Source organism: Camarhynchus parvulus, chromosome 2 (genome assembly GCF_901933205.1).
Source record: "Camarhynchus parvulus chromosome 2, STF_HiC, whole genome shotgun sequence".
In the NCBI taxonomy this organism is placed as follows: domain Eukaryota; kingdom Metazoa; phylum Chordata; class Aves; order Passeriformes; family Thraupidae; genus Camarhynchus; species Camarhynchus parvulus.
In genome coordinates this window covers 151,353,144-151,492,377 of record NC_044572.1, presented here as the reverse complement: position 1 = coordinate 151,492,377, position 139,234 = coordinate 151,353,144, and the positions used below count along the sequence as shown (strand labels likewise).

Sequence of the window (139,234 nt, the reverse complement as noted above, 5' to 3'; positions counted from 1 at the left end):
GGCAGTGACACGCGGGGGACCGCAGTGACTGCCACCCTCCGGGCAGTGACACAGGGGCCAGTGCCACCCTCAGGGCAGCGACACGGGGGCTGCAGTGCCACCCTTTGGGCAGGGACACGGGGGCTGCAGAGCCAACCTCAGAGCAGTGCCACAGGGACTGCAGTGTCACCCTACATTGTGACACAGTGCCACCCTCGGGGCAGTGACATGGGGACCGCAGTGCCACCCTCGGGGCAGTGACACAGGGGCCGCAGTGCCACCCTCGGGGCAGTGACATGGGGGCTGCAGTGCCACCCTTGGAGCAGTGACACGGGGGCTGCAGTGCCACCCTCGGGGCAGTGACATGGGGACCGCAGTGCCACCCTCGGGGCAGTGACACAGGGGCTGCAGTGCCACCCTCGGGGCAGTGACACGGGGACGGTGCTGCAGTGACACGGGGCTGCCGCGCCACCCTCGGGGCACTGACACTGGGAAAGCTGCACCTCCGGGCAGTGAACAGGGGCTGCAGTCACATCCATGGGTGAGACAGCGGGGTTTAGTCCCAAGGCCCCGGACACCAGCACATCTCGGACAGCTCGGGCAAAAGAAATCTCATCACATCCAGGGGTGAGACAGCAGGAGTTTATCCGAGCCCCACATCAGCACATCCCACATGAGCACAGCCAGGTGAGACAGCAGGTGTTTATCCGAGCCCCAGCAAGCCCCACACAGGGTTTGTCACCGCGGGGACACACGGAGGGACCCGAGGAGCAAAGTCCCACGGGTGCCAGGACCCCGCTGTGCCGGGATCACAGTCAGTGGTGGGACACACGGAGGGACCCGAGCTGTGCCGGGGCCGGGTCAGTGGTGGGACACACGGAGGGACCCGAGCTGTGCCGGGGCCGGGTCAGTGGTGCCGGGGGCGGCTCTGCTGCAGCCGGGGCCCCGTGGTGATGGTGGTGGTGACGGTGATCCTGTTCACCGTGAGCCCTCCCGAGGGGTAGGTGTCGAGACACGCCTCCCGCCTGTACTCGGAGACCTGCTTGGAGGAGAGCAGCTCCCACACGGACACGCGGCGCTCCTGGGATGGGTCACAGGTGATGTAGGAGCCCTCGGAGCGCAGCAGGTCCATGGTGTGCGCAGGGAGGGACCTGAGGTGCTGCTCCAGGCCCTCGCTGGCCAGGCTGCTGGTGGTGCTGAGCAGCTCCTGGATGGGGAGGGTCCCCCCACGGTACAGCTCCAGCAGCTCCTGACGCTTCTCCTCGGGGATGTGCTGGGAGAAGAGCAGGTCCCACAGGGACACCTGCCTGCCCTGGAACTCCCCCACTGCCACCTCAGCTCTGGTGGCCTTCAGGGTCTCCTCCCAAGCCCCATCCCCATCCAGGGGGGTGGGTTCAGCCTCTGTGGCCACCGGCTCTGCCCTGGGACCACCCACAGGTGCTGCTCTCTCTGCTGCTGCCATCCTGGTGACAATGGTGGTGACAACAGTCCTCACCTGCTCCAGGCTCAGCTCTCCTGCCTCGTAGAGCTCCAGCAGCTCCTTCCTGTTCTCCTCGGGGATGTAGCGGGAGTGCAGCAGGTCCCACAGCGAGACCTCGTGGCCCCGGAACTCTGCAGCCTCCACGTGGACCATTGTGGTTTTTAGGGTTGTTTTCCAGGGCTCCTCTTTGGGATGGTGGTCACTTTCCCCTTCTGCTGCTGTCACAGGGTCCTTGTTAGAACTCTTCACTGAAATTTGGAATTTCCTGCCTGCGGATTCTTTTTTCTTGATGAGAGTGGTGACAACAAGGATTAACTGCTCCAAGGGCAGGGTTCCCCCACGGTACAGCTCCAGAAGCTCCTGACGCTTCTCCTCGGGGATGTAATCGGAGAAGAGCAGGTCCCACAGGGAGGTCTGTCCACCCTGGAACTCCCCCACTGCCACCTCAGCTCTGGTGGCCTTCAGGGTCTCCTCCCAAGCCCTGTCTCCATGTAGGGGGGTGGGTTCAGCCTCTGTGGCCACTGGCTCTGCCCTGGGACCACCCACAGGTGCTGCTCTCTCTGCTGCTGCCATCCTGGTGACAATGGTGGTGACAACGGTCCTCACCTGCTCCAGGCTCAGCTCTCCTGCCTCGTAGAGCTCCAGCAGCTCCTTCCTGTTCTCCTCGGGGATGTAGCGGGAGTGCAGCAGGTCCCACAGCGAGACCTCGTGGCCCCGGAACTCCTCAGCCTCCACGTGGACCATTGTGGTTTTTAGGGTTGTTTTCCAGGGCTCCTCTTTGGGGGGTTTGTCATCACCCTCCTCTCCTGCTGCTGTCACGGGATCCCTGTTGGAACTCTTCACTGTAATGTGCAATTTCCTGCCTGCAGATTCTTTTTTCCTAATCAGAGTGCTGACAACAGTTGTCATCTGCTCCAGAGTTAATAACCTTTCATGGTACAGCTCCAGCAGCTCCTCCCTCTTCTCCTCGGGGATGTAATCGGAGAAGATCAGGTCCCACAGGGACACCTGCTGTCCCTGCAGCTCTCCAGCGGGCACACTGATGGTGGTGGACCTCAGGGCCTCATCCAGGCGTGCTGAACAATCCTCCCCATCCTCTCCATCCTCCCCAGCCGCTGGCACTGCCCTGTGTGTGCCCCTGGCCTTCGCCACCCGCGCGGTGTTCGCGGCCTCGGTCCGGTTCACCATGGTGGTGACCACGGCGCCCACCTGCTCCGTGCTCAGTATCCCTGCCCTGTACAGCTCCAGCAGCTCCTGCCGCTTGTCCTGAGGGACGTATCTGGAGAAGAGCAGGTCCAGCACAGACACGTTTTGCCCCCGGAACTCCCCAGCAGTGACACGGACCGTCATGGACTTGAGGGACTTCCTCAGCTGCTGCTCCTGGGCCTGTGTGTCCTGAGCTGGGGGTGACGCCCTCACCTCGTTGTTGGGCTTGGCTGTGGATGAGCCCAGAGCCCCGTTGTCCCTTTCTGCCCCCATGATGGTGGCGGTGAGGACGTCGATCATCTCTGCAATGCTCACTGTCCCCGCCTTGTATCTCCTCAGCAGCTCCTCTCTCTGGTGCTCGGGGACGTAGCGGGAGAAGAGGAGCTCCCAGACGGTGACACTCTGGCCCTGGAAGAGCCCCACGGCCAGCGTGGTGCGGGCGGCCTGCAGGGCTCTGCGGGCATCCTCGCTCAGCTGGTAGAGCACGGAGCCCTTGTCCATCAGCTGCAGCATCAGCAGCCCCGTGTCCGGGTCGGGCACGCAGCGGCGCAGCAGCTGCAGGTAGGTCAGGTTCTCGTGCGTGTTGGGGTCGAAGCAAGTCCTCGTTTGATTCTCGGGGTCGGACAGGACCTGGCTCATCTCCTGGTCGAAGTAGCCACGCTTGTAGGCCACCTCCACGGGCAGGCGGTGGCTGTGCACGGGGTCGATGATGCCGCCGGTGGCGATCTGGGCCTGCAGCAGGCGGATGCCGTGCTCCCTGAGGATCAGCCCCTTCTGCATGGCCTGGAACAGGGAGATCCTGCGGCCCGTGTAGGGCTCCGTGTAGCCGGTCACAGCTCCCTCGGCCGACAGCAGCTTCTCGTAGAAGTCATGGCCCACGAGCCCCCGAGCCAGCGCGTCCCGGACCGAGAGCCGCGCGGCGCTGCCGGGCTCCGTGAGCAGCCCCGAGGCCGCCTGCGCCTCCAGCAGCACCAGCGCCGTGCCCGGGCTCAGCACCCCCCTCACCATGGCCTCGTGGATGCTCAGCTTCTTCCCCTTGCCCTGCATCAGGACTCCGGCGATGAAGCTGCCGCCGTCCCCGCCCAGCTCTTTGTGCTCACCTGGGCACAGGTGAGCGCTGCCCGGGCTGCTCTGCTCGCTGTTCTGGGAGCATCCACTCATCTTCCTCATCTTCCTCATCTTCCTCATCGTCTCTGGGGAGGAATCCTGCTCCTGTGGGGCGCTGGGGGTGTCTGAGGAGGGAGGAACAGACAGAGCTCCTGGTAAGACACGAATCCCTCTGTAGTTTCCATAGTGGGGTCCCCGCAGCAGAGAGGGGGGCTTGGGGAACTTGAGGGTCCCTCTGACTTTGCTGGGGATCCCTCTGTCCCCCTCCCCAAATTTAATTTCCTGTGTCCCCCTCTCCAAATTTGAACCCCTGACCATGTTGGGGACCAGCAGTGTTAATTGGGGAGGGGGGTCCCTGCAGGTGGGGAAGGGCTTGGGGGGGATTTTGGGATCCCCAGGAGGACCAGGGGGACCCTTGGGGGATGCAGGGGACCTTCTGGCTTTGCTGAGACCCCCAAATTCACATCACCCTGTCCCCAAATTGGAACATGGGAGCACAGCAGCGTTCATTGAGGCAGCTCTGGGCGCAGCCCCTCAGGGACCACCCTGCTCCCCCAGACCCCCAAACCTGTGCCCTCAGCCCCTCTCCTCTCCTGTTCCTGGGGGACACAGCCACCACTGGCTTTTGGGCCGGTGCCAGCACGAGGCAGGACCTTGCCTTGAGTTTTAATTTTCCTATTTTCCTTGAGTTTTAACTTTCCTATTTTCCTTGAGCTGAGTTTTAACTTTCCTATTTTCCTTGAGCTGAGTTTTACCTTTCCTATTTTCAGACTCTGTACTGCATTAGGATATAACTCTGAGCTCCACATAAAGCGTCAGCAAGTTCTCCTCGCAGCTCAGCCACACGGAACAATCCTTTTCCAGCCCCACAACCAAGGACACCACCGCAGCCTCAGGCCCGAAAAGTGCAAACAAAAGCGAACTGAGGAGAGCAGCCTGGGAGGATGTGGCTGCATAACCTGTAATTGGAGCTGTAATTGGACAATTAGCCCCGATATGCAAATTAACCCAAACTTATAAAAGTGTGGAAAGTCATGACCCATCGTCCATCTGGGGTGTAGCCATGGCTGGGCTCTTGTACTGCCCAAGGTGTGTCCTCTGGAGGCCCTTTAATAAACACCTGCTTTATTTAACTCAGTCTGGCTCTGTCCCAGGCGTTGCTCCCTCCCTGCTCCCCAGGGCTGCCAGGGACAGCCAGATTTCACTGGGGGCCTCTTCCCAAGCTCAGGCCATGCCAAGGGGCAGCCGTGGCCTCCTGAGCTGACGCCACAGCCCCAGAGAGGTGCTGGCTGGTGCTCCCAGTGATTTTGTGGCCTGGCTGGCCCCGTGCTGGTCGCAGGCTGGCCATGACCCTGGTGGGACGCAGGGGACAGCCCGGCTGTGTGTGTGGGTGTTCCTGGGGGCTCTGTGATCCCACACCGCCCTGGCACTCCACAGGGCATGGGAATAACTTTAGGGATGGATGAGTGGCTGTTCAGACCCAGGGGCAGCAGCAGGAGCTGAGGGAGAGATTTTTCCTGGCTCTGGGTTCTCTCTCTGGGTCCTCTGGGTTCTCTGGGTTCTCTGGGTCCTCTGGGTCCTCTGGGTCTCTGCTTTTTCCAAGGCCACTGGGCGGGCAGAGCCCCCAAACCCCGTCCTGTCACCCTCCTGTCCTGCAGAACCGGGCTCTGTGTTATTCAATGTAATTTAATTTAAGCAATTGCAGACGCATCACGGCATCCCGGGATAATCTGGGTGGGAAGAGGCCTTAAACCCCACCTGGTCCCAGCCCCTGCCACAGGCAGGGATGCCACCCACTCCCAGGGTGTCTCACGTTGTCACCTGGTGCCAGGTAAACAAGCTCCCAGCATCTCCAGCACGGTGCAGCAGCGAGGAGGCCACAGCCTTGTAAAAGCAGCAGGATCGAAACCCAGAGGATCTCCTGGGGAACACCCATGTCCCGTAAACTCCTGTGACTGACACTAATGGCACGTCTGACTCGTTATCAGGGTCACAGCTCGAGTCCCTGGCTGTTTACGGAGCACTGGGAAAGTCTCTGAGTCACAGCTTTGATCCATTTAATCCTGGATTGATGCTGGGGCGGAGGCACCGCGATGGGGCTGAGATTCACCCCAGAGCCCCAGCCCAGCCCTGCTCCCCGGGGACCCTGCCCAGCCTCTGTCCTGCTCCTGTCCCACTCCCCGAAGGTGATCCAGTGATTCCCACTGCTCCAGACATGGATCCAGCGATTCCCACTGCTCCAGCCCTGGATCCAGCGATTCCCACTGCTCCAAACCCTGGATCCAGCGATTCCCACTGCTCCAGACATGGATCCAGTGATTCCCACTGCTCCAAACCCTGGATCCAGCGATTCCCACTGCTCCAGCCCTGGATCCAGCGATTCCCACTGTTCCAGCCCTGGATCCAGCGATCCCCACGGCTCCAGCCCTGGATCCAGCGATTCCACTGCTCCAGCCCTGGATCCAGCGATTCCCACTGCTCCAAACCCTGGATCCAGCGATTCCCACTGCTCCAGACATGGATCCAGTGATTCCCACTGCTCCAGCCCTGGATCCAGCGATCCCCACGGCTCCAGCCCTGGATCCCATTGATTCCCACTGCTCCATCCCTGGATCCAGTGATTCCCACTGCTCCAGACATGGATCCCAGTGATCCCCACTGCTCCAAACCCTGGATCCAGTGATTCCCACTGCTCCAGCCCTGGATCCAGTGATTCCCGTCTCTCCAGCCCTGGATCCCATTGATCTCCACTGCTCCAGCCGTGGATCCCAGCGATTCCCACCTCTCCAGCCCTGGATCCCATTGATTCCCCCTGGAACCGGGATCCCTTTGTAGGACACGGCTGTCATGCGAACAGCCTGCACCTCCAGCCCGTTTCCCAACCGCAGCCTGTCATTAGCGAGCTCTCGTTAGCAGCTCTCTAATCAGGCTCCGCGGCCGGGGCTGGGCTGCACACGCAGCTCCCGGGGCTGGCCCGGCCGGGAGGCTCCGATGGGAGCGGTTTTATAGCCGGAGCCAGCGGGGGTGGCCCCACAGCAAAGGGGACTCCAGCCCTGCCCGGGGTCCGGGAGGGAAATCACACCAGTGCCCACAGTACAGCACTGCCCGGGGACAGAAATCACACCAGTGCCCCCAGTACAGCCCCGGGGACAGAAATCACACCAGTGCCCCCAGTACAGCACTGACACTGGGAGGGAAATCACACCAGTGCCCCCGGTACAGCACCGGGGACAGAAATCACACCAGTGCCCCCAGTACAGCACTGACACTGGGAGGGAAATCACACCAGCACCCCCAGTACAGCACCCAGGAGGGAAATCACACCGGGGCCCCCAGTACAGCCCAGCACCTGCCCGCTGCCTCCTCTCCAGGCTCCTGGCCAAGCCCCACTGCTCCAGCCCTGAATCCCATTGATTCCCACTGCTCCAGCCCTGGATCCAGTGATTCCCACCTCTCCTGCCCTGGATCTCAGCAATTCCTGCCTCTCCAGCCCTGGATCCCATTGATTCCCACCTCTCCAGGCCTGGATCCAGCGATTCCCACCCCTCCAGCCGCAGCCCCGGGTCGGTCCCGCAGCTCCCTCTGTTTCCCTCCCGCATCCCAGCTCGGCTGGAGCGCCGGGACACAAAACGCGTCACGCAGAGCAGCGGCTCCAGCCAGCCCTGGTGCCACTCGGTCACTTTGTCCCTTCCCAGAAGGGACCAAGTTCTGCCCGGAGATCTCCCGCTCACCGATCCCGGCAGTTTCAGCAGCTCCTGCCCGCGCTGGAGTTTGGGATGGGGGCGAGGTCCCCGCTCCCCTTGCAGGTGGCCTCGGTGACGCCCAGGTGGGCTCTGTCCTCTGTCCTACCTCCTGGCCGTGTCTCCGGAGCGGCTGGATGGCCGGCCAGGCTCCGATGATGATGATGATGATGATGATCCTCCTCCTCCTCCTCCTCCCGCCGGCTCCCAGCCAGGTGAGCAGAGGCGGCAGGTGCCCGATTTAAATCCTGCCCTTCCCTGCCCCTGGGGACGGCAGGGAGGCCCTGCCCCGTGCTGGGTGGCCCTGCCCTGGGCTGGCACACGGCAGCAGAGCTGCAACACCGGCCTGGACTGGCCACGGAGCCCCCCAGCTCTTCTCAATGCCTGCTTTAGCAGTAGGAGCTGTCACAGTGAGCGTTCCAACGCCACAGGGCATGGTGGGACGCCCTGCCAGGCCCTGTCTCCACAAATGAACCAATATCCTTTGAGCAATTGTCGTGGTCAGCCTCGGAAAGCGCATCCCGAAGTGTTTGAGTAGTTACACCAAAAACTTGAATTTCCGCATGCAAAATAATGGGGAGAAACATCGTGCTTTGGAGGATCACCTTCTCTCCAATCATGAGCTGTAAATGTAAGGCAAAAATCCACTGTTAAAGAATTAAGGATTTCTAATTTTTGAGGTTCAGATGCTGCTCTGGGAAAGATATCAAATTCTTGGGGTTCAGACACTGCTTTGGGAAGGATATCGAATTCTTGGGGTTCAGATGCTGCTCTGGGAAGTTCTTTGGCCCAGATGTTCCAATTCAATGCAGGATTGCTCCCATTGCCAATTTCATCTGCTGACCAACCTCATGGCGACTGCTCAGCTCTGATCACAGTTCTGCTGTCCCTGACCAAAAAGCCTTCTGCAGCTTTACCAAAACCCTCTGATTTTAGAGATTCACACAGACAGTGCCTGGACTGACAGAGGGGACAGTGCTGGCCATGGCTGGGTGACAGAGCAGGGACAGTGCTGGCCATGGCTGGGTGACAGAGTGGACAGTGCTGGCCGTGGCTGGGTGACAGAGCAGGGACAGTGCTGGACATGGCTGGGTGTGGGGACATTTGTGACAGTGTCTGTGCTCCTGTCAGCCTGCACAGGTGTCTGTGCCTCCCTGTGTGTGACCGTGTGACCCTGTGTGTGAACATGTGACCCTGTGTGTGAACATGTGACCCCACGTGTGACCGTGTGACCCTGTGTGTGACCGTGTGACCCTGTGTGTGTCACTGTGTGACCCTGTGTATGACTGTGGCTCTGCTGTGACTCTCTGTGCAGGTGACCACTGTGAGCCCATGGGACAATGCATGTGTGAGTAATGGGCGGCTCCCCGCGCGTGGGGACACAGGTGACACACGGAAAGCCGCCCTCACCCAGGTGTGCCTGTGTCCCGCGTGGCTCAGTGCCTGCCCCGGGGCAGGAGGGGCTGCGTGCCCCGGCCCTGTCTGTCCGTCTGTCCTGCTCCCGGAGCGCATTCGTGCCGGCGTGGGCGCTTCCCGGACCGGCTGAGCGGCTCCGGAGAGCTTCTCCCTGTGACTCACTGGGGGCTCGGCTGCGGGGAGCACACCTGGCCCAGGTACCCTGTCCCCGTGGGGAGGTGGCTCTGGGACCCTGCAGGGAGCGCACCTGCCCCAGGTGCCCTGTCCTGGGGGACAGGTGGCTCCAGGACCCTGCAGGGAGCACACCTGCCCCAGGTGCCCTGTCCTGGGGGACAGGTGGCTCCAGGACCCTGCAGGGAGCGCACCTGCCCCAGGTGCCCTGTCCTGGGGGACAGGTGGCTCCAGGACCCGCTCCTGAGGCTTCACTCCCCACTCTGGAGCCCTTCCCTGCTCTCAGCTCAGGAAATTCTCTCAGGAAAATGTTTCTGAGCAAAATTTTAAATGTTTCACTCAGAAGGAGCTGAAGCATTTTCCTTATTTGGGTTTTTCTGCTAAATAAATTTAAATTGTTAGATCTTCATGTATAAAACTTGACACAACTCAGTTCTAGGTGAAATATTGGCCAACTGAGCAAATTTTTACTCTGAGCTAGGAAAACCTATTTCCACTACATATTTTAATAATCAAAAGAAGAAATGTAAATGGAAGTGCTATAGCTTTTTGTATTCATTTTCATAAAAGAATTTACTTGAATTTTCCTGCTAAACGAAATTTAAATTGTTAGATCATCATATATAAAACTTGACACAAAGGAGTTCTAGGTGAAATATTTGCCAACCGTTTTTACTCTGAGCTCGGAAAAACTATTTCCGCTACATATTTTAATAATCAAAAGAAGAAATGTAAATGGAAGTGCTATAGCTTTTTTTATTCATTTTCATAAAAGAATTTACTTGGGTTTTTCTGCTAAATAAAATTTAAATTGTTAGATCTTCAGGAAAATGTTAAGAATGAGCGTGTTTCTGAGCAAAATTTTGAATGTTTCACTCAGAAGGAGCTGAAGCATTTTCCTTATTTGGGTTTTTCTGCTAAATAAATTTAAATTGTTAGATCTTCATGTATAACACATGACACAACTCAGTTCTAGGTGAAATATTTGCCAACTGATTTTTTACTCTGAGCTAGGAAAAACTATTTCCACTACATATTTTAATAATCAAAAGAAGAAATGTAAATGGAAGTGCTATAGCTTTTTTTATTCATTTTCATAAAAGAATTTACTTGGGTTTTTCTGCTAAATAAAATTTAAATTGTTAGATCTTCAGGAAAGTGTTAAGAATGAGCGTGTTTCTGAGCAAAATTTTGAATGTTTCACTCAGGAGCTGAAGCATTTTCCTTATTTGGGTTTTTCTGCTAAATAAATTTAAACTGTTAGATCTTCATGTATAAAGCTTGACACAACTGAGTTCTAGGTGAAATATTTGCCAACTGTTTTTATTCTGAGCTAGGAAAAACTATTTCCACATATTCTACAATCAAAAGAAGAAATGCAAATGGAAGGGATATAGCTTTTTGTGTTAATTAAAAAAAACAGCACTTCTTGGTCAGAAAACAACAAGGCTTCTTGAATCTTTTTCAGCAGTAATTTCAGCATAACTGGAAACCTCACTAATTGCATTTCTCTCATCATGGGCAGAGAGCGACAGGACAAGGGGCAGGGCAGTTTTTAACCGAAAAAGGGGATTTATTTACAGGAGATATTGGGAAAAAATCCTTCCCTGCGAGGGTGGGGAGGCCCTGGCAGAGGCTGCCCAAAGCAGCTGTGGCTGCCCCATCCCTGGAAATGACCGAGGCCTGGCTGGACAGGGCTTGGACTCTGGAGGTTCCTCACACGGGGCACCAATGGTGGTGGTACCAGCTGTGGGGGTCCCAGGTGTAGGGGTCCCAGGTGTGGGGGTCCCAGCTGTGAGTTTCTCTGGGTCTGAATTGAAGGCACCTGAGACAATAATTTATGGTCACACTCAGGTGTTTATTATTTCTAATCAGTAAAGCAGTCTCACTGCTGTGGGTTGGGCAGCTTTTCATTAGAAGGCACAAAATGACCAACAATCTCTTGGTACAAGGTCTATAAGACTAAACCATCCAATTAAGATCTGACACCTGGATTATTTTCCCTTTTAACCCAGTAACTGATCTCAAAGAGCCCCCAGTGTGGACTTTTCTGCCCAATTACAAAATGCCACCCAAACCCATGGAGAAGAAGGAGGAAGCAGCATGGAGAAGAAACCCAGGATGGCACCTTGTGCCCTCCATCTTGCTTCCATCCACAACACACTAAAAACCCCAAAACCTCAATTTCTCACCCAGTGACACACCTACAATACTCTCTATAATCTATTTCACACTTTTGTGGATTCCAGTCTATCTTGAAGTCTGGGAAACTTTCTCCATGAACGAGTGTCAGAGTCAGTGCTCTCTGAGCTTGGGATTGATCCCCCCGACCAGGTGAGCTCAGGTCGGGGGACCCCCTGACACCTTTGTGCAGCTGCCCCTCTGATCTCACGGGGTAATAATTAGCATTTTCCCCATCATTCACAGAAGGCTGATCAATCCCTTTATTCTATCCCTATCAAGAAACCAATTGCTTTTATAGTTACAATACAGTCATACTTGACTGGTCCTTTAATTAAAACGCCATCACCAGTGGGTAATTGAGCCACCGTTTGGTAAATGAATCTCCACAACACATTCCAGATGTTCGCAGCAACAGGCGCAGAAAGTTAAGATTTGTTGGAACCCAGGGCATGGGGAATATTCCCCTGCCTGTCCTGGCAAGTCCTGACCCCCAGGAAAACACTGCTTTTAACTTTCCATGGAGAAAGCTTCCAAGGCTTTGGATGAATTGGAATCTACAAGGGTGTGAAACAGATAATAATGCAGTGTGATGTATCACAGGGTGAAAAATTTAGGATTTTGGGTTTTTAGTATGGAGGTAGATAGAGAAACAAGATGGAGGATTTTGGGGGTTTTTGGCTTGTCTTCTTCTTTTTCTTCATCCACTCCATTTTCTGCTGTGGCACAGGATGGTTGGTTGGGGAAAGCCACAGTGCAGGTGTTGCATGGTGGATGGATAGGTATTGGTAGATAAATAGAAATAAAGTAAATTTTGGGAATTAATTGGATTAAACAGCTTTAAAAGACCTTGAAACTGTACATCTTGTGACCCTTTTTGCCATCTTCTCTGCGCTAAGTCTGGTGTGGATGGGGCAGAGAACTTCAGATAGGATAAAAACAAACAGCAACGTGAAAAACCAGTAAAAGTTCAATTTGCCTCTCATTCCTGGCACAGAGCTTTCTCCAGGGGTCTCCCACACTGGGGGCCTCAGGGGGGTCACGCACAAAGATAAGAATTGTTTCTCATTCTGTTCTCTGATCTTCTCACAGACCTTTCCCAGAAAAGCCTGGGGAAGTTGTGCCTGCTGTTCTCTGAGGCCAGAGCTGCTGCCACAGCCCTCCTTCTTTTGGGATTTTGGGATAATATTGGGAATTTCATTATTATATTGGGATATTGGGAATATATTTGGGGATTTGGGGGTATTGGGATATTTCTGGTAAAGGGCACAGAGAGGGGCACAGAGCCCTGGTGGGAAAAACGCCAATCATTTGTTTTTAGAATTTCAAAAGTTTAATAGTAATAAGATGGTTATAAAAATAGTAATATAATTAGAGTAATAAAAATTTGGACAAGTAGAATTTAGGACAATACAAGACAGTAAAACAAAGAGTTACAGACATCTGGGTACCTCTTTCTGGGCAAAATAAGCCCGAAAAAGGACCCACATTAACAGAGGATTAACCCTTAAAAGCAACAGCCTGTTGCATATTCATACATTTTATACATGATGCATAAATTCCATTCAAGCACAGGATTCTGTCTGGGCAGTGTCAGCTTCTTCCTCTGAATCCTCGTGGCATCTTCAGAGCTGAGCGAGGCAGGAAGTTCATTTCTTCTGATAATGGAGCAATAAATTCTCTTTCTCTGAAAGGTTCAGGTGTCCTGTGGCTGCTATCTCACCGCGAGTCCTTTCTTTAAAAAAATATCTTATACAGCATAGTTTCTATTTTAACATTATGTTATAACCTAAAACTATATTTAACACACTACTTAAGGAAATTGATACAGCACAACTTTCTAACATAACACATATAACATTCATTTGAATATCTGCGAAAAGCCAATCATAAAATGCTCATTTTTCACTCCCGGAATGCCCCCGGGCTCCGTGACTCACCTGCAGCTTCCCGGGAGCCTGGCACGGACACACCTGGGCCTGGGCACGGCCAGCCCTGCGGCCTCACCTGCCGGCAGGTGTGGGAGTCGTGGCTGGAGCACATCAGAGCCACATCAGAGGCTGGGGAGATGCCTTTTCCAGGGATGGTTCAGCACTGGGGCGTCCGGGGAGGGTTTTCCTGCAGTGATTGATTTGGGAAACCTCCAGGGGCAGAGCTCAGGTGCTGACACTGCTCCCAGCTCCTTCCGGCTGGTGCTGGGGATGCCTCAGGTTTTAGCATTTATAATTTTCAGATTCTGTGCTGCTTTAGTGTGGCTTTATATTATGGGATGGTGAGCTCTTTTCACAGAGCAGGGAGACAAAACAATTCCTGCTCCAGCTGGGGACCAAGGACAAAAGATCCAAATCTCAGCCCAAGAGCACAAACACCATGGGCTGGAGAGAGGAAAAACAAGAAGGATGAGACTGCATGGGCTAAAGCTGGAATTGGACAATTAGCTCCAATATGCTAATGGACCAAAACTTATAAAAGTGTGACACCCCGTGAGCTGCTGTCCATTTTTGTGGCCATTTTGGGTTGTGCTGCCCAAGGTGGATCTGTTGAGGCCTCTTAATAAATCCCTGCTTTATTCTCTAGCTCTGTGTGGTCTCTGTTCTAGGCCAGCCTTCACAAGGCATCACTGGAGCGCAGGTCCCCGAGCCCTGTGGCTGCTGAGGGGTTTTCCTGAGGAGGGGGATGCACAGAGCCCTGCCTGCCTGGGGATGGCAGCCCCTGCCCCTGGAAATACCTGAGCACAGGTAGAGCACGGCAGAATTCTGGTTAATTCACCCTCGGGCTGTGCCAGAGTGAAACGATGCTGTATGACTCCCGTATAGGTGAGCAGGGTGATTATAAAACAATGTGATTGTTTTAAGTCCTTAAAATAAAATAAAATTTAATTTCAGTTAAATTCCACAAAGGCAGGATGTGACCGTCTCCGTTATTGTCTATAAAAATATAGAAGTCTATATTGCTTAAGAAAATATATAAGGCGAAGAAAGAAAGAAAGAAAGAAAGAAAGAAAGAAAGAAAGAAAGAAAGAAAGAAAGAAAGAAAGAAAGAAAGAAAGAAAGAAAGAAAGAAAGAAAGAAAGAAAGAAAGGAGAAAGAAAGCAAGAAAGCAAGAAAGCGAGAAAGTATGACAGAAAGAAAGAAAATGAAAAAGAAAGAAAACAAGGAAAAAAGAAAGAATGAAAGAAGGAAAGCAAGAAAGTGAGAAAGAAAGAAAGAAAGAAAGAATACTAGAAAGAAAGAAAGTGAGAAAGTGAAAAAGAAAGAAAGAAAGAAAGCGAGAAAGGAAAAGGAGAAAGAAAGCCGAAAAGAAAGAATACGAGGGAGAAGGAAAGTGAGAAAGTGAAAAAGAAAAGAAAAGAAAAGAAAAGAAAAGAAAAGAAAAGAAAAGAAAAGAAAAGAAAAGAAAAGAAAAGAAAAGAAAAGAAAAGAAAAGAAAAGAAAAGAAAAGAAAAGAAAAGAAAAGAAAAGAAAAGAAAAGAAAAGAAAAGAAAAGAAAAGAAAAGAAAAGAAAAGAAAAGAAAAGAAAAGAAAGTAGATAATGGAGGCCTGGACCCGAGGGGAACGGCGCCTCAGCAGGGTGAGATCCTCGGCAGAGCCGGACCCCGGGTGGCGCTGCTGTCACCTGCAGGGCAGGTACCCGCGGTGTTTCTGTCACCTGCTGGGCAGGTACCGGCGGTGTTTCTGTCACCTGTTCTGCAGGTACCAGCGGTGTTTCTGTCACCTGCCCGGCAGGTACCCACGGTGTTTCTGTCACCTGCCCGGCAGGTACCGGCGGTGTTTCTGTCACCTGCCTGGCAGGTAACCGCGGTGTTTCTGTCACCTGCTGGGCAGGTACCGGCGGTGTTTCTGTCACCTACTCAGCAGGCACCGGCAGTGTTTCTGTCACCTGCCCGGCAGGTACCGGCGGTGTTTCTGTCACCTGCCCGGCAGGTACCAGTGGTGTTTCTGTCATGTACTCAGCAGGTACCGGCGGTGTTTCTGTCACCTGTCCGGCAGGTACCAGCAGTGTTTCTGTCACCTGCCCGGCAAGTACCGGCGGTGTTTCTGTCACCTGCCCGGCAAGTACCGGCGGTGTTTCTGTCCCCTGCTGGGCAGGTACCAGCGGTGTTTCTGTCACCTGCCCAGCAGGTACCAGTGGTGTTTCCGTCACCTGCCCGGCAGGTACCAGTGGTGTTTCTGTCACCTGCCCGGCAGGTACCAGTGGTGTTTCTGTCCCCTGCTAGGCAGGTACCAGCGGTGTTTCTGTCACCTGCCCGGCAGGTACCCGCAGTGTTTCTGTCACCTACTCAGCAGGTACAGGCTGTGTTTCTGTCACCTGCCCGGCAGGTACCCGCGGCCGCCGCCCCTGCTCCGCCTCTCCCCGCCCGGCCGCACCGCACCATGCCGGCGCCTCCAGAGGAAAGAATAACAAAAATAACAAAGTTCCCTTTGAAAAGCCACTTGGAGCCAGCCCATCCCCGCGCCCAGGGGACGGGCACGGGCAGACACGAGCACGGACAAAAATGCTCTTTATTCCGCCTGGGAGAGATTGCACAACTCTGGTCTCTGTGGAAAAGGCGCTATCAGGTATCCTGTGCCCTGACTCGCGGTTCCTGGGAAAAAGGGATGGGCCAGGCTTTTCCTGGTGCTCAGGGCACCTGGCCTGTGGCAGGGCCCGGGAGGGAGAGAATCTGGGGGTGCTGGGGGGGTGTCAGAGCTGCAGGGATGGTGTCAGAGTGGCAGGGATGTTATCAGAGCTGCAGGGATGGTGCCAGGGTCACTGGGGTGGTGTCAGAGCTGCAGGGATGGTATCAGAGCTGCAGGGATGGTGCCAGGGTCACTGGGGTGGTGTCAGAGTGGCAGGGATGGTATCAGAGCTGCAGGGATGGTGTCAGGGCTGCAGGGATGGTGCCAGGGCTGCAGGGATGGTGTCAGGGCTGCAGGGATGGTGCCAGGGCTGCAGGGATGGTGTCAGGGCAGCAGGGATGGTGTCAGGGCTGCAGGAATAGTGTCAGAGATGCAGGGATGGTGCCAGGGCTGCAGGGATGGTGTCAGGGCTGCAGGGATGGTGTCAGAGTGGCAGAGATGGTGCCAGGGCTGCAGGGATGGTGCCAGAGTCACTGGGGTGGCCAGAGAGCTGCAGGGATGGTGCCAGAGCTGCAGGGATGGTGTCAGAGGTGCAGGGATGGTGCAGCAGCCACGGGGACACTGTGCTGGCCCTGCCCTTGAGAGTGTCCCACACCGTGTCCCAGTGCAGCAGCCACAGGGACACCGCGCTGGCCCTGCCCTTGTCCCACACCGTGTCCCAGTGCAGCAGCCACAGGGACACTGCGCTGGCCCTGTCCTTGAGAGTGTCCTACACCATGTCCCAGTGCAGCAGCCACAGGGACACCGCGCTGGCCCTGCCCTTGTCCCACACCGTGTCCCAGTGCAGCAGCCACAGGGACACCGCGCTGGCACCAGCACAATAGGATGTTACAGACACAGCCCAGGGACACAACACCCCCTGTTCCTGTTTGCCTCTGTGGAAGGGAGAATTGGATTTCCAGGATGAGAAACTCCTGGCAGATGCTATTGTGGATTTCCAGGAGATAAAGGGGCTGTAAGGCAGATGGAGAGGGATAAAGGCCTGGAGTGCCAGGACAAGGGGGAATTGTGGATATTCTCAGTTCAGTCAAAGAAAGAATAGAAACAATTTCTCCCAGGCTGGGCCTGGGAATCTTAGACGAAAGAATTCAAGCAATTGTTATCTCTCATTCTGCAACCATTGTTTATAGTTATGGTTCCTCACAGTGTGCTATTCATATTCACTAATATGGTGAGAATTTTTCTACTTTGAGACCAATGGTCCCACCTAGTGAGTGAGACTGTAAAACTCACTGCTTCTTGCTAATAAAGATTCTTCTTGAGCCTTCTGATCTACCTGAAAACTGCGGTCTTTCTTTCCATCCCTAACTCAACAGTGTCAGGGAATGGCTTCAAATTGGAAGAGCGTAGGTGTGGGTTAGGTGTTGGAAGGAATTGTTCCCTGTGAGGGTGTGAGGCCCTGGCACAGGGTGTCCACAGGAGCTGTGGCTGCCCCTGGATCCCTGGAAGTGTTCCAGGCCAGGCTGGACGGGGCTTGGAGCAGCCTGGGACAGAGGAAGGTGTCCCTGCCATGGCAGGGGGTGGCATGAGGAAGCCCCTTCCCACCCAAACCATTCCATGGTTCTGTGACTTCTCTCCCATTAATTTGTCCCCTACTTTTCTGAGCCCCTGCAATTCTCTGGGCCCTACAGCTCCTCTGCGTTTGTTCCCAGGTATCAGCTGCACAAGCTTGTGGCCGAAAGTCCATTTTCCAGGGCATTACCAGGTTAATTAAGGCAAACGCCCCAAGGCAGCACATTTAAGGAGGGTAAGTTTCCTCCCATTAAAGAGCAGTAGAATTATTCATCCCTGCACTGCACGGGAGAATGGCTCCAGGGCTGTTCCTCTGCTCTGGCATGTGGCTGAGTCAGCTGGGGACACAGGAGGGCAAAAGGAGCAGGAAGGAATGGAGGCTCCACCGTGGATGGACAGACAGAAAGCACAGCACAGCCACGTCCACTCCCGGCTCCTGTGAGAATCCATCCCCATGGAGGCTTCGCAGAGGGAGGGAAAGCACAGCGAGAGACCAGAGCACGCTGGGCTGAGGCTGTTTGTGCTCCAGACAGCCCCGGAAAGGCAGGACAGGCTGGGGCACGGAGAGCAAACACAGATGATGTGTCCCACGCCAGTGACACCCAACGCAAGCCTGGCATCCTGCCCACGCAGAAATCTGCTCGGCACGCTGTCCTGGCTTGAAAACCTGCAACCTGAATGTAATCCTGCAAAGCTTCGGGGGAAAATAGCTGGCATATGCAGGGAAGGAGAGGCAGAGAATAAAAATACCACTTGCGGCAGCACCCATACGGAACAAAGACCTGCAGTCACACCTGGGTGAGGAAAATGAGGATGACATACTTCACCAGAATGTCCTGAGATAACCCAGGCTGCCTCCTCTGTTCCTGAAAGGCAACCAAGAAAAGAGGAACAATGCAGTGCAACAACACTGCCCAGGGGGAGGCACTTCAAAGCTGCACCTGATGTGGGTTCTGGTGGTAAAGAAAAGAGATCACGAAGGAAATTCCCTCACTGGGGTCATAAATGGTAAAAAAATATTTAGAAAAAGAAAGACAAGAACCAGAAGCAAAAGAATTATTCACAATAGCAACATATTCACCAAGGAAAAGAAGGAAAAAATAAAAAAGGTTTTGCAATTATTTTCTGACAATATTGAGGAAATAAAGCCCCGTGTCCGGGTCAGGCACGCAGCGGCGCAGCAGCTGCAGGTAGGTCAGGTTCTCGTGCGTGTTGGGGTCGAAGAAGCCCTTGGTGTCATCGCCGGGGTCGGACAGGATCTGGCTCATCTCCTGGTCGAAGTAGCCGCGCTTGTAGGCCACCTCCACGGGCAGGCGGTGGCTGTGCACGGGGTCGATGATGCCGCCGGTGGCGATCTGGGCCTCCAGCAGGCGGATGCCGTGCTCTTTGACAATCAGCTCCTTCTTCATGGCCTGGAACAGGGAGATCTTGTCCCCCGTGTAGGGGTCAGAGTAGCCCGTCACGGCCCGCTCCGCCGACAGCAGCTTCTCGTGCAGCTCCTTGCCCACCAGCCCAGAGGACACGGCCTCGTCCACTGAGAGCTTCTGGTTCTTGACCGGGTCCACCAGGAAGCCGGTGGCCGCCTGTGCCTCCAGCAGCACCAGCGCCGTGCCCTGCCTCAGCACGCCCTTCCACATGGCCTGGTAGATGCTCATCTTCTCCATCCTGCTTGGCTCGGCCTTGGAGGGCACCAGCACGCCAGCGATGACGCCCGTGCCGTCCAGGTAGCGCTTGACCGAGGCCATCTGCGTCACCTCCTGCACCGTCCTGGCGCCCTGCACCAGCTCGGCCAGCGTGCCCGTGTCGATGATGCCCGAGTCCAGCAGGTCCGAGGCGCTCACCTGCCTCCTGAGGCCCGTGAATTTCACGCTGCTGCCGCGCTGCGCCGCCTCCTCCACCAGGAGGGTGAGCAGCGTGGCCAGCTCGGCCAGCGCCAGGCTCCCGGCCCGCAGCCGCCCCAGCAGCTCCTGGCGCTTGGCCTCTGCCACGAACTTGGAGAAGAGCAGCTCCCACAGGGACACCTTCCTGCCGTGGAAGCCACCTGCCGAGACCTCCACCGTGTGCGACTTGAGGGACCGCTCCAGCTCCTGCTCCTGCTCCTGCTCCTTCTGCTTCTGTTCCTGCTCCTTCTGGGAGTTTGAGGCACTGCCGTTCTGGATGGGTTCAGGCAGGATCTCCTTCTCTGTGGCCTTGGGGTCCCCATTGGCACTGTGGCCCTGGGCCTCAGCCCTGGTGACGATGGCCGTGAGGACGTCGATCATCTGTGCAATGGTGACCGTCCCCGCCTTGTACTGCCGCAGGAGGTCCTGGCGCCGGTGCTCGGGGACGTAGCCGGAGAAGAGGAGCTCCCAGACGGTGACGCTCTGGCCCTGGAAGAGCCCCACAGCCAGCGTGGTGCGGGCGGCCTGCAGGGCTCTGCGGGCATCCTCGCTCAGCTGGTAGAGCACGGAGCCCTTGTCCATCAGCTGCAGCATCAGCAGCCCCGTGTCCGGGTCAGGCACGCAGCGGCGCAGCAGCTGCAGGTAGGTCAGGTTCTCATGGGTGTTGGGGTCGAAGAAGCCCTTGGTGTCGTCGCCAGGGTCGGACAGGATCTGGCTCATCTCCTGGTCGAAGTAGCCACGCTTGTAGGCCACCTCCACGGGCAGGCGGTGGCTGTGCACGGGGTCGATGATGCCGCCGGTGGCGATCTGGGCCTCCAGCAGGCGGATGCCGTGCTCCCTGACGATCAGCTCCTTCTTCATGGCCTGGAACAGGGAGATCTTGTCCCCCGTGTAGGGGTCAGAGTAGCCCGTCACGGCCCGCTCCGCCGACAGCAGCTTCTCGTGCAGCTCCTTGCCCACCAGCCCAGAGGACACGGCCTCGTCCACTGAGAGCTTCTGGTTCTTGACCGGGTCCACCAGGAAGCCGGTGGCCGCCTGTGCCTCCAGCAGCACCAGCGCCGTGCCCTGCCTCAGCACGCCCTTCCACATGGCCTGGTAGATGCTCATCTTCTCCATCCTGCTTGGCTCGGCCTTGGAGGGCACCAGCACGCCGGCGATGACGCCCGTGCCGTCCAGGTAGCGCTTGACCGAGGCCATCTGCGTCACCTCCTGCACCGTCCTGGCGCCCTGCACCAGCTCGGCCAGCGTGCCCGTGTCGATGATGCCCGAGTCCAGCAGGTCCGAGGCGCTCACCTGCCTCCTGAGGCCCGTGAATTTCACGCTGCTGCCGCGCTGCGCCGCCTCCTCCACCAGGAGGGTGAGCAGCGTGGCCAGCTCGGCCAGCGCCAGGCTCCCGGCCCGCAGCCGCCCCAGCAGCTCCTGGCGCTTGGCCTCTGCCACGAACTTGGAGAAGAGCAGCTCCCACAGGGACACCTTCCTGCCGTGGAAGCCGCCGGCCGAGACCTCCACCGTGTGCGACTTGAGGGACCGCTCCAGCTCCTGCTCCTGCTCCTTCTTCTGCTTCTGTTCCTGCTCCTTCTGGGAGTTTGAGGCGCTGCCGTTCTGGATGGGTTCAGGCAGGATCTCCTTCTCTGTGGCCTTGGGGTCCCCATTGGCACCGTGGCCCTGGGCCTCAGCCCTGGTGACGATGGCCGTGAGGACGTCGATCATCTGTGCAATGGTGACCGTCCCCGCCTTGTACTGCCGCAGGAGGTCCTGGCGCCGGTGCTCGGGGACGTAGCCAGAGAAGAGGAGCTCCCAGACGGTGACGCTCTGGCCCTGGAAGAGCCCCACGGCCAGCGTGGTGCGGGCGGCCTGCAGGGCTCTGCGGGCATCCTCGCTCAGCTGGTAGAGCACGGAGCCCTTGTCCATCAGCTGCAGCATCAGCAGCCCCGTGTCCGGGTCGGGCACGCAGCGGCGCAGCAGCTGCAGGTAGGTCAGGTTCTCGTGCGTGTTGGGGTCGAAGAAGCCCTTGGTGTCGTCGCCAGGGTCGGACAGGATCTGGCTCATCTCCTGGTCGAAGTAGCCACGCTTGTAGGCCACCTCCACGGGCAGGCGGTGGCTGTGCACGGGGTCGATGATGCCGCCGGTGGCGATCTGGGCCTCCAGCAGGCGGATGCCGTGCTCTTTGACAATCAGCTCCTTCTTCATGGCCTGGAACAGGGAGATCTTGTCCCCCGTGTAGGGGTCAGAGTAGCCCGTCACGGCCCGCTCCGCCGACAGCAGCTTCTCGTGCAGCTCCTTGCCCACCAGCCCAGAGGACACGGCCTCGTCCACTGAGAGCTTCTGGTTCTTGACCGGGTCCACCAGGAAGCCGGTGGCCGCCTGTGCCTCCAGCAGCACCAGCGCCGTGCCCTGCCTCAGCACGCCCTTCCACATGGCCTGGTAGATGCTCATCTTCTCCATCCTGCTTGGCTCGGCCTTGGAGGGCACCAGCACGCCGGCGATGACACCCGTGCCGTCCAGGTAGCGCTTGACCGAGGCCATCTGCGTCACCTCCTGCACCGTCCTGGCGCCCTGCACCAGCTCGGCCAGCGTGCCCGTGTCGATGATGCCCGAGTCCAGCAGGTCCGAGGCGCTCACCTGCCTCCTGAGGCCCGTGAATTTCACGCTGCTGCCGCTGCGCCCGCCTCCTCCACCAGGAGGGTGAGCAGCGTGGCCAGCTCGGCCAGCGCCAGGCTCCGGCCCGCAGCCGCCCCAGCAGCTCCTGGCGCTTGGCCTCTGCCACGAACTTGGAGAAGAGCAGCTCCCACAGGGACACCTTCCTGCCGTGGAAGCCGCCGGCCGAGACCTCCACTGTGTGCGACTTGAGGGAGCGCTCCAGCTCCTGCTCCTGCTCCTGCTCCTGCTCCTTCTGCTTCTGTTCCTGCTCCTTCTGGGAGTTTGAGGCGCTGCCGTTCTGGATGGGTTCAGGCAGGATCTCCTTCTCTGTGGCCTTGGGGTCCCCATTGGCACTGTGGCCCTGGGCCTCAGCCCTGGTGACGATGGCCGTGAGGACGTCGATCATCTGTGCAATGGTGACCGTCCCGCCTTGTACTGCCGCGCAGGAGGTCCTGGCGCCGGTGCTCGGGGACGTAGCCGGAGAAGAGGAGCTCCCAGACGGTGACGCTCTGGCCCTGGAAGAGCCCCACAGCCAGCGTGGTGCGGGCGGCCTGCAGGGCTCTGCGGGCATCCTCGCTCAGCTGGTAGAGCACGGAGCCCTTGTCCATCAGCTGCAGCATCAGCAGCCCCGTGTCCGGTCGGACGCAGGCGGCGCAGCAGCTGCAGGTAGGTCAGGTTCTCATGGGTGTTGGGGTCGAAGAAGCCCTTGGTGTCGTCGCCAGGGTCGGACAGGATCTGGCTCATCTCCTGGTCGAAGTAGCCACGCTTGTAGGCCACCTCCACGGGCAGGCGGTGGCTGTGCACGGGGTCGATGATGCCGCCGGTGGCGATCTGGGCCTCCAGCAGGCGGATGCCGTGCTCCCTGACGATCAGCTCCTTCTTCATGGCCTGGAACAGGGAGATCTTGTCCCCCGTGTAGGGGTCAGAGTAGCCCGTCACGGCCCGCTCCGCCGACAGCAGCTTCTCGTGCAGCTCCTTGCCCACCAGCCCAGAGGACACGGCCTCGTCCACTGAGAGCTTCTGGTTCTTGACCGGGTCCACCAGGAAGCCGGTGGCCGCCTGTGCCTCCAGCAGCACCAGCGCCGTGCCCTGCCTCAGCACGCCCTTCCACATGGCCTGGTAGATGCTCATCTTCTCCATCCTGCTTGGCTCGGCCTTGGAGGGCACCAGCACGCCGGCGATGACGCCCGTGCCGTCCAGGTAGCGCTTGACCGAGGCCATCTGCGTCACCTCCTGCACCGTCCTGGCGCCCTGCACCAGCTCGGCCAGCGTGCCCGTGTCGATGATGCCCGAGTCCAGCAGGTCGAGGCGCTCACCTGCCTCCTGAGGCCCGTGAATTTCACGCTGCTGCCGCGCGCGCCGCCTCCTCCACCAGGAGGGTGAGCAGCGTGGCCAGCGCTTTCCAGCGCCAGGCTCCCGGCCCGCAGCCGCCCCAGCAGCTCCTGGCGCTTGGCCTCTGCCACGAACTTGGAGAAGAGCAGCTCCCACAGGGACACCTTCCTGCCGTGGAAGCCGCCGGCCGAGACCTCCACCGTGTGCGACTTGAGGGACCGCTCCAGCTCCTGCTCCTGCTCCTTCTTCTGCTTCTGTTCCTGCTCCTTCTGGGAGTTTGAGGCACTGCCGTTCTGGATGGGTTCAGGCAGGATCTCCTTCTCTGTGGCCTTGGGGTCCCCATTGGCACCGTGGCCCTGGGCCTCAGCCCTGGTGACGATGGCCGTGAGGACGTCGATCATCTGTGCAATGGTGACCGTCCCCGCCTTGTACTGCCGCAGGAGGTCCTGGCGCCGGTGCTCGGGGACGTAGCCAGAGAAGAGGAGCTCCCAGACGGTGACGCTCTGGCCCTGGAAGAGCCCCACAGCCAGCGTGGTGCGGGCAGCCTGCAGGGCTCTGCGGGCATCCTCGCTCAGCTGGTAGAGCACGGAGCCCTTGTCCATCAGCTGCAGCATCAGCAGCCCCGTGTCGGGTCGGCACGCGCGGCGCGCAGCAGCTGCAGGTAGGTCAGGTTCTCATGGGTGTTGGGGTCGAAGAAGCCCTTGGTGTCGTCGCCAGGGTCGGACAGGATCTGGCTCATCTCCTGGTCGAAGTAGCCACGCTTGTAGGCCACCTCCACGGGCAGGCGGTGGCTGTGCACGGGGTCGATGATGCCGCCGGTGGCGATCTGGGCCTCCAGCAGGCGGATGCCATGCTCCCTGACGATGAGATCCTTTTTCATGGCCTGGAACAGGGACATCTTTTGTCCTGTGTAGGGGTGAGTGTAGCCCGTCACAGCTCTCTCGGCACTCAGAAGTTTGTTTTTCAGTTCACTGCCCACCAGCCCAGAGGACACGGCCTCATCTACAGAGACCTTCTTGTTCTTTACTGGATCAACGATGAAGCCGGTGGCCGCCTGGGCCTCCAGCAGCACCAGTGCCGTGCCCTGCCTCAGCACACCCTTCCACATGGCCTGGTAGATGCTCATCTTCTCCATCTTGCCTGGCTCAACCTTGGAGGGCACCAGCACGCCGGCGATGCTCCCGGTTCCCTCAAGGTACCTCCTCACACTGTCCATTTTTGCTATCTCTTGTGCCGTCTCTTTTCCTTTTTGGAGTTTTTCTATTGTTTCCTCTGTAATTATTTGTGCACTGAGCAGCTCTGATGCTGTGATTTGCTGTCGAATTCCCTGGAACCAGACATCGCTCCTGTCCTCTTCTTTTTCCCTGATGATCTTCAGTATTGTCTCAATGATTCCTTGCACAATGTGTTGGGATTCCGCTTTGTACTTTTTCACCAGTTCTTTCCTCTTCTCTTCTGTGATGTACTCGGAGCAGAGGAGCTCCCACAGCGATAGCACCTGTCCCTTGTATTTTCCCACAGGCACCTGGACCTTGGTGCACAGCAGGGCGTTTTTGGTTTGCTCATCAATGTAGAAATAGTCGCCTTCCTTTTCCAGCACCTGCAGCAGGTACAGGCCGCTCTCCCTGTCTTTGGCACACCTCTGCAGGAGCTGGCTGTAACTGATCTTCTCCTGAGTGTTGGGATCTATGAAGCCTTTGCTGCCGTGATCTGGATCCGAAAGCAGGAGGAACATGTCCTCGTCCAGGTGCCCGCGCTTGTAGGCCACCTCCAGGGGCAGGCGGTGGCCGTGCCACGGGTCAACGATGCCACCAGTGGCGAGCTGGGCCTCGAGCAGGCGGATGCCCTGATCCCTGACTATTGTCTTCTGCCTCACAGCCTGGAAGAGAGATATTTTACTGCCTGTTTGAGGGTCTGTGTATCCCGTCACGGCTTTCTCTGCTGACAGCAGCTGCTCGTACAGCTCACTGCCCACCAGCCCAGAGGACACGGCCTCGTCCACAGAGAGCTTCTGGTGGCTCCGGGGGTCCACCAGGAAGCCGGTGGCCGCCTGTGCCTCCAGCAGCCCCAGGGCACACTGCTCTGTGAGGAGGCCTTTCTTCAGCGCCTGGTAGATGCTCATCACCTCCTTCCTCAGAGGGAGGAGAACCCCGGCGATGCACCCAGTGCCGTCCAGGTACCTTTGGATGGTGTCCCTCTTTGTGAGGCTCGCAAGGGTGAGACTCCCGTCCTGCAGCTGATCCAGAGTTTTCTTGTCAATTATCTCAGAGTTGAACAATTCTGACACCGACACCTCGCCCCGCAGTCCTTTGACCTTGAGGGCTTCTCCTCTTCGCTCTGTGTCCTCGATGATTTTTAAGATGAGGGATATCAGCTCTTCCAGCGCTAGGTTTTTGCTTTTGTACTGCATCACCAGCTCTTTCCTTTTCTGCTCTGAGATGTAGTGAGAGCAGAGGACTTCCCAGACAGAAACGGTTTGGTCCTTAAACTTTCCAACTTTCACCTGAAGGGGCTTTGAGCGCAAAGCCTGCTTTGTGGACTCATCAATGTAGAAGTACTTTCCTCCTTCCTTTACAACCTGCAGCATGTACAGCCCCGTGTCTGTGTCTTGGACACATCTCTCCAGGAGCTGCATATACGTGAGGTTCTCGTGGGTGTTGGGGTCGAAGAAGCCCTTGGTGTCATCGCTGGGGTCGGACAGGATCTGGTTCATCTCCTGGTTGAAGTAGCCACGCTTGTAGGCCACCTCCACGGGGACACGGTGGCTGTGCACGGGGTCGATGATGCCGCCGGTGGCAATCTGGGCCTCCAGCAGGCGGATGCCGTGGCTCTTCACAATCAGCCCTTGGTTCATGGCTTCGAACAGGGACATGGGGGCTTTGGTGTAGGGGTCCGTGTAGCCCGTCACGGCTCTCTCAGCACAGAGCAGCTTTTCAAAAATCTCCCCTCCAATCAGACCCGCCTCTAACGCTTCCTCCACCGAAAACTTCTTGTTTTTCTCAGGGTCGATGATGTAGCCGGTGGCTGCCTGCGCCTCCAGCAGCACCAGGGCGGTCCCTGGCCTCAGGATGCCCTTCCACATGGCCTGGTAGATGCTCATCTTCTCATTGCTTGGCTGGATAAGGACCCCTGCTATGAAATTAGTGCCCTCCAGGTACCTGCGGACAGACTCCATTTCAGTCACTTCTTTGACTGTTTTCTTCCCCTGGTTGAGCTCGTCGAGGGTTTTTTTGTCGATCAGCTGGGACTGGAAGAGGTCACTGGCAGAAACTCTTTTCCTCAGGCCCTTGAATGCGAACTTCTTGCCCTGTGCCTCAGTCTCTTGGATGATTGTGGTGATAATTGTGGTGATTTCCTGCAGCACTTCAGCCTTCTCATCCTTGTACTTTTGCACCAGCTCTCTTCTCTGGCTGTCTGAGAAGTATTCGGAGTTGAGGAGGTCCCAGACGGACATGGTCTGTCCTTTGAAACGCCCCACGTTGACACAAACAGTCACAGATTTCAGCACCTTCATGGTCTGCTCGTCCACGCAGAACATCGCATTTTCTGACAGAGGGAGGAGCCACAGACCCGACTCGGCATCACGAATGCACCGATCCTTCAGCTGCTGGTAGGTCACGTTCTCCTTGGTGTTTGGGTCAAAAAAGCTCTTGGTGCTGTCATCCAGCTGAGAGAGGGTTTGGTTCAGGCCCTCGTCGTAGAAGCCGTACCTGCAGGCAGCCTGGAGCGGCAGGTGGAGGTGGTGGATGGGATCAACCACCCCTCCCGTGGCCAGCTGGGCCTCCAGCAAGGGCACGGCCTCTGCCAGGGGGATGAGCTCCTTCCTGAGCGCTTGGCACATGGAGATGGAGCCCCCGGTGTAGGGGTCTGTGTAGCCCGTCACAGCCCTCTCAGCCTGAAGGAGTTTCTCAGAGAGCTCCTCTCCAACAACGGCCGCTCTCACGGCGTCCCTCACGCTGAGCCTCCGGTTTGTGGCAGGGTCAGTCAGGTACCCTGTGGCTGCCTGAGCCTCGAGCAGCCTCAGAGCAGCCCCAGGGAGGAGGAGGTTGTTTTTCATGGCGTCATAGAAGCTCATCTTCTGTTTGGATGCCTCTATGAAGACCCCAGCAATGCTGCCTGTGCCCTGCAAGTACCTCTTTACGCTCTCCATTTCAGCCACTTCCTCGGGAGTTCTTACACCCTGAGCCAGTTCTTCAAACGTCTTCTGGGAAATGATGCCCGTGTCCAGCAGCCAGACCACAGGGACACTGCCCCTCAGGCCTTCCAGGGAGATCTGGGTCCTGGCTTTCATCTCCATCTCCCCCACCAACCTGAGCACCAGAGCCACCAGCTGCTCCAGCGACAGCTCCTCCGACCGGAACTTCTCCACAAAGTCGTTCCTCTGCTCCTCGGTGAAATACCCCGAGTGCACGAGCTCCCAGAGGGAGACTCCTTTCTCCTTCACCATGGTTTCCTTGAAGATCCGTTGGATTTGCTCATCGGTGTAGGCAGGAGCAGCTGTCTGTGCCAGAGGCAGCAGGTGGAAGCCGGAGACGTCGTCCTTCTGGCAGTGCTGGATGAGCTCAGCGTAGGTCACGCTCTCTTTGCTGTCTGGGAGGCAGAACACCCTGTGGTCATCGCTGGGCTGGGAGAGGGCCTTGCTGGTGTCCTCATCCAGGCAGCCTCGCTGCTGGGCCGACTCCTGGGGGATGTGGTGGCCGCATGTTGGGTCAATGATGCCTCCTGTGGCCATCTGCACCTCCATCAGCTGCATGGCCTGCTTGTCCGCGATCAGGCCCTTCTTCATGGCCTGGAAAAGGGGGATCTTCTTGCCTGTGAAAGGGTCTTTATAGCCCGTCACGGCCCCTTCTGCCTGCTGCAGCTTCTCGTGGACATCTGGCCCAATGACTCCCTCCTTGACGGCCTCATCCACACAGAGCTTCTGCTTGTTCACGGGGTCAATGATGAAGCCCGTGGCAGCCTGGGCCTCCAGCAGGGGCAGGGCCACTCCCGGCACCACGATGTTCTGCTTCATGGCCTCATAAATGCTCATTCTCTGGTTGGATGGCTGGAGCACGATCCCCCCGATGCTGCCCGAGCCATAGAGGTACTTCTTGACAGAGTCCATGTGCAGGACTTGTTCTGGGGTGATGGACCCCTCCAGCACCTGCTCAAACAGGGCCCTGTCAATGACACCGGTTTCCATCAGGTGGTAAGCACTGACGTTGCCTCTCATGGCCGGGAACTTGATGGGGGCCCATTTCTTCATCTCCTCCTCCAGCATGAGCCGGATTTGCTCCAGGCTGAGCTTCCTCAGTTGGAAGTGGTTGAAAATCTCCCGGCGCCTCCCCTCGCTGAAGTACTCGGAGTTCAGCAGGTCCCACACCGAGACCTTCTCCCCCCGCAAGCGCCCAAACCTGACGGGCAGCCAGGAGCTCCTGAACACCTGCCTGGTGGCCTCGTCCACAAACTGCCTCTTCCTGCTGTTCAGAGGGAGGAGGCAGAGCCCCGTGGAGGGCTCGGTGATGCATTTCTCCTTCAGCTGCAGGTACGTCAGGTTCTCGTGGGTGTTGGGGTCGAAGAAGCCCTTGGTGTCGTCGCCAGGGTCGGAGAGGATTAAATTCATCTTCTTGTCGAAGTAGCCACGCTTGTAGGCCACCTCCACGGGGATGCGGTGGCTGTTGACGGGGTCGATGATGCCGCCGGTGGCGATCTGGGCCTCCAGCAGGCGGATGCCGTGGTCCCTGACGATGAGATCCTTCTGCATGGCCTGGAACAGGGAGATCTTAGCCCCTGAGTAAGGATCTCGGTAGCCAGTGACAGATTTCTCCGCCGCCAGCAGCTTGTCGTACACATCCGGGCCGATGACGTTTGCTCGTAAGGCCTCGTCCACGGAGTACCTCTTGTTGGCAGCGGGGTCGATGACGAACCCCGTGGCAGCCTGTGCCTCCAGGAGGATCAGAGACGTTCCCGGCCTGAGGAGTCCCTTGCGCTTTGCCTGGTAGATGCTGATCTTCTCCTGGGAGTCGGGGAGCAGCAGCCCCCCGATGCTGCCCGTGCCCTGCAGGTACTTCCTGACGGTGTCCATGCCCACCACCTCTTTGGCCGACGTTTCTCCCTCCTTGAGTTTCTTGAACAAGTCTTTGTTGATGATTTCTGAGCTCAGGAGCTGGTCAGCCGTCACCTGCTCCCTCAGGCCCTTGAAGGTGACGTTAGCAGTGGCAGCATTTTCCTCAACAGCGGCTCTGACGGCCTCTCCCAGCGCTTGCAGGGAGAGCACTCCTGCCAGGAACTGCTGAGCCAGCGCAGCTCTTTGCTCGCCCTGCATGTAGTCAGAGAAGAGCAGTTTCCACAGAGACACCGGCCTGCCTTTGAATTTCCCCACAGCAACGGGCACCTGCGTGTTCTCCAGAGCTGTCTGGGTCCTGTGGTCGAAGAAGCCGAGTGTCCCCTGGGTCCCTTCGCTGCCATCCCCAGGGAGCGGCAGCAGCAGGAGCCCCGTGCTGGGGTCGGTGACGCAGCGCTGGAGCAGCTCTGCGTAGCTCAGCTTCTCCTTGGAGCCGGGGTCAAAGAACCCCTTGGTGTCCTCAGGAGGGCTGGACAGGAGCTGCCTGGTGGCCTCGTCCATGTGCCCCCACTCGCAGGCTGTCTCCATGGGGACACGCAGGTGCCTGCCCGGGGCGATGACCCCCCCGGTGGCCAGCTGAGCCTCCAGGAGGCAGAGGCCGTGATCCCTGGGAACAAAGCCCTTCCTGATGGCTTGGAACAGGGAGAGCATTTCCCCGGTGGCGGGTCCCTGTACCCAGTGATGGCTTTCTCAGCTGAGGACAGCTTCTCGTAAAGCTCTGGGCCACCGAGACCAACCCTGACAGCCTCATCCACGGAGTAGCTTTTGTTCTTCAGGGGGTCTGTCAGGCTGCCGGTGGAGGCCTGGACTTGCAGGAGCATGAGAGCAGCGCCAGGCACCAGGAGATGCTCCCTCAGCGCCTGGTAAAGGCTCTTCTGCTCCCCGGAAGGCAGGACAACCCCCGCCACGCTCCTCATCCCGCGCAGGAAGTGCTGGACAATGTCATTCTCTGCCACCTCCTGGGCAGACACGCTGCCCTCCTCGAGGCCTCGGAACACGTCGGGGCTGATGATGCCAGAGTCCATCAGGTCCCTGCTGCTCACCCTCCCTGCCAGCCCCGGGAATGTGATCTGCAGCGGCAAGAGGAGGAAGCCTGAGGCCGGATCCACGACGCACCTCTTCCTCAGCTCCGAGTAAGTGACCTTCTCCATGGTGCTGGGGTCAAGGAACACCCTGCTCTCCTCAGTGCCGGGGTCGGAGGCGAGCTGGCTCATCTCCTCATCCAGACACCCCCGGTCACAGGCCGCCCCTGCCGCGAGCCGCCCGCCGGTGGCCGGGTCGATGACGCCTCCGGTCGCCACCTGGGCCTGGAGCAGGCGGAGGCCCTGCTCCCTCCCCACCAGCTCCTTCTGCATGGCCTGGTACAGGGAGATTTTCTCCTCAGTGTAGGGGTCCAGGAAGCCAGTAGCAGCTCTGTCAGCCGAGAGCAGCCTCTCCTTCAGCTCCAGCCCCACCAGCCCCATCCTCACGGCCTCTGCCACGGGCACACGGCGGCTCCTCAGCGGGTCGGAGATGGAGCCCGTGGCTGCCTGCGCCTCCAGGAGGCTCAGGGCCGAATCCAGGCTCAGTAGATGCTCTCTGGTGGCCTCATAGAAGCTCATTATCCTCTTTGAAGCCTCTACATACACGCCTGCAATGCTGCCAGCCGTCTCCAAGGGCTCCCCGGGAGCATCCGGCCCCGCGTCCCTGCCAGCTGCCTTTTGCTGCTTGCGCGGCATCACGTCCTGGCACAAGTGGTTTGTCCCTGACACGACTTCCCCGGGGACAGCCTGGCCATTCACTGCTGGCTTGCTCTCCATCCTGCTGCTGCTGCACGCCTCCCACAGCTCCCAGGACTCTGCAGAGAGAGGGAAAGCTCAGTGAGAAATCAACTTCTGTGACCGTGATCACAGGGGTCCGAGGATGAGGGAAGAGACGAGGATCTGACTCCATGGTTCAGAAGGCTGATTTATTATTTTATGATATATATTATATTAAAACTATACTAAAAGAATAGAAGAAAGGATTTCATCACAAGGATAGCTAAGAATAGAAAAAGGAAGAATGATAACAAAGGCTTGTGGCTCGGACAGAGAGTCTGAGTCAGCTGACTGTGATTGGCCATTAATTAGAAACAACCACATGAGACCAGTCACAGATGCACCTGTTGCATTCCACAGCAGCAGATAAACATTGGTTACATTTTGTTCCTGAGGTCTCTCAGCTTCTCAGGGGGAAAAATCCCGAGGAAAGGATTTTTCATAAAAGTTGTCTATGACAAACTTCTTCACGGTTTGCGTGTTAAATACCGGGAAATCAGAAACATAAACACCCCCAGGCAGGAGGAAGTGGCAGCCAAAGTCTGGGTATGTCCAAACCAGGTGTGCCACCCTGAGGGATCCGGCCCAACTCAAGGAGTCTGTGGGTGAGAAGCTCCACACGCCCCGGCCACGTGCACTGGAACCCCCAAACCCCCTGGGCTGATCCCCCAGCAGGAAAGGAGGGGGGGATTCTGCCCTTCTGCCCAGGTGAGACCTCACCTGCAGAGCTGCCCCAGCCCTGGGGACAGAGCAGCAGCACCTGGAGCTGCTGGAGAGAGCCCAGAGGAGCCACGGGGATGCTGCAGGGCTGGAGCCAGGCTGGGAGAGCTGGGGGTGCTCCCCTGGAGAGGAGGAGGCTCCAGGGAGAGCTCAGAGCCCCTTGCAGGGCCTAAAGGGGCTCCAGGAGAGCTGGGGAGGACGCATGACAACGGCTGGAGTGACAGGACACAGGGAATGGCTCCCCGCTGCCAGAGGGCTGGGATGGATGGGATATTGGGAAGAAATCCTTCCCTGTGAGGGCGGTTTGGCCCTGGCACAGGGTGCCCAGAGCAGCTGTGACTGCCCCTGGGTCCCTGGCAGTGCCCAAGGCCGGGCTGGATGGGGCTTGGAGCAGCCTGGGACAGTGGGAGGTGTCCCTGGCATGTCACAGGGTGGGACTGGACAGGCTCTGAGGTCCCTTCCCACCCAAACCCTTCCATGATTCTGTGACTCTGGGGGTGCTGGCGTGCAGGTCCATGTGCTCCCATGGGCTGCTGCACGAACCTCCCGTCCTTCCACTGTCCCCCCTTTCCCACCCTGTCCATAGGCAGAGGCTCCATCTCAGTGAGCAGCAGCCACCAGGCCCCCTCCAGGGCTGCCTCAGGATGAGATTGCACCCAACCCAAACGCCACCGGGCTGCTGCACGAGCCCCCCCTGTCCTTCCACTGTCCCCCCCTTCCCATCCTGCCCAAGCAACGCCTGGATGGCAGAGGCTCCATCTCAGTGAGCAGCAGCCACCAGGGCCCCTCCAGGGCTGCCTCAGGGTGAGATTGCACCCAACCCAAACCCCCCTCCTGCTGGCCAAGCTGTGGGATGCACTTGGGTCAGTTCGTGCTGCTGTGAAATTTTGCTCACTGAAGCCCACGCCTCCCTCGGGAATGCCTGGCTGGAACTTCGGACTGAAAGCCAAACTGCTGAGATTAGATAAAGGGAAACCCATTCCCCAGGGGAGAAGTAAACAAGTAAATAGGGAAAAGAATGCGAGCCGAGCCCAGCAGCCGTGCTGAGAATCATCTCTGGCTGGCTTTGGGAGCAGGTTTGCACAGATCCATCCCCACAGAGCACTGTGCCGGGAGCAGGTTTGCACAGATCCATCCCCACAGAGCCCTGTGCCGGGAGCAGGTTTGCACAGATCCATCCCCACAGAGCCCTGTGCCGGGAGCAGGTTTGCACAGATTCATCCCCATCCCCACAGAGCCCTGTGCTGGGAGCAGGTTTGCACAGATCCATCTCCACAGAGCCCAGGTGGGAGCAGGTTTGCACAGATTGATCCCCAGCACACAGAGCCCTGTGCCGGGAGCAGGTTTGCACAGATTCATCCCCACAGAGCCCCGTGCCGGGAGCAGGTTTGCACAGATCCATCCCCAGCACACAGAGCCCTGTGCCGGGAGCAGGTTTGCACAGATTGATCCCCAGCACACAGAGCCCTGTGCCGGGAGCAGGTTTGCACAGATTCATCCCCACAGAGCCCTGTGCCGGGAGCAGGTTTGCACAGATCGATCCCCATCCCCACAGAGCCCTGTGCCGGGAGCAGGTTTGCACAGATTGATCCCCAGCACACAGAGCCCTGTGCCGGGAGCAGGTTTGCACAGATCGATCCCCATCCCCACAGAGCCCTGTGCCGGGAGCAGGTTTGCACAGATCCATCCCCAGCACACAGAGCCCTGTGCCGGGAGCAGGTTTGCACAGATTGATCTCCACAGAGCCCGTGCGGGAGCAGGTTTGCACAGATCCATCCCCAGCCCAGGTGGGAACAGGGGGTTTCGGTGTGTTGTCACCTCTGCTCGGGGCAGTGAGCCCAGAGGCAGCTGAGGGGCGCCTTCATCCATCACAGACCCCCGAGTGTCCCCAGAGTCACTCCCGGAGCTTTGCAGCACAGGTGACACACCCGGAGTGTGTTATCAGAGACAATGGCTCTGCCCGGGGGGTTCCTACCTGGCCTGAGTGCATTAACCCACCCGTGCTTTCCAGGGGGACCTTCACCACCAAACCAGCTGGAGAGGGGATCAGCACAGCATTGCTGGGGTCCAGTGATGGTGATATTTTCTTTATTAAGAAAATATATTTTTCTTTATTATTCTAAATATAGAATATTTTCTTCTATATTTTCTTTATTCTATATTTTCTTCTATATTTTCTTTATTCTATATTTCATTCTATATTTTATTCCATATTGCATTCTATATTTTCTTTATTCTATATTTCATTCTATATTGCATTCTATATTTCATTCCATATTTTCTTTATTCTATATTTCATTCTATATTTCATTCCATATTTTCTTTATTCTATATTTCATTCTATATTTCATTCCATATTTTCTTTATTCTATATTTCATTCTATATTTCATTCTATATTTTCTTTATTCTATATTTCATTCTATATTTCATTCCATATTTTCTTTATTCTATATTTCATTCTATATTTCATTCTATATTTTCTTTATTCTATATTTCATTCTATATTTCATTCTATATTTTCTTTATTCTATATTTTATTCTATATTTCATTCTATATTTTCTTCTATATTTCATTCTATATTTTCTTTATTCTATATTTTCGTTATTCTATATTTTAATCTATATTTTCTTTATTCTATATTTTCGTTATTCTATATTTTAATCTATATTTTCTTTATTCTATATTTTATTCTATATTTCATTCTATATTTTCTTTATTCTATATTTTATTCTATATTTCATTCTATATTTTCTTTATTCTATATTTTATTCTATATTTCATTCTATATTTTCTTTATTCTATATTTTATTCTATATTTCATTCTATATTTTCTTTATTCTATATTTTATTCTATATTTCATTCTATATTTTCTTTATTCTATATTTTATTCTATATTTCATTCTATATTTTCTTTATTCTATATTTTATTCTATATTTCATTCTATATTTTCTTTATTCTATATTTCATGCTATATTTTCTTTATTCTATATTTTCGTTATTCTATATTTTAATCTATATTTTCTTTCTTTTTCTTTATTCTGCCTCTGTCACTCTCTTTCCTATTTTCCGTTCCTTTCCCCCTCTCTTTCTCGTATGTTTACAGTCAGATAAAACCCATTCTATTGACTTCGGCACAGGGTCTCGTTTGCACCTAAATGCGGTCAGAGGCATCCCTAATAACCTCAATAACTGGATCCTGACCGCTGGATCTGCCCCTGGCGCGGCGCCGTGAGCCCCGGGAGCTGCGGTCAGCGCCGGGAGCTGCGGTCAGCGCCGGGAGCTGCGGTCAGCGCCGGGAGCTGCGGTCAGCGCCGGCCCCGGGCTGCGGCCGCGGCACACGGCGGCTCGGGAGCCTCCCTGCCCGCAGCCTGCAGGAGCGGGAGCGCAGGCGGGGTGGCTGATTCCCTCGGCAGCGCCATCCCCCGGTGCCCAGCGGGGTCTCTCAGGGCCGGGCTGGTCCCACGGGCCGAGCACCGAGCGCTGCGGGCACCAAGGAGCCGCTCCTGCCCCGGCTCCTGCAGCCGAGCAGGGGGGTCACGGCGCTGCCCGCCGGCACGGCTGGACCCGCTGCAAGGGCACAGCCAGGGCAGGGCTGCCCCGAGGTGTGCCTCACACAGAACCCCAGGGTTCTGTGCCTCCCGCAGGGGTCACATCGAGCGGGGACAGCGCGGAGCAGCTCTGCCGCAATGCCTGGAGCTCACAGAGCCATCCCCTCGAGGTGTGCCTCACACAGAACCCCGGTTCTGCACCTCCCGCAGGGGTCACATCGAGCGGGGACAGCGTGGAGCAGCTCTGCCGCATTGCCAGGAGCTCACAGAGCCATCTCCTCCCGGCTCCACCCGCGCAAATAAGAGCTGGGAGAGAAAAGCACCCTGAAAGTGCTGGGGGTGCCGTGCCCACCCCAGGACCAACCCCCAAAGGGGCTCCGTGCACCCGGCTCCGTTCCCTCGTGTCCCTCAGGTCTCTCCGTGCCCCTTAGGGTGCACCAGTGTCACAGAGATCTTTTATGAAAAATCCTTTCCTTAGGATTTTTCCTCCTGAGAAGCTGAGAGGCCTCAGGAACAAAATGTAAACATTGGTTATCTGCTGCAGTGGAATGCAACAGGTGCATCTGGGATTGGTCTCATGTGGTTGTTTCTAATTAATGGCCAATCACAGTCAGCTGGCTTGGACAGACAGTCCTAGCCACAAGCCTTTGTTATCGTTTCTTCTTTTTCTATTCTTAGCTATCCTTCTGATGAAATCCTTTCTTCTATTCTTTTAGTATAGTTTTAATATAATATATATCATAAAATAATAAATCAGCCTTCTGAAACATGGAGTCAGATCCTCGTCTCTTCCCTCATCCTCAGACCCCTGTGAACACCGTCATACACCAGCACCTTCTCCCTACGCGTGCTGCTCTGCCCTGGGCACACCAATCCCTTCTCCCTACGCGTGCTGCTCTGTCCCAACCGCGCTCCGGGCTCCCTGCCCGGCCCGGGGAGAGGTCCCGGCAGGAGCCGGCTCCCTCCACCCGGTGATGTCAGCGCGGCTCGGCTCTGCCCGGGCAGCGCTGTTTTTGTTCGCAGGATCGCGATCGCGCCCGGCCCCGGGGCTGCGCCGGCCCCCGGGAAAGGCAGGAGCCCTCGGGGGTCCCTGCCTGGGGGCCAGGGGGACGGCGAGGGGTCCAGCTGCCGGCTGAGAGCCGGGACAGCGCTGTGTGCTGCCGGCCAGGGGCTTTTCCCCGCTCGCAGGGCTCTCCCCTCTGCCCCACGGGCTCTGCCTACGCCCCCGCGGGGCTCCCGGTGCCAGGCTCATGCAAAACACCTGCGGGGCCGGCAGCACCTCCCACGGGCTCTGCCGCCGCTCCCGGGCTATGCTGGCCCCGGGAAGGCTGCGCTGGCCCCGGGAAGGCTGTGCTGGCCCCGGAACGGCTGGGGCTGACTCCGCAGCCCGCTCTGGCAGGGCCAAGCCGGGCTGGATGGCACCGGCTGTGCTGCCCTCGGAAGGAGCTGAGCTCAGCCCTGCCGTGACGCGGCCACAGCAGCGCCGGGGTGGCTCCGGTGTCTGGAGAGCCCCGGGCAGGTCCCTGCAGGTCCCGGAGCTGGGGCGGCCGCGGAATCCCGCACCAGAGCGGTTCCAGCAGCCACAGAGCCCCAGGCAGGTCCCCACACGTTCCCAGAACCGAGCGGGCCACCGGCACCGCAGGGCAGCGGGAACGTGGGCACTGCCCCCCCACACCTGTGGAAGGCTGAAAGCGGCCGGGCAAACAAAGGTGCTGCCCCCCAGGCAGGGGGAGGCGGTGGGCGCGCAGCAAGGGAAGGGCTCCGCTGCCTTTCGTCATCGGAAACTTTGAGTAACCGACTGTGCCGACGGAGGCAGGGAGATTCCTGGCAGAGGTGTTGGCACCTGCCGCCCTCCCTGGGGCCACGGTCTCTCCCCGACGCGGGCAGCGCTCCCTGGCAACCGCAGCCGCTGCTCGGCGGCTTTGGCTCCCGGCTGCGTCAGGGAAACGCGCTGGCAGCGCTGTGAGCACCCATGGGAGACATCGAGCAGCCACGGGAGCCTCGCGGGACATCCCGCACCTCGGCACCCGCAGGGAGCCCCCGGACAGCGGCACCGGCGGGGGAGGAGGGCCCCTGGGGAGGGACCGGGAGCAGGGACAGGTTTTACTGGCAGAGTGTGGGACGCGGTGTCGGGAGAGGGTGGCGGAGGAGTTGTTTGCTGGGACAGGGACTGCAGGGCGCTGGGAGAGGCTGGGGCTGGGGGCGGGAGCAGGTGGTGTCCCGTGGGGCAGGCTGGGGCCGGGGGTGTTTCGGGGCAGGGAGAGCAGCAGGGAATTTTCTGGGGCAGAGACGGAGGGTGACGGGAACAGGGAGAGCAGCCGGGGGGTCCCTGCTCTGAGCGGGCTGGGGGCAGCTCAGCGCCCCTCCCCAGGCAGTGCTGCCCGCCCGGCCGCCCCAGCGCAGGGTCCGCAGCGCCGGGTCCTGCCCGGTGCCCGAAGGGGCTGCTCAGGATGAGCTCGCGTCCTGTCCTCAGGACAACCCCACCGCACCGGGTTCCGTGGGAGGGGGCTGCCAATCCTCCCCCTGCCCTGTTCCACTACCCGCCCCCTCCTCAACGCCCGTGCCATCGGAGCCTCGAGGCTTTTCCCGGAGCCATCCTGCCCGGGCAGCCATCCTGCCCTGCTCCTGGGACGTGCTGGGACCGCCACCCTCCCGCTGTGCCCCGGGCTGTGCCCCAGGCAGTGCCCAGGGTGCCCCAGCCCCGTGCGCTGTGCCCCGGGCAGTGCCCAGGGTGCCCCAGCCCCGTGCGCTGTGCCCCGGGCTGTGCCCAGGGTGCCCCAGCCCCGAGCGCCGCTGCCCTGTGCCCGCGGTGCCACCCCGGCGCCGGGAGCGCTGCCGCATTCCTGCCATTCCATTCCGGGCATGGCCAGAGCTCCTCTGTGCCCCGGCTCGGCCCGCGGTGCCCAGGCAGGGCTCTCCCTCCCCGCCCGGCTCTCCTACCTGCGCACGGCGCTCACACCTCGGGCTCCCCTGGCAGGTGCCCGGCGTTCGCCGCTCTGCTTCCTGCCCGGGAGCAGAGCGCGTTTAAACCCTGGCCCTTCCCCGCCCCTGGGGATGACACAGCGGCCCAGCCCTTGCAGAAACTCGCGGGCCAGCCCTCCCCACGGCTCTCTTTCGGAGAGGGGGTCCCCCCTCTCAGGGGTTCCCAAAAGGGCTGCGGGGCAGGGGGTGGCCCCGTCCTGGTGGGCTGTGCCCTCCACAGAGGAGCTGAGAGCGAAGGGCAGAGACCTTCCACTGCAGGCTCAGCGCTGCCTTCATCCCCAGCATCTCCTCATCCTTCTCTCCATCAGCCCCAGACCCTCCCCGCTGCCAGCAGTGCCCCTGTGCTGCACTGGCTGTACCTGGGCTCAGGTGCAGGGCTGACAGAACCCAATAGGCCTAGCCCGGGCACCTGGGGTAGAGAGGGGGACCCTGCCCTGCTCCCCCCAGCCTTGCCCACGCCCCTGGATGTGCAGAAAGCCTGAATTGCCCAAAACATGCCCAAACCATCCTGTTGCTGCTTGAGTCACCCGCACGTCCCTGCCCTGCCTCCATCAGCAGCTCCACACCCTCTCTCCAGACCCTGCAGCCGCCCCAGCACCTGCTCCTGCTGCCCCCCGAGCACCCCGAGCCCTCTCCCCGGTGCCACAGCTGCTCGGTGGGCGCTGTAAGAGCGCCGGGTCCCACAAGGAGGGGCAAAGAGGCTTTGGGGCGGGGGGTGGCGCCCCAATCTCCTCGGGGCGAGGATGCAGCGCTTGGGCAAGGTGTTTATGGGGCGTGGGAGTGTGTTGTCTGGAGAGCTGCCGGTATCCAGGCACGGGCTGGCTGCCGAGCCCACGGGCACGGAGCCCTGGAGCCTGCCCTGGGTGCGGGCAGCCCTGGCAGCCGTGGTGCCATCCCTTCCCATCGGGATGGCACTGAACACCTGGGCAGGGTGGCACTGAACACCTGGGCAGGGTGACATTGAACATCTGGGCAGGGTGGCACTGAACACTTGGGCAGGGTGGCACTAAACACTTGGGCAGGGTGGCATTGAACATCTGGGCAGGGTGGCACTGAACACCTGGGGAGGGTGGCATTGAACACCCGGGCAGGGTGGGCATACTGTGCCTGCTGCTGGGGCAGTGCCATGCTGGTGATCCAGAAGGGCAGAGGGACCTGGGCAGGGTCACCTGGAGCTGCAAATCTGAGAGAGGAACCTGGGCAGGGTCCCCTGGAGCACCCAGAGCTCTGAGAGAGGAACCTGGGCAGGGTCACCCAGAGGTGCAGATTCAGGACAGGCTCTGGCTGGCACAATGGCCTGCATTCGTGGGGCGATGCCCGAGCAGGGGCAGCCCCAGTGGGGCAGTGAGAGGGCCAGGGGCTGCATCCTGCCTGCCAGCGGGTGGCTGCAGAGCCCATCCCCATTCTGCAGGATGGAGGACCCATCCATGGCAGCCGTGTCCCACAAACCGGCACAGGTTTCTGATGGTGCCCGAGCGTGGCGGAGGTGTCACTCACGGGAGGTGCTGAGCGACCTAAATCCACAGGCAAACAGGGATGAGAGCTGGGTGACACCGGCCCCACAGAGCTCCCTGCTGCACCTCGGGGCCCTGTGACCCACGCTGGGCGTTCAGCGAGCCCCAGGGCTGCGCTGGCACCGGGCACGGACATGGTGGCAGTGACCAGGCAGATGGGCACGGTTTGGGCACGGACGTGGTGGCAGTGACCGGGCAGATGGGCACGGTGTGGGCACGGCCTCCCATGGGCTGCAGGGACAAGTGAGAGGGGATCCCTGTCACCCTGTTTTTTTAAGATTTTCTAAGCCTTCTGATGTTGACATTCTTGTAGTGAGCTTTCTCACACACTTTCTGTAAATAACTCATTGTTTTGCATCCTTTATGGAGGAGGAGAGAGTTGATGGACTGTTGGTTTGTCCAGCATCATTGGAGAGGTGGCGCTGTCACCCTCCAATCCACTGCCACTCTTGGAAAACTATAAATGTTGGAGTCAGAAAATAAACTTCCCTTTTCCTCACCTTGAGAACAGCAGTGTGCATTTGTGTTCTTTCGTGTCCTATAGTGACAGATCCCAGTATGGCCCAGAACAGTGCTGGGCTGTTCTGGGCCATACTGGGCCATACTGGGCTGTGCTGGGCCATACTGGGCCATACTGGGCTGTTCTGGGCCATACCGGGCCGTGCTGAGCCTGCCCCACTCCCCCGCCAGTGCAGGGCGGCTGCTGCTGCTGCCCGCGGACCGCCAAGGGGCTGTGGCGTTAATTACCCGTAATTAATGAGCGGCTGCCATTTGGGCAAATCCAACCCAAGCACGGGCGGCTTCATCAAAGCTCCTGGGCTGCCGGCAAGGACAGGGAACGACCAAGCTGGGCACCTCTGCCCTGGCTGCGGCTGCTGGAGCTCGGTGACAGCCTCGGTGGCACCCTCGGTGACAGCCTCGGTGGCACCCGTGCCGTGCCGTGCCAAGCTGTGGGGCCTTGGCGGCACCCTCGGTGGCACCCGTGCCGTGCGTGCCGTGCGTGCCAAGCTGTGGGGCCTCGGCGGCACCCGTGCCGAGCCGCGCCATGCTGTGGGGCCTTGGTGGCACCCGTGCCATGCCAGCCAAGCTGTGGGGCCGCAGCTGTGGGGCTGTGGGGACAGGGAGCCCCGAGGGGCTGGGATAGGGTCACGCTGTGCTGGAGGAGCTGTCCTGCAGCAGGAACCCCGCCTGGGTGGGCTGGGTGCCATGCCAGGGTGGGTGCCATGGGCTCACTGGCACAGTTGCCATGCCAGAGTTGGTGCCATGTCAGGGTAGGTGCCATGGTCGCACTGGCCAAGTTGCCGTGCTAGGGTGGGTGCCATGCCAGAGTGGGTGCCATGGGCTCCCTGGCACAGTTGCCATGCCAGGGTGGGTGCCATGGGTGCACTGGCACAGTTGCCATGCCAGGGTGGGTGCCATGCCAGGGTGGGTGCCATGGTCGCACTGGCCGAGTTTCGCCGTGCCAGGGTGGGTGCCATTTCAGGGTGAGTGCCATGGGCTCCATGGCAGAGTTGCCATGCCAGGGTGGGTGCTGTGCCAAGGTGGGTGCCATGCCAGGGTGGGTGCCATGGGCTCCCTGGCACAGTTGCTATGCCAAGTTGGGTGCCGTGCCACGGTGAGTGCCATGGGCTCACTGGCACAGTTGCCATGCCAGGGTGGGTGCCATGGGTGCACTGGCACAGTTGCCATGCCAGGGTGGGTGCCGTGCCATGGTGGGTGCCGTGCCACATGCCAGGGTGGGTGCCCAGCAGGCAGCACAAGCCCCCTGGTGTCACTGACACATTTTATTATTTATAAATCCTTTCGCTAGGATTTTTCTCCCAGAGGAGCTGAGGAGCCTCAGAAAATGAATGTGAACAATGATTATCTGGTGGCTGTGGAATGCGGTCTGGAGGCGGTTTACCAACAGGTGCATCTTTGATTGGTTGCATGAGAATTGTTTTTAATTAATGGCCAATCACAGCCAGCTGTGTCAAACTTTGAGCCTGTCCTGAGATTTTATCATTATTTTCCAGCCTTCTGATGAAATCCTTTCTTCTTTCTTTAGCATAGTTTTAGTATAGCATATGTGATGTAATATGCTATACCAAATATTACATCATATTACATACAATATTATATGCATATAATATTACATTACATTATATTGCAATATAATGTAATATATTACATTTTATTACAATATAATGTAATATAATGTAATATAATTACATTATATTACAATATATTACATTACATTATATTACATTATATAATATAATGCATTATATTATATAATGTAAACATCATATGATAATATAATATAATGTAATATAAGGTAATAATATAATATAATATAATATAATATAATATAATATAATATAATATAATATAATATAATATAATATAATATAATATAATATAATATAATATAATATAATATAATATAATATAATATAATATAATATAATATAATATAATATAATATAATATAATATCAGCCTTCTGAAACACAGAGTCAAATTCTCACCTCTTCCCTCATCCTCAAACACCGCCACCCCCTGTGCTGTGTCCGTCTGTCCCAGCTGCTGTCAGTCCAGGCTCACGGACAGCCCAAGGACAAGCAGCAGGGTGCACAGACCCCACTTCTGGGGGGCTCTGGGGGGCTCTGGGGGGCTCTGGTGGCAGCGCTGGGGGCCAGGCCAGTAGCTCAGGTGTGAGCAGCCACCCTCGCCACCCTCCCCACCCCTCGGGGCTGACGCTGCTGAGTCAGGGATGCAAAGAAAGGCTCCAGGTGGATCAGAAGGCAAAAGCTTTTAATGAGAGTAGCGGGGCTTTTCATGGTGTGACTCGCTGAGGTGAGACTCGGTTGGTCTCAAAGGAGGAGCACCTCACACTGTCTGTGAATAACACACTGTGGAGAGCCATAAATATAAACAATGGGTACAGAAAGAGAGATAATAATGGTTTGAAATCTTCTTCTCTAAGGTTCCCAGGCTCAGCCCAATCCGTCCAATGGGAGAGATTATCTCTGTTCTTTCTTTGACTCGAAATTATTCTCTCCAATGGGAGCAATTATATCTGTTCTTTCTTCGACTGAACTGAGAATGGGGGGCAGGATGGGGTTTCCATGGGGCAGGATGGGGTTTCCGTGGGGCAGGATGGGGTTGCTATGGGGCAGGATGGGGTTTCCATGGGGCAGGATGGGGTTTCCGTGGGGCAGGATGGGGTTGCTATGGGGCAGGATGGGGTTTCCAGGGGGCAGAATGGTCCCATCTGGGGCTGATGGTCCTACCATGGGGCTGATGGTCCCACCTGGGGCTGATGGTCCCACCATGAGGCTGATGGTCCTACCATGGGGCTGATGGTCCTGTCTGAGGCTGATGGTCCCACCTGGGGCTGATGGTCACACCATGAGGCTGATGGTCCCACCATGGGGCTGATGGTCCCACCTGGGGCTGATGGTCCCACCTGAGGTTAATGGTCCCACCATGGGGCTGATGGTCCCACCTGGGGCTGATGGTCCCACCATGGGGCTGATGGTCCCACCTGGGGCTGATGGCCCCACCATGGGGCTGATGGTCCCAACTCGGTCTGATGGTCCCACCCTGGGGCTGATGGCCCCACCATGGGGCTGATGGTCACACCATGAGGCTGATGGTCCCACCTGGGGCTGATGGTCCCACCTGGAGCCCCACTCCCTACCTACTCACCTGCTGCCCTGGCAGGGTGATCCCTCAAACTCAGCACCAACCCCGGAGAGCCCCAGAGGCTCTCCCAGGACATCCCCGCTGCCCACCCTTCTCCCTGAGCACGCTGAATTTCCAGCGGGTGAAGTTCCAGCGGGTGAAGTTCCCGCGCGCCCATTCCCGTGCTCCGTGCGGCTGTGCCTGTCCATGGAACCACTGCCAGCCTCGCTGCCAGCTAACAGCAGCTCGTGTCTCCTGCCCGGGGCTCCACCACAGCGACAGCACCGAGCAGGTTGGTGTGGGCCCCGCCGCGCCGCGCCTGCTGCCCGTGCTTGCCGGGCCAGCGCTGCTGCCTGTGGCTCGGGATGCGCCTGGCACCAGCCGTGGGGCCGGTGGTGCCAGGGACCAGCCCCAGCCGGGAGTGGTGGCTGAGATTTCCATGGGCACAGCAATGTTGGTGAGATTTCCACAAGCACAGCAATGTGGGTGAGATTTCCATGGGCACAGCAATGTGGCTGAGATTTCCACAAGCACAGCAATGTGGGTGAGATTTCCACAAGCATAGAAAGGTGGTTGAGGTTTCTATGGGCACAGGAATGTGGCTGAGATTTCCACGGGCACAGCAATGTGGCTGAGATTTCCAAGGGCACAGGAATGTGGCTGAGATTTCCATGGGCACAGCAATGTGGCTGAGATTTCCAAGGGCACAGGAATGTGGGTGAGATTTCCATGGGCACAGGAGTGTGGGTGAGATTTCCACGGGCACAGGAATGTGGCAAAGATTTCCACGGGCACAGGAACGTGCAACGCAACCCACGCTGGTGGCCCCAGCCCGGGATGTGTTGGCAGATGTGGCACCGGCAGCCCTGGGCTCAGCCCTGCTCCTGGGGGGCTGTGGCAAAGGCTCCTGCCCTGTGCCAGGGGCTTCTCCGTGCCCAGCACAGGCACAATTCCACTAATGGACCCTTTGGCTCCGTGCTTATTCAGAAAAGAAATGGTGGAGAGGGGGTTTTAGGGTGAAACAGCGCAAAAACAGAGCTGGAAGCCGTGAGGTCGTGGCCAGGTGACCAAGGGGACGGGGACTGGGAGGGGACAGGCAGCAGTGCTGGTGGGGATCAAAGAGAGCAGCCACAGCCCTCGTGTGTGGGGTCTGGGACTCTCCTAAGGTGCCAGGAGAGGGTCAGGGTGCTGCAAGGCCTGAGGACAGTCCCCATACTCAAGGTGTCCCACCCCTCTCAGAGTGGGGACAAAACCAGGGCCTCCAGACACCTGATCCCATCCCGACAGGCAGCTGGGCCCATCCCAGCAGGGACAGGACATGCAGGTGACGGATACACAGCTGCCAGGGCCCTGCTGGATGGGGACACACAGGGGATGGATGCACAGCTGCCAGGACCCTGCTGGATGGGGACACACAGGGGATGGATGCACAGCTGCCAGGACCCTGCTGGATGGGGACACACAGGGGATGGATGCACAGCTGCCAGGGCCCTGCTGGATGGGGACACACAGGGGATGGATGCACAGCTGCCAGGACCCTGCTGGATGGGGACACACAGGGGATGGATGCACAGCTGCCAAGACACACAGGGGATGGATGCACAGCTGCCAGGGCCCTGCTGGACATGGACACACAGGGGATGGATGCACAGCTGCCAGGGCCCTGCTGGACATGGACACGCAGGGGATGGATGCACAGCTGCCAGGACTGAGCTGGATGGGGACACGCAGGGGATGGATGCACAGCTGCCAGGACCCTGCTGGATGGGGACACGCAGGGGATGGATGCACAGCTGCCAGGACCCTGCTGGACATGGACACGCAGGGGATGGATGCACAGCTGCCAGGACTGAGCTGGATGGGGACACGCAGGGGATGGATGCACAGCTGCCAGGACTGGGGACATTCCCGGTGCCCTCAGGGCTGTGGGTGCCCAGAGAGCAGCCAGCACCCGGACAGGGTCTGGCCTCGCCCCGCGCTGCCCACGGCGGGCACTGGTGCCAGCTGGAATGCCCTCAGGGATGGCAGCAATGCCTTCCGCGGAAAGGAGGGGACGCGGCGCTGGCAGCGCTGCAGTGCCCGGGGCTCCGGCGGCACCGGCTGGGGCACGCCCGGCCCTGCCCCGCCCTGCCCGGCCACCGGCTGCCACCGCGCAGGTGGCACCTGCTGTGGCGAGGGGACAGCCCCTGCCATGACAGCACAGCGAGGGGTGGACGGACTGACGGACTGCAGCCCTTTGTACTGGGCATACAGACTGACAGACTGACGGACTGCAGTCCTTTGTACTGAGCACACAGACAGACTGACAGACAGACTGCAGCTCTTTGTCCTGGTCAGATGGACAGACTGACAGACTGCAGCCCTTTGTACTGAGCATACAGACTAACAGACTGACGGACTGATGGACGACAGCCCTTTGTCCTGAGTACACAGACAGACTGACAGACTGCGGCCCCTTGTCCAGACAGACAGACTGACGGACTGATGGACTGCAGCCCCTTGTCCTGAACGCACAGACAGACAGACTACAGCCCTTTGTCCTGAGTACACAGACAGACTGACAGACTGCAGCCCCTTGTCCAGGCAGACAGACTGACAGACTGCAGCTCCTTGTCCTGGTCAGACGGACAGACTGACAGACTGCAGCCCCTTGTCCTGAGCACACAGACAGACTACAGCCCTTTGTCCTGAGCACACAGACAGACTGACAGACTGCAGCCCATTGTCCAGGCAGACAGACTGACAGACTACAGCCCTTTGTCCTGAGCACACAGACAGACTGACAGACTGCAGCCCCTTGTCCTGGTCAGATGGACAGACTGACAGACTGCAGCCCCTTGTCCTGAGCACACAGACTGACAGACAGACAGGCAGACAGACTGATGGACTGCAGCCCCTTGTCCTGAGCACACAGACGGACAGAGAGACAGGCAGACAGACTGACAGACTGCAGCCCCCCGCCCCCAGCAGACAGACAGACCGACTGACCCCTCCTTCGGCAGAGAGTCAAGCAGGGCCGAGGGGCCGCGCGGAGCCGCTCCCTTGGCGGACGGACGGACGGACGGACGGACGGACAGACGGGGCGCCGGTAGAAAAAGGAACCTCACTACAGTTTATTGTGGCGGCGGGCGGGCCCGCCCGGGGTTACATTCAGCTCTACTGCTCTCCGGTTAGCGGGGGTGGCGCGGGCATGCGGCGGCGGGGCGGGGGTCCCGCTGCCCCCAGTGCCGCCCGGCGGGACGGGACGGGACCCCCGGGGCAGGGGGCGGCCGGAGCACCCCCAAGGCCGAGGGGTGAGGGTTAGCACCAGAAACGGGGCTCGGCATCCGCCCGGTGCCCGGCTACCGAGCCCGGCCGCCTCGCGCCGGGCCGAGCGAGGCACGATGGGCACCCCCGAGAGCGAGGCCCGGCGCCGGGGGTACCGCAGCCGCCCCGAGCCGGCGGCACGGGAGGGGGGCAGGGGGTGCCCGGCCGGTCCCGCAGCCCCGGGCGCTCGGAGCGGAGCCCGGGGGCTCGCTGGGTGTCGGGAGATGATGCTTGCATATCCTCTGGAACGGGCCCGGCGGCGCGATCGGTGCCGGCCGTGCAGCTCAGCCCCGCTCGGGGGGCCGCAGCGCCGGGCCGGAGACCCGCGGGGGGCGCGGCCCCGTGGAGGAGGGTCCTGAGTGGGGCCGGCCGAGGGTGCTGGGCGCAGGGCGGGCGCGGGGCTCAGCGGCAGGGGCTGCAGCGCTCCGGAGGGGACCCTTCGGGCGGCTCTGCGAGGGCGCGGAGGGGACGGATGGAGCGCGGAGCTCTGCCGGCCCCGGCTCCAGCGCTGCGAGGGACGGGGGGACAGCCCCGCCGCCCTGCGGCACAGAGCGCACCGAGCCAGGCTCCCCGGAGCCCCTCAGCCCCAGAGCGCTCACCTGGCGGTGCCCCAGCCCGGTTCCCCGGTGCCCCCCAGCCCCCCAGCGCTCACCTGGCGGTGCCCCAGCCCGGCTCCCCGGTGCCCCCCAGCCCCGGGACACTCACCTGGGGGTGCCCCAGCCCCGGGGCACTCACCTGGCGGTGCCACAGGCAGGCTCTCCTCAGCCGCGCTGAACTGCAGCTCGGCTCCGTCGGGCAGCCCCGAGCCCCGGGAGCGCGGACAGCGGTCCCCGGAGCGCGTCCTCCGCAGCACCGACTGGGGAGGGGGAGGGTGAGATTGAGGGTCAGAGCCTGTGGCAGGCGGGTTGGGGGGCTCGGGACTGCCGGGGGGGCTCCGCTGCCCGTACCTTCCTGGCCAGGGGGCTGCTGGGGGCCGAGGCGCTGCTGTAGAGGCTGAGGCTGGAGTTGGAGCGGCTCGGGGACAGCACTTTGGAGGAGGCGGCCGACTGGGTCCCCGTGCACCTGGCGGCGGCTCCGAACACGTCCGAGGACAGGTACTTCTCGTTGATCTTCAGGTTGGTCCTTCCCTTCACTGGGGACAACGGAGGGGGCGAGTGATGGGGTGCCAGCAGTGCGAGACCCTGGGGGATGCTGTGCCCCCCATGGCCCCCAGGCACCGCGGGACCCCACGGCACGAGTGCCCGGTGTGGGACCCCCACACCCACCTCGGCAGGGGTCGTTCTTCACCAGGAACTCGTCCAGGGCGATCCAGCCGCCGCCCACCCGCACCATGAGGGTGCTGCGCAGGATCCGCACCATCCGCAGCTGCTGCGACTCCCCGAACTGCGGGGAGAGGGACGCTGGGGCAGGGCTGGGCGTGGGGAAGGGGCGCCAGAGCAGGGGGCAGCACCCAGACCTGCCCCTCCCTGCCGCCCCTCCGGCCCCGCTGGCACTGCCCTCCTGTCACGGACATATCTTATGAAAAATCCTTTCGTTAGGATCTTTTCTCCTGAGAAGCTGAGGAGCTTCAGCTTCTTCACATTTTGCTGGTTTGGAATGTGATTTGGAGAACTGTTTACTCAGCGTGTGAAATTGCTTTTACTTGATGACCAATGACAGCCACCCGTGTCGAGGCTGTGAGTAGTCCCGAGATTTTTTTATTCATTCCATTCTTTTCTAGCCTTCTGATATCTCCTTTCTCTTTCTTTAGTATAGTTTTAGTATATAATTTTCTTTTAATATGATCTATATCATAAAATAATAAATCAGCCTTCTGAAACATGGAGTCAAGATTCTCGTCTCTTCCATTGTTGGAGCTGCCTGCAAATTCTACACCTTCCCACAGGGGCCGGGGCTCCTCAGGGCACGGGGATGTGCCCCCTGCCCAGCCTGGCACAGGGCACTGCAGGACCCCTGCATGGGCATGGGGATGTGACCCGTGCCCACCCTGGCACTGCCAGACCCCTGCATGGGCACGGGGATGTGCCCCCTGCCCACCCTGGCACACGGGCACTGCAGGACCCCTGCATGGGCACGGGGATGTGCCCCCTGCCCACCCTGGCACACGGGCACTGCAGGACCCCTGCATGGGCACGGGGATGTGCCCCCTGCCCACCCTGGCACACGGGCACTGCAGGACCCCTGCATGGGAACGGGGATGTGACCCGTGCCCTCCCTGGCACACGGGCACTGCAGGACCCCTGCATGGGCACGGGGATGTGACCCGTGCCCTCCCTGGCACACGGGCACTGCAGGACCCCTGCATGGGCACGGGGATGTGCCCCCTCCCTGCCCCGGTGAAACAAAGTAGAAATTCTCCAGAGTAGAAATCCATTTTGATTTAGGTGAAATGTACATTTTTGAGTCTGTGGTTAGAAAACATAGCTATGCAGCCTGGCTGCAGAACCTAGGCTCAGAGAAACTGCTTCAGAGAAGGACAGAGGTAAGGGGGGGGGGAACAGAAGGTGATAGAGAGAAACAGAGAGACTGCTGTGAGAGCAGGTCAACCTGACTTAGGAATTCCTTCTGATAAAGAAAAACTAGCAGCAAATGTCACACGAAATTCGTAAAAATGAGTATGTATGAAGCTATTGTGAAATTGTATGCATGTGTATTTGAGAGGGAGATAAAAAAGGACCTGAAGTTCCCAGAAGTACACGTGTCTTTAAAGAAAGTAATCTCCACATGTAATAATAAACATCCCAGCTGTACAACTTTCACAAAGTTGTGGAGTTTTTAGTTATCTCCGCAAAACACCGGCACATGGGCACTGTGGTACCCCTGTATGGGCACAGGGATGTGTCCCCTCCCTGCCCTGGCACACAGGCACTGCAGGACCCCTGTATGGGCACAGGGATGTGTCCCCTCGCTGCCCTGGCACATGGGCACTGCAGGACCCCTGTATGGGGATGTGCCCCCTCGCTGCCCCGGCACACGGGCACGGCAGGACCATTGCAGGGGGATGTGCCCCCTCGCTGCCCTGGCACACGGGCACTGCAGGACCCCTGCACGGGGCACGGGGCTGGGCACGGGGCTGGGCACAGGTGTCAGAGCAGGTCCCGGGCTCGGCACTTACCCGGTACCTGTTGGCGCTGATCTGCTCCACCTGGAAGCGCTTGGCGCAGTTGCACTGGGCCACTTGCCGGTTCACCTGTGGGAGCACGCTCAGCTCAGCCCCAGGCGGGACCCCCACCCTTCCAGCCGCCCCCAGCCCCGCTGCCCGGCCCCACACCTCGTCCTGGATCTGGTCGGCATCGGCGGAGCGGCGCAGTGGGTCCCGGTTGGGGTGCAGGGCGCTGACGAACTCGTAGTAGTCGATGAAGCCGTCGCCATTCATGTCAAAGATGGTGGCCACGGCGTTCATCTCCAGCACGTTGGTGGGGAACTCTGGGGGGGTACAGAGACCATCAGCCCCCCAATTCCAGCCCCTCAGCCCCCTCCAGCCCCCCGGGCACGCACTGGAGGCCAGGACGCTCTCGATGAACTCGCGCTGGCTGATGCGCCCGTCCTGGTCCCGGTCGATGCCGCGGAACACGTCCAGCACGCGGGACTTCATCTGGCTGATCCACTGCATGTAGCGCTTCCTCCAGACCCCAAAGTCAAAGTGCGCGAACTCCTCCAGCTGGGAGGGGCACGGAGGGCATGAGCAGGACCCCCTCACGCCCCCCACGCTGTGCCCCAGCTCCACAGCCTGCCTGCTCCCAGCCCTGGCCCTGGCACCGCTGCAAGGGGGGGGTGTCTGCCCAGGACCCCCCACTCTGTGGGGCACGGGGCTCCAGCAGCCCCTCTGGGATGTCGGGGTGCACCCATGGGAGGGACAGGGACAGGGACAGGGGACAGATCCCGACAGGGACAGGGACAGGAACAGGGGACAGAGCCCTGCAGGGACAGGGGAGGGAGAGACAGGGACAGGGACAGGGGACAGAGCCCTGCAGGAACAGGAACAGGGACAGGGGACAGGGACAGGGGACAGAGCCCTGCAGGGACAGGAACAGGGGACAGAGCCCTGCAGGGACAGGGGACAGACCCCTGCAAGGAAAGGGACAGGGACAGGGGACAGAGCCCTGCAGGGACAGGGGCTGGGGCTGCTGACCCCATCCCCATGACCTGGCCGGGGGAGCCCACGGGCAGAAGATGAGAGGAGCTGCTCAGGACCCCCCCAGGGCAGGGGGACCCCCGGTGCCAGCCGTACCTCCCGCAGGCGCTGCAGCGCCGTCTCCAGCCGGTACTGCCGGTCCAGGGCCAGCAGCCAGAGCTGCTGCCAGCGGTGCAGGAGCTGCGCCATCAGGGGCGTCTGGGGCTCCAGCGCCCCGAGCGGCGCCGCCGCCGCGCCCTGCGCCTTCCCGCCGCTGCGGCGACCTGCGGACAGCGGGGTCAGCGGGCGGCCGGGGGCCCGGGCCGTGGGAGGGGGGCGGTGAAGGGGCTCCTTACGTGTGGCCAGTCGGCGGGTGGCCGGGGGGCCCAGATCCACCGCCAGCTTCCGCTTGCAGCTCTTGGTCACCTTCTCCACGTCAGGCTGCTTGCGGTTCAGCTCCTCCATGAACACCTGGGGAGGAGCGCTGGCGCTGAGCGCGGGCTGGCACAGCGTCCCATGCTCCGGAGCCCCCCAGCTCCCGGTGCTCCACAGGCCCCCAGTTCCCTGTGTTCCACAGCTCCCCGTGCTCCAGAGCCCCCCATTCTCCACAGCTCTCCGTGCTCCACAGGCCCCAAGCTCCCTGTGTTCCACAGCCCCCTGTGCTCCAGAGCCCCCCAGTTCCTTGTGTTCCACAGTCCCCCACTCTCCACAGCCCCCGGTGCTCCAGAGCCCACCAGTTCCCTGTGTTACACAGCCCCACAGCCTCCATGCTCCCCACCCCCCCATATTCCAGAGCCCCCCAGCCCCCCATACTCCACACCCCCCCGTGCCAAAGCAGCACCACCCCCAAACCCCAAACCCGTCGGTCAGGCCCTCTGCTGGCCCAGGGCTGCTCAGAGTGTGCCAGGGGGTCCCACTGTCCCCAAGGCCAGCCGGGGTGTGTCAGGGGGTCCCACTGTCTCCAAGGCCAGCTGGGGTGCATTGGTGGCTCCCACTGTCCCCATGGCCAGTTGGTTTCGGGGTCCTACAGTCCCCAAGGCCAGCTGGGATGTGTCACAGGGGTCCCCCTGTCCCCGTGGCCAGCCGGTTTCGGGGTCCCCCTGTCCCCGTGGCCAGCCGGTTTCGGGGTCCCTCACCGCGTGCTGGGCACTGAGCTCCTCCAGCTGCTCGGCCTCCTCGGGCAGCGGCTCCTGGTCGCGCAGCCCCAGCGCCTCCTCGGCCGCCGTGATCCAGTCCAGCAGCTGCTCCGCGTCCTCCCGCTCGGCCGCCAGCGCCGCCGCCTGCGCCCGCAGCCGCTCGCCCTGCTGCTGCGCCCAGCTCAGCACCTGCGGGGCGGCCGGGGCCCGTGGGGCACGGGGGGCACAGGGAGGGCACCCCAGGGTGCGCCCCAGGGTCCCTGGGCTGGGACATGGGGCTGGGATGTGGGGCAGGGACACGGATATGGGGCAGGGACAGAGGGGCACGGGGAGGGCACCTCACTGTGTGCCCCAAGGTCCCCCGGCTGGGATATAGGGCTGGGATATGGGGCAAGGATATGGGGAAGGGATATGGGGCAGGGACATGGGGGGCATGGGGAGGGCACCCACTGCGCACCCCAAGGTCACTCGGCTGGGATATAGGGCTGGGATATGGGACAGGGACACGGAACACGGGGAGAGCACCCCAGTGTGCACCCCGAGGTCCCTCAGCTGGGATATGGGGTAGGGACACCAGGCAAGGAACATGGGGCTGGGATATGGGGCTGGGACACGGGGGCAGGAACACAGGGCAGCACCAGGCTCCTGCTGGGCAGCTGGGGCAGGGCTGGGGGTGCTGCCCCACATGCCGAGGGTCCCCAGGTCTGTGCTGCTCTCCCATTTTGGGGTGCGTGGGGTGTGGGGGGCAGCCCCAGGGCAGGTCCAGAGTGGATCCTGCAGCTCTCTGCTCAATGAGGGCTTTGTGTGGGATCGGCTGAACTGGCCAGACCAGTCCCAGGAGCCTCTCACCTGCAGATCCAGAGCAGCCCAGGGAGGCTCTGGGCCGCTGTGGGAGCCTGGTCTGGGGTGGGGGTCCCAGGACACTGCTCCCACCTTTCCCTGCCTCAGCTGTGGGGGCCACCTCTGCACAGGAATCAGCCACCACCCTCCAAGGGGGCTGTGGGTGCCCCAGGTGACCCCGTGAGGCCACAGGGTGGGGGACCATGGGGTGACCCTGGCAAGGCCAAGGGTCCCTGGGGCCGAGCACCCCCAGATCCTGCAGTGCTCTGGTTGGGGGGGCTGCACCTGGCAGTCCCTGGTGCTGGGAGAGGCGTGGGGCAGTGGGACACGTGTGGGGCAGTGGGGCAGGTGTGGGGCAGTGGGACAGGTGTGGGGCAGTGGGACAGGTGTGGGGCACTGGGACAGGTGTGGGGCACTGGGACAGGTGTGGGGCTCTGGGACAGGTGTGGGGCACTGGGACAGGTGTGGGGCTGTGGGACAGGTGTGGGGCCGTGCTTTCCCCAGGTGTGGGGCAGGTGTAGGCTGTGCTTTCCCCAGGTGTGGGACAGGTGTGGGGCTGTGGGACAGGTGTGGGGCAGGTGTGGGGCTGTGGGACAGGTGTGGGGCCGTGCTTTCCCCAGGTGTGGGGCAGGTGTGGGCCGTGCTTTCCCCAGGTGTGGGACAGGTGTCGGGCCATGCTTTCCCCAGGTGTGGGGCAGGTGTGGGGCCGTGCTTTCCCCAGGTGTGGGACAGGTGTGGGGCTGTGGGACAGGTGTGGGGCCGTGCTTTCCCCAGGTGTGGGTGCCCCTGTATGCCCTCGGGCAGGGCTGGGGCCCCTGTCTCACCTCCTGGAAGCGGCTCTTGGCGACCGTGACCCAGGATTTGATGGTGATGATGGAGTCGGGGTGGCAGGTGCTGAGGATCTCCTCCCCCAGCGAGGTGATGCACTCCAGCTCCAGCTGCTGGCACTGCAGGGACTGCATCAGCTCCTGGGGGGACAGGGACACGGCACTGTGAGGCCTCAGCCCTCCAGACACCACCACACCCCCCTGCAGCACCGGGACTGGGAGATTGGGGTGGGGGCACCCAAATCTCCCCACCTCAGGGCATTTGGGGTCTCAAACCCCGTGGTTTTGGTGTGGTGGGACTCAATATCCCAAATCTCCCCACCTCAGGGCATCTGGGGTCTCAGACCCCGTGGTTTTGGTGTGGTGGGACTCAATATCCCAAATCTCCCCAACTCAGGGCATTTGGGGTCTCAAACCCCATGGTTTTGGTGTGGTGGGACTCAATATCCCAAATCTCTCAGCGGTGGCACCTGTCACCCTGGTTTTTTAAGATTTTCTAAGCCTTCTGGTGTTGACATTCTTGTAGTGAACTTTGTCACACACTTTCTGTAAATAACTCATTGTTTTGCATTCCTTTATGGAGGAGGAGAGAGTTGATGGACTGTTGGTTTGTCCAGCATCATTGGAGAGGTGACGCTGTCACCCTCCAATCCACTGCCACTCTTGGAAAACTATAAATGTTGGAGTCAGAAAATAAACTTCCCTTTTCCTCACCTTGAGAACAGCGCTTGTGTTTTTTCATGTCCTACAGTGACAGGCACCCAACATCACTGTGGGGATCCCACAGCCCAGCTGGGCTGGCTGACCCCAGTGATGGAGCTCCTGGAGCAAAGCTGGAGCTGCTGGGGTTTGCTGGGGTTTGCTGGGGGCTGCTGGGGTTTGCTGGGGGCTGGCACCCACCTGCAGCTGGGCCTGGCACTCGTGCACGGCCGCCTCCTCCTCAGGGAACACTCCGTACTTGAGGGTCTTCTCCGACTCCGTCAGGCGGCCCAGGAAGGAGTGCACCAGGGTGTGGAACTCCTCCGCCTGCCGCCACAGTGGGGACCTGCTCAGCACCCACCCTGCAGCCCCTGAGCCCCCTGAACCTCCCGGCCAGCCCCTGAGCCCTGCTGGGGATGGACCAGCCCCTGGCGCAGGCACTGGGTGCACGCTGTGCCAGGGAGAGCTGCTGCCAGCCCCGCTGCAGCCCCACAGAGGGATCGAGGGGAGACCCCACAGCCAGCTCTAGACTGGGACACAATTTCCTGTGACCCTCCCTGTGCCACCCTGTGCCACCCAGCCACCTGCCCCAGGCACTGTGCACACATTCACACCTGTGACAGGCACCTGGCCTGGCACCTGGCCATGGAGCTTGCGACAGAACCTCAGAGCCCCACGCAGCACCACGCCCCGAGCTGGGTGCCCCACAGAGAACCCCAACAGGCACAGCCCCAACACCACCCAGGGAGCCTGGGAGACCTCCCCAGATGTGCAGCCACCCACCACACCTGGGCATCCCATAAAACATCCCCAGATGTGCAGCCACCCACCACACCTGGGCATCCCATAAAACATCCCCAGATGTGCAGCCACCCACCACCTGGGCACCTCACGGAGAACTCCCCAAAACACGGCCACCCACCAGCTGAGCAGCCCCCAAAACACAGCCATCCACCACCCCAGCACCCCACAGATCATGCCCAAAGCACAGCCACCCAGCACCCCACAGAGAACCCCCCAAAACCACCCATCACCTGAGCACCCCTCAAATCTCGGCCACCCACCAGCCAAGCTCCCCACACCCCCACGGCCGCTCACCACCTGAGCACCTCACACCCCCCTACACACAGTCACCCACCAAGCCTGGGCACCCCATGAAGCATCCTGGAAGTGCAGCTACCCACCAACTGAGCACCCCATGGAGAACCCCCCAAAACACAGCCACACACCACCTGGGCACCCCCCAGAACATGGCCACCCACGAGCCGAGCACTCCACAGAGAGCCCCCCAAAACGCAGCCACCCACCACCCCACAAAGCACCCTCAAAGCATGGCCAGCCCTCACCCGAGCACCCCATGGAGCACCCCCCAAAACACGGACACCCACCACGCCTGGGTGTCCCATGGAGCACCCTGGAAGTGCAGCCAGCCACCAGCTGAGCACCCCACCGAGCACCTCTAAAGCACAGCCACCCACCACCCCACAGAGACCCCCAAAACATGACCACCCACCACCTGAGCACCCCTCAAAGCATGGCCACCCACCATCCAAACTGCCCCCAAAGCATGGGCTCCTGCCACCCAAACTGCCCCCAAAACACGGCCACCCACCAGCCCACACAGCACTCCCCAAGGCACAGCCACCCACCAGCCGAGCACCCCCAAAGCACGGGCACCCACCACCCAAACTGCCCCCAAAGCACGGGCACCCACCACCCCATGGAGCACCCCCAAAGCACGGGCACCCACCACCTGTGCAGCCCACAGAGCACCCCCTAAATGCACAGCCACACACACCAAGCTTGGGCACCCCATGGAGAACCCCCCAAAACACATCCACCTACCACCTGAGCACCCCGCATCTCACAGGCCACCCCCCACCAACCACCCCCAGAGAACCCCCCAAAGCACGGCCACTCACCAGCCAAACTGCCCCCAAAACATGGCCACACATCACCTGAGCACCCCCAAAACACAGCCACCCACCACCCGAGCACCCCCAAAACACGGCCACCCACCACCCAAAACATGGCCACCCACCACCTGAGCACCCCCAAAACACTGCCATTCACCACCTGAGCACCCCCAAAACACAGCCACCCACCACCCGAGCACCCCCAAAACACGGCCACCCACCACCTGAGCACCCCCAAAACACAACCACCCACCACCTGAGCACCCCCAAAACACGGCCACATATCACCTGAGCACCCCCCAAAACACAGCCACCCACCACCTGAGCACCCCCCAAAACACAGCCACCCACCACCTGAGCACCCCCAAAACACCGCCACCCACCACCTGAGCACCCCCCACTCCCACATCCATCTCAGCCTCCCCACACGGGGGCTCCAGCTGCAGACCCCAACCCGGGGCTCCAGCTGCAGACCCCAACCCGGGGCTCCCCCACTGCAGACCCTACCCTGGGGGTTCCCCTGCTGCCCCCCAGCCTGGGGTTCCCCTGCTGCAGACCCGCATTACCACAGCTCCAAAACAAATTTGTAGATCCCTCCCAGAAATTAGAATCTCAACTTGTTGCATGTTTCCAATATTTGGATACGGTTTCTATTGCCCACAATGGGTTAATAAAATCTCCTCAGCATTCAAACATTTTATCTTTTTCACCGTACACACATCTATTGACCAACACGGATGGGGCGTTTCTGGGATCCACCTGGTGTGTGCGACATTTGCTGCTGGATATTTTCTACATGGCATTTCTCCTACTTCTGTAGTACACATTTTCCCTTTTCTTGATGAACACTCTTCCCCCATTATTGTTGATTTAAGCTTCCCCACCCCGGGGGTCTCCTGCTGCTGCCCCCCAAACTGGGGTTCCCCCGCTGCAGACCCCAACACGGGGGTTCCCCCACTACAGACCCCAACGCCGGGGGTTCCCCCGCTGCCCCCCAATCCCAGGGGCTCCCCCGGTGCCCCCCAGCCCTCACCTGCCGCAGCGCCGCCTCCAGCCGGGCCTGCTTGGACAGGGACAGTTTGCAGACCAGGTCCCAGCGGGTGCTGAGCTCCTCCACCTGCCGCTGCAGCCACTGCGAGTCCACGCTGCTGCTGCCCCGCGTCAGGTCCCGCACCGAGCGCTTCAGCGTCTTGATGCAGCTGGCGCGCTTGCCCAGCTCCTTCTGGAACACCTGGGGGGCGGCGGGACCGTGGGACAGGGACCCCAGTGCTGGGCAGGGGTGTGCTGCACCCCAAAACCTCGCAGCAGTGGGCACAGGGCTCTCCTGCACCTCAAAACCTCGCAGCAGTGGGCACAGGGTTCCTGTGAACCCCAAAACCTCACTGCAGTGGGTACGGGGCTCCTGTGAACCCCAAAACCTCGCAGCAGTGGGTACGGGGCTCTCCTGCACCCCAAAACCTCGCAGCAGTGGGGACGAGGTTCCTGTGCACCCCAAAACCTCACTGCAGTGGGTACAGGGCTGTCCTGCACCCCAAAACCTCGCAGCAGTGGGTACGGGGTTCCTGTGCACCCCAAAACCTCGCAGCACTGGGGACGGAGTTCCCCTGCACCCCAAAACCTCACTGCAGTGGGTACGGGGTTCCTGTGCACCCCAAAACCTCGTAGCAGTGGGTACGGGGTTCCTGTGCACCCCAAAACCTCGCAGCAGTGAGCATAGGGTTGTTTTGCACCCTAAAAATTCACAGCAGTGGGCACGGGGTTGCCCTGCTCCCCAAACCATCACAGCAGTGAGCACAGGATTCCCCTGCACCCCAAAAGCTCACTGCAGTGGGAACTGAGCTCTCCTGTACCCTAAAACCTCACTGCAGTGAGAACAGGGTTCCTGTGCACCCCAAAACCTCATAAAAATGGGCATAGGGTTGCTGAGCACCCCAAAACCTCGCAGAAAAGGGAATAGGGTTCCCTGAACCCCGAAACCTCACAGCAGTGGGTACGGGGTTCCCCGCACCCCAAAACCTCATAGAACTGAGCACAGGGTTCCCTGCACCCCAAAACCTCACAAAAATGGGCATAGGGTTCCTGTGCACTCCAAACCCTCACAGAAGTGGGATCAGGGCTCTCCTGCACCCCGAACCCTCACAGCTGTGGGAACGGGGTTCTGCTCTGCACCCCAAACCGTCACAGGATTGCCCTGCATCCCAAGCCCTCTCAGCAATGGGCACAGGGTTCCTGTGCACCCCAAAACCTCACAGCAGTGGGCACAGGGTTCCCCTGCACCCCAAACCCTCACAGGGTTCCCCTGCACCCCAGCCCCTTCCCAGCTCTGGTGCACACGGTGCCCCCCAATACCAGGGCGAGGGCACCCCAAACTGGGGTCACACCGGGGTCTCCCCAGCGGGCAATGCCCTGTCCTGCCCCACAGCGAGGGTGGGCACAGCCCGGGGGGCCCTGCAGCCCCTCCCCAAGAAAAGGGCACAGGGTTCCCTGCACCCCAAACCTTCACAGGGTCCCCTGCACCCCAACCCCTCACAGCAGTGGGCACAGAGCTCTCCTGCACCCCAAACCCTCACAGGGTCCCCTGCACCCCAAACCCTCACAGCAGTGGGCACAGGGTTCCCTGCACCCCAAACCCTCACAGGGTTCCCCTGCACCCCAAACCCTCACAGCAGTGGGCACAGAGCTCTCCCGCACCCCAAACCCTCACAGGGTTCCCTGCACCCCAAACCCTCACAGCAGTGGGCACAGAGCTCTCCCGCACCCCAAACCTTCACAGGGTCCCCTGCACCCCAACCCCTCACAGCAGTGGGCACAGAGCTCTCCCGCACCCCAAACCCTCACAGGGTCCCCCTGCACCCCAACCCCTTCCCAGCCCTGGGGCACACGGTGCCCCCAGTACCAGAGCAAGGGTACCCCAAACCTGGGTCTCCCCCGCGGGCAATGCCCCGTCCTGCCCCGCAGCGAGGGTGGGCACAGCCCGGGGGGCCCTGCAGCCCCCCCCAGGGCCACCCACCTTGTGCTTGTCCATGAGGTCCCCGACCAGGTCCCGGTCCCCCCCGACGGGCGCGTCCTCACTGAGCTGCGGCTCGGCGCGGTACAGCCAGTCCATGAGCGCCTGCAGCGCGTCCGTGAACTTGCCCGAGAACAGCAGGCTCTCCTCCAGCTTGTGCTGCCTGCCAGGGGCACAGGGCAGTGTGGGCACCGGGGGGCACCCTGAGGGGTCACCCCAGAGCCACCAGAGAGAGCTGTTATGGACAGGGATGAATCCTGAGCAGGCTCTCCTCCAGCTTGTGCTGCCTGCCAGGGGCACGGGGCAGTGTGGGCACCCCAAAGAGGACCCCCAGAGCCACCACAGGGTCCTGGCAGTGCCATTATGGGCAGGGAAAGGTCCTGGCAGTGCCATTATGGGCAAGGATGGGTCCTGAGCAGGTTCTCCCCCAGCTTGTGCTGCCTGCCAGGGGCACAGGGCACGCTCAGAACCCCAAGGGGGAACCCCAAAGAGGATCCCCAGAGCCACCACAGGGTCCTGGCAGTGCCATTATGGACAGGGATGGATCCTGAGCAGGCTCTCCTCCAGCTTGTGCTGCCTGCCAGGGGCACGGGGCAGTGTGGACACCTGGGGGCACCCCAAAGGGGAACCCCAGGGCTACCACAGGGTCCTGACAGCACCATTATGGATAGGGAATGGTCCTGGCAGTACCATTATGGACATGAACAGGTCCTGGCGGTGCCATTATGGACGGGACAGGTCCTGACAGCACCATTATGGACAGGGACAGGTCCTGGCAGTGCCATTACGGACATGAACAGGTCCTGGCGGTGCCATTATAGACTGGGACAGGTCCTGACAGGGCTGTTATGGACAGGGACAGGTCCTGGCAATGCCATTATGGACAGGGACAGGTCCTGGCGGTGCCATTATAGACAGGGACAGGTCCTGGCAATGCCATTATGGACAGGGACAGGTCCTGGCAGTGCCATTATAGACTGGGACAGGTCCTGGCAGGGCTGTTATGGACAGGGACAGGTCCTGGCGGTGCCATTATAGACTGGGACAGGTCCTGACAGCACCATTATGGACATGGACAGGTCCTGGCAGTGCCATTATGGACAGGGACAGGTCCTGACAGCACCATTATGGACATGGACAGGTCCTGACAGCACCATTATGGACAGGGACAGGTCCTGACAGGGCTGTTATGGACAGGGACAGGTCCTGGTAATGCCATTATGGACAGGCACAGGTCCTGGCAGTGCCATTATGGACTGGGACAGGTCCTGGCGGTGCCATTATAGACAGAGATGGGGCCCAGCTGCACCCCAAGGGCAGAGCCCAGCAGTGCTGGGAATGGGGTCCCAGAGCAGGATGCTCAGGGAGGAAGGGCAGTCCCACGTGCCCGCCTGGGACCCGCAGAGCCAGCAGAGAACAGATCCTGCCACGGCTGGAAGTGGATTTTTGAAAGGGGCCAGGATGGCACTGGTCACCCTGAAGCTGTCATGGAAAACCAACAATCCTGTCTGGGTGAGTCAATGGCCCCTGGAGAAGAAGAAACTGAGTTCCCTCAAATCTGGTCAATGAATAATCACAGAAAGGCCACAGCAAAGAAACCAACAGTCCCTCACAGTGGGCACGGGGTTCCCCTGCACCCCAAACCCCCATAGCAGTGAGCACAGGGTTCTTCTTTACCCCAAACCCTCATGGGGTTCCCCTGCACCCCAAACCCTCACAGCAGTGGGCACAGGGTTTTTCTTTACCCAAACCCTCAAAGGGTTCTCCTGCACCCCAAACCCCCATAGCAGTGGGCACGGGGTTCCCCTGCACCCCAAACCCTCATAGAGTTCCCCTGCACCCCAAACTCTCACAGCAGTGGGTACGGGGTTCCTGTGCACCCCAAACCCTCACAGAAGTGCTGTGGGCACCATTTCCATCCCTATTCCCATCCCACCCCCATCCCAAACCCTTCGCTATCCCACCCACATCCCATCCTCATCCCAAACCCTTCCCTATCCCACCCCCATCCCATCCCCATCCCAACCCCTTCCCTATCCCACCCCCATCTCATCTCCATCCCAACCCCTTCCCTGTCCCATCCCCATCCCATCCCCTCCATGCCTCATTCCCATCCCCACCCCACCCCACCCGTCCCGCGCCGCTCCCACCTCTCCGCGGCGTGGCTGCACAGCGCATCCCAGCGCTCCTTCAGCTCCCCCAGCAGCTCCTCCAGCGGCTGCAGGTCCTGGGGCAGCCGCGCCGCCTCCCGCAGCGCCCGCCCGCTCCGCAGCGTGGCCTCGTACACCGGGCGCTTGGCCCGCAGCACCTTCTGGAACACCTGCAGGGGCACCCCACAGGTGAGCGCTGGGTCCCCCAGGTGTGCGGGGACACTCCCTGCTCCCCCAAGGGCCCTGGGGCGGTTGGGATGCCCTACGTGCCCAACACCCCTCTGCCCAGCACTCTCCCAAGGTCTCCCAGCAATGCAGGATGGCCCTGGTGTCAGAACTCAGCGCATCCCTCCGGGTGCCCAGAGTTGCCAAGGCCCCCGCCAGGGGGCTCGGAGACCCTGGCACACAGCCCAGAGCACCTGGGGATTTGATTTTGACCCTTGGAGCAAGCTGCCAGCTTTGTATGAGGACCTGAAAGTCACAGAGGTTTGAATAGTGTAATAACAAAATGATCACAGGGTGAAAATGTAGATGTTAGGATTTTTGGTATGGGGGTTATGGGGACAAGATGGAGGAATCTGGGCGTGTCCAGCCTTTCTTCTTGTTCTCCATTTTCTGCTGTGATGCTGGCACTTTGGGATTGGTTTAGAGTAGAAGTGCACTGTCTAACATAGGTGATAGGTATTGGGAATTAAGAGTAAATATGTTATATGTAGTTTGTAGTATAAAAAGACAACACCGCCTCGGGGACAGTCAGAGTGCCTGTGGCTGCCCTGCTGAGCAGATCTTGGCTGGGCAGAAAGAAACTTTTATAGATAAGAATTAATAAACAACTTCAAGACCGAAAAGTGAAGGGTCCAGACTCATTCTTCAGATGCACGGGCCGAAACAGAGACACCCTGCACATCTCGGGGCAGCAATTATCAACAGCAACCCAAGACCCTGGGGTGTTGTCCAACCCCCTGGGAGCTGGGGACCCCCCAGGAGCCCAGTTGTGCCCCCCCCCGTGCCGAGGAGCGCGACGGGCAGGCCCACCTTGTGCTCAGCCAGCTGGCACTTGATCTCCTCCTGGCTGGTGGCAGCGTCCTGGGGCACCTCCAGGCTCTGCTCCACCTCGTCCATCCAGTCCAGGAGCAGCCGCCGGGACTCGCTGAACTGCAGTGGAGAGGAGGGCTGAGGGGCTGCAGGGAGCTGAGGGGGCTGAGGGGCTGCAGGGGGCTGAGGGGCTGAGGGGCTGAGGGGCTGAGGGGGCTGAGGGGGCTGAGGGAGCTGAGGGGGCTGCAGGGGCTGAGGGGGCTGCAGGGGCTGAGGGGGCTGAGGGGGGGCTGAGGGGGCTGAGGGGGCGGGGGCTGAGGGGCTGAGGGGGCTGAGGGGCTGAGGGGCTGAGGGGCTGAGGGGGCTGAGGGGGGCTGAGGGCGCAGGGGCTGAGGGGCTGAGGGGCTGAGGGGCTGAGGGGGCTGAGGGGCTGAGGGGGCTGAGGGGATGCAGGGGCTGAGGGGCTGGGGGGCTGAGGGGCTGAGGGGGCTGAGGGGCTGAGGGGGCTGAGGGGCTGAGGGGCTGAGGGGGCTGAGGGGCTGAGGGGCTGGGGGCTGAGGGGGCTGAGGGGGGCTGAGGGGGCTGAGGGGCTGAGGGGCTGAGGGGCTGCAGGGGGCTGAGGGGGCTGAGGGGGGCCTGAGGGGCTGAGGGGGCTGAGGGGCTGCAGGGGGCTGAGGGGGCTGAGGGGCTGAGGGGCTGAGGGGCTGAGGGGGGGGGCTGAGGGGGGCTGAGGGGGCTGAGGGGGCTGAGGGGGCTGAGGGAGCTGAGGGAGCTGAAGGGGGCTGAGGGAGGGCTGCAGGGGCTGAGGGGGCTGAGGGGGCTGAAGGGCTGCAGGGGCTGAGGGGCTGCAGGGGGCTGAGGGGGCTGAGGGGGCTGAGGGGGCTGAGGGGGCTGCAGGGGGCTGAGGGGGCTGAGGGGGTGCAGGGGCTGAGGGGGGCTGAGGGGGCTGGGGCTGAGGGGGCGAGGGGCTGAGGGGGCTGAGGGGGCTGAGGGGGGGCTGAGAGGCCTGAGGGGGCTGAGGGGGCTGAAAGGGCTGCAGGGGGCTGAGGGGGCTGAGGGGCTGAGAGGCCTGAGGGGGCTGAGGGGCTGAGGGGGCTGAGGGCTGCAGGGGCGGGGGGCTGAGGGGCTGAGGGGCTGAGGGGCTGAGGGGCTGAGGGGGCTGCAGGGGCTGAGGGGCTGAGGGGGCTGAGGGGGCTGAGGGGGGGGGCTGAGGGGCTGAAGGGGCTGAAGGGCTGCAGGGGCTGAGGGGGCTGAGGGGGCTGAGGGGGCTGAAGGGCTGCAGGGGCTGAGGGGGCTGAGGGGGCTGCAGGGGGCTGAGGGGGCTGAGGGGGCTGAGGGAGCTGAGGGGATGCAGGGGGCTGAGGGGGCTGAGGGGATGCAGGGGCTGAGGGGGCTGAGGGGGCTGAGGGGATGCAGGGGCTGAGGGGGTGAGGGGCTGAGGGGCTGCAGGGGCTGAGGGGCTGAGGGAGCTGAGGGAGCTGAGGGGGCTGAGGGGGCTGAGGGGGCTGAGGGGGCTGAGGGGGACCCAGGGGCAAAGCAGATCTGGGGCAGCCCAAACAGGAGAGATGGAGCCACACAAGGGAGTGACACAGCCTGGCCACCGCCATGGGGCAAACCATGGGCCAGGACAGCACAGTGACAACACCAGAGCTGTGGGGTCCCCTCCTGGGCCAGGACAGCTCAGTGACAGCACCAGAGCCACAGGGTCCCCTCCTGGGCCAGGACAGCTCAGTGACAGCACCAGAGCCACGGGGTCCCCTCCTGGGCCAGGACAGCCCAGTGACAGCACCAGAGCCGTGGGGTCCCCTCCTGGCCCAGCTCCCAGCAGTACTCATGTCATGGAATCAACATTCCCAGGCTGGTTTGGGTTGGAAGGACCTCAAACCCATCCAGTTCCGCCCTCCTGCCACGGGCAGGGACACCTTCCGCTATCCCAAGCTGCTCCAAGCCCCATCCAACCTGGCCTTGGACACTTCCGAGGATGGGGCAGACACAGCTTCTCTGGGTGGAATTTCTTCCCCATATGCCATCCATCCCTGCCCTCTGGCACCGGGAAGCCATTCCCCCTTGTCCTGTCCCCCCAGGCCCGTGTCCAAGGCCAGCCAAGGGGCAGAGCCCCCTCCCCAGCGCGGGCTGTGTCCCAGTACCTGCTTGCTGCGTTTCCGGGCCTCCTCCAGCACGGCCCCCCTCTCTGCTGCCCGCTGCAGGACCTTGCCCAGCCTCTCCCGGGCCGCCAGCACCAGGTTCTGGATGACGGCCCCGTCCTGCTTCCGACTGAAGTCCTTGAGGCGCGCGGCCACGGCCTCCAGGCCGCCCAGCTTCTCCCCGTGCGCGTTCGCCTCCTTCAGCAGGGCCTGTGGGCAGGGGGTGGCTCAGCGTGGGGCTCCGGGGTGGGCGAGGAGCCCCCGGGCACAGCCCGTGCCAGGAGGGGACGTGGAGCGCCAGGCACGGGCTGGGACGGGGCACAGAGCGCTGCGGTGTGATTTCAGGGTTTACCCCAGAACCCGGGTCCCTCCCCTGATAATTCCCTGCCAGGTGCGTCAGTCCCCTCTCCTTTCCCCTCCCAGCACTGTCTGTCCATCCTCGAATTTTTTTGTCGAGTGATTGGCAGATTCAAAGGATGCCCTCCACCCCCGGGGGGCATTGGGCCATCCAGGTGTCCTTTGTCCCTCCCCTCCTGTGCCTGCTTGGTGGCTCCCGACCCCTTCCCTCCCCTGCCGCAGACATCTTTTATGAAAAATCCTTTCCTCAGGATTTTTCCTCCTGAGAAGCTGAGAGGCCTCAGGAACAAAATGTAAACAATGGTTATCTGCTGCTGTGGAATGCAACAGGTGCATCTGTGATTGGTCTCATGTGGTTGTTTCTAATTAATGGCCAATCACAGTCCAGCTGGCTCGGACTGTCTCGGTCAGTCACAAGCCTTTGTTATCATCCTTTCTTTTTCTATTCTTAGCTATCCTTGTGATGAAATCCTTTCTTCTATTCTTTTAGTATAGTTTTAATATAATATATATCATAAAATAATCAATCAGCCTTCTGAAACATGGAGTCAGATCCTCATCTCTTCCCTCATCCTTGGACCCCTGTGAACACCGTCACACTCCCCCTCTCCCCGGGGTTCAAAGGAGCAGCAGCCACGGGCTCAGGGAGTTCTGTTGGAGCTGGTGCTGCATTCAGAGGCCTGTGGGCCAGAATAAAGCTCTGGATCCAAACCCTCCATCAGAACCGACTCCTTTCCTTCACCATCGCCTTAAAGCTTCTCTGCCACAGGGAAACCTGAGGAGCAGCCCCTGGTATGGGGGGAAGCTCCATCCCAGCACCACCAGAGCTCCTGCAGGCCTGGACTTGTCTGCAGTGCCCAGAGCAGCACCCAGCCAGCCCAAAGTGTCTGTGGGGTGAAACACCACACACCAGCCAGCCAAAAGTGTCTGTGGGGTGAAACACCACACACCCATAGAGCCAAACATGTCTGTGGGGTGAAACACCACACATCCCACAGCCAAAAGTGTCTGTGGGGTGAAACACCACACACCAGCCAGCCCAAAGTGTCTGTGGGGTGAAACACCACACACCAGCCAGCCCAAAGTGTCTCTGGGGTGAAACACCACAAATCCCAAAAAGTGTCTGGGGTGAAAACCCACCAGCCCGAAAGTGTCTGTGGGGTGAAACACCACACACCCAGCCAGCCAAAAGTGTCTGTGGGGTGAAACACCACACACCCATAGAGCCAAAAGTGTCTGTGGGGTGAAACAAACCGCCAACACACCAGCCAGCCAAAGGGGGGACACACCAGCCCAAAGTGTCTGTGGGGTGAAACACCACACACCCAAAAGTGTCTGGGGAAAACACCACACAGAAGCCAAAAGTGTCTGTGGGGTGAAACACCACACACCCATAGAGCCAAAAGTGTCTGTGGGGTGAAACACCACACACCCAGCCAGCCCAAAGTGTCTGTGGGGTGAAACACACACCCATAGAGCAAAATTTGGGGGAAACACCACACATCCCACAGCCCAAAGTGTCTGTGGGGTGAAACACCACACATCCCACAGCCCAAAAGTGTCTGTGGGGTGAAACACCACAATCCCACACTTTTGTAATACCACACACCAGCCAGCCCAAAGTGTCTGTGGGGTGAAACACCACACACCCATAGAGCCAAAGTGGTGACCACACAAGTGTCTGTGGGGTGAAACACCACACACCCATAGAGCCAAAAGTGTCTGTGGGGTGAAACACCACACATCCCACAGCCCAAAGTGTCTGTGGGGTGAAACACCACAGCTGTCCCTCTATGGTTCAGCAAGGTCTGTGGGGTGAAACACCACAATATTCCTTAAAATAAAAAAAATTTAAAACCAGACCAGCCAAGGCATGTCCTGTCTGCAGTATTGGTACATTCCAATAACAGGCGCTTGCTTGCTCTGCTACGGTCGGGACATGGCGCCCTGCTCTTCTAAAGTTCTTCTAAGCCTTCTGATGTTTATATTTTTGTTTCTCATGCACTTTTCGTGTAAATAATGATTGTTTTGCATCCCTTTCTGGAGGAGGAGAGAATTGACGGGCTGTTGGTTTGACCAGTGCAGTTGGAGAGGTGGCAATTCCATCCTCCAATCCATGGTCACTTTTGGAATTCTATAAATACCGAGGTTGGGAAATAAAGGCACCTTTTTATGCCTTGGACATCTCATTGTGTGATCGTTGTTCATTTCGTGTCATTTTGCCACAGGGACACACGTGCCACTCGCCCCGGGCACCCCTGGGGCAGACCCCAGCCCCACAAACCGACCCCAAGGGCATCACTCTTGCCTTGTGCTCCTGGATCATATTGTGACAGGGACACACGTGCCAATCGCCCCGGGCACCCTTGGGGCAGACCCCAGCCCCACAAACGGGGCCACCACTCTTGCCTTGTGCTCCTGGATCATAGTGCCACAGGGACACACATGCCACTCGCCCTGGGCACCCCTGGGGCAGACCCCAGCCCCACAAACCGACCCCGAGGGCGTCACTCTTGCCTTGTGCTCCTGGATCATATTGTGACAAGGACACACGTGCCAATCGCCCCGGGCACCCCTGGGGCAGACCCCAGCCACACAAACCGGCCCTGAGGGCACCGCTCTTGCCTTGTGCTCCTGGATCATATTGTGACAAGGACACACGTGCCAATCGCCCCGGGCACCCCTGGGGCAGACCCCAGCCCCACAAACCGACCCCGAGGGCACCGCTCTTGCCTTGTGCTCCTGGATCTGCGTGGTGACGGTGTCCAGGACGAAGCTGGGGGGCGCGGGGGACCCCAGCAGCTCCTCGGCGTGGGCCACCCAGCGCAGCAGCTCCTGTGCCGAGCCGTGGAACTCGGTGCTGACCGTCAGCCCCTCGGCCAGGCGCTCCTGCGGGCACGGCGGGCACCGGTGGGCATGGGCTCCCCTGCTCCTGAGCCGGTCCGCTCAGGGGGAGCCCCCCGCGGGTCAGAGCCACCCGCAGCCCCCCGCTCACCTTCCTCTCCTGGGCCTCGGCCTGGACGCTCTCCCACTTCTGCTCCAGCAGGCGCAGGCTGTGCTCGGTGCTGCAGGGCCGGCCGGCGCGGCACGAGTCCAGCAGCCGCTGCAGCCGCTCCCGCAGTCCCCGGTAGGAACCGGCCCGCGCCTCCAGCTCCCGGCACAGCTCCTGCCGGGACAGCGGCGTCAGCACAGGGACAGCGGGACAGCGCGGGGCGGTGTCAGCGGCGTGAGGAGGGGACGGGGAGCGGGATGCGGATGGGGCAGGCAGGATGATGGGTACAGGGATGGGGATGGGAATGGGGCTGGGAACAGGGATGGGGATGTGGAGGGGGATGAGAATGAGGCTGGGAACAGGGATGGGAACAAGGATGGGACTGGGAATAGGAACAGGGGTGAAGATGAAAATGGGGCAGGCAGGGTGATGGGTACAGGGATGGGCATGGGGATGGGAATGGGGCTGGGAACAGGGATGGGGATGTGGAGGAGTCAGGTAAAGCAGACAGGGGACAGGGATGGGGATGGAAACGGGAACAGGGATGTGCATGGGAATGGGGATGGGGAGAGGGATGGGAATGGGGATGGGAACAGGGATGGGAACGGGGATGGGAACAGGGATGGGAACGGGGATGGGACTGGGAATGGGAACAGGGGTGGAGATGAGAATGGGGCAGGCAGGTTGGGGATTGAGGATGGGAACGGGGTGGGGATGGGAATAGGGACGGGGATGGGGTTGGGAATGGGGATGGGAACAGGGATGGAAACAGAGGATGGGGATGGGAATGGGGATGGGAACAGACGATAGGGATGGGAACGGGCATGGGGACAGGGAGGGGAATGGGGCTGGAGACAGGGATGGGGATGTGGAGGGGTCAGGTAAAGCAGACAGGGGGCAGGGATGGGGATGGGGACAAGGGAGACAGCCACAGTGAACAGGGAGAGGGGATGAAGGGACAGCAGGGGGATGTGGGATGTGGACGGGGACAGGAACAGGTTCAGGGCGAGGGACAAGGACAAGGATGGCTCCTGCTCTGAGCTGGAGCAGCTGAGGGAGGGGCACCAGGCTCTGCCTGGCTGGGGAGAGGAGGCAGCAGAGAAGGATCCTGGCCCAGCAGAGTGGAGAAGGGTGGACCTGGGTCACACATCCGCCCCAAGAGACCAACAGACCACAGGGGCCGGTCCTCCAGCAGAACCAGGCTGGCTCTGGCTCTCACCAGGTGTGCGTTCAGCTTCTCTTTGGTGGCATCCGGGTGGCCCCAGGCCGGTTTGGAGCAGAAGAGCTGCAGCTCCACCTGCTCCAGCCACTGCAGCAGCTCCGTGATCTCCAGCGTGATGTCCTGCACCTGGGGGCGAGGCGGGGCTCAGCGCCGGCTCAGCGCTGGCTGGTTGCAGTGTGATGTAATTGCCTGTTTCAGTCATCCCAGTTCTTTCCCCAGATGTGCCAATACCCTCTCCCTTCCCCTCCCCTTGCCCCTGCTGAGTGCTGTCTGTCAATCTTGGCATTCTAGAAAGGGCCTCGTGTGATTGGTGAAGTTCAGAAGATGCCTCTCAGCCCTGGGGACATTGGGCCATCCAGGTGTCGTTTGTCCCCTGAGACTTCCCCCCCTTACCTGGTCGGTGGGATTCCTGCCCCTTCCCTCCCCCTCTCCCTGAGGTTAAAAGACACAGCAACCACGCAGTTCGGTCGTGCTGTTGGAGCTGTTGCTGCATTCAGAGGCTGTGGGCCAGGAATAAAGCTCTGGATCGAAACCCTCCAGCAGAACCCGTCTCCTTTTCCTTCCCCTCGCCTTGAGGCCTCTCTGCCAGAGGTAAACTTGAGCTCCTGCAAGCCTGGCCTTGTTCCAAGCACCCAGCTGCAGCATCCAGCCAGCCAAAGGTGTCTCTGAGGTGAAGCCACCACAGCTGCTGCCCTTGGTCAAGCAGCAAGGGCCAGATGAGCCCAGGCCCGTTCCATCCGGCCATATTGGAATTTAATCCCAATAGCTTGGCGCCCAACGTGGGGCGCCGCGGTGCCACGGCCGTACCTGGCTGAGGTTGTTCTCCAGCTCCAGCTGCCGGCTCTCGGTCTCGCTGCGCACCAGCTCCCAGTGCTGCTCCAGCTGCTGCAGGCTGCGCTGCAGCCCCTCCACGCTCTCGCCCAGGCTGGAGAGCAGCAGCCCCTGCCCGGCCTCGGTCACCGACTGCACCGTGCGGGCGTGCGACATCACATCGGTGCGCAGCACCTGGCAGGGAGCGGCAGGGTCACAGCTGGGGCCGGGCAGGGACACCCACACCCGCATTCCTACAGCCCCTAAACCCGGCAGGGACACCCACACCCCCATTCCCAAAGCCCCTAAACCCGGCAGGGACACCCACACCCGCATTCCTACAGCCCCTAAACCTGGCAGGGACACCCACACCCGCATTCCTACAGCCCCTAAACCTGGCAGGGACACCCACACCCCCCATTCCTACAGCCCCTAAACCCGGCAGGGACACCCACACCCCCATTCCTACAGCCCCTAAACCCGGCAGGGACACCCACACCCCCATTCCTACAGCCCCTAAACCCGGCAGGGACACCCACACCCCCATTCCTACAGCCCCTAAACCCGGCAGGGACACCCACACCCTGCATTCCTACAGCCCCTAAACCCGGCAGGGACACCCACACCCCGCATTCCCAAAACCCCTAAACCCAGCAGGGACACCCACACCCCGCATTCCTACAGCCCCTAAACCTGGCAGGGACACCCACACCCCGCATTCCTACAGCCCCTAAACCTGGCAGGGACACCCACACCCCGCATTCCTACAGCCCCTATACCCGGCAGGGACAATCACACCCCGCATTCCTAAAGCCCCTCACCCCGGGACAGCTCTGCTGCCCCCAGCACTGTTGCCACCACAGCCCTGGGTGCAGGGGGTGCCACGCTGGGCAGGGATAGCACCCATGGGTGCCTCCAGGCTGGTGCCAGGGTGTAGGGCAGGGCCGAGGCACAGGATTTGCGATTCGTGGCAGTGGGGCACGGGCAGAGGGGACAGGGGCAGAGGGACAGGGGCAGAGGGACAGGGGCAGTGGGCAGCAGCAGGGGGGACAGGGGCAGGGTGACAGGGGCAGGGTGACAGGGGCAGGGTGGGGCAGTGGGGATAGGCACAGTGGGCAGTGGCAGGGGGGACAGGGGCAGTGGGACAGGAGCAGGGGGGACAGGGGCAGTGGGGACAGGGGCAGGGGGGACAGGGCTAGAGGGGACAGGGCCAGAGGGGACAGGGGCAGAGGGCAGGGACAGTGGGCAGCGGCAGAGGGGACAGGGGTAGAGGGACAGGGGCAGTGGGACAGGGACAGTGGGCAGCAGCAGGGGGGGAGGGGACAGGGGCAGGGTGACAGGGGCAGTGGGGATAGGCACAGTGGGCAGCGGCAGAGGGGACAGGGGTAGAGGGACAGGGGCAGGGGGGACAGGGGCAGAGGGACAGGGGCAGAGGGACAGGGGCAGAGGGACAGGGGCAGAGGGGACAGGGGTAGAGGGACAGGGGCAGGGGGGACAGGGGCAGGGGGACAGGGGCAGTGGGAACAGGGGCAGAGGGCAGTGGCAGGGGGGACAGGGACCCCTTTGCACGGCCCCCCCGGAGCAGGGACAGCCCGGCCCTCGCAGCCTCGCCCGCGTCAGGCACGTCAGGAGCGTGCCCGGGCACGGGGCTGTGGCACGGGGCGGGCACTGGGACAGCTCATTCCTCCCGTGCTGTCACCGAGGGAGGGGACGCGGCTCCGCGCTGGAGCCTGCCCGGCCCTGCTGCTGCTGCAGCTGCACCCGAGGTGGGGCCAGGCAGCGCCCTGGGGCCAGGACACCCAGCCCGGGGTGTCACCAAAGCCAGGACACACAGCCTGGGGTGCCCCCAAAGCCAGGACACCAACCCTGACCAGGACACCCAGCCCGGGGTGTCACCAAAGCCAGGACACACAGCCTGGGGTGCCACCACGGCCAGGACATCCACCCTGGGGTGCCACCATGGCCAGAACACCCACCTTGACCAGGACACCAACCCTGGGGGTGCCACCCAGGCCAGGACACCCACCCTAAGGGTGTCACCACGGCCAGGACACCAACCCTGGGGGTGCCACCCCAGCCAGGACCCCCAGGACACCCAACCCCTGTGGCTGTGCCCGCGTGTCCCCCGGCCCCGGCGCAGGCTCACCTTGTGCTTGGCCAGCTCGATCTCGCAGCTCTGCAGGTCGGGCCGCAGGGGCGCGGGGCCGCGCAGCTGCTCCCCGGTGCGGCTCAGCCACTGCAGCAGCTCGGCCAGCTGGGTGTGGAACTGCCCCAGCCCCAGCAGCGCCGCCTCCAGCTGGTGCTGCAGGAGGGAGCCGCGGTGTCGGGGGTGGCGAGGGCAGGCTACACGGCCCTGGGTGCCCACCCACTGCCCACCCAGTGCCCACACCGCCCTGGGTGCCCACAGAGCACCTGGCACACGCCGAGTGCCCACCCAGTGCCCACAGAGCACCTGGCACACACCCAGTGCCCACAGAGCACCTGGCACATTCAAAGTGCCCATATGGCCCTGGCACTCACCCAGTGCCCACCCAGTGCCCACAGAGCACCCAGCACACACCCGGTGCCCAATCACTGCCCATATGGCCCTGAGCACCCACCCAGTGCCCACTCGGTGCCCACAGAGCACCCAGCACACACCCAGTGCCCATCCAGCACCCACAGAGCACCCAGTGCCCACCCATTGCCCACTCGGCCCTGGACACCCACCCACTGCCCAACCAGTGCCCACAGAGCACCCGGCACACACACAGTGCCCATATGGTCCTGGGCAGCCCACCCAGCGTCTACCCAGTGCCCACCTGGCCCTGGCACTCACCCAGTGCCCACAGAGTGCCCACACAGCCCTGGGCACCCACCCAGTGCCCACTCAGCACATTCACGGCACTCACCTGTCTTGCCAGCTCTGCCCTGTGCCCCCCATGCCCCCTACCCACCTGCATGCTGCCAATCTCCCTGTGCCCCCCATGCCCCCCGTGCCCCTGCCCACCTGTCTGCTGACGATCTCCTCCTCCAGGTGGTCCCATCGCTGGCGGAAGTCGCAGAGCGTGCCCGGGGGGTCCCCCTGCCCCGCGCCCCCCTGGTGCCGCAGGCTCTCCACGTCCACCTTGCACTGGTACAGCTCCCGCTTGAACTCCTGCCAGGTGGCACCGGCTGGTAACAGGGTCAGCCTGACCCCAGGGCACCACAGGGCACAGCACAGGCACCTGGGGCCTGATCTGCTGCTCTGGGGGTGCCCAGCCACCTCAGGGACTCGTGGGGGACAGGGCCTGGCCACCCCAGGCCGTGCTTGGCCACCGAGTGTACCGGGGCACGGGCACTGTCCAAGGTGCCATCCCAATCCCACCTCTGCCTGGAGCACCCGCTGCCCTCCCTGCCCCTGCCAGCCCCAGGGATGTGGGCATGGCATAGCACGGCCTGGCATGGCACAGCACAGCTAGGCTTGGCACAGCACGGTTTGGCATGGCACAGCATGGTTTGGTGCGAAACAGCACAGCCAGACGTGACACAGCACAGTTTGGCATGGCACAGCACAGCCTGGCACAGCATGGCATGGCACAGCACAGACTGGCATGGCACAGTTTGCCATGGCACAGCATGGTTTGGCAGAGCATGGCCCAGCATGGCACAGCACAGTTTGGCACAGCACAGCACAGCCCAGTGCAGCACAGCATGGTTTGGCACAGCACAGCATGGCCAGGCACGGCACAGCACGGCCCAGCACGGTTTGGCATGGCACAGCACTCTTTAGCGCGGCATGGCACAGCCTGGCACAGCACATCATGATTTGGTGCGGCACAGCGCAGCCAGGCGTGGCACAGCACAGTTTGGCACAGCACCACACAGCCTAGCATGGCACACCACAGTTTGGCATGGCACAGTTTGGCATGGCACAGCACGGTTTGGCACGGCACTGCACAGTGTGGAACATCTCAGCACCTTGAGCTCGGCCAGCTGCTGCTGCACCACGTCCAGGTCGCCGCCCACCAGGAACTCCTCGGCGATGCGCAGCTCGGCCGCGTCCAGCCACTCCAGCAGCCGCTGGGCACAGGGAACACGCGGGGTTGGGGCGCCCGTGGTGGCCCCGTGGTCCCCCAGACCCCTGAGCGGGGACAGGAGGGTGACACAGGGTGATCCTGCACGGGGGATCTGCCCCCAGACCCACCTGCATGGTGTCCTGGTAGCTGAGGGCGGCCTGGAGCTGCTCCTCGAGGCGCCCGTTCCGCTCCGTCCACACCCGGCTCAGGCTGTGCCAGGAGGAGTAGAGCTGCACCGGGCACGGGGGTCAGTGGGGGCACAGCGGGGCCGGGCACGGGGGGACAGCGTGGACAGGGCACAGGGGTCAGTGGTGCCACAGCAGGGCTGGGGTGCAGGGGGACGGGATGTGGGGGACAGGGTGGACAGGGCACGGGGGTCAGTGGTGCCACAGTGGTGCCAGGGTGCAGGAGGACAGGACATGGGGGACAGAGTGGACAGGGCACAGGGGTCAGTGGGGGCACAGTGGGGCTGGGGCACAGGGGGATGTGGGGGACAGGTTGACAGGGCACGGGGGTCAGTGGGGGCACAGCGGGGCCGGGCACGGGGGGACAGGGTGGACAGGGCATAGGGGTCAGTGGGGGCACAGCAGGGTTGGGGCACAGGGGGATGGGACGTGGGGGACAGGATGGACAGGGCACGGGGGTCAGCAGTGCCCCGGGGGTACAGGGTGTTGGGGTCACTAGTGCCAGGGGCATGGGGGTGGCACCACATGGACATCCAGGCCTGGAGACACCACGGGAGTGCTGGGGCACAGGAGCTGTGTGGGGGTCAGTGGCACCGAGTGGGGGTCTGGGGTGCGGGGGTCAGTGGCACTGCTGGGCATTGGGGACACGCCACCCCCACAAGCAGCATCCCCACGCCCCCAGGATGTCCCTCCCTGACGCCAGCCCCGAGGACACTCACATCGTCCAGGCTCTTGGTGACATCGGGCTTGTCGGGGTCCCCGCAGGAGGCCATCAGCTCCACGCCCAGGCTGCCCAGCGTGTCCAGCTCACCCTGCAGCGCGTCGATCTCCTCCCGCAGAGCCTGCGCAGGGCACGGGGCTCAGGGCTGCCCACACCAGGGGCTGCCCAGGGCACTGCCCACACCAGGGCACTGCCCACACCAGGGGCTGCCCAGGGCATGGGGCTCAGGGCTGCCCACACCAGGGCACTGCCCACACCAGGGGCTGCCCAGGGCATGGGGCTCAGGGCTGCCCACGCCAGGGCACTGCCCACACCAGGGGCTGCCCAGGGCATGGGGCTCAGGGCTGCCCACACCAGGGCACTGCCCTCACCAGGGGCTGCCCACACCAGGGCACTGCCCACACCAGGGCACTGCCCTCACCAGGGGCTGCCCAGGGCACTGCCCACACCAGAGGCTGCCCATGTCATGGCACTGCCCACCAAGCCCCAGCCCAGCCGTACCTGCATCGTGCGCAGCCGCGTGCGGATGGCCTCGGGCTCGCCGCCGGCCTCCTCCAGCCCCAGCACCAGCTGCTGGGTGTCACTGAGCGCCACGGCCAGCTCAGACAGGCCATGCCAGAAGCGCTCGGCCAGCGCCAGCAGCTCCCGAAGCCACCGCTCCCGCTCCTGGCAGCGGCCCCGCAGGCAGCCCCACTGTGAGAGCAGCTGTGCTGTGCGCTCCTGGATCCCTGCGGGGCACAGCAGGTCGGGGATCGGGGTGCTGCGAGGGCCCCAGCACCCTCACACAGCCCTGACAGGGACACGGATGTCCGGCCGGCCAGGCTGTGCCCACCCCTCCGTGCCGGTACCTCTGTCCGCGGCGTCGGAGCTGACCGCCTGCACGGTGGCCAGCAGCTCCTCGCCCTGTGCTCGGATCCCCTCCAGGGCCACCCCGAGCTTCTCCAGCTCGCCCAGGGCCAGGCTGTTCTCCCGGATCTGCTCCCTCAGGTGGGCCGCGTCGCCGCGGACGGGGGGCTGGCTCTGCAGCCGGCTCTGCAGCCGCTCCAGGCACTCCAGCAGCAGGTCCATGCGCTCCGAGAGCTGCGGAGCGGCCCGGTGACTCGAGGGTACGGCCCCGGGGATGCGCCCCAGCCGGGCAGCGGTGTCCATACCTGGCTGTATCGCGGCAGGGCATCCTCCAGCAGAGCCGCCGCCTGGCGCACACGCTCGCGGACGCGGCCGTACTGCTCCTCCAGCTCCTGCCAGCGCCGCTGGAACGGGGCTCCCTGCTCGGGGCTCAGCTCCAGCAGCTGCGCCGACACGCGCTGCAGCTTCCCCACCAGCGGCCGGTGCTCGGCGATGGCCTCCCGCAGGCTCTGGCAGCGGGGAAGAGCCGGGGGGGTGCATTGGGGCGGGATGTGCCCCGTGGGATTCACCCCACGGGGATGCGCTGCTGCACCCGGTGCTGCTCCCAGAGGGCTCCTGTTTGCCGGGTGTCCCAGCCCGATGGTCCCCACGGCGGTGCCACCCCCATCCCGTCACCGCTCCCACCTGCGGGGTGGCCGCGCCAGTCCCTTTTGCCCCTGCCCACACCTGCAGCAGCGCCTGCTGCTCCTTGAAGGCCTCGTAGCTGATGGCGTTGGGCGAGAGCTGCACCCCCAGGGCCTGCGTCTCCTCCAGCCAGGGCAGCAGCTCCTCGAGGGCCTCGGAGAACTGGGTGAGCAGGGACTGGGCGTGCTCCAGCTGCACGGCACAGGCACCGCTGCGCAGAGACAGCTGCTCCGTGCGCTCCCGCAGCGCCTGCACCGACGGCTGCGGGGACGGGGAGTCACCACACAGGGCACAGCCACCCCTGGGTGCTGGCAATATCCCCTGGCACCCTCGCAGCTCACCTGAAGGCGCTGCCGCAGCGGCTCGGGGCAGCAGCGCAGCAGCGGCTCCGAGAACCCCAGCAGACGCTCAACCAGGCCCCGGCAATGCAGGATCTCAGCAGAGAGCAGCTGGAATGGAGCCACAGGTGGGTGCCAGCTCCTGGCACGGATGGGGATGCCAAGCCAGTGCCCCCGGGACCCCTGGGCACTGCTGCAGACCCACCTTCTGCTCAGAGAGCTGCGAGCGGAGAGACTCAGCATCCAGCTGCACGCGGCCGATCTCCTCCAGCCGCTCAGCCAGCCCGGCCACACGGCTGAACTGGGACTCCAGGACCTGCTCAAACTGCAGCAGAGGGACAGACGTCAGCCAGGGAGGGTGTGAATGCAGTGGGACCGACGCTGGGAATGGTGAGGGGCTCGGGGAGCCCAGTGTCCCACACCTTCTCCCTGTCACTGGCAGTGACTGAGGGCTCCTGGCCATCCTGCTGGCTCTCCTGCTCGCCCAGCTCCTTCTCCATGCGGCTCAGCCACAGTGCCAGGTCCTCAGGGGCCGTGCCCAGGCGAGACGAGGCCTCCAGGGTCTGCCCCAGCCGGTGAGCAGTGTCAGCGCTGCTCTGGCCCACGATGAGGTACCGCATCCTCAGTGACTCCATCTTCTCCTGCGTCAGCTGGGCCTCCTCCCCTGTGGCAGCGTGACACCGCCATCAGTGCCACCGCACTGGCACCCCTGGGCATGGAACTGGCCACACCGACAGCTCCCAGCAGCGTGGCAATCACTCTGTCCCGGCCTTTCCCCTCTCCTACCCCTGCTCCTCCTGCTCCCAGACCCAGCTCTGGCCTCTCATCCCTCTGCCAGCAAGACCCACCTCGCCACTGAACCCTGTCCCACCACGGCTGTGCCCACAGGCTCTGTCCTGTCCCCTCTGCATCCCCTGGGGTGCTGCCTGCCCCCTCACACCACAGCACGGCTCCCAGTGGGGAGCAGCACGCCCCAAAGACCCCCAGTGCCCAGGGCCCCCTTGCTGGCCTGGGCTGCCGCTGTGTGTGCTCATCCCATCCCGAGTCCCTGTGGCCACCCCTCCCAGCCATCGCCACTCACCTGTCACCAGCTCCAGGACGCGCTGCCCGCTCTCCAGGGCGCCATCCAGCTCCCCCAGCCGCCCGCGGATCTCCTCACAGAGGGCCTGTAGCAGTGACCAGCGATGACACAAGTGCCCGTGTCCACCCTGTGCCCACCCCACGCCCAACCTGCGCCCACCTGGGTCTGCTGGTGGGCGTCCTGCACGCGGCCCACGCAGCCGTCAGCACGCCAGAGCTGGGCCAGCTGCCGCTCTGTGGCACCAAGCCACTCCTGGAAGGCATCCACGGCCTCCTGGAAGCCCTGGGCTGCCGGCAGGATCCGCTCCAGGCAGCCGTACCTGCGCCAGGAGGGCAGGTGAGCCGGGCAGCGACAGTGCCGGGCCAGCAAAGCCCCCTCTCCCCCTCAGCAGGGTGCCCACGCCCCGTGCTGCCCTGAAACGAGGGGCACAGCAAGGCCACTGTCCCCACAGAGGGGAACAGTGTCCCCACAGAGGGGGCAGTGTCCCCACAGAGGGGGCAGTGTCCCCACAGAGGGGAACAGTGTCCCCACAGCAAGGCCAGTGCCCCACAGAGGGGAACAGTGTCCCCACAGAGGGGGCAGCGGGAAGGGCTTTGTGACAGACTGTCCGTGCAGCCCTGGGGCCGCTGCTCCTGTGCAGCCCCAGCACAGGGACACATGTGACAGGGACGGTCCCTCCATCGTGGTGGCCCCAGTGCCGGTGGGGCAGAGCACAGGGACATCAGGGTGTCACAGAGACTCCGTGTGGGGGACAGGACGGGGATGCCAGCCCAGTGATGAGGCCTGGCCCCTGACCCACCTGGCTTCAGCCTCCTGCATCAGCTTGTCCCACCTCTCCCCGAGGCTGAAGAGGCCGGCGCTGCCCTCGGGCGCCGCCGTGCCCGAGCCCTGTGCCGTCAGTCTGTCCTGCAGGACGAGCTCCACACGCGGCCTCCGCTCCTCCAGCAGGCGCTTCAGGAGCTGCAGGGATGGGGGACAGCGCGCTGGGGACTCCCGTGCACCCCTCAAACCCCGGCACAGCCCTGGGCTGGAACCCAGGGAGCTGCAGGGACCGCGGACACCATGCTGGGCACTCCTGTGCACCCCTCAAACCCTGGAACCCAGGGAGCTGCAGGGACCGGGGACACCGCGCTGGCACTCCTGTGCGCCCCTCCCACCCCGGCCCAGCCCTGGGCTGGAGCCCCGGCCCCCTAATCCCCGCACGGGCACGCGTTGGCGGGACACGCCGGCCGGCCCTGCTGACCTTCTGCTCCTCCAGCTGCGCCTTCACCACCTTGGCCTCCGCCGACGGCGGCTTCTGGTTGCTCACCAGCTCCTCCATGTCGGCCACCCAGGCCAGCAGCCGCTCCAGGGGCTCCTGGCCCCGCTCCGCTGCCTCCTCTGGGACGGGCACAGCCCTTGGGGACACCTGTGGGGAGAGGTGGCTGAGCCGCCCGTGTGGGCAGGTGGAGGGCAGCCGTGGGGCTGGGCAGCAGCCCCCACACCATGCCCTCTCCCCGAGGTGACACCGGTGACACCAGGACCCTGTCCAGCCCCTGGGGTCCTCCCTGGCGTCCTCCACAGGGCTCCCAAAGCAGGGGCTGCACACCCGGTGCCGTTTGGATCCCTCCAGACCCATGGGCCCCTCCAGCCAGAGCGGAGGGAAGGGAGCTCCCTGTCCTACAGCGCCAGGCTGAGTGCCCAGCACGAGCGGTGCCACCAGCCCAGCCCACACGGGGGCACAGACAGCGACTCCACACGAGCCCAAGGCCAGGACTCGCCGCGGAGAAAACCCCGCTGGAGGGCAGCCCTGTGGCACAGGGCTTGGCACAGCACCCTCCCAGCAAGGCTCTCTGTCCGTCGGTCACCTCGGTGCCATCCGTGCGTCCAGCAGCAGCGAGCTCCCCCACGCACTCCGTCAGCACGGTGACCGTCCGGGTGACCACGGGCTCGCCACCCTTGTCACCCGCCGGGTACTCGGTCACCTCCACGATCTCCGTCACGATGGTCTCGGTCACCTCAGTGACCTCGGTCACCTCTCGGGTAGTGACGGGCTTCCAGGACCAGGTGCTGCGGGGAGCGCCGGCCCGGGGGGGGGTCCAGGCTGCGCCCCCCACCTGCCCCCTGACCGCAGCCGCACCCCCGTTCTGCACGGCCACCTCGGACTGGCTGCGCCTCAGCACCGGGCTGCCCGGCCGGCTCCGGGTGACGCCGGGCCCCGGGCTCCAGCCATTCTCCACCGGCACCGCCGCCTTCTCCAGCAGCCCCGGCCAGGCCTCCGCGACGCCTCCGGCGGCTGGCTGCCCCGCGTCCAGCCCCGGCTCCGGCCCGAGCTCCTCCGGCCGCCGGCTCTTCTCGCCCAGGCAGCTGGGCCGGCTCACCGAGTTCCCCATGGCGCGGGCGCCGGGCCCCCGCCTCAAATCCCGGCCTGCAATGAGCCGGGGATGCGCGTTACCGGGGCCACTGCGGGACCCCCAGATGCCGCCGGCCTGCGCTCGGCTCGACCCCCTCACTCCACGGTGCTGCCGGGGCTGCCCGACCTCGCCCTCCGGTCTTGGGTGTCCCCCAGCAAAGGGCTGCCAAGAGCCAGGGACAGGGGACACGGCCGTCACCGGGGCCTGGCGGAGGGAGGGGACCCCGAGGCGGTGCCCAGGGTGCCCGTCCTACGCGTCTGGGCTGGGGACGCGGCGGTGGCAGCGGGGGAGAGGCAGATGCTCCCGCCCGGCATCGCCCTGCGCCGTTGGATTAACGAGGAGCCGCGGGAGAGGAGCATCTGCCCGGGGAACGGGGGGCACCGAGCGGGGGACGGGCAGGTGGCCGCCCCAGCCTGCGAGCCCTGCCGCAGCCATAAATCCCCGGCGTGACCCGGCAGGACCCTCCCCCGGCAGCCCCCCCGCCGCAGCCGCAGTGCTGCTGCCCCCGGCCCCGCACCCGGCCCCGGGCACACGCCCCTGCGCACGTGTGTACACACAAACACACGTGTGCAAACACACGCACACACCACACACGTGTGCAAACACACGCACACACACCACACACGTGTGCAAACACACGCACACACTCACCGCACACTCACTCCCACCCGTGTGCACACACTCCCCGACAGGCAGACCCCACGCTCGCACCCCTGCTCGGAGTGGAGGGCTGGTCAGGGACAGGACCTCCACGCCTGCATCAGCCGTGACATGAGACACACCTGTAGCAGCCCTGCACACGCGTGGGGAGCACACGTGCGCCCACACGCACCCACCCTGGCCGTGCCCTTGGCCTGGGTACCGGGGTACGGGGGTACCCTGAGCTCCCCCGCATGGCCCAACCCGCCGCGGGGCACGCCACGGGCACGACCCCCGTGCGCGGTCACGGCACGCACGCCCACACCCACGGCACGGTCCCGACCCCCGTGCGCGGTCACGGCACGCACTCCCACACCCACGGCACGGTCCCGGCGGGTGCAGCCCCGCGGGGCACCGCACTCCCACCCCACCGCATCCCCCCGCGTCTCCGGGGCTGCGCGGGGTGACCCGGGGAGACCCCGACCCGCGCCCCCCGCCCCGTGGCGCCGCGGGACACGCGGGACACGGACCCCGCCCGGCCCCGCGCACGCCGCGGCCCCGGAGCCCCCGCCCCGCACTCACCCCTCGGCGGCTTCGGGCGTCCATGGGGCCGGGCCGGGGGCGCCGCCGCCGCCGTTACCGCTCCGGGGGGCCCGGCCCGTGCGGGGGAGCGGGGCGGGAGGCGGCGGGGGAGACTCGGTCCCCGTTACCGCCGCCCCGGCCCCGCCGCCTTTGTGCGCCGCGCCCGCGGCGCGGGGGAGCGCGGGGGGCACCGGGCGGAGAGCCTGGCACCGGCACCGCCGGGCTCGGCGGGGCTGCTCTGACCCCGGACACGCCGCCGCCCCCGTTAACCCTCCGGGAGCCGATCGCCGCCGTTACCGGGGAAACCCCCGGGGCCCCGCAGCCATCCCGCGGGGGAGGGGCGGTGCCGGCCCACCGCCCGCCCCGAGCCGCCCGGGGGGGCGAGAGCCCGCACCCCGCGCTGCCCCCGGCACCTGAACTGGCACCGGCACCGGCACCAACACCGGCACCTGCACCGACACCGGCACCGGCATCAACACTGGCACTGGCACCAGCACTAACACCGGCACCTGTACCGACACCGGCACTAACACCGGCACCTGCACCTGACACCGGCACCGCCGCCGGCACTAACACCGGCACCAGTACCAACACCGGCACCTGCACCAACACCGCCACTGGCACCGGCGCTAACATCAGCACCTGCACCGACACCAGGACCGGCACCAGCACCTGCTGCGGCACTGGCACCGACACCGGCACCAGCACTGACACCAGCACCAGCACTAACACCGGCACCTGTACTGACACCAGCACCAACACCGACACCAGCACTAACACCGACACCTGTACTGACACCAGCACCGCCACCAGCACTAACACCAGCACCTGCTCCAGTACCTGTACCGACACCAGCACTAACACTGGCACCTGCTCCGGCACCGTGCTCCCACCGGCACCTGCTGCTGCCCCTGCACCTGCCTCAGCACCTGCACCGGCACCAGCACCTGCTCCAGTACCGGGAACCACACCAACACCAGCGCCTGCACCAGAACCGGCCCAGGCTGTGCTGCCTCCCTGTGAGCCCCAGGACAGCACAGCCCCACAGTGTCACAGCCCCACGGTGGCACGGCCCCACGGTGGCACGGCCCCACGGTGGAATGGCCCCACGGTGTCACGGCCCCACAGCCCCTCCCGCTCTGGGGCTGCAGCCCCCCCCCGGCTCTGGCCCCCCAGGCCGCTGCGGTCCCTGAGGGGCTTGGCCCCGCTCCCTGGGGCTCTTTGGGTGCAGGGACCCCTCAGCCAGGGGCCCGGGGGGCTCAGTGGAGCAGGGCTGGGTTTGAGGGGGGTCAGGCCGGGCTGCTGAGATGCTAAACTGAATCCCACCCTGAGAGCCAGGGTGCTGCGGGCCTGGGTCTCCAGAACCCCCTCGCTGCCACCCCGGGTGCTGGAGGGACCGGGGCACAGCCGGAGGTGCCCAGCCGGGGGCTGCTCCTGCCCCTGGTGTGAGCCCCATCCCCATCTTGCCCTGGCCCGGCCTCCCAGCCCCTGGGAGCCCCCCAGGAGTGGATCCTGCCCCCCAGAGCCGCACGGGTGCCCCTCGCTGGGCCCCGGGAGCCGGGGGGCCGCTGCAGGCGCGTCGGCCACGCTGATGGATGGGGCTCCCTGGGGTCTCCTGGGAGCGGCGGGCGGCGGGGCCGGGGGCTTTGTCTGCTGCCAGAGACGCTACCGGGAATTAGCATCTGCCAGGGCCTCTGTGGCTGCGCACCGTCCTGCAGCAGCTCGGTATCCTCCTCCCCGCACGGCTCTGGCGCCTTCCTCCGCTGGCACCGAGGGGCCGGGCACCCAGCGGGGTCTGAGCCCCACGGCACTCCGGGCACCCACCGCGCCCACAGAGCCCGGCCGGGACCTGCCAGGGAGAAGCTGGGCAGGGGGTGAAGACGCAGCTCGGAGCCGCTCGCCACCCCCGGCCCCGCGGCCGCCGGCAGCTCGCCCGGCACGCTCCGCAGCCCCAGGTACCGGGCTCGGGGTGGCACGGGCGCCCCGGGCAGGGGAGCCCGGCGCGGGGCACCGGGCGGGAGCGGGCGGCTGGAATGCACAGCCTCAGATCCCGGGAGCCGGGTGGGTTTCTGTGCGGCCTCGGCTTTGTCTGCGCCGGGGCCGGGATGAATGGCCCTTTCAGTTTGTGCCGTCATGTGTGCCGAGGGAGCCCGTGTGCCGGCCAGGCCTCCAACAAAAGGAGCCGGCGAGGGGCGGCGAGGAGGGGGCGGCCGGCAGCCCCCACTGCGCTGCTCCCGCTGCGGCTGCGTGCCTGGGCAGGGGGCACAGCAGCACACGGCTCTGCGGGCAGTGCTGGGCACGCATCTGACCTGACATGACAGGGGCACACCCCCTGTGCCTGGCTGTACACCCTGTGCACAGCCACACACCCACTGTGCTCAGCTTCACACCTCCTGTGCCCAGCTGAACACCCCTGGTGTTTGGCCACTGTCCCATGCCCAGGTGACAGTGCCACCAGTGCCGGTGGTGGCCCTGCGGCCAGCAGGGCTCCAAGGCCGTGGTACCCTGAGCACCTCCAGGGCCATGGGGCTCCCTCCAAGCCAGCAGCACCCTTGGGTTGGGGACAGGGAGCCGGACACAGGAGACCCGACCCCGGACGGCTGCAGGGCTGTGCTGCAGGGTCTCCCAGCCAGCTGTGGCCAGGCGCCTTCCTGCCTTGCCAGGACCGAGACCTCAGCAGCCTCGGTGCAGACGTGGGCTGGTCCTGCCCGGCTCTGCACGGCCCGGGGCCAGGCGTTACCTGCAGGGCCGTGCCGGGCTCTGGCAGCGCCAGCAGCCGCTTCTCCACGGCGTCCAGCCAGTGCCGCAGGGCGAGCAGCTGCTCCTGCACCTCCAGCCTCTGCTCGGAGCGCAGGCAGGCTCTGGGGAGAGAGCACAGACACACCGGGCTGTGGGGGCACGGCCACTGTCCCCTGTCCCTGCACCGCCCCGAACTCCGGGCTCGCTGCCCACCTGCACCAGGTGTGCCACAGCCACACCTGAGCTCGCTCCCCCCCTGCTGGCCCCAGCACAGCCAGCCCACGCCCTCCCCGCCCCAGCGCCGGCCCGGACGCCCGTGAAGGGTTCAGCAGCCCCCCCGTCAGGGTGTGGACACCCGGGCATGGCTGGCACTGCCCGTCTGGCAGCGCCCGGCGGTGCCCGTACCTCTCCACCTCCTCCCTGTCCCACGGCGAGCCCTCCACACCATCTCCGGTGTCCCCTGCAGCACGGTGCACCTGCGGGGAGAGCACAGGGACCGTGGGCATGGCACACCAGATCCTGGCAGAGGGGCAGGGGACAGTGAGGAGGTTTGGAACGTCTGTGTCCCCCCAGGGACAGCCCATCCCCACCAGCTCGGACAGAGCTGCCCTGGCCAGGATCCCCCTGTCTGTCCTGTGCTCCAGCCACCACCAGTACCTGCAGGTTTTGGCTTGGCTGCAGCTCCTCTAAATTCCTGTGGTGCACCTCAATTTCCAAACCTTTTTCAGCTGGGATCGCTCCCAGATCTCACCCTGCTGCCTCTGGGGGTACATCTGGTCCCTGGTGTCCCTTCACCTGCTCTGTGCACTGCAGAGCTGCTGGCTGAGCCCAAAGTGACCCCCAGAAAACTGACTCTCAGCAAAAAATCACCGACTGGCCCATGGAAAACCCCCTGTCCTGGCGCGGGGCAGCGATGTCTCAGACCAGATGCTCCTCAGGTGCTGCCAGTGCAGCCACTTTGCCACAACACACGGGAGGAGATGCCAGGCAAACACTGCAATCTACAGACCAGCAATGCCCTGGCACAGACACGGGCATGAACAGGCAGCAGTTCCTTCGTGCCCCAGTGGAGAGCGGGACTGGCAGGAGGGGTCACACCAAGCCTGCACCCAAAGGCTGAGGGTGCTGCTGCTCCCACAGCCCTGTAATTAACCGGTTGCTAACCCTGATTAATTAAGCCAGGTCACCTGGCTGAGCACAAGGATAGGAAGACAGCACTGTGAGGGAAATGGGGCATGGCCACAGCAATGGTGATGGGCCCAACACCTCAGCAAGGACATGACCACATCCCCAAGAGACTGTACCAGGGGAAATAGCCAGGGAGTGTGGGCTGGATAAATGGAGATAAAACCCCCATGGTGCAGGAGGGACGTGGCACTGCTGCCATGGATGGAGCCAGGGAAGGTGACACATGGCAGCTGAGCAGGAGCTGCAGCACTGGGGGCTGGGAGGGACTGGGATATGTCTGCTGCAGGGGGAGCCTCAGCCAGGGTCTGGTCAGGAACCCCACCAGACTTCCCTGGATGAGGGGAAGAGGCGTCAGGCAGGTGCTGGCTGCTGGTGCCACAGCTGTTCCTCATGGTCAGAGTGCCAGCAGGGCTCAGTCCCGTCAGGGACACTCTGGGGACGTGTGCTCACAGCTCACTGCTGTCACGATGCCATCAGCAGGGCCCCAACCACCCCACGCACCCACAGGGTGGCACCTGCCCCAGCACGGGCACCAGTGCCACCCACCAGCTGGAAAAGCCCCAGCAGCGCCTCGTTTCCCCTGCCCAGGGCCAGGTCAGTGTCCAGGGAGGGAGCAGGATGGCACAGCCACGGCCACCTGGGGTCGTGGCAGCTCCAGTGCAGTCACAGGCGGTCCCACAGCCCTCCTGCCCCACGCCGGTGGTCCCTGATCCTGTGTGCCCCCATCCCAGGGCAGGACTGCAGTGTGACAGTGCCAGCCCTGCTGCCAGGGGTTGGGCACAGGGAACCAGGCAGGAGCAGGATGCTGCCACAGGTGGGCAGATGATAACAGCGTGTGCCCTGGGAAAAGCTGTTCCAGCCCAAACTCAGCCCGGGCTGCTGGGGCTGGGGCTGGATCTGGGGCTGGGCTGGATCTGGGGCTGGGGCTGGAGCTGGAGCTGGAGCTGGGGCTGGGGCTGGGGCTGGATCTGGGGCTGGGGCTGGGGCTGGGGCTGGATCTGGGGCTGGGGCTGGAGCTGGAGCTGGGGCTGGGGCTGGGGCTGGATCTGGGGCTGGGGCTGGGGCTGGGGCTGGGGCTGGGGCTGGGGCTGGATCTGGGGCTGGGGCTGGGGCTGGGGCTGGGGCTGGAGCTGGGGCTGGGGCTGGATCTGGGGCTGGGGCTGGGGCTGGGGCTGGGGCTGGGGCTGGGGCTGGATCTGGGGCTGGGGCTGGAGCTGGGGCTGGATCTGGGGCTGGGGCTGGGGCTGGGGCTGGAGCTGGGGCTGGAGCTGGGGCTGGGGCTGGGGCTGGATCTGGGGCTGGGGCTGGATCTGGGGCTGGGGCTGGGGCTGGGGCTGGAACTGGGGCTCCCATGATCGCTGCCAGCCTGCCCCAGACACGGTGCCAGCACCGGCTGCTCCAGTCAGGGCGTGCCAAGAGACACGGGACTGAGAGGAGCAGTGGATCCCAAACTGGGGCTGGGACCCGCTGGGTGCCCTCATCCCTGTGAGGGTCCCAAAGCCGCCCCCTGCCCCGGCTCGGGCACCGGACACCGCGGGCTGCCCGTGACAGCCGGGACAAACAGCTCTGGAGCTGCCTGGCAGCAGCTCCCGGTCCCGCACCGCGCTGCCCACACCGCACCACCGCGTCCGACCGGCCCTGGGGGCTGCCCGGTGCCCGGCAGGACGTGGCGGCTGCAGCGCTGGGGCAGCACCGTCCCCGCTCCACCGAGGGATTCACCGCTCCAGCCAACAGCGGCCCCGGCTCAGGGCACGGAGCGGCAGCGCTGGGGCAGCACTATCCCCGCTAGCACAGGGCACGGGGGGATTCACAGCTCCAGCCAACAGCGGCCCCGGCTCAGGGCACGGAGCGGCCGCGCTTCACACGGGGCACAGCCGCCCTTGGCCGGCGCACCCGGGCTCCGAGCCTCAGCGGCACGGCCGGGGGGGTCCGGGGGTCCCTGGCCATGGCGAGGTTCAGCGCCCCGGCTCGGGGGGGGCGTGGGAGAGGCCGGCCGGTCTTTGTGGAGGAGCTGAACAGAGCGTTCCCGGCGCGGCGGAGGCCGAGCCAGCAGCGCCCGGGGCGGTGGGCACAGCGAGCTGGCAGCTGCTCCGTGCCAGCAGGGCCGAGCCGGCGGCCACGGCCACGCTCGGGACTGGCCGCGGGTCCCACCCGGCGGAGCGCAGCCAGGACGGGGCGGTGCTGCCACTCACGCCCCGAAGGGCAGTGGGTGAACCCCGGCGGGGGGGCGAGGGACCCCTGCACGGCCGGGGAGGCACTCGGTGCCCCCCGTGCACCGCGGTGCCGAGGGATGGTTTAACTCGGGGGAGCGGGGAGGGTTCGCTCCAGCCTCCGCAGCAGCAGGGCAGGGTGACATGCAGGGCATTAAAATGGGGAAAATCGTGGAGTTCTCCATGGTGACGAGTTTGGCTTTGGCCGGGTCACTGCCGGAGCGCGGTGCTGAAGGGGCTGTGGCAGGGACAGGGGGTATGGGTGGGGCAGGAGGGTGACATGGAGCACCACAAGGTGATGAAGAGTGTCCGTGGGCAGGGGACACTGTGCTGCGTGGGGGAAGAGGCTGGCTCAGCCCAGGAGCAGCCAGCCTGGATCTCAGGGCATCGCCCCTCCTCACCCTCCTTTGCCAGACACTGCAGGGAGATCCCACTGCTTCAGGCACACCAGGGAGGGTCCCTGGCACTGGGTCGCAGGGCTGTGGGGAATAGGGTCCCCCCCTGGCACATGGATGTGAGTCCCAAGGCTGGGCCTGGGCGCAGGGGCATTTCTCACCAGGAAACAGAGCTGGACCCCACCAGTGTTGGGGGTGGGGGGGTGTGAGGGGCTTCCAGGCCATGACATGGGATGGGGCCATGGGTCAGGGGGCTCTTGGTGCTCTCATGAGCTTTAGGAGACGTTACTCACCCTGGGGGAGGAGTCAGGAAGTTGGGAGGTAAGCAAGGAATATCTGGGGGAGCAGGGAACATCTGGGGGACACAAGGAAATATCTGGGGGGCCAGTGAGGAGGGGCAGGGCCCCGAGCAGCTTGTGGGAATGTCTTGTTGTTCTGGGGCCTCTCCTGAGCCCCCCAATGGCTGCAGCAGCCTGTGACCCCCCTGAGTCCCCCCCAGCCCAGTTGTGCCTAACGGCCTCATCCCACTGCTGGTGGGGACAGACGGACGCTGCGGTTAATTGCTGATGGACAATGCAATTAACGTCCTGCCCAGCCACTGCCATCTGTCCCGGCCAGCCCCACCCGGGGCTGCTGATGTGCTTGGCTGGTCCTGCCACAGTTGAAACCCCACCAGCCCCTGGACATTGCAGGGGTCCTGCAAGGTCCTGACAGCTCCGGCACTCCTGGCGCAGTGCCTGGGGCTCCTGGCACTGCTGTGGGATCACCCTTGTGCTCGGGGAGTCCCAGCCTGAGCTGTGCACTGGCACCTGCCTCACTGGGCTGGACAGACCCCTCGAGCCACCTGTGCCAAAGGCTGCACTTGACGTCTCCAGGTTTGCCAGGCTTTCCCTTCTGAATGCTGCTGTCCTACCAGTGATTGCCAGGCCATCAGATCCTGAACCCCCTAAAGCCCCTCAGCCCCACTGCTGACCGCTGCCATCCACCCCAAACAGCCCCCCCTGCCCAAAGAGAGCACCCCAGCACAGCCCACACCGGGCAGAGGCCACGGCACCAGCAGAGGTAGCAGCACACACGGGAACAGTGCCATGGAGGACGGCACCCCTGCCCAGCCCAGAGCCCCACTGATGAACGGACAGGTCTGTCCTCACACAAGCATGCTCAGAAGTCCCCACAGCACCAGTAGCACCCACTCCCCAAAAGCAGGGGTTGAATGCTGCACCCACATCGAGCTCCCAGCAGCGTCAGCTGTGCCACCAGCACAGGGCAGCTCTGGGGACGACCCTGTGGCCCTGCTCTGTGCTCGGCAGCACCATGGGCACACCCAGGCCCAGGAGCTGGTCAGACCCCTGGCACCCTGACACACTTCACCACGACATGCAGCAGCCCGTACAGCCCGCAGCACGAAGCTGCAGGAGGCAATGGGAGCCCACGGTGGCAAGGCCAGGGGGTGAACAGATCACGCAGAGCTGCTGGCTGGTTTCAGAGGATTCTCCTTTACTGCCCTTGCAGGGGAGCCCTGGGTCCGCACTGCTCCTTTTACAGACACTTCGTGGTATGTACAATTTTAGTGGTTTGCCCCCAAAAAGAGGTGTGTTTGGGTAATCCATGGACCCCCAATGTCCCGAGGAGTGATGGTCGGGGCGTGGGGGGCCCCGGGAGTGGGGACTGTCCTGGAGCTGTGTGCAGGGGCACCTCATGCAAAGCCGAAGGGGGTCATGAGAGCAATAATGACACCAGAGGCGGAGGGTAACATGACAGGATTTACAGGTGGCAGATGAGAGCAGGTGGGGAGGAGGAGATGTTTTGGAGATCCGCAGTGAGCCCGACACCACACCAGGAGGCCATCCCCAGGGAGGAGGGAGTGTGTGGGGCGAGTGGGGGCCGGGTGACCCTGCGGGTGCTTCTTGGGCCATTGGCTGCTTGGGCACCGTGGCCCCAGTCTCTGGCAGGGGACTCTGGCAAGTGCAAAGGGTGAGGGAGAATGTCCCTGTGTCCTCAGGTGCGGTCCCACTGGCCTCAGGGCAGGGGACGGGCTCCATGGCGGCGATGAGGGGAAGTGGTATGGACATCCAGCCACACTACAACAAAGCGAACAGAAAAGATGGGATGAGACAGGGAGAACAATCCATGAAATGAAGCCACCAAGCCCGGCCACCAGCGCCGCGCACCTGCTGTGGGTCCGGGACAGACTGGGGAGGTCGGTGTTACCTGTGCAGGTGGGCACGGCCAAGCAGCTGCCGCCTCCGGGGCTCCCCTCGAGCCCGTCCATGACCTGCTGATGTCGGAGACCCAGCTCAGGAGCTCGCCCAGCGGCACTGGGAGGTCTTTGTTGGGACTGGAAAAAGACGTCTGCCAGAGAGAGAGCGCGTTAGCGCCGGCATGGGGATGAACCAGGGGGATGGAATTACCGCGAAAAAGGAAAAGGAGGCTGTTTTTACAGAAATCTGCCTATTTCTAACATGAGTGTGTGCCAGGCTGCTACAGCATCCCACGGCCCACCCTGTGCTGCAGGGGTCCCATGGCCCTCATACCCTTAGTGAGGGTCGGGAAAACCCCCACGGCTCTGGGGGGTTCTGGGGGCAGGAGCTGCGCAGACACAGGCTGGGGCGCGGGCTCTGGCAGACACCTGCCAACGGGTCATGGAGCCACATGAGTGTGAGGAAATCAACCTCGAGCGGAAGCACTTCCCAGATACACGGAGAGACTGACAGACAGACCGGCCGACCGCGGCGGGCGCGTCCCGGAGGACGGGTGAGCGGGTGGGCTGGCGGAGGCGGGCACGCAGCAAAGCCCCTCGGCGGGCGAAGTGGCGAGCGGAGGCAGGTCCCCCCGCAGGGCGCGGAAGCACCGGGCAGCGCCTGCGCGGCACTTACGGTCAGGGCACCGGCTCTGCAGCGTGGTGGTGGGGACGTGCCAGGAGGCCAAGGCAGGGAGATGGGGCAGCTCGGGGGGGTGGGGTGCAGAGCCCCCTCCCCGCTGCACTGAGGGCGCGTGGAAGGGGTCCAGGCAGCAGCTTCAGGGCTGGTGTGGTGTGTCTGGCTGTCCAGTGCCGAGGAGCTGGTGATGTCCTCCTCTGGCACATTGGTTGCAGTGGGGTGCACCACAGGGCCAAGGCAGTCTCCTCCTTTGGGGTGCGGGGGCTGAAGCCGGCAGGTTAATTACAAAAGAGGGCTAAGTGGTTAGATCCAAACGGGGAACTGTTTTCTTGGTGTCCGGCTCGGCCGCGCAAGCAGCGGCAGGGTTGGCGCGGCCAGGAGCAGGAACGGTGTCCGGCTCCTGGGGCGCAGGGTGGAGAGGGTAGTGTGTATTCTCTCGTCTCTTAATATACAAACACTGTCAGCACATTCGCATATATTAATTTATTAGTCTTGTCTTTTTGGTTAAACTTGAGGCACTGCTTTGGGAGAAGAGTGGAGGTTCAAAATTAAAAAAAATACTAGTGATTAGCCAGCAGCGTTGCCACATGCGGAGCGGGTGAGGCGGCGCCTCGGGGGGCTGGCAGGTCTCAGGCCACGTGGAGCAGGGGCCCAGACACCCCGGGGCACTCCCTGCTCGCCTCCCACCCGCAGCTTCTGGACGCGGCCAGGGCAAGGGCAAGGGCAGCCTCCTCCACGGTGCCCTGGGTACCCCCCGTGTATCTGCGCCCAAAACTTGAGGAGGAGTACGAGGATGAAGAGAAGGTCATGGAGAAGCTGGAGCCGGTGGCATCAAAACTGCCGCGCCGGGAGCCTGAGCGGGAGCCAGTGCGAGAGCCTGAGCGTGATCCAGAGGTGGAGCCAGCGCTGCTGATGTTGTAGGGGCTGTAGTAGCCCTTGCTGGACTGGGAGGAGGCCTCCAGCAGCCGCAGGCCAGTCCCATCCTCGATCATGCTCCGGTCCATGGCGTCCTTGTAGGAGATCTTGAGCTTGGTCTTGGGGCAGGTGAGGTACTTGGAATAGGTGTTGACATCCCGCAGCTTCTGGGCAGTCCGCGCGTCAATGGTGCCCTTCTGCAGCGCGTCATCCAGGGAGACACGGCCTGGGGCATCGGGCTCGATCAGGCCCCCTGTCAAGTACTGCACCTCCAGGAACCGCTGCCCGGCCTCGTAGTACAGCCAGCCCTTCTTCAGGGCCTGCGCCGCCGACATCTTTGTCTTGGTCCGCGGGTCCTCGAAGCCGTAGAAGGCCTTCTGCGCCAGGTTGATGCGGTCCACCATGATCTTGTCAACCAGGCCCTTGGTGACCGCGTCGGCGACGGTGCATTTGTCACCGGTGTTGGGGTCGATGATGCCCCCGGTGCAAGCCTGGGCTTCCAGCAGCCGCTGCCCTGTGATGTTGTCCACCAGGTTGCGGCGCATCGCCTCCGTGATGGACACCTTCTCCAGAGTGTCCGTGTCCAGGATGCCTGCCACTGGCCCAGTCTCTTCGGTTGGGTCAGTCCACATGGAGATCTGGGTCCGTGACAGGGCTGGGCTGACAGTGTAGGAGGAAGAGGATCCAACTGAGGACGACCGCGACCGGAAGCCACCCATGTTGCCAGAGAGCATGTCAGCAAACTCGGTGATGGAGAGGGTGCCCGAGCGGTACTGGTCCAGGGCTGACTGGTCAATCAGACCCTTGCCAATGGCATCGTCGATGTCATACTGGCGCCCCGAGCGCCTGTCGATGATCATTGACTTCACCACGCCATCAGAGGAGGAGGTGGTGATCTCCTCCCACTCGCACTCCTGCTCTGACAGCTCCAGGTAAGTCTGGTGGTCAATGAGGCCCTTGCGATAGGCTTCGTACACGGACATCTCCTTGCCTGTCTCTGGGTCAACGATCACCACCCGGCGCTTGCGGACGGAGGACTTGGAGGAGGTCTTCCTCTCCCGCTTCTTCTCCTTCAGAGGCAGGAGGCAGAGGCCGGTCTCTGGGTCCGTGATGCACCGCTCCATGAGCTGCAGGTAGGTGAGATTCTCCTCTGTGTTGGGGTCGAAGAAGCCCTTGGTGTCGTCACTAGGGTCCAGCAGGATCTCGTTCATCTCCTCGTCAAAGAGGCCCCTCTTGTAGGCCACCTCCACGGGCAGGCGGTGGCTCTCCTCGGGGTCAATGATGCCTCCTGTGGCGATCTGTGCCTCCAGCAGGCGGATCCCATGGTCCTTCAGGATCAGACCCTTCTTCATAGCCTGGAAGAGGGAGATGAGCTTTCCGGTGTAGGGGTCCCGGTAGCCAGTGACGGCCCTCTCGGCAGAGAGCAGCTTGTCCTTGAACTCGGGGCCCACAATGCCCATGCGCACAGCTTCCTCCACTGTCAGCTTGAGGCCTTTGATGGGGTCAATCACATAGCCCGTGGCTGCCTGTGCCTCCAGGAGCTCAAAGGCAGTGCCAGGCCGGATGATCCCCTTCTTCATGGCCTGGTAGATGGACAGACGCTCCTTTGTGGAGTCCACAAAGACACCAGCGATGCAGCTGGTGCCCTCCAGGAACTTCTTCAGGTTCTTAGAGACCTCCTCGACAGAGGTGAGACCCTCCTGGAGGCGCTGGGCTGTGGCTTCATCCATCACCTGCGAAAGAACCAGCTCCTCCACCGTGATCTGTTTCCTCAGGCCCCGGAAGGTGAGCTTGCGTGTGTCGCAGAGCGGGAGCAGGAGGAGCCGGGAGTTCTCGTCCTTGCGGCACCGCCTCAGCAGCTGTGTGTAGCTGAGCTTCTCATCTGTGGAGGGGTCCACGTAGCTGCGCACCTCGCTGGGCTCCGACAGCATGTCGTACGTCTCCTTGTTGATGAAGCCCCGCTGGAGAGCCACCTCCAGGGGCAGGTGGAAGCCCAGGTGAGGGTCAATTATGCCGCCGGTGGCGATCTGGGCGTCCAGGAGCTTGAGGGCCTCTTTGCTGGGAATGAGATCCTTCTTCATGGCCTGGAAGAGGGAAATCTTCTGTTCACTGTAGGGGTCTCTGTAGCCGGTCACAGCCCTCTCTGCGGACAGGAGCCGGTCGTGGATCTCTGGCCCCACCACGCCCTTCCTGACCGCCTCATCAACAGTCAGCATTTCATTCTTCGTGGGGTCAATCATGAAGCCGGTGGCTGCCTGGGCCTCCAGGAGGGAGCGGGCCACTTCGGAATTGATCAGCCCCTTCTTCAGCGCCTGGTAGACACTGAGAGTCTGCTTGGAGGAGGGGATGTAGATGCCAGCCACGCAGCCCGACCCGTAAAGGTACTTCCAGACAGTCTCCACATCCAGGAGCTCCCGGAAGGTTTTGGAGCCCTGTTTCAGCAAGTTGTAGATGTCCTGTGTGATGATCTTGGCCTCAAAGAGGTCCTCGGCTGTGATGCGGCGCCGGACGTAGTCATAGGACGTGAGATTCTGCTGCCGGATGATCTCAGTCTTCTCGATGATCTCGATGATAATGATGATCATGCGCTCCTTGGACACGCGGCCTGACTGGAACTCCTCCATGAGATGTTTACGCTGCTCCTCGGGAAGCAGGTCCGAGTGCATGACATCCCACAGTGACATGGAGGAGCCTGCCCGGCTGCCCACAGGGATGTCCACCTGGGTCTCCTCAAACACCTTCCGTGTCTCTGCTTCTGTGTACACGTGAGTGGTTTCCACCACTTTTGGCTTCTCAGGCTCCCGCAGAGGCAGCAGGTACAGGCCCGTCTCAGGATCCTCGATGCACCTCTCCTTCAGCTGCACATAGGTGAGGTTCTCCTGAGTGTTGGGGTCGAAGAAGCCCTTGGTGTCGTCACTGGGGTCGGAGAGGGTCCGGTTCATCTCCTCATCGAAGTAGCCACGCTTGTAGGCCACCTCCACGGGCAGGCGGTGGCTGTGCACGGGGTCGATGATGCCGCCGGTGGCGATCTGGGCCTCCAGCAGGCGGATGCCGTGCTCTTTGACAATCAGCCCCTTCTTCATGGCCTGGAACAGGGAGATGGTGTCGCCCGAGTAGGGATCCTTGTAGCCTGTGACAGCCTTCTCAGCTGACAGCAGCTTCTCGTGCAGCTCAGGCCCAACAATGCCAGCCTTCACCGCCTCGTTGACGTACAGTTTACGGTTCTTCACGGGGTCGATCAAGAACCCAGTGGCTGCCTGGGCCTCCAGGAGGACCACGGCAGTGCTGGGTCTCAGCAGGTTCCTCCTCATGGCCTCATAGATGTTCAGTTTCTCCTTGGTGGCCTCCACATAGACACCGGCAATGCAGTCGCTGCCATGCAGGAATCTCCTCACCGCATCTGTCTCCGAGAGGTCCTTCACTGATTTCTTGCCTTCCTTCAGCTGCTCGTACTGGGTTTTGCTGATGATGCAGGACTCCAGCAGCTCGCTGGCTGGCACTGGAGCCCGCAGACCACTGAATGTCAGTTTCTCCTGCTTTTTGGTCTCTGCCTCCTCGATGATGGTGATCACAATCTTGATGATCTTCTCGATTGTCACTTTGCCGGTCTTGTACTGTCGGAGCAGCTCCCGCCTGTGCTCCTCTGTGAAGTATTCAGAGTGGATCAGTTCCCAGATGGTCATTGTCTGGCCCTTCATGCTGCCCACCGGGACCTCAATGGTTGCTTTGTCGAAGCACTCCTTGGCCTGGCTGTCGGTGTAGACCTCCTCCTGCTGTGACTGGATTGCCCTGTCGGACAGGGGCAGCAGGCACAGGCCAGTCTGCTTGTCGCGGTGGCAGCTCTTCTGCAGCTGGGCATAGGTGAGGTGTTCCTGGGTGTTGGGACAGTAGAAAGCCTTGGCTTCATCTTGGAACTCAGTCAGAGCCTTGTTTATCTCTGGGTCGAAGTAGCCGCGCTTGTACGCGACCTCAAGCGGGAGCCGATGGCTGTTGACGGGGTCGATGATGCCACCAGTGGCAAGCTGGACGTCCAGCAGCCGGAGCCCAGTGTCACTGGGGATGAGGCCCTTCTGGAGTGCTTGGTAGAGGGAAACCGTCTGACCCGTGTAGGGATCCTTGTAGCCAGTCACTGCCTTCTCCGCCGACAGCAGCTTCTCATGGAACTCCGGCCCCACCACCTCGGCCTTCACTGCCTCGTCCACGGAGAAGAGCTTGTTACCCACAGGGTCAATGATGTAGCCAGTGGCAGCTTGTGCCTCTAGCAGGGACAGGGCAACCTCTGGCTTCAGCAAGTTTCTCTTCAGAGCCTCGTAGAAGGTGAGCTTCTGGCCCGTAGACTCCACCAGGACGCCAGCGATGGCATCTGTGCCCTTCAGGTACTGCCGTACGGACTCCATCTCTGCCACATCCTTTACGGACTTCTTGCCCTGGTGCAGCTGGTTGTAGAGGTCCTTGTTGATGATCTTGCTCTCCAGCAGCTCGGCAGCGGGCACGGGGCCCCGCAGGCCCTCAAAGCACATCTGGCTCTTTCTCTCACTTTCCTCCACAACCGTGATGACAATCTTGATGATCTTCTCCACTGTGATCTTGCCAGTCCTATACTGCTGGATCAGGTCCCGCCTTTGGTCCTCAGTGAAGTACTCAGAGTTGATGAGCTCCCAGATGGTCATCGTCTTCCCTTGGAACTTGCCAAACGGTGCTGTCACTGTGGCCTTCTTGAAGACGTCCTTGGCTTCCTTGTCAGTGTAAACCAGCTCTCCGGCTTTGGCTGCTTGGTCAGTGAGTGGCAGGAGGCACAGCCCTGTGTCCGGGTCAGTCACGCACCGCTCCATGAGCTGCAGGTAGGTGAGGTTCTCCTGAGTGTTGGGATCGAAGAAGCCCTTGGTATCATCAGTGGGGTCAGACAGGACCTGATTCATCTCCTCATCAAAGTAGCCACGCTTGTAGGCGGCTTCCACAGGCAGGCGGTGGCTGTTGACAGGATCGATGATGCCGCCAGTGGCAATCTGGGCCTCCAGCAGGCGGATGCCGTGGTCCCTGACGATGAGATCCTTCTGCATGGCCTGGAACAGGGAGATCTTGTCACCTGTGTACGGATCCTTATAGCCGGTGACAGCCCGCTCGGCCGACAGCATCTTGTTGTGCAGCTCTGGCCCGATCACCCCCTCTCGCACCGCCTCGTTCACCGAGAGCCTTGCGTTCCGCACAGGGTCAATGATGAAGCCAGAAGCAGCCTGTGCCTCCAGGAGCACCAGTGCTGTGCCTGGGCTGAGCAGCTTCTTCTTCATGGCTTCGTAGATGCTCATCTTCTGGTTGGAGGGTTTGATCAGCAAACCGGCAATGCTGCTCTTGCCCTGCAGGTATTTCTTGACATCTTCCCTCTGAGAGAGCTCGCCCACACTCACAACACCCTTCACCAACTTGTCCAAGTTCTCCCTGCTCAGAATGCCGGCATCAGCCAGCTTCTCTGCTGACACCTTCTGCCGGATGCCGTCAAATGCGAACTCCGGCTCCCCATTCTGGGCTAAGCCGTCCATTGCATCCCGGCCATTGGGCACAGCCTTGACGTCCAGCAGCTGCGTTGTCGTAACCGCCTCCCCAGGCAGGTCATCTGTCTGGATCATGATCTCCCGTCTCTGGGCCAGGGCAGCCTTGTACTCCTCCTGCATCTGCTCGAGCCTCTCCCTCAGCTTCTGGTTCTCTTCTTCCAGAAGTTTCTCCTGCTGCTGTCGCTGCCTCTCCAGCTGCTGTAGCTCCTCCTGCTTGTGCCGGACATTTTCCTCAGCTTCTTTCTGATGCTTCTTGGCTTCGTCTAACATAGCTTTCAACTGCTGCTTCTCCTGCTCCATCTCCTGCTGCTGCCGCTCCTGCTCTGCCTTCAGGTTCTGGGCTTTGTTCACCTCATCCTTAAAGAGCTTCTCCAGCTTCGATTTCTCCTCCTCAATGAACTTCTCCTTCTGCAGCAGGGCATCTTTCTCCGTCAGGAAGCTCTGCTGCAGGAGCTGTGTCTCCTGACGGAGCTGAGCCTGCTGGGCCACCTGCATCTGGGGTGGGAGAGAGAACAGTGCAGTCAGACACCCAGGAGGGCAGTAGGGGACTGAGGGTGGGCTGAGGCAGGGGGACGGGCAGCAGGGGTGGCACGGAGGCACAGAGTCACCCACACACTCTCCACATCAGGTAAGAGCTAAGGAGCAGAGCCTGGGTTAGGGAGCCACACACAACATGAGGCAGGATGACCAGGGGAAGGACACAAGGGAACCCCCAGCACTCAGGCTGGGAGCTGGGCACAGAGAGGAACACGGCAGGACATGCCACAGGGTGGAAGAGTCAGCCCAGGAGGTGGAGATCCCACCTCCATGGCTCCAGGGGTTTGGAGTCCTGCTCCGACGCTGCCTGAGGGGTTTGCTCCACCGCCTACAACTCTGCACACATCCCTGACCTGCACAGGGGTCCAGCCCCACCATCCCCAGTGATGGTCCTTGGGGACCGGCCCAGGGATGGTGTGGGCTGGCTGGGAAGAGGGACAGCCTCCCTGTGTACCACCGCCACTAAGGGGAACCCGCAGCCCAGTACCTCCTCTGCCTTCTGCTGCAGCAGCGCTGCCTCCTGTTTCAGCTTCTCCTTCTCCTTCTCCAGGTCAGCGATGGCCTTCCGCAGCTTTTCGGCATCCTCATCGCTCTGGTGCCGCTGGATCTCCAGGGTGTGCACCATCGTCATCTTCTCCTGTGTGGCCAGCTCAGTCTCATGCAGCCTCTCACTGATCTCCTCCGCCTGCTTTTTGAACCGCTTGGCTTCCTCCTCGGCCTTGGCCTGGGCCATGCTCATCTCTGCCACCTGCAGCTTGAGGCGCTCAGCCTCAGCCGTGATGTCCAGCTGCCGCCGGCGCTCAGCCTCCAGCGTCTTCTGGAAGCCCTCGGTCTCCTCAGCCAGGCGCTGCTGCATCTGCTCCTTGTCCTCCTGCAGCTTCTTGGCATGTTCCTGCGCCAGATCCTTCTGCTTCTGCAGCATTTCAGCCTCGGCCCGCAGCCGCGTGGCCTCCTGCACCGCCTGCATCTTCTCCTTCAGCATCTTCTCTGCCAGCGCCCGCTGCTGCGTCAGGTCATCCTCAGCCAGCTGCCGCATGCGGGCAGCCTCCTGCGCCTCCACGCTCAGCCGGGCCACCTCCTCTGCCACCTGCTTCATCTTCTCTGCCTCCTCCGCGAGGAACTTCTGCGTGTTGTCCTTGTCCTTGAGGATCAGCGCCTTGTTCTCCTCCTCGATGCGACTCTTCAGCTTGGCCAGCTCCTCCATCTGCACCCGGACCTTGAAGAGTTCCTCCTCCACCTGGGCCTTCTGCCGGACGGCGTCTGTCACCTCCTCCTTCAGCCGCTGCAGCTCCTCATCCAGGATGCCCTTCTGGTGGTCTGTCTCATCCAGCTGCAACTTCACCTTGGTCAGCTCCTGCTCCACTTGCGCCTTCTGCCGCAGCGTCTGCTCGGCAAACTTCTTGTGCTTCTCCATCTCAGCATCGGCCAGCTGCTTCTGCCTCAGGGCTGCCTGCTCTGCCTGCGCCCGTTTTGCTGCCTCCAGCTCAGCCTCCTTCCGCAGCTTCTCTGCATCCGCCTGCGCCTCTGCCTTGGCCTGCGCCTCCTCCTCTGCCCGCTGCTTCAGCCGCTCGGCCTCCTCCACGCGCTGCCGGGACAAGCTGGCGTCCTGCTCAGCCTTGCCACGGGCAAACTCAGCCTCCTCAGCCGCCCGCCGGGCCCGCTCAGCCTCCTCGCGCAGCCGGTCCAGGAGGCTCTGCTCCTGCTGGCGCGTCTGCAGCAGCTCCTGCTCCTTCTGCTGTACGGCAGCCAGGTGCGCCTTCTCCTCGGCTGCAATCCGCTTCTGCGCCGCCTCCCGTGCCAGCTGGATCTGCCGCTCCGACTCCTTCTCCGCCAGTTCCTTCTGCCGCCGCGCCTCCTCCACCATGGCCCGCAGCCGCTCCACCTCCTCCAGGGCCAGCCGCCGCTGCCGTCCGGCCTCCTCCTCGGCCGCCAGGATGGCCTGCACCTTTTCTTCAGCCTCGCGCCGGCGGCCCTCCTCCTCCAGCGCCAGCGCCCGCTGCCGCTCAGCCTCCCGCTCCGCCTGCTCCCGGCTGCGCTGCACCTCCTCTGCCTCCCCACGGATGCGGTTCAGCTCCCGCTCCAGCTCGCTCTTGCCAGCTGAGGCCCTCTCGAAGCTGGCCTTGAGGGCACGGATCTCCTCCTCCACCTGCCGCCGCTGCCGCAGCGTATCCTCCACGAGCCCCTTCTGCCTCTCCAGCTCGCTCTCGGAGGAGCGCTTCAGCAGGGCAATCTTCTCCTCGATGTCCTGCTTGTGTTGGGCCGCCTGCTCCTCCAGCAGCTTGCGCTGGTAGGCCTCATCCTCTGCCAGCCGCCGCAGCCGCTCGTTCTCCGCCTCCTTCTCCTTCAGCGCGATCTCTGCCTCCGCCTTCAGCCGTGAGGCCTCGTTGATGGCCGCCAGCTTCTCCTTCAGGATGCGCTCGGCCTCGGCCCGCTGCCGGGTGGCCTCGTCCTCTGCCAGCTGCCGCTGCCGCTTAGCCTCCTCGGAGAGGGCGCGCAGGCGGGCGGCCTCCTCGGCCAGCTCCCGCAGCTTGTTGGCCTCCGCCTCCAGCCGCTGCTTGGACTTCTCGCTGCTGGAGCGCGACTCCTCCTCTGTCTTGGCCTTGCTCTCCAGCAGGACCTCCATCTCTGCCCGCAGCTTGGCCAGCTCCTCCTCCAGCTCTTTCCTCCTCTGGATGGCCTCGTTTACCTCGCCCTTCAACCGCGAGAGCTCTTCCTCCAGGAGCAGGCGCTGCTGCTCCCCATTCTCCATCTCCGCCTTCAGCCGAATCAGCTCCTGCTCTGCTGCCAGCTTCTGCTGGGCTGTGCCCTCTGCCAGCTCCCGCTGCTTTTCCAGCTCTTCCTCCGCCAGCTCCTTCTGCCGCACGGCAACCTCCTCTGCCTTGGCGCGCTTGCGGGCCTCACGCTCTGCATCCTCCTTCTGCTTCTCGGCCTCCTCCTGCGCCAGCGACTTCTTGTGGGCCACCTCTTCGGCCTGCAGCCGCAGGCGCAGCGCCTCGTTGGCCTTCTGCCTCCAGCGCTCCAGCTCCTTCTCAGCCTCCTCCCGTGAGCGCTCGGCCTCCAGCTGCTGCCTCTTCAGCCGCTCGGCCTCCTCCTGCAGCTGGGCCACCACATCGTGCTCCTGCTGCAGTGACAGCTCCAGCTGCGCCGTCTTCTCGGCGAAAGAGAGCCTCTTGCTCTGCAGCTCGGCCTCAGCGCTGCGCTGGGCCACCTCCTGGGCCACCTGGATCTGCCGGTCCTTCTCGGCCTCTGCCTGCCGCATGCGTCGCTCAGCCTCCTCCGCCTGCAGCCGCAGCTGCTCCAGGTCTGCCACTGCCTTCTGCTTCTCCCGGGCCGCTTCGCGCTCAGCCTGCACCTTGCGCTTCAGCTCCTCCTCCGCCTCCCGCTTCTTCTGGCTCTCCTCCTTCACCTGCCGGCGCAGGCGCTCGGCCTCCTCCTGCGCCTGCCGCTTCTGCCGTTCGGCATCTTCGGCACGCGCCCGCAGCTCCTGCAGCTCTGTCTCTGCGCTCTCCCGCTGCTTCTCGGTGCTCTCCAGCTGCAGGCGGATGAGGCGGATCTCCTCCTCCACTTTCTTGCGGTTGTATTCGGCCTCCTCGATCAGCTTCACCTTGGACTTGATCTGGTGGTCCGAGTTCTGCCGCAGCTGCATCAGCTCCTGCTGGATGTTCTGCTTCTGCTGCTCGGCATCCACGGCCACCACCTCCCGCCGGGTGACCTCCTCCTGCATGCGGAGCTGCAGCTCCCGCGCCTCCGCCTCCGCCTGTGCCTTGGCTTTGGCGTGGGCCTCGGCCAGCTGCCGCTGCTTCTCCAGCTGCGCCTCCACCTCCGCCAGCCGCTTCCTCTCCTCCTCTTTCAGCTTCTCGGCGGCTTTCTGGAGGGGAAAGAGGGTGCAGGGGACAGAGAGGGGAGAGAGAGACAAATCACAAGGGATGCGATCGCGCCGTGGAATCGATGCTGGCCCAGCCGCACGCTGCCGAGACAGTGGAGGGGTGGCAGATGCGCGTGGAATGGCTTCGGCCCCTGGGCCACCGCACGAGCCGGTGACGCCAGCTTCCAGAAGATGTGTGGCACGACAGAGGACACACGACAGCACAGGCAGACAGGCAACAGGAGCCAGACAGCAGCGCAGGAAGCCACGCTCCAGAGAGAAGGGACAGAGAGCGAGAGGAACCCAAGCGATGAAGACGATGCGAGCAGCGTGCACATCACCACCCTGGCTCCCCCTGCGAGGGGGCTGGCACAGACAGCCCCCGCCGTGGGGAAAGGAGAGAGACGGCCGGAGCACTGGGAGCAGAAGAGAGGGGAGCGGTGCGAGGGCGGTGCCAGCAGAGCCTTCCCTGCCGGGAAAGCCTCGACAGGAGAGAGAGGTTCAGCTGGTTCAAACCCCTCCCAGCCCTCTCCAGGCAACTGGGAGCAGGGTCTGCCAAAGGGCCAACGCAGCTGGCGCACCACATGCACCGTGAGGGAGGCAGCTGCACGCTCCGCAGGGCCCAGGCACAGGCAGCGCATGCAGGGGAGCCAGACCCCACACCGGACCCTGGTCCCAGAGCAGCACAGACGTGGAGGAGGGCGAGGAGGAGAGGGTGAGCCGTGGGGCAGGCAGAGGGTGCCGCGGGGAGAGGGCATGCGCAGAGTGAGTACCTGGTGCACGGCTGCCAGAGTCATCCTGGTTTTTTACCCTCCATTAGATCCCCACCAACACAAATATTCCCCAAGAAAAAGCACTGGCAAAGCGGCTCCAAGGGCAGAAACCAAGAGTTAGAGAGGTTACCCCGCGCCAGACCCCGCGGGCCAGCGCCCAGCACAGCAGCATGCGCAGGCAGGTGCTGACTGCACGACGTGTATCTGGGAAGTGCCTCCTACCAGTCACACCAGAGCCCCCAGTGCCCAGAGCCAGCTTGGCTCAGAGACCCCCTGTACGCAGAGCCAGCAGCCTTGCTCCCAGGAGCCCAGCAGGGAGCAGGAGTTAGAGGCCATGGGCCAGTATCAGTGATAGGGCCGGAGTCATGGCCATGGGCCAGTATTAGTCATGGGTCTGGAGCCACAGCCATGGGCTGCTGTTAGTGATGGGGCCAGGGCTGGAGTCACAGCCACGGGCTGCTGTTAGTGATGGGGCCAGGGCTGGAATCACAGCCACGGGCCAATGTTAGTGATGGGGCCAGGGCTGGAATCACAGCCACGGGCCAGTGTTAGTGATGGGGCCAGGGCTGGAGTCACAACCATGGGCCAGTGTTAGTGATGGGGCCAGAGCTGGAATCACAGCCACGGGCTGCTGCTAGTGATGGGGCCAGGGCTGGAGTCACAGCCATGGGCTGCTGTTAGTGATGGGGCCAGGGCTGGAATCACAGCCATGGGCCAGTGTTAGTGATGGGGCTAGGGCTGGAGTCACAGCCACGGGCCAATGTTAGTGATGGGGAAGGGCTGGAGTCACAGCCATGGGCTGCTGTTAGTGATGGGGAAGGGCTGGAGTCACAGCCATGGGCTGCTGTTAGTGATGGGGCCAGGGCTGGAGTCACAGCCATGGGCCGGCGTTAGTGATGGGGCCAGAGTCATGGACGTGAGCTACTACCAGTGACAGGGCTGGAGTCATGGCCGTGGGCAGGTGTTAGTGATGGGGCCAGGGACCCCGTGAACTGCGCTGCTTTTGGTCACACAGCTGGCCATGCCGCCCTGCACCACTCCCTACCTCCTCGTCCTCCAGCCGCCGCAGTGTCTCGGTGATGAACTTGATGTACTGGGTGGTGAGCGTGGTCAGCTCACTGTACTGTGTCCGCAGGTCCACGTACTGTGGAGACAGGGGGTCAGCACGAGAGAAGGGAGCTTGCCCGCCAGTACCCCAGCAATGATGGGGCTGCACAACCACGTGCCACAGCCCCAAATCCACCCCTTCAGTGAGCAGCCAGGCCCCAGGAGCTGCAGGGCACCCCCGGCCAGTGGCAGAGAGACCCCTCCCTCACCTCCTGGATGATGCTGTCAGACGCCGACTGCACTTTGGGCTTCTTGGCTGGTGATGCCACCGGCTCCACCTGTGCCTTGAAGCTCACCAGTTGCAACTCGTAGTCCTGATGAGGAGAGAGTGATCAAAGCTCTGCTACCCCTGGCCACAGTGCTGTGAGCCCACCCCCTGCGGGACACTGTGCTGCCTCCCCAGCCCCCCAGGCCCACCTTGATGGCGTCGATGTACTGCTTGGCATAGCGCTGGCACTCCTCCACCTTCTCCTTGTGCTGCTCACACTCCTCCAGCAGTTTCTGGGGAGACATGTGTGGGTGAGCCGGGCACCCCGTGGCCACCCAAGAGCACACTTCACCCCACCATGGCCAGGGATGGCCAAGAGCACCCCTTGCCCTGCATGGCTGGGAATGGCCAGGAGCTCCCCTCACCCTGCTGAGGATGCCCAGGAGCACCCCTTGCCCCATTGGGGATGCCCAGGCACAACCCTCACCCCGCTGGGCATGGCCGAGAGCACCCCTTGCCCCATTGGCGTTGGCCAGGCACACTCCAGACCCTGCTGGGGATACCCAGGCACACCCCTCACCCTGCTGGGGATGCCCAGGAGCACACCTTGCCCCACTGGAGATGGCCAGGCATACCCCTCACCCTGCTGGGATGGCTGGGAGCACCCCTTGCCCCACTGGGGATGGTGGGAGCAGCCCTTACCCCATTGGGGATGCCCAGGAGCATCCCTTGCCCCATGGCCAGCCCTGCCTTGCCCCACGGCCGGCCCTACCTTGCCCCACAGGCAGCCCTACCTTGCCCCACGGCCGGCCCTACCTTGCCCCACAGGCAGCCCTGCCTTGCCCCACGGCCAGCCCTACCTTGCCCCATGGCCAGCCCTACCTTGCCCCACAGGCAGCCCTGCCTTGCCCCACGGCCAGCCCTACCTTGCCCCACGGCCAGCCCTACCGTGCCCCACAGCCAGCCCTACCTTGCCCCACGGCCAGCCCTACCTTCTCCTGCAGCAGCTGCTCGCGCACGGCCTGGCTGTCGGTGATGGGCACGGCCTGGATGGCCTCCTGGCGCTGCCGGGCATCGCGGATCCACTGGCGCAGCGCGTCACAGCTCTGCCGGTAGTAGCCCAGCTGGCGGCCCAGCTGGTCCAGCTCGCGCTGCCGCAGGTCGGCCTGGGCCAGCACGGCCTGCCAGCGCTCCAGCAGCTGCTGCACCCGCTCCCGGTACCGCTCCAGGTCCACGTCCCGCTCGCTGTGCCCGCGCACCATCCGCTCGTTGACGTCCTTGGCCTTGCCCAGGTCGGTCTCCAGCGTGCTGAAGAAGGGCTGGTGCCCCTCGGCCTGTGCCCGCAGCCGCTGTGGCAGATGGGCGCTGGTCAGGGCCGGCCGCGGTGTCCCCAAGCCACCCCCCGGCTCCCCTTGGCACCCCCAGAGCCCCCGGTACCTTGAGCTCAGCCTTGCTGGCCTCCAGCTCAGCCAGGTCGGCCGGCACTGCCTGCACGTCCTTCAGCTGCTCCTCGTACTTGCGGAGCAGCTCCTCAGCCCCCTGCGTGCTCCGGATCACCAGCCCAATGGTCTTCAGCCTGCGGCACAGGGGTGGAATCAGCTGGGATCAGCCGGGAGCGGGATTGGGATCGACCGGGCTCCGCCAGGAGCGGGATCAGCCGGGACGGGGCGGGAGCGGGACAGGGTGGGAGAAGGATGGATCAGCCGGGATCAGGATGGGAGCAGGATTGGGATCGACTGGGATCCGCCAGGAGCGGGATCAGCCGGGAGCGGGACGAGGTGGGAGAAGGATGGATCAGCCGGGATCAGGATGGGAGCGGGACGAGGTGGGAGAAGGATGGATCAGCCGGGATCAGGATGGGAGTGGGCAGCTCAGCAAGAGCGGCACCAAAGACCCAGAAGGGAAGGAAAAGGGAAAAAGGAAAAAAGGTGGAAAGGAAGAAAAAGGGGGAAAGGAAAAAAAGAAAAAGGGAAAGGATAAAAAGGGGGAAAGGGAAAAAGGGAAAAAGGAAAAAGAAAAAAAAAGGGGGAAAGGAAAGAAAAAGGGAAAAAGGAGAAAAAGGGAAAAAAGGGAAAAAGGAAAAGAAAAAAAAGGAAAAAGGAAAAAGGAAAAAAGAGAAAATGGAAAAAAGGAAAAAAAAAGGAAAAATGGGAAAAGAAAAAAAGGAAAAAAAAGAAGAAAAGGGAAAAAGGAAGAAAAGGGGAAAAGGAAAAATGGGAAAATGAAAAAAAAGGGAAAAAGGAAGAAAAGGGAAAGGGAAGAAAAGGGGAAAAGGAAATAAAAAGGGGGGAAAGGGAAGAAAAGGGGAAAAAGGAAAAAAAAGGGGGGAAAGGGAAGAAAAGGGGAAAAGGAAAAAAAAGGGGGGAAAGGGAAGAAAAGGGGAAAAGGAAAAAAAAAGGGGAAAGGGAAGAAAAGGGGAAAAGGAAAAAAAAGGAAAAGGGAAAAAAAGGGGGGAAAACAAAAGAAAAGGAAAAAAGGAAAAAAGGGCAAAAGGAAAAAAGGGGAAATGAAAAAAAGGGAAAAAGGAAGAAAAGGGAAAGGGAAGAAAAGGGGAAAAGAAAAAAAAAGTGGGGAAAAGGGAAGAAAAGGGGAAAAGGAAAAAAGGGGGAAAAACAAAGAAAAAGGAAAAAAGGAAAAAAGGGCAAAAGGAAAAAAGGGGAAATGAAAAAAAGGGAAAAAGGAAGAAAAGGGAAAGGGATGAAAAGGGGAAAAGGAAAAAAAAGGGGGAAAAGGATAAAGGGGAAAATGAAAAAAAAGGGAAAAAGGAAAAAAGGGAAAAAAGGGGAAAAGGGAAAAAAAAGGATAAAAGGAAAAAAGGGAAAAGTAAAAAAGGATAAAAGGGAAAAAGTGAAAAAAGGGCAAAGAGACACAAAATGAAGAGAAGAGGGAAGGAAAAGAAAGAGAAAGGCATGCTGGCTCTCCCCAGACTCCCCACAGCCCCCCAGGTGCCCAGGCTTGTTTCCAGGTGCCAGGGCCCACTCACTTCTCCAGGTAGATGCTGGACAGGCTGTACACCTGCTCCATCTTGCGCAGGGTGACCTCCAGCTCGGAGCGCAGCACGGGGGCCGAGCCTGCCTGCTCCGGCTGCGCCAGCACCTGCTCCGTCTTCTCGCTGACTTTGGCCAGGTTCTTCTGGATGCCCTCCAGCTCCAGGTGTGTTTGCTGCAGGGAAGGAGTCCCTCAGTCCCAAACCCGACCGAATGCTCCCCTCCTCTTGGACCCCAGGAGGAGAGCAGCAGGGGAAGGCTCTGCAGCCCATCGGTGCAGGTGGGCAGGGGAGGCTGAGGAGGGATTTTGGGAAAACTCCTCCTGGAGGGGCTCTCCAGCCCTGCCAAGCTGCCCAGGGCAGGGACGGAGTGCCACCCCTGGGGAGACCTTACAGCCGTGTGGATCACTTGGGGACAAGCTCAGGGGTGGCCTCAGGTGGGCTCAGTGGGCTCTGAGGGCTTTTCCAACCCAAACCCTTCCCCCAGGCCCATCTGTGTGCACTACATGTGTCACACGTGTGTCACAGGGCTGGAGTCACCCTGGGGTCACCCTGGAGGTGTCACCCTGAGGATCCTGGGGGGATGCACTGGGGCAGTTCCCTGGTCCCCACATGTGGGGGATGCACTGGGGCAGTTCCCTGGGCTCCCACATGTCAGGGATGCACTGGGGCAGTTCCCTGGGCTCTCACACATCGGGGATGCACTGGGGCAGTTCTCTGGGCTATCACATGTGGGGGATGCACTGGGGCAGTTCCCTGGTGCCCCACACGTGGGGGATGCACTGGGGCAGTTCCCTGGTCCCCCACACGTGGGGGATGCACTGGGGCAGTTCCCTGGGCTCCCACACGTGGGGGATGCACTGGGGCAGTTCCCTGGTCCCCCACACGTGGGGGATGCACTGGGGCAGTTCCCTGGGCTCCCACACGTGGGGGATGCACTGGGGCAGTTCCCTGGGCTCCCACATGTGGGGGATGCACTGGGGCAGTTCCCTGGGCTATCACATGTGGGGGATGCACTGGGGCAGTTCCCTGGGCTCCCACATGTCGGGGATGCACTGGGGCAGTTCCCTGGGCTCCCACACGTGGGGGATGCACTGGGGCAGTTCCCTAAACTCCCACACATCGGGGATGCACTGGGGCAGTTCCCTGGGCTCCCACATGTGGGGGATGCACTGGGGCAGTTCCCCTAAACTCCCACACATCGGGGATGCACTGGGGCAGTTCCCTGGGCTCCCACATGTGGGGGATGCACTGGGGCAGTTCCCCGGGCTCCCACATGTGGGGGATGCACTGGGGCAGTTCCCGGGCTCCCACATGTCGGGGATGTACTGGGGCAGTTCCCCGGGCTCCCACATGTCGGGGAACCCCTGAGGCAGTTCCCCGGGCTCCCACACGAGTCCCACACCTGCTGCTCGGCCTGGCGCTGGGCGCACTCGCGCAGGGGGTCGGCCTTGAGGGGCAGGCGCAGGCGGTGCACGGTGCGGCTCTCGCAGCTCTCCAGCTGCAGCCGGATGTCCTTCAGCTGTGAGATGTAGCTCTTGCACAGAGACTCGTCCTGCTCTCCTGCGGGGACAGCGGGGATGGCTCAGTGCCCTGGGACACCACGGGGACACCACAGGGACCCGCAGTGACACCGGGATGGCTCAGTGCCATGGGGACACCCTGGGGACCCACAGCATGGAGAGGGGACATGGGGATGGCTCAGACTGTGCGGACAACACGGGGACCCATGGTGGGAAAGGGGGATGCAGGGATGGCTCAGCACCCTGGGGACACCCCAGGAGCCAACATGAGGAGAGGGGAGACTGGAGCAGCTCAGCACCATGGCGATACCCCAGGGACACCACAAGGACCTGCAGGTCACCCCAAGGACCTGGGGAAACCCTGGGCACCCCCACCTTTCAGAGGGGGCAGAGAGGGCGCACCCACCTTTCTCCTGGCTCCGCAGCAGCAGCTCGTACTTGTGCGTGCAGGCGTTGTAGTCGCGCTCCACCTGCAGCCGGTCGTCGGGCTGGAAGCTCTGCGAGTCCTGGCTGTCCCGCAGGAACTCCTGGTAGTGCCTCTCCAGGCTGGACAGCACCTGGCGCACCTCCTCGGCCGGCAGCGTGCGGAACTGGGGGGGCACGGCTGCGTCAGCCCCCGCTGGGACCCCCGGGACCCCCGTGTGGCTCCGGGACCCCCGGGAACTCACCGTGATGTGGGTCCAGGAGTGGATCTGCTGGATGTCCCGGGTCAGGTACTGCCAGGCGCGGAGGCTGCGCAGGTCCTGGTGCAGCTGCTGCCACAGCCCCAGCAGCTGCTGGTGGGCGGCCTCCAGCCTGTGGGGACGCGGAGTTAGAGGGGGGCACACAGGGGGGACACCCGGGGGGGTGCAGGGTCACTGTCCCCACCTGTGCACAGAGTCCAGAGCCTCCTTGTTGGGGGGTGGCAGGAGGAAGCAGACCGAGGGCACGACGGCCTCGCTGCCGGCGGCACTCAGCACCCGCCACTGCTGCGGCTGCGCGTGGTTCACCAGGGCACACGTGTCGTTCTTGTGCACGGTCACCTGTGGGGCAGGGGGTCAGGGTGGGGTGCGGCCCTTGTGTCCATCTCTGCCTCTCCCATGTTCCTTAGTGTCCCCCCTTATTCCCCAGTGTCCCCCCTGATATTCCCCAGTGTGCTCCAATATTCCCCAGTGCACCCCCATATTCCCCACTGTCCTCCCACATTCCCCAGTGTCCCCCCAATATTCCCTAGTGTGTTCCCCCATATTCCCCACTGTCCCCCCTGATATTCCCCACTGTCCCCCCTGATATTCCCCAGTGCATCCCCATATTTCCCTACGGGCCTGGTGTGGTCTCAGTCTGGGTGGGGGGTCCCTTGTGTCCCCCCCATGGGGCTGGGGCAGTGTGAGAGAAGGGTGGGAGGTCCCCCATGTGTCCCCTTGTCCCCCAGGGTGGTGTCAGACCAGAGTGGAGGTTCTCCTGTGTCCCCCCCATGGGGCTGGGGCAGCATCAGAGCGGGGCGCTGGACCCCCCACATTGCCCCACATCCCCTCACGGCCTCCCCAGGGGGACCAACCCCAATCCCAGCCTCGTGTCCCCCTCACCTCCATTTGCTTGTAGTCGCAGACGGCCTGGATGGGGGGCCGGCCCTGCAGGGGCGTCGAGGGGCTGCGCGGCTTCAGCTGCACGATGGTCCTGGCACGGCGGGACAGAGCCCCCAGCTGCGCCCCCAGCTCCGCCAGCTGCTCCTTCTGCTCCTGTGGGGGCACGTTTGGGACACCTGAGGATTTGGGGTGCCCCACGGTGTTGAGGGGGCATCAGAATTTTAGGGAGGTACCAGCTTTTTTGAGAGAGCTCAGAAATGTCAGGAGATCCCAAAGGTTTTGGGAGCTCTTGGGATTTTGGGGGGGTCCTGGGAGGTTGGGGAGGGGTCAGGAATACGAGGCAGGGGGGTCACCCGGTCTGTTGCAGCAATGGACGTGTTGGGGTCACCCCAGGGGCTGCAGTGGGGTGGGCACCCCAGCACTCTGCAGCTGACACTGCAGGGGCTGCTGTGGGATGCTGATTTTGGGGGCCATCCTAGGGGGGCTGCCACCACAGAGTCACCAGAGGCTGGGGTCACCCTGCCCGTGGGGTCAGCCTGGGGCTGCCATGGGGCTGGGGTCACCCTGCCCATGGGGTGAGACTGGGGCTGCCATGGGGCTGGGGTCACCCTGCAGGTGTCCCCCTGAGGATCTTGGGGGGCTCCACTCGGGCAGTCCCCTGGGCTGCCACCTGTCCTCAATACAAGGTCATGCAGCAGGGTGACCCTGCAGATCTGGGAGGGTCACCCTGGGGGTCTCCCCGGGGTCCGGGGGTCCCCCTGGGGGCCTCAGGGGTGCCCTCACCGCCAGGTCCTGCAGCAGGTCCTCGAGGCGCGTGGCCGTGGTGCCGCGGTCGCAGCTGAACTTGCGCCGCATCGTCTCCTCCGTCTTGCGCAGCAGCTCCTCGGCCTCCCGCACCTCGGCGAAGAACTGGGGGGGCCAGGGGTCAGAATTGGGGGTCACGCCCTCCCTCCCACTCCCAGCCCCGCCCTGGCACCTGCCCCCGTACCTGGAAGTAGTTGGTGTTCTCCTTCAGGTGGGTCTCGATGCAGCAGCAGAGCTGCAGCATCCAGCTCCACTGGGTCTGCAGCGCCGCCAGGAACGCCTGGGGGGAGCGGGGGGGACACCGGGGGGGCACCTGGCACGCTGAGGCCAGCCACACACCTGTACCCTCACCTGCACCGCTGCAGGGGCCTGCAGCCACACCTGTACCCTCACCTGACCTGCAGCCACACCTGTACCCTCACCTGTGCCGCTGCAGGGGCCTGCAGCCACACCTGACCTGCAGCCTCACCTGTACCCTCACCTGCACCACTGCAGGGGCCTGCAGCCACACCTGTACCCTCACCTGACCTGCAGCCTCGCCTGTGGCCTCACCTGCACCCACACCCACATCTGCACCGCTACAGGGGCCTGCAGCTACACCTGACCTGCAGCCTCACCTGACCTGCACCCACACCTGTACCCCACATTGCTACAGGCAGCCACACCAGTGACCCCCAGTGACCACTTCAGCCCACACTGCTGACCCCAGTGCCCACCGCACCCCACACCAGTGACCCCCAATGCCAAGACCCTCCTGAACCCCCTCCCCAACCCCCCAAGGCCCCAAGGTGCCCCTCAGATTCTCCCAACCCCTCCAGTTCCCCCAAGGTCACTGAGACCCCCCGGCCCCCTCCAGATCCCCCAGCCCCTGAAGCCCCCCAGCCCCTCTCATGCCCACCATTTGCCCCCAGCCCCACGCCCACCTCCAGGGTCTGCGCCCCGGGGTGCTCCTCCCGCAGCAGCCGCTCCCCCGAGGTCCGCAGCTCCTGGATCCGCCGCTCCCGCAGCTCCAGCTCCCGCATCAGCGCCTGCGGCGGGGGCACGGGCAGGACTCACACTCGTGTGCACGGACAGGGGGGTTCAATCAGGGCTCACACTCGTGTGCACGGCCCGGGGGATAGGGGGAGGTTTGGGGCTCACACTCGTGTGCAGGGCCAGGGGGATGGGGGGATTCAGGGCTCACACTCGTGTGTAAGGCCAGGGGGTTTGGTCAGGGCTCACACTCGTGTGTAGCACCAGGAGGGGTCAGGGCTCACACATGTGTATAAGGCTGGTGGGTTTGGTCAGGGCTCACACTCGTGTGCAGGGCAGGGGGGGTTCAGTCAGGGCTCACACTCGTGTGCAGGGCAGGGGGGTTCAGTCAGAGCTCACACTCATGTGCAGGGCAGGGGGGTTCAGTCAGAGCTCACACTCGTGTGCAGGGCAGAGGGGTTCAGTCAGGGCTCACACTCGTGTGCAGGGCAGAGGGGTTCAGTCAGAGCTCACACTCGTGTGCAGGGCAGGGGGGTTCAGTCAGGGCTCACACTCGTGTGTAAGGCTGGGGTGGATGGCGGGATTCAGGGCTCACACTCGTGTGCACAGCCAGGGGTTGGTTCAGGGCTCACACACGTGTGTAAGGCTGGGGTGGATTCAGGGCTCACACACGTGTGCACAGCTCTGTGTGATGGTTACAGCCGGGGCTGTGTGTGCAAGGGGGCTCTGGGGGTGCTCAGAGGGTTATGGGGGCTCTGGCTGTGGGGGGTACATGGGGCTCAGTGCTGCAGAGCAGGGAGGGCACCACAGGACACAGCCGTCATGTCTCTGTGTGTGGGGATGGCACGAGTGTGTGTGTGTGTGTGTGTGTGTGTGTGTGTGTGTGTGTGTCCATGGATGTGTCCACATGGAGCAGCTGTGCCCTCCATGCATGTCTGCTCACATGCACGTCCATGTCCAGCTATGCTCATCTCTGTGTCCACATCCACATCCATCCCTGCATCCGTGTCTGTGTCCATCCTTGTGCCTATGCCTGTGTCCATGCCCATTTCTGTACCCATGTTGTGTCTGTGTCCATCCCCGTGCCCATGTTGTGTCCACCCCCATGTCCACGTCCATGCCCATCCCTGTGCCTGTGTTCATTCCACGCCCATCCCTATGTTGTGTCTGTGCCCATCCCCATGTCCGTGTCCGTGCCCACCCCCGTGCCTGTGCCCAGGCATCACCCGCCGTGCCCGTACCGAGTAACTCTCCTTCTTGGCCGCCATGGCGGGGTTGTTGTGGCTCCAGTCGAAGGCCACCTCCTCCTCCTCACGCTCGCTCAGCCACAGCAGCTCCTTGGTGGCGGCGCTGACGAAGCCGTGGAGGCTCTCCAGGTGCCACAGCCGTGACTTGGAGGAGTTCTGGGGGGGCACAGGGGGTGGTTTGCAGCTGTGTCCCTGCCCTGCACAGCCTCACCCCACAGGGCTGCCCCCTGCACACCCTGTCCCCCCTCATTCTCCTCCCCACTTCCCCCCATGTCCTGCATCTTTCTCCTGCCCCCCATCTCCCCATGTCCTACATCTTCCTCCCCACATCTCCCCATGTCCTACATCTTCCTCCCCACATCTCCCCATGTCCTGCGTCCTTCTCCTGCCCCCCATCTCCCATGTCCTACATCTTCCTCCCCACTTCTCCCCATGTCCTGCGTCTTTCTCCTGCCCCCCATCTCCCCATCCTCCTCCCCACAACCTCCCCAGACTCATCCCCAGTACAACCCCCCACCATTGTCCCCCCTCCTGTCACACCTTCCTCCATCAGGTCACACACCCCTACCAGGTCCCCCCATCTCACACCCCACCAGCATTGCCCCCTCATGTCACACACCCCCCTGTCCCCCCAGGCCCCACAGGCCCCCCACGCCTGCCCCATCCCTGCGCACCCCTCGGGGCTCACCAGCAGCTTGGCGTACTGCAGCTCCAGCTTGCCCAGGCACTCCCGGTAGGCGCCGCTGGGGCCGGGGGACAGCTGGCTCTGCAGGGGACACCATCAGCTCAGGACCCCCACCCCAGGTACCCCCCGCACCCCACAAAGGGAGCGGCAGGGCACTCATGGGGAGGGCAGGGCACCAGCGGTGCAGGGGCTGCGGGGACGCCCTTGGGGCACAGTGCCCCCCACCCTCCGGGGGTACCCCAGGACCTTGGGGGCTCCAGAGTTCAGGGACCCCGAGGCACAGAACAAAGGCAGCCCCAGGAAATGCTCATGAGTAGGGGAGGGGACAACAGCACGGGGGGGACGCCTTGAAGCAGAGCGGGGACAGCCCCAGAGGACGCCCAGGACCTGGGGATCCCCAGCACCCTGCAGGACCTCACCCTGTCACCCCCAAAACCAGGAGGTCCCCAGCATGCAGGGGTCTCACCCTGTCACCCCCAGGACCTGGGGATCCCCAGCACCCAGGGTCTCACCCTGTCACCCCCAGCACCCTGCAGGACCTCACCCTGTCACCCCCAAAACCAGGAGGTCCCCAGCACCCAGGGTCTCACCCTGTCACCCCCAGCACCCTGCAGGGTCTCACCCTGTCACCCCCAGCACCCAGGGGTCTCACCCTGTCACCCCCAGGCCCAGGCACTCCCCAGCACCCAGGGTCTCACCTCATCAGCCCGCGCCCGCTCCACCTTGGCCCGGAACTCCTCGATGGCGCGGTGCAGCCCGCGGTGGGCGCCCAGGTGTGTCTCCACGGTGGGCAGGTCAGCGCCCCACTCGGCCGTGGCCACTCGCCGCTGGTTCTCCTCCACCCAGGCCAGCAGCTCCTGCAGGTAGCGCAGGGGAGCCTCGTCGGGCTCCGGGCGCCGCTGCTGCGCCGATGTCACCGCCACAGACGTCACCGCTGTCACCGGCGCCCCCGACTTGAGGCGCAGGTTGTACTCGGTGCGGATGGACACCAGGCGCTCGTGCAGGCGGTACACGCTGCGGGGAGGGACGTGTTGGTGGGGCACAGGGGCCGTGGGGGGCTCTGGGGGCAGGGGAAGATCGGGGGTGCACGGGGGTGTCAAAGGGGTACAGGGAACATGGGGAGTTTGGGGGCATGAGGAAATTTGGGGTGCACAGGGGTTGCAGGGGGGTACAGGGAACACAGGGAGTTTGGGGATATGAGAGAGTTTGGGGGCATGAGGAGCTTTGGGGTGCACAGGGGTTGCAGGGGGGTACAGGGAACATGGGGAGTTTGGGGATATGAGAGGGTTTGGGGGCATGAGGAGCTTTGGGGAGCACAGGGGTCACAGGGGGCTCTTGGGGAGAGTATGGGGGCCTTTGAGGGGTACAGGGGACATAGGGGACATGGGGGTCACAGGAGGCTTTGCAGGGTTTTGGGGGTCACGGGGATGGCTGGGGGTGCAGGAGCATGGGGCACATGGCAGGCATGGGCAGCATGGAGGACATGGGGGACACGGGGGACACAGGGGACACAAAGGGCTTTGGGGGGCAGGAAGGACAAGGAGGGCTCTGGGGGCACAGGGCCATGGGGACGAGCTGTGGGGACCCCCACAGCGCCCGTACCGACGGTACATCTGCTCGCCCTGCGGGTGCCGCCCGTCCTTGAGGGTCTGCACGTCGTTGAAGAGCAGCCGGATCATGGCATCCGCCTTGTCCAGGTCCCTCTCCACCTCTGCCGCCTTCTGCGGTGCCTTCCCGGCCGCCAGCAGCGCGCACGTCCTGCGGGGCAGGGACGGTGAGGCCACCACGGCGAGGGCACGGCCGGGGCTGTCCCCCCGGCCCGGGGCCACCGGCACTCACTGCCTGCAGCAGAGCATCCGCCTGGTTCAGCTGCTCCTCGCAGAGCCCGGACTCCATCTGCAGCTTGGTGACCACGCGCTGCAGCCGCTCCAGCCTGCGGGGACACACAGAGGGTCACACAGAGGGACACGGTCAGCACAGACCAGGTCCTGCTCAAGGGCAGCTGTCCTGGTCATGCATGGCATGGGTCCTGTCCCGTGCTGCATCCTGTTGTCCTGCTCCCCATCCTGCTCCCAATCCCCCTCATCCCCATCTTCCCATCCCCATCCCACTTCCAACCTCAACCGCAATCCCCCCCAGTCCCCATCTTCCTTTTCCCATCCCACTTCCAACCTCAACCCCAATGCCCCTGCCACCCCCATCTTCCTTTTCCCATCCCTATTCCCACTTCCAACCTCAACCCCAATCCCCCACTTCCCATCTCATTTCAATCCCCATCCTGCCCCCATCCCATTCCCAATCCCAGCCCCATCCCCGCTGTCCCCGCTGCTGCCGAGCCGAGCCGAGCCGAGCCGAGCCGTGCCGCGCTCCAGGCCGGCCGCAGAGGTTTCCCAGCAGGAGCGGTGACTCACAGCCCTGCGGTTCCCCTCGGGGGCCGGGACACCCCGCCCGGGCCCAACCCCGCGGTTTGGCAGCGGCACGGGGGCGTGGATGCCAGCGCGGCCCTGCCGGCCCCCCCGAACTCGCCTCTCGAACTCAGCCCGCAGCAGCTTCTCCCGCTCCAGCACGGCGACGTGCAGCCGCCCCCACTCCTTCTCCACGTCCAGGGGGTGGTACCCGGGGGGCACCTTCAGCTGGCCCGACTGCACCGCGCCCTGCACAGCCCGAGTGTCACACACGGCCCGAAGGGGCGCGCCGGGCACTGCCGCGGGACCCCCGGGACCCTGGGACCATCATCCCCTCGGGACCCACCCCCCCAACCCTGCAGGACCACCATCCCCTTGGGACCCACCCCACACCCCCAAGACCCCTCACACCCCGGGACCCCTGGCACCCTGGGACCCCCACCCCTCAGGACCCGAGATCCCCAGGGTCTCCCCCTCAGGCCCCCCACCCCTCGGGACCCCGAGCACCCAGGACCGCCGCCCCAGAGCCCCTCCCAGCCCCGCCGCAGCCCTCGGCCGGTACCTCCAGCGCCTGGAAGATGGCTTTGGAGCGGTTCTTGTCGGCCTCCCGAGCCGGCAGCTCCGTCTCCTTGAACTTGAGGAACTGGCGCCAGAGGATCTGCCGGGGGGGGCACGGCTGAGCGGGGACCCCCAGCCCGAGCTGCTGCCCCCTCCCCAAGTACCCGCCCTGCCCAGCCTGCAATTTTCCATGCGTGCAGAGCCGGCGGGAAGGAAGCGGCCGTGCTGGGCTTTGCCAGCGGTGACTCACGGCACAGCCAGGCGGGGTGAGTCACAGGGCCCCCCCTTCATGGGGCACCCGGCTCTGTCGGGGCTCTGATCCCCGAACCCTGCAGACCCCCAGGCTGGCACCGGAGGGGCTCAGCGCCACAGCCATACCCAGGTCTCGTGGTGACTCATGGCATGGCACAGCTGGCCCTGTGCTGCCACGGGAGCTGCCACACTGGGCATGAGCCTCCCTCGGTGGGGCTGTGGTCAGCTGGCACCCCTCACTGGGCATGAGCCACCCATGGTGGGGCCACAGTAGGATTCTGCCACACACTGCCCCTGCTACCAGTGGCTCCCCGGATAGCAACCCCTGTTTCCCGCTCCAGAACCCCCTCCCACCCCATCCACCAGCAGCCACCCTTCCTGTCTGCCCAGCCAGGCCAGCAGCACCGTCCCTGTCCCTGTGTCTGTGCCCATCCCTGTGCCCATGCCAGGCCAGCAGCACCATCCCTGTCCCTGTGTCTGTGCCCATGCCAGGCCAGCAGCACTGTCCCTGTCCCTGTGTCTGTGCCCATCCCTGTGCCCATGCCAGGCCAGCAGCACCATCCCTGTCCCTGTGTCTGTGCCCATCCCTGTGCCCATGCCAGGCCAGCAGCACCGTCCCTGTCCCTGTGTCTGTGCCCATCCCCGTGCCCATGCCAGGCCAGCAGCACCGTCCCTGTCCCTGTGTCTGTGCCCATCCCCGTGCCCATGCCAGGCCAGCAGCCGCCCCTGTCCCTGTGTCTGTGCCCATCCCCGTGCCCATGCCAGGCCAGCAGCACCGTCCCTGTCCCTGTCTCTGTGCCCATCCCCGTGCCCATGCCAGGCCAGCAGTGCTGCTCCTGTCCCCGCCGGCCTCACCTCGATCTCCTCGTAGCTGGCAGGGAGGCGCCGCTCCTCGAAGAGCGCCGAGTGCTGCCGGCTCCACTGCAGCAGCCCCGTCACCACCTCGTAGTACTCCTTGCCAGCGCAGCTGCAGCTCCTGCCCAAGGGGACACGTGTGGGGCCGGGTGTGACATGCCAGGGGGTGGCAGCAGAGGGTGACCCCCGGCACCCCAAACTCACGTTGGCCTTGACGCCGTCCTGCACCTCGGGCACACGTGGCATGGCGTCATACAGCGAGGACACGTAGGTGATGATGGACTTCTCATCGGGCTGCGCCACGTCCACGTCTGCGGGAGGGAGGGGGTCAGGTGGGGGGGAAGGGGCTCTGACACCCCAGGACCCACAGCCCTGGGACCATCATCCTCTCAGGACCCACCCAGAGCCCCCCAGCCCTGCAGGATCATCATCCCCTTGGGACCCACCCAGAGCCCCCAAACCCTGCAGGATCATCCCCTTGGGACACACCCCCTGTCCCCCAAGACCCCTGACATCCCAGGACTCACAGCCCCTAGGACCGTCATCTCCTTGGGACCCACCCAGAGCCCCCCAACCCTCCAGGATCATCATCCCCTTGGGACCCACCCCCTGTCCCCCAGGACCCCTGACCCCAGCCCGTACCTTCGGGGTCCAGCAGCCGCGTCACGCCCAGGTCCCGCTCGGCCACGGTGAAGGCCTGGTCCAGGTTCTCCAGGTTGCTCTGGCGGTACACCCGGCTCATGTCGATCAGCATTGGCCTGTGGGTGGGGGGCAGCACGGGTCACTGGGGCTCTGGGGACCCCAAAACCCCGAGAAGGGCAGGTCCCCCCCTTTCTGGGGCTGCCAGGGTCGCCTCCTCTGCCTGAACTCCTGCCCGACCATCCTACACCCCACACCCCACACCAGGGGCACGGGCGGCAGGGGAGACCCCCAGAGCCAGCACAGGGACAGGAGGGGCTGGGGAAACACACAGGCACCAATGGGAACCCTGGCACAGTCAGAGCCCCCAGGTCCTGTGAACTGGGCACCCCAACCCTGCATGGGGCTGGCACCCCAATCCCATGTGGGGCTGACACCCCAATACCCTGTGGTGCTGGCACCCCAGTTCCCTGTGGGGCTGGCACCCCAGTCCCCTGTCGGGCTGACCAGTTCCCTGTGGGGCTGACACCCCAGTCCCATGTCGGGTTGACACCTTGGGTCCTCCTTGAGGCTCCATGGTGGGGCCAAGCTCAGGGTGGCAGTGCCATGGCGCAGAGCACGGCACAGCTGGCACATGGCACAGCTGGCACATGGCACAGCTGGCACATGGCACAGTGCAGGTGCCTCCCCCCATCTGGCACAGGCCGGCACATATTTGCTCTCCCCAAAGCACGCAGAGGTCCCAGCAGGACCCGTGGGGACCTGCCTGCCACCGCCCCGGCACGCCAACAGCAGGCACAGCACTGCCGGCACGGTCAATGGGCTGGGACTCGTCAGGAGCACGTGCTCACATGGCCCCAAATAGGATCAGCACAGCTGCCCCATGTGCACGGGATTGGCAGAGCTGCCCCATGAACACAGGATCAGCACGGCTGCCCCATGAACACAGGATCAGCACAGCTGCCCCATGAGCACAGGATCAGCACGGCTGTCCCATAAGCACAGGCATGGGTGCCCCATGAGCACAGGACCAGCACAGGCCATCCTGGTGAGCATGGGGTCAGCACAGCCACCCCATGAGCACAGACACAGCTGCCCCATGAATATAGGATCAGCACAGCTGCCCCACGTGCATGGGATTGGCAGAGCCACCCCATGAGCACAGACACAGCTGCCCCCCGAGCACACGCCTGCCCATGGTGTGGGTCTCAGGGTCTCACACATGGTCACAGGCACCACCACAGCACCCACCTGTGCCGGTGGATGATGGCGTTGAAGAGGCGCCCGTCCCGCCAGCTGGTGGTGAAGTTGTCGCAGCGCAGGCCCTGGTAATCCTCCACCATCCGCTGGGACCACAGCAGCAGCTTCTCCTTGGCTGTCATGTCCTCCGACTGCCCGGTCACCTGGATGTCTGAGATCTGCCAGGACACAGCTGTTACTCTGGAAACTGGCACGGTGACACTCGCTGCATGGCCACAGTGACACCACTGCTGCCCCACGGGGGACCAGACCGGTCCGGGGAGGCCCCCAGCCCCACGAATCCTGGCCCCTCGGTCCCACTGTCCCGTCTCCACCCCGCCGGACTCACCTGGAAGTGGAGGATGATGGTCCAGATGAGCCCCAGCGTCAGTTTGGGGTTGCCGTCGGCGATGTCATCGTTGCGGATGTTCACCAGCTTCACCTGCAGCACGGGACACACGTGGCTCAGGGACGGGGCGGCCCGGCACAGCCCCGGGGGTTGTGGGCATCCCGGGGGTCCCTCCCCATCCTCACCTGCCGGTGCTTCAGGTAGTTGAGGGCAATCTGGACATTCTGCAGCTTGTGGAAGCGCATCCGGCCCTTCTCCCGGGGCTGGGGGAGAGGAGAGGGAGAGGGAGAGGGAGAGGGAGAGGGAGAGGAAAGGAGGAGGAGGGCGGTGAGCGCGGCCACACAGCCCTGCTGTGTCCTGCCATCGCGGCCCCCCCGTGACACCACGACACGACGCCACCAGCCCGTCCTGCCGCCGCGGCCGCCCCCAGCCCGGCGCCAGCCGGCCCCTCCCAGCAGCGCCGCACATGCCGATGGCACCCACCCACGGCACCGCCCTCGCACTTTGCCCCTGCAGGGGCGGGGACGCTCCCCGAGCTCCCCCCGCGGCACCGGCTGTTCCCACGCCCCGCCCGGCAGCACCGGGACCATCGGAGCCGTCCCGGGGGGAGCCGGGGGCCCCATGGCGCGGCTGGGTCCGGGCAGGACTGGCCTCAGCGCCAGCGCAGCACGGCCCTGACAGCGCTGCTGCCCCCACGGCCACCGTGGTGCCTCGCCATGCAGCTCCCCAGCACGCTCCAGTGTCCCCCCAGCAGGACCAGGAACTGCCAAGAGGGGTGAGACCCCAAACTTGGGGGTTCCGAGGTCGCTGGGTGCTGCCCCACACATTCCTGCCCCGCGGCAATGCCAAATTCCACCAGCTGAGCCCAGCTTTGGCTGCCGGGAGAGCTGGGGACTCCATGAACCGCCTGGTGCCACTCAGCCACGGAGCAGGGTCACTCTGGTCCCACAGAAAGGGGCCACCCTGGACCCCACTCAGCCACGGAGCAGGGTCACTCTGGTCCCACAGAAAGGGGCCACCATGGACCCAGAGCCGCTCAGGACAGGGCCAGCCCTAGGGTGAGACCCCAGGAGTTGGTGGCCATGTGCCACCCCTCGCCAGCCACCCCGCAGAGCCAGCAGCACATCCGGCTGCGGTGCCAGGAGCGATTCCAGCTCCATCCTGACACCCAGCAGGCTGGGATCGCTCCCAGGGATGCTGCGGGTGGAAAATGACTTTTCCCTCTTGCTGCCACTGAGCTGTGGCCCAGGGAAACCCACCCCCGGAGCCCTGGGCATCGGGGGGCACCAGCACAGGCAGAGCATGCAGCAGAGCCCTGGCGCGGCACCGGGACAGGCGTGGCACAGGGCACTGGCATGCAGACAGTCCTGGGACATGCTGGGCACCGCTGCCACAGCGCCGGGGCCGTGCGGGGCCGTGCGGGGCCGTGCCGAGAGCCGACTGACGGCTGAACCACTCACCAACCGCAAGGTCCGCAGGACGTCGCGCTCCCGGGGCTGCCCCGGCCGAGCCGAGCCGAGCCGAGCGGAGAGGAGCAGAGAGAGGAAGAAGGAGGAGGAGGAGGCAAAGGCGGCGGTGGGCCGGGGGCCGGCGCCAGGAAGCAGAGAGGGCACCAAAGCAAAGAGAGGTTAGAGGCGGGGGGCGCGGGCACTCCGGGGGCACCGGGACGGACCGACGGCCAAGCGGGAAGAGAGGGAACAGAGGCAGGCAGCGAGGGGGAGGACGAGGATGATGAGGAGGAGGAGGACGGCCGGCGGAGGGGTGCCAGCACGAGGTGGGCACAGCGCGGGGCAGGGCAGAGTGGCACCTACCAGGGTGTCACCCGACAGCACCTCCAGCAGCGAGATGAGGTTGTGCCCGTCCCGCAGGTCCTCGTACAGATCGTTGACATGGCGCTGTCGCCTGTGGGGACAGCCACGGTGTCAGGGGGGCTGGGGGCAGCTGAGCACCCCCCAACCCTGCCAGGGGGGCTGGGGGCAGCTGAGCACCCCTCCCACCCAGCCAACACCCCGGTGGGTGCCCAGTGACCCCCCCAGTGCAGCGGGTGCTCACATACACAGCCCCAAGTGCAGCTGGTGCCCCCAGTGCCACGATCCCCCCAGACACACACAGCAGCTCCCCCTGTGCCAGGCAGGATCTGGCATTGCTCTGGCACCACTCTGGCACCACTCTGGCATGCAGAGACCCACCGGGAAGGGCTCAGACCCACTGCCTACCACAGTGGCAGCCCCAGGGTGTGCAAAGAGGAAGAGCACAGTGGGACAGACAGACAGAAAAAGAGAGGAAGGACCTACCTCTGGTCGCCAGTGCTGCGCAGGGCAGAGAGAAGAGAGCAGTTAGGAGAGAGCTGAGAGGGGACCTGGGATGGGCAGAGCGTGGTGGCACCACGGTGGCACTGCAGGGTCAGGGACACATTGGGGGGCTGGGCCGTGTCCCAGGGCGTGCCAGGTGCCAAGGTGGGACTCTGCCTGGGCCAGGGAATGGGGACTGGAGGGCTGGGACAGGACTGAGGGCATCAGGGCACAGGACACATCCCCAGGTGCCAAGGGCACCGTTCCCTCCTGGCATACGGGGAGGGCAGCAGGAGGGCAGATCCCGCCTGGAGGGCAGATCCCACCTGGAGGGCAGCTGAGAGGCCTTGGCCAGAGGTGTGGCGCAGGAGCACCAGCACCAGGGACCCTCCACGGCCACGTCCTCGGCCATAGCAGCACACGGGGCTGTGGCTGGGGGTGATTTGGGGCAGGGGGCACTGGGGCAGTGGTGCTCGCTGGACTGGCAGTGCCCATACCTTGATAAGGTGCTTGTTGACCCATTTGGTGAAGGTTTTCTTCTGGACACGATCTCGCTCATCTGCAAGAGAGGAGAGGCACGGGTAAGCCAGTGGCAGCGGGGTCTCGGCACAGCCAAAACCAGGCCCCGGCGGCAGCACCGCAGGGCACGGCTGGCGCAGGAAGCGATGAGCCAGCTGCTCTGGGGAAGCACGGTGAGTCACGGGGGTGTGGGGAGAGGAAACAGCTAACGGGGACCAGCCCCGGCGTGCCAGCACCGTGCCAGCAGCAGCCAGCACCCACCAGCGCCTCAGCACCCAGCACTGAGATTAGATCAGTTGGCCAGAGCGCAGTGCTAATAACGCCACGGGTGCAGGTTCAACCCCGGTACGGGCAAATTAACAGTTGGACTTGGTGATCCTCGTGGAGCTCCTTTCAACTCAGGATATTCTGTGCCCCTGTGACTGCAGGGAGCAGGAGGTGCCCACCCAACCCCGAGCCCTCTGCACTGCTGTGAGGAGCCCAGCCCTGCCCTGAGCTCGGTGGGCACTGACTGAGCGGTTTGGGCATGGCACGGACACGAGGCCATGGGTGCTTGTCCTGGCACAGCCCCAGCCCCGTAGGCAGTGCCCTGGTGGGGCATGCATGGGATCCAGATGAGCCCACGCACCATCTGCACTGCCAGAGCCCTGGGACACCCCAGGGCACCCCCACACCCCCAGGACACCCTTCTGTGTGGGCACAGGGCCAGGCAGGGCTGCCGTGAGTCACGGCGCTCCCTGCCCGCTGCCCTGTCTTTAGGGGATGCCATGGGAATGCTGACGCATGGGATGGGAACCCAGGATGGCACAGGACCCACCCCACAGCACCCGCTACCCCCCAGCACCCCGCTAACCCCCCATACCCCATATCCCACTGCCAGCACCCGCTACCCCCCAGCACCCCGCTAACCCCCCATACCCCATATCCCACTGCCAGCACCCGCTACCCCCCAGCACCCCGCTAACCCCCCAGCACCCCATATCCCACTGCCAGCACCCCACTACACCCCAGCACCCCGCTAACCCCCCAGCACCGCATATCCCACTGCCAGCACCCCACTACACCCCAGCACCCCGCTAACCCCCCAGCACCCCATATCCCACTGCCAGCGCCCCACTACACCCCAGCACCCCGCTAACCCCCATACCCTGCTGCCGGCACCCGCTCTCCTGTCCCCTGCATCCCCAGTGTCACCGCCAGTGCCACACCCAGCCCGATGCCCCAGAGGGGTTCGGAGGGCACAAGTGACCCCCCATTCACACGGGGCGATGCCAGCGGTGCCTCGGCAGCCGCGCCGCCCCCCTGCCCTTGCCGTGGCGAGCCGGGCGCTGCGTGCCGGGTCTTGCCCCGCTGCAGCGTGCCGGGATCTGCCCACGCGGCACCCAGCGCCCCACAGGCAGCGCTCCCCGCCGGAGGAGCGCCCCGGGATGCTGCACAGCCCCGACAGCCCCGCGGGCGCCCAGCGGCACGGCCAGGGCGTGCCGGGCCAGGAGCGGCCGCGGTGCGAGGAGGGAGAAAGGAAGGAAGGAAGGAAGGAAGGAAGGAAGGAAGGAAGGAAGGAAGGAAACGTGGGGCGCAGTGTGCGCCGAGCGGGGGGGACACCGACACCATCCCCCGGCACCCGCGCCCACAGCGCTGACACCCAAGGGGTCCCCGGAGCGGCGCCCACCCCCCGGCGGCGGCACAAGGAGAGCCGCGGCCAGGCCGGGACGGCCGGGCAGGGCGTGGCAGGAAGCGAACGGGGCACCGGGGATGGAGCTGGGCGGCGGCGGGGGGTCTGCGGCGCTCTGCCCCACAGCCCGGCCCGCAGACACCGCCCCGGTGCGGGGGTCTGCCCCACAGCCCGGCCGGAGATATCCCCCAGCGTGGGGGCCTGACCCACAGCCCGGCCGGAGATATCCCCCAGCGTGGGGGCCTGACCCACAGCCCGCCCTGGGTACACCAACCTGGGGACACCGCCCCGGCATGGGGGACACCGCTCCGGTGTGGGGCTCTGCCCCAGGAACACCGCTCCGGTGTGGGAATGGTCCCACGGCCCGCCTGGGGACCCACAGCCCCGGGAACAAGGACCCAGCATGGGGGTGTCCCGCGGGACCCCAGCCCGGTGTGGGGGTCTGCCCCAGGGACCCCGGCCCGGTGTGCGGGTCTGCCCCATAGCCCGCCCTGGGTACAGCAACCTGGGGACCCCGGCCCGGTGTGGGGGTGTCCCCCAGGGACCCCGGCCCGGTGCGGGGCTCTGCCCCGCAGGCTGCCCCGGGGGCACCGCCCCGGGTGGGGATGCGATGGCGGGCGGCCCCCCCAGGCCCCCCCAGGCCCGGTACCTTTGCGGCCCTCGGCCGCCCGCAGCACGGCCAGGTACAGGTTGTCCTCGGAGCCCGTTCGGGCCGGAGCCTCGTCCGAGCTGCGGCGCGGCCGGGACATGCTGAGCCCCGACACAGCTGAGCCCCGACACTGCTGCTCTGCCCTCCCGCTCCGCCGCCCGTCCCGCCGCGAGTGGGGCGGCCCGGGGAGGAGACGGGGCTCTCTCCCCACGCCCCACGCCCCGACCCTGCCCACAGGAAACTCCTGAGCTTTAACCCTTCCCTCGCTGCGCCTGCAGGCGGGATTGGACCCACGGAGCAGCCACGGGACGCTCCACGGGGAGCTGGCACCCCCAGCCCCACACACGGGGACCGAGACCCCCGAATCTGCAAGTGTGGGGAGTGGGACCCTCGTTCCTGAAGATCGGGGTGCTCAGGAACCCCTCACCCCTCACCCAGGGTGGCCAGACCCCCTGCCCCGCACCTCGGGGCCTCGGAACCCTCAGGAGCACAAGTCTGTGGGGGTGGGACCCACAGCCTGGGGCTGTTGGAGCCCCGGTCGCCACACCTCAGCACCACCAGGTTTCCAAGCTCTGGAGGCTCAGGTCCCCCAGGTTTCCAGGTCCAGAGACCCTTCTTGCCCCTCACAGAGGGTCCCCAGAACCCCTCTGGCCTCACGGTCAGAAGCTCCCCAACACCCCAGGCTCCAGATGGGACCATCAGTCCCTGCGGGGGTTTTGGCACCACCCGGTCCCACAGCCCAGGGACCACCCCAGAACCCCCAGCACATGTCCTGGTGCTTTCGGACTCCTGCTCCCCCCACCCGGGGCTCAAGGTGGGGCTCCCCAGGTTCAGCAGTCCCAGGTCCCACATTTGAGGGGCTCAAATCCCTGGGGCCCCTCTCGAGGGGTTCAGGGTCACAACCTCCTGGGCTGGAGGATCCCCAGCATGGGGGACTGAGCCCCACAGACTCCCCCGGGTACTCCCAACCACCAGCCCCACCAGCAGCTCCCCTCCCAAAAGCACCCCAGGACAGCACCCCACACCCTGCCCTGTGCCCCACAGCACCCACGGGCTCTCACATGGGGTGGGGGCATTGCCAGGAGTGTAGGAACCCCCTTCCCCAAGGATTCATCGCCCACCACCCTCCCCCAGTAGGTGACAACGTCAGCTGAGGGGACACGGGGTAAATTCAGGGCTTGTGCCCCTCTGGGTGCTGCATCCCCCCGGGATGTCCCTCCCTGGGGACCCCCAGGGTGGCTGAGAATCCCCAGCCCTTGGGGTGACACCGAGCTGCCAGTCCTGCCCAGGGCAGCACCCGTGTCACCAACGTCACCAACGTCACCCACGTCACGCACGGCAGGGGTGGTGGCAGCTGCTGGGGAAAGTGCAGCTGTGGGTGCCCTGGGCGCTGCCAGCCTGGCATAGCCAACACCCCAACAGCCATGTCTGCACCCCAACACACACGTCAGGGCCCTAAGGCACACATCCTGTGCCCCAACATCAATGTCTGCACCCCAATACCCGTGTCTGCACCCCAATATCCATGTCTGCACCCCAATATCCGTGTCTGCACCCCAACAGCCATATCTGTGCCACAACATCAATGTCTGCACCCCAACAGCCATGTCTGCACCCCAACACACACATCAGGGCCCTAAGGCACACATCCTCTGCCCCAACATCAATGTCTGCACCCCAATACCCATGTCTGCACCCCAACGTCCATGTCTGCACCCCAATATCCATGTCTGCACCCCAATATCCATGTCTGCACCCAACAGCCATGTCTGCACCCAACAGCCATGTCGCGCCCCAACAGCCATATCTGTGCCCCAACGTCCATGTCTGCACCCCACTATCCACGTCTGCATCCCAGTATCCACGTCTGCGCCCCAACATCCATGTCTGCACCCCAATATCCATGTCTGCATCTCAGTATCCATATCTGCACCCCAACATCCATGTCTGCACGCCAATATCCGTGTCTGCACCCCAAAATTCATGTCTGAACCCCAACATCCACGTCTGCACCCCAACAGCCATGTCTGCACCCCAGTATCCATGTCTGTACCACAACATCCGTCTGTACCACAATATCAATATCTGTACCACAATACCCATCTCTGCACCCCAACAGCCATGTCTGCACCACAACATCTGTGTCTGCACCCCAATATCCATGTCTGCACCACAACAGCCATGTCTGCACCCCAATACCCATGTCTGCACCCCAATATCCATGTCTGCACCCCAATAGCCATGTCTGCACCCCAATATCTCTGTCAGTACCACAATATTCATGTCTGCACCCCAATAGCCATGTCTGCACCCCAATATCCATGTCTGTACACCAACAGCTATGTCTGCACCCCAACATCTGTGTCTGCACCCCAATATCCGTGTCTGCACCCCAATATCCGTGTCTGCACCCCCGTTGTGCAGCGGCGGGCGCTGCCCGTCCCCGGTGCGGAGTCCAAAGGACGCGAGGCCCTGGCCTCGTCCTGCCGTGACTCACGGTCCAACCGCGCACCGGCGGCGCCCCGGGAGCCCCGCCGGCCGCCGCCCACCCGTGACACGCAGCTCGACGCCCACCCGTGACACGCTGCGGGTGCGGGGGCCCGTCAGGGAGCGGCAGCCGCGGCCGGGCCGATGCCCGCTGGGACGGAGCCAGCGCGGCCGCCGCGGAATGCGGGCGGCACCGGCCCGGCCCCGGCCCCGGCACGCACATTTTTCCGCCGAGAGCGCATCTGGCACAGGCGCATCTGGCACAGGCACATCTGGCACAGGCACATCTGGCGCCCGGAGCGCGGTGGGAGCCCTGCTGACGCACGTCGGGGGAGGCAGGGACACCCCGGAGCCGCGGCTACCGCGACACGGCCGAAGGTGCCACCGCAGCAGAGAGGGAAGGACACGGCGGTGACACCGCCAGGGCGGTCACAAGGGTGGCACCTCTGCGCTCCGGCACCGCGCTCGCATGGGCCGAACCTCGGCACCGGGGTCGGAGGGTTCTGAGCCGGGACCGAGAGTCTGGGATCGTGTCCGAACCCAGGAAATTCCTCTGGCTGCCCTGGAGAACTCGGAATCCTGACAGTGGCCTCGGAGACCTTCAGGGCAGCCAGGGGAATTTCCTGGGTTCCGACAGGATCGCTGCGGGGTGAGGGGCGGAACGGCACCCCCAGGACCGGCACCTCCGGCACCGGCACCCCCAAAATGGCACCCCCCGCACGGCACTCCCAGAACCGGCACCCCCATCACCGGCACTCCCAGAACCGGCACCCCCAGCACCGGCACCCCCAGCACGGCACCCCCAGAACCGGCACTCCCAGAACCGGCACCCCCAGCACGGCACCCCCAGAACCGGCACTCCCAGAACCGGCACCCCCAGCACGGCACCCCCAGAACCGGCACCCCTGGCACCGGCACCCCCCGGCTCCCGCAGGTACCGGCCGGGAGGACGCGGCGGCGTCAGGGCGGGCGCTTTGAAGACCTGCCGGGGCGGCTCCTGGCACCGTCCCCGGCGGCTCCCGGGGCAGGCGGCGCCGGCTCCCCGGCTCTGGCAGCTCCCGGCTCCGGCGGCTCCCGGGCCAGCCGGGCCGGCCGGGCAGGAGCGCCAGTCTCGCCCGCGGGTGCCGACGCCACCGGGCCGGCCCGGCTCCCTCCCACGGCGTCTCCCACCCTCGGGGCTCCGGGGGAACCCCCCGGGAGCCGCCGAGCCACCCCCACCTCGACACCGCGCCGGGCACCCGCACCCTGCGGCACCCGCGGGCACGGAACGGGTGCTGCCACCACCGGGATGCTGCACCCGGGTGACACCGCCACGCACCAGGCCGGGACAACGCGGCAGCAAAGCGCCGGGGCTGGGGGAGACCTCGAGCCCCATGCCAGGGAGTGCCAGGAGGTGCCAGGGTCTGAGGGTGTCAGCAGTGAGTGGGGATTGGCACCAGGGGGGTGTCAGGGCCTGGGGGCGAGGGGGACAACACTGGGAGGGGATCAATGCCAGGGGGTCCCCACGGTGACACGGCAGGGGGACAATACCGGGAGGGGATCAATGCCAGGGGGTCCCCATGGTGACACGGCAGGGGGACAACACTGGGACGGGGTGAGTGCCAGGGGGTCCCTGCAGTGACACGGCAGGGGGACCTGGGGGACCTGGCACAGCAGGATGGGCACACGGGGCACTGAGGGCAGCGGCTCCCCAAGGTGTGGGAGCACGGCAGGGTGGATGGGAACGGGGAGATGAGCTGGGACAGACACACGGCCTGCACACAGGGACAGACAGACACACAGCGTGTACACACAGACATACAGACACACAGACAGACACACAGACACGTGACATGCACACACAGACACACAGACACATGGTGTGCACACACACACAGAGACACATGACATGCACACAGCACACACAGACACACAGACACACGGTGTACACATGTACACACAGACACAGACACACAGACACACAGACACATGGCGTGCACACACAGATACACACAGTGCACACACAGATACACAGACACAGACACACAGACACACAGACAGACACACAGCATGCACACACAGACACACAGAGACACAGTGTGCACACATGGACACACAGACACACAGCATGCACACAGGGACACACAGACACATGGCATGCACACACAGACACATGGCGTGTACACACAGATACACAGAGACACAGACACACAGCGTGCACACACAGACACACACACACGGCGTGCACACACTGACACACAACACACACACACAGACACACAGACGCACGGCATGCGCACACAGACACACAGACACACAGACACACAGACACACAGACACACAGACACAGACACACAGCGTGTACACACAGATACACAGACACACAGAGACACAGACACACAGCATGCACACACAGACACAACACTGGCAGGCACACATGGACACACAGACACACAGGCACACAGACACACAGACACACAGCATGCGCACACAGACACACAGACACACGGCGTGCACACAAGGACACACAGACAGACCCATAGACACACAGACATGCACACACACACAGAGACACACACACACACACAGAGACACACACACACACACACATGCACACACAAACACACAAACACACAGAGCTACACATAAACACACATTTACACAATCACCCTTTTCCGGCAGAGCCCGCCCCAAACTCAGCGCAGCCCGGCCTGGCCTCAGGGCGGGGTCACAGAGGGGGCGTTGCTCGAGGGGGGGATCCGCGCTCACCCCGCCCTTCCCGGTGTCCCCCCGCCCTCCCGCCGCTCCCGGGTCCCCCCCGTCCCGCCGCTCCCGCACCCCCGCCCCGGGACCCCCCCGCGCTCCCCTCCCGCCCCGGGAGCCGCCGCTCGCTGCCCCGCGCCCCCCCGGCCCCGCTCCCCTCGGTCACCGGTGCAGCAGAGCCGCGCGCTCAGGTACCGCCGCCGCTCGGGCCCGGAGCCGCCGCTCAGCCAGTCCCCACCGGGACCCGACATGGCCGCGCCGCTCCGCCGGACGGGACCGGACGGGACCCACCACCCACCGACCGACGGACGGACGGACGGACGGACGGACCCACGGCCGGGACCGACCAGCGGCACCGGGCGGACGGGACGGGCGGGGGGGGGGGGAACGGGCGGGACCCGCCCCGCTCCGCCCCGCCCTCCCCTCAGCGGCCCCGGCTGCGCCACCGCCCGCAGCACCCGCGGAAACCGGAGGGATCCGGGGGTAACACCCCGTCCCTGCAGCCCGGGGGAAGCTCCATCCCACCCCCGGGGCGATGTCCGGACGGGACAGCCCCTCCCGCACTCAGGACCCCCGTGCTGGGACCCTGCACCGCACACACACACAGCCGGCACCCCGCACTCCCCTTTCCCCCGCGCGGAGCCCCCAGGACCACCCGGTACCGCGGTCACGGGGCACCCCGACACCTCCAGCCCCCGCGTCCCGGCCCCTCCACACACACAGAGCCCCAGGGGGTGGGGGCAACTTGTGCCCCCCCAGCACAAACCGCTGACTCCAGCACCCGCTCCTCCCATTCCTCCCGGCTTCCTCTCCCCACGGGGGTCCCTGTGCCAATGGTAGCCCTCAGCGCGTTTTCCGGGGGGTGTTTTGCCCACCTGCGCCCCCCAAACTGCCGGGACCCCCTGTGCACCCGCCCCGCGGTCGGACGAGCCCGGCAGCACCGCAGGGCCGGATCTGTTTGTGCTGGGGTTTGCGGCGGGGAGGGGGGTCCTGGGGGATGCCGCGGCATCCCGATGCCCCCCAACCCCCCGGCCCGCAGGTCACCTTCTCCAGGCCCGCAGCAGCAGCAGCAGCACAGCGAGAAGCCCATGGCGCGTCCCGGCCCGGCGCCCCCCGCCCCGCTCGGCGTCCGGCCGCGTCTGGTGGGAGTGCAGCGGAATCCGCGCCCGGAGCGCGGCCAGAGCGCGGCCAGTGACTCACACAGCCCACGGCCCCCGCCAGCCCGGCTCCTCCTGCTCCTGGGCAGCGGAGCCCAGCCCCGGCCGCTCTGCTGGGACCCCCCGGCCCCGCAGGGCTATGGGCAGAGCGCAGCGGGCAGCTGGCACACAGCTGGAGGGGCTGGAACCACCAGGCATGGCATGGCACGGCATGGCATGGCATGGCATGGCACAGGACCCCCGGTCAGGGAGGCACTGGGGTGGTTTGATCAGCTGCAGCCCGTGCCAGCACCCTGGGCACTGAGGGGGCTGGGGGAGCAAGGCACATCCCTGCTGCGGGGAGCACGGGGGTCTCGGGGGGGGTCTCGGGGGACTTGGGGGGGACCTAGCGTTAAAACCCAACATGGCACAAGCCAGGCAGGATGAACCAGGCCAGCAGCCAGGCCCAGCAGTGGGGGCTGGGCACGGCACGGCACGGCACGGCACGGCATGGCACGGTGCCGAGGCACGGCTCAGCCCCACGGTAGCGGCAGCGCCGCATCTGGGCTGCGGAGATAAGGGGCCGGGGGGGCGGGGGGGCCGAGCCGGGGCGATAGCAGCCCGCGAACGGGGAACGCCGCCTGGAACGGGACACGTGTCCCGTGGGATGCGCCCGCCACGCCCGCCACGCTTCCCGCACGCTGCCAGGGCTCCGCCACGCTTCCCACGGCTCCGGGACGCTTCCCACGGCTCCGGGACGCTTCCCACGGCTGCGCCGCGGAGGACGTGGGACAGCGGCGGGAAGAGGTTCCCCATGACCGCCAGAGGTAGCGCCGGGGGGCGGAGGCCGTGTCAGGGATGCCGGTGGTTGCCAGCCACGGCCCCTCGAGGCTGGTGAGTCACTGCTGCGGCCAGAAGCAACATCCAGCGACGCTCCCGGCCTGGCACAGCCAGAGCCGCCAGCGCGGTGGAAAAGCTGAGTGGAGCGGAAAGGGGGACACGGGGGGGTTCCCAAACCTCTGGGGCCCCCACCCGCCCGCTGCCGCCACGTCTCTGGCAGCCTTGGAAACCGGAGCGGAGCCAAACAAACAGCGGCATCGTGCTGCCAAAACCAGCCGGCGCCGCCGCCAGGCTGCCAAGCTCTGCCTCGCCCGCCCGAGCTTCCTCAGCCCTCTGCCCTGCAGCGCTCTGCCTCGCAGCCCCGCGGGCATGGGCATGCAGACCCGGACGAGAGTTCCGCTTGAGCTTTTCGGTTCCCCGAAAACACCTGCCTTGGCAATGCGCCACGAGTGACACCGAGCGCAGCTGGTGCAGCCCGCCGTGGGCACCGGGCAACCCCTTTGCGGGCACCGGGAAACGCACCGTGGGCACCGGGAAGCCCCTTGTTGGTACCGGGAAGCCCCTTTTTGGCACCGGACAGTCCCTTCTGGGCACCGGGCACCCCCTTGTGGGCACCGAGAAACCCACCACGGACACCGGGCAGCCCCTTGTGGGCAGCGGGCAGCGCTCCTTCCCTCCTGGGAGGGTTTCACGATCAGCGCTCTAAAGCAAACCCCCTGCCCTGGCGTGGCACAGCGGAGCGCGGGCACCACCGGGAGCACCGGGCACCACCGGGAGCACCCCCCGAGCCCCGCGGGACGGCAGGGCGCAGCCCTCAGCACCGCCCAGCGCAGCCGATGCTGCCGGAGCCCCCCGGGAGCTCCCAGCTCGCAGTGATGGGCCCCGGCAGGTGCGACCTTGGGGGTGTCCTTCGGGCTGGAGCCGCGCCAGGGACAGCGGCCCACCCCCGGTGTCCCCCTGGGCAGGCGCTCCGGGCCGCCCAAGGTGCCCTGCCCGCCTTATCTGGCACCGGCACCGGCACCGGCAGCGGCCGCCGCGGCTCGCACCGGCCGCGGACTCGGCGCATTCCCAGCGCGGCGGCCGCGGGAGCGGAGCCATCCCGGAGCGGCAGCGGCCGCGTGACGGTGCCCGGTGCCACACACAGACCGACGAAAGCCGCGGCCAACGCCCTGGAAAGCGCCGGGGAGGGGGGGAGGGCCGGGCCCCCGGCAGAGCCCCGGCAGCTCGGATACAGGCGGCTGCGGGGTGCGTGTGGGGGTCTCACAGGACCCCCAAACACCGGCACGCTCTCGGCCCCTCCTGGCCCCCTCTGTCACCAGATACCCGTCCCCAAAAGCATTTGGCACCTCCACGCCTCGGGACGGGGATGCTGCGGGAGGGTTTGGGCAGCCAGCCCAGCGCCGGGAAGCTCCTGGCGGGACCCCCACCAGAAAAAGCGCCAGAGCGGACAGGGGTGGGCAGGGGTCGGCGGCACCGGGGGGGCACACTCTGTCCGTGCTGAGTCACCCTTGGGCACCATCACCCCCCCGCCTGGGTACCACTCCCCCCGGGATGCTCCCCCACGGCAGGTGACGCCCCCCAGAGCCCAGGGCAGAATGTCGCCCCCCTTGCCCCCCACCCCACGGTAGGTGGGTCCCCCCCGGCTCCCCGCAGGACCCCCCACCCATCCGGGACCCGGCGGGCTGCAGGTGTCGTGTGGCTTCCCCGTGCCGGGGCTGGGTGGGCGGGGCGAGGGGCCGAGCCGAGCGCGGCGCGGGGGGGCCGAGCGGAGCCCAACTCACCGGTGCCCCCCGGCTCGTCCCGCTGCCGCCGCCAGTACCAGACCAGGGCGAGGGATGCCGCGTGCCCCGCCGCCACCAGCGATGGGAACAGGGACCCGGTGTCCTCCATGAGGGGCACGGCACGGGCTCGGCACCGGCCGGACTCGGCGGGTCAGGGACGAACCAGCGCCCGCCCCCACGGGGCAGCGCCCTCTCCGCCTTAACCCCTCCCGAACCGCGCCTGGAGACGCCTCCTGCCCGCCGCACCGGCAGGGCCCCCCCGTGTCCTCCCCCGTTCCTCGTCTTCACCCCCCCCCGAAGTGTCCCCTTCATCCCGGCTTTTTATATCCCGGGACAACGCGCCCCGGCGGCGCCAGCCCCCCCCCGTTCCCGTCCTTTCCGCAGCCCCACCGGTCTCACCCACCCGGTACGACCTTCATGGGCAGGCAGGGTGCGGGCAGGTGCGGGCAAGGTGCGGACAGGTGCGGAGCGCGGAGCGAGGGCGCAGCGCGGCTCCGCCGGTGGCGGCGGGGGCTGGGGGGGGGCGGGCAAGGAGCGGGCGTCGATATAAATAACCGGGGCCCGTCACCGAGCCCGAGTTAGAACATGACACGGGCGGGGGCGGGACGGGGAGATCGCGGCGGCGCCCCAGGACCCCCGGACCCCCCGGCAGCGGGGCGGGCGGTGACCGTCACCTCGGGGGCCGCCGTGACATCAAGACTAAGAGCCCCGGCACGGCCACGCCGCTGAGAGGGGCCGCCCCCCCGAGCAGGGGAGAAAATGGAGCTGCTGGGGCGTCCCGGGACCCCCTCCGCCCTGTGGGGACCCCGCAACCCTCGCTGCCGGCGCGACCCCGTTCCCGCAAGCCGGGACTCCAGGCCGGGTTTTCCGGCAGCGGCTCTCGGGGCGGAGGGAAAGCCTGGAGCCGGATCCGCTGGCACGGCGGGACTGGACGGGACGGGCGGGGCGCCGCGATCGCGTCCCACGCGAGGGTCGGGGGACACCGCAGCCCCCGAGCCCAGCGCGAGATGCGACCCCAGCCCCGGGCAGAGCTGCGGGGAACCCCTCCCGTCCCCACGGAACGTGGGTGCCTCCCGCTCAGGACCCGCACCCACGGGGCAGCAGCGCCGCGGGCCCGGCCCCCCCGCCGGCCGGTGACTCACGGCCCTGGCAGGGACCGGGCTCGGCGCCTCCAGGCTGGAAACTTGGACCGGAGGCGGCTGCCCACGGCCACGGGCTGACTCACAGCCCGGGGGGATCGGGGGGGCCCTCACCGCCGCCTCGGAGCGACGCCGCAGCTGCCCCGCCCGGGGGGGTGGGACACCGGACGCCCCGCACCCCCGCCGGGTCCAGCTGCCGCCGATCGTGTGTCGGGATCGCGTGTCGCCGGGGAGGCGGGGTTGGGGACCCCCCCTCGCAGTGGCAGCCCCCTCCCCAGCAGCACTGCCCGCCCCAGCTGCCGCCGTCTGTCCGACCCACCCCAGGCCCCGTGGGGACCTCGGGGCGCAAAATCCCACGGAATGTCCCCCCCGTCTGCCATGGCCCCCTGAAGCGCTGCTCCCCGCGGCACGGACACCCCATGGCACAGCCACCCCCAGCACAGCCCCCCCGGCACAGCCGCCTCCCCACCACGGTGGAGCCCGGGAGGGCGGCAGCAATGCCACCCCTGCAGCACCCCGGGTCCTGTCACCCCACCGGCCTCTGGGGACCCAGGGAAGTCACCTCACTGCACCCCAGCCCCCGTGATCCCCCAGCGACCACTCCTGCCCACAGCATCCCCGTGGGGTCAGGGGGGCACGGCGAGGAGCCGCCAGACAGTGCAGGGGCCTGCAGGTGCCCCCCACCCCATCCTCGGCTCGGAACTGGGGGGGTTTAGGGAACCTTAAGGACTTGTCCTTGTCCCAGACCCCCCATGGGAGCAGCGGGGCTCGAGTGCCCCCTACCCACGAGACCACCCCAGGGCGCTGGTTGGTACCTGCGGCCGGGCCGGGCTGGGGGGGCGGCTGGCACACCCCCTGCCCCGCGGTGACGGCGGTGGCTTCCACGTGCCCCTCGGCCTCGTCCTTCCTGCGGTAGAGGCGGTCACCGGCGGCAGGACGCGCCCGCTGGCTGCCAGCGCCGGCCGGGGCAGCGGCGCGCCGGGGCTCGGGCCGGGGGCGGCGGGGCGCGGGACGCGCTGCAGGGAGCGCGGCACCACGTCCGGCGGCAGCCGCAGGTACTGGCGCAGGTGGGCCACGCCGGCGTCCGTCAGGTACCAGTAGAGGTGTCGCCAGGCCGCCGTCTGTCGCACGAGGCCGCGGGAGCGCAGCGAGGCCATGGCGCGCCGCACCTCCACGTTGGCCACGCCGGGCAGCTGCGGGTGGGTGCGCCGGGGGCAGCCGTCCCGCTCCCCGACCAGGACACCCTCGCGAAACAGCAGCTCCAGGATGGAGCGGAGCCGCTCCAGCGGCATCAGCATCCCCGCCACCATGGCTGGGCAGCAGGGCGCAGGGCACGGCCCGCAGGGCTCGGTCACAGCTCAGCACCGCTCCGTATGGCACAGCCCAGGCTGCCCCAGCACAGCCCAGTACGGCCCAACACAGCCCAGTATGGCCCGGCACGGCCCAGCTCACGATGGTCCGGTACAGCCCAGCACGGTCCCACACGACTCAGGTGCTCCAGCCCAGCACGGTCCGGTTCGGCCCGGTACGGCCTGGCACAGCCCAGCGCGGTCCGGTACAGCCCCGTATGGCCCGGCACGTCCCGGCGCGATCCGACACGGAGCGGCGCTGGCTGCCGGCACGGCGGGAGCGGCTGCGGCTCCACCCCCGGCCGGGGGGGTCAGGGGGGCCCCAGGCCCAGCCCTGACTCACCAGCGGCCCCTCCCCGGCCCCGGCTCCCGCCCGGCGGGGGGCACGGCCGGACCCGCCTTCCCCTTCCCCCCCCGCCCCGACCCATCGGGCCGGTTCCTGCGTGGGAACCCCCGCGGGTCCCGCCCCGCCCCCGCCCCGGGACCGGCCCCGGGGGGTGCCCGAGGGACCCTGAGCCGGGAGGGGGACACCGAGCTGCGGGGGATGGGGGGGAGGGGTCTCTGAGCTTGGGAGGGGCACCCTGAGCCGGGGAGGGACCCTGAGCCGCGGCTGTCCCCGAGCTCGGAGAGGAGCGTGAGCCCGGGGTCCCTGGGACGGGGGAGGCCTCGGGCTGGGCACGGCCCCTCCCGGCTCGCCGAGCATCCCGGGCTGCAGGGAGAGCCACGGGCTGCAGGCAGAGCCGAGGGCTGCAGGCAGAGCCGAGGGCTGCAGGCAGAGCCGCGGGCTGCAGGGCAGAGCCACGGGCAGGGGGACGAGCAGGTGCACGGGCACGGGCGCGGGCACGGGCAGGGCTCGGCAGCCACATCCTGCCACGTCAATATTTGCTCTGCTCCTGCCCCTGTTTGTCCCGGCGTCCCCACGGGGACCCCCCGGCAGTGACACAGCCCCGGCGGTGGCACAGCCCCGGCGGTGGCACAGCTGTGCCGCACCGCGCCCTCCGGGTGGCAGGTGGGGACGAACGAGAGGCAGCTGCCACTCCCCCGAGCCCCCCGGCACCGAGCACCGCCCAACAACCCGCACCGGCACGGCGGGGACCCCAGCACGGCCCCCGGCACTGCAGCGGGACCCCCAGCACCGCCGGGGGGTGGGAGGGCACCGGCGACCCCCCCTCTCTGGGTCCCGTGTGAGGGGTGTGGGGTGGCAGCCCCATCACAGAGCAGGAGGAACTGTGTGGGATGAACGGGGGTGCCAGGCCGTCCCCCACGCCGCGGGGTCCCAGGCTCACAGACCCCAAAAGGGGAGGAACCCCTGCCCCAGGGATCCCTCAGCACCCCGAGCCAAGCACAGTGAGGTCGGGGCACAGGGATGCTGCGAGGCTGCAGCAGGAGACCCGGCGGCCTTGGGGGGATGGAGGGGCACCCCCACAGCACCCCTGTCCCTGCCGATGGGATTCACTGGGATTTACTGGGGTTTACTGGTGGGGAGCAGCTACCCAGGCATGGGAGGCTGCTGCCCGCGGGGTGCCCGCCCCAGAGCTGCCCCGGGGACCCCAAACCCGCGGGGGCTGATGTGCACACGCTGGCGTCTCCGGGGGCCCCACCAGGACTTGCACAACTTCCCCATCCGCGAGGGCAGAGCCGGGTGGCAGAGTGGGGCATTGCGAGAGCCCCAGCACTGCTGGTGCAGCGGCACTGGGAGCACTGGGGTGCCCAGACCCCCTCACAAGGAACCCCTTGGGAGAGCATCAGTGGCCTGTCTGAGCCCCACAGCACCCCAGAACCCCAGCGGGGTGGGGTAGAGGGCAGGGGCGAGGGGGGCAGCGGCTGGGGGTGGAGGGAGGGGGGAGTGATGGGGGCAGGGATGGGGACAAAGCTGGGCAGAGATGAGAAATGGGGAGCAGCAGTGGGGGAGTGATGATGCCTGCGATGGAGGAAGCACTGGGGGCATCTCTAGGGAAGTGATGGGGGCAGCGACCGCCGTAGCGATGGGGGCAGCAGGAGCGTGTCCCCCCCGGCGCGGCCCCGCACCCCCGGCCCGCAGCGGGGTCACGGCCGCGCCGGCGGCTCCCGGCCTCCCTCCGGGAAGTGCCGCGTCAGCGCCCGCCGCCCGCCGTGATCCAACGCGATGTGACAGCGGGGCCACCGCCAGCGCCCCGCCGCTGCCCCGCGCCGGGCAGGGCGCGCCAAGCCCCGCACCCACCGGGAGGAGCCCTCCCGCATCGGCCCCGCAGCTCCGCTCGGGGCGGGCCGGGAGCAGCACGGGGGGCTGGGGGCACCCCCGAATCCCGCTCCTGTGCAGCCCATGCGCCCCTCACCCATACCCCACGGAAGCTTCGGGCAGCCCCCCAAATGTGAGGCGGGCACCGCTTGCGGCAGCGGCTTCTGGCCACGGGCCCGGCGCTGCCGCCACGGTGCCGGTGCCAGCGGCGGTGCCGGTGCCAGTGCTGGGGTCTGGCGGGGCCGCCGGGCTCCCCGCGCCCAGCGGAACAAAGCCGCCGCTGTTTGCGGAGGGCACCGCGG

General features: G+C 63.6%; 3 protein-coding genes across 3 annotated transcripts; all 3 read right to left on the bottom strand.

Annotated features, from left to right (window-relative positions):
• Positions 1–18,199: 18,199 nt before the first annotated feature.
• On the bottom strand, positions 18,200–31,087 carry LOC115913037 (epiplakin-like). Its single transcript, XM_030964896.1, has 8 exons — positions 30,710–31,087; positions 30,045–30,670; positions 28,635–29,976; positions 24,864–27,698; positions 24,426–24,614; positions 19,558–21,751; positions 18,542–19,452; positions 18,200–18,277 (listed from the first exon to the last, which is right to left on the bottom strand). The coding sequence occupies exons 1-8, from the start codon at positions 31,085–31,087 to the stop codon at positions 18,200–18,202; spliced, it is 8,553 nt and encodes a 2,850-aa protein (XP_030820756.1).
• Positions 31,088–46,784: 15,697 nt separating this feature from the next.
• Positions 46,785–125,414, bottom strand: PLEC (plectin). Its single transcript, XM_030964884.1, is given in 81 exon segments — positions 46,785–47,359; positions 47,646–47,766; positions 47,858–48,042; positions 48,176–48,293; positions 50,026–50,100; positions 50,182–50,336; positions 50,409–50,571; positions 51,142–51,308; positions 51,381–51,495; positions 52,161–52,349; positions 53,825–53,968; positions 54,728–54,853; positions 57,476–57,673; positions 59,453–59,612; positions 61,600–61,769; positions 62,635–62,754; positions 64,782–64,988; positions 67,869–68,024; positions 68,131–68,301; positions 69,347–69,475; positions 70,157–70,354; positions 72,306–72,461; positions 73,149–73,295; positions 74,099–74,200; positions 74,325–74,426; positions 75,101–75,223; positions 75,604–75,830; positions 75,951–76,182; positions 76,254–76,457; positions 76,675–76,893; positions 76,974–77,081; positions 77,176–77,295; positions 77,393–77,634; positions 78,052–78,136; positions 78,211–78,370; positions 78,851–79,011; positions 79,295–79,459; positions 79,899–80,458; positions 81,666–81,725; positions 81,963–82,114; positions 82,216–82,505; positions 82,559–82,682; positions 83,490–83,974; positions 84,406–84,526; positions 84,618–84,880; positions 90,409–90,549; positions 91,709–98,035; positions 98,565–101,945; positions 103,761–103,859; positions 104,032–104,136; positions 104,240–104,323; positions 105,023–105,379; positions 105,468–105,606; positions 107,014–107,192; positions 108,422–108,579; positions 108,946–109,129; positions 109,208–109,334; positions 109,407–109,561; positions 110,105–110,257; positions 110,888–111,013; positions 111,093–111,188; positions 111,832–111,936; positions 113,122–113,283; positions 113,816–113,893; positions 114,511–114,826; positions 115,415–115,560; positions 115,562–115,570; positions 115,652–115,745; positions 116,339–116,466; positions 116,780–116,875; positions 117,883–117,981; positions 117,983–118,003; positions 118,087–118,193; positions 118,525–118,640; positions 119,773–119,939; positions 120,110–120,202; positions 120,295–120,372; positions 121,921–122,011; positions 122,404–122,418; positions 122,898–122,959; positions 125,241–125,414. Coding segments are annotated over 80 exon segments (21,516 nt in total). The 5' UTR covers positions 125,241–125,414; the 3' UTR covers positions 46,785–47,312.
• A 10,730-nt stretch (positions 125,415–136,144) lies between these two features.
• Positions 136,145–136,991, bottom strand: LOC115913019 (40S ribosomal protein S10-3-like). The gene has a single exon (XM_030964872.1). It carries the CDS (start codon positions 136,673–136,675, stop codon positions 136,145–136,147), a length of 531 nt encoding a protein of 176 aa, XP_030820732.1. The 5' UTR covers positions 136,676–136,991.
• Between the last annotated feature and the right edge of the window lie 2,243 nt (positions 136,992–139,234).

Coding starts and splice junctions, on each gene's coding strand:
- LOC115913019 (XM_030964872.1), bottom strand. CDS start 136,675: ATGGTGGCGGGGATGCTGATGCCGCTGGAGCGGCTCCGCTCCATCCTG.
- LOC115913037 (XM_030964896.1), bottom strand. CDS start 31,087: ATGCCGCGCAAGCAGCAAAAGGCAGCTGGCAGGGACGCGGGGCCGGAT. Junction 24,615..24,863: donor GCGGCCTGTACCTGCTGCAG/GTGCTGGAAAAG, acceptor GAAAAAGAAGAG/GACAGGAGCGATGTCTGGTT. Junction 18,278..18,541: donor GGCTTTATTTCCTCAATATT/GTCAGAAAATAA, acceptor GTTGCCTTTCAG/GAACAGAGGAGGCAGCCTGG.